Raw genomic sequence first — 128,388 nt, 5'->3', positions numbered from 1 at the left:
GCGACTTGAGGTAGATTGGTTCCCAATTTTCTGAGAAATCACCATGCTGATTCCAAAAGTGGCTGTACAAGTTTGCACTTTGAGAAGCAATGGGGAAGTATTCCCCTTACTCCACATCCTTTCTGAACATAAATTGTCATCAGTGTTTTTGATCTTGGCCATTTTGACAGCTGTACGATGGTGTCTCAGATTTGTTTTGATTTGCATTGCTCTGGTGGCTAAGGATGTTGAGAATTTCCTTGAGTGTCTTTTGGCTAGTTGAGATTGTAAATTCTCTGTTTATGTGTATGACCCATTTTTTAATTGGATTATTTGTTCTTTTGATGCCTAGCTTTTTTAGTTCTTTGTATATTTTAGAGATCAGCCCTATGTCAGATGTGGAATTGGTGAAGATATTTTCCCATTCTGTAGGCTGCCATTTTGTCTTAGTGACCATGTCCTTTATTTTGGAGAAACTTCTCAGTTTAGAGAAGTTCTATTTCTTAATTGTTGCTCTCATTGTCTGTGCTTCTGGAGTTATATGTAGGAAGTGGTCTCCTGTACCCGTGTGTTCAAGTGTACTTCCCACTTTTTCTTCTATGAGATTCAATGTGGTTGGTTTTATGTTGAGGTCTTTGATCCATTTGGACTTGAGTTTAGTGCATAGGGATATTATATGGATGTATTTGCATTCTTCTACATGTCAATATCCAGTTATAACAGCACCATTCATTTAAGATGTTTTCATTTTAGAATTTTAGCTTCTTTATAAAAAACCAGGTGTACTTAATTATGTTGGTTGATGTCCAGGTTTTAGATTTTAATCTGTTGGTTCTCCTGTCTTTTTATGCCAAATATCAATCTGTTTTTATGACTGTAGCTCTATAGTAAAGTTTGAAGTGAGGGATGGATATGGAGATAGATATGAAGAGAGTGGAAAGCTTTGTCCTGTTTCTGATTTCAGTGGGATCATTTTGAGTTTCTGTCCATTTAGTTTAATGTTGGCTGTTTTGCTGTATATTGTCTTTATTATGTTTCTGCATGTTCCTTATATCCCTAGTCTTTTTCAAAATCTAATGAGAAGATTTTTTTTCAGCATCTAATGAGAAGATTATGTTTTTTTTCTTTCAGATTGTTTATACGGTGGATTACATTGACAGATTTTTTTTCATATGTTGACCTATCACCGAATCTCTGTAATGAAGCCTACTATATAGCACAGAGGAAGTTTTCACAATACTAGGTTTCCAAACCACCCTTAGGACAATGAATTATAGTTTGGTTGTTTCCAATGTCTGGCTATTATGAATATAGCAACAATAAACATGGTTGAGCAAGTGCCTTAGTGGCAGGATGAAGTGTCCTTTTGGTATATGTCCAAGGTGGTTCCTACATTGAGGAACAGATAAGAAAATGTGGTACACTGACACAGTGGAGCATTACTCAGCTCTTTAAAAAAAAAAACTGACATCATGAGATTTGCGGGCAAATGGGTGGAAGTAGGAAAAATATCATCCTGAGTGAAGTAATCCAAACCCAGAAAGTCATATATGGTATGTATTCTATTCACTTATATGTGGGTATTTATATTAAATAAATAGGAGCCAAACTATAATCCATAGATCTCACAAGGTTAGTTATAGAAACATGGATCTCCCTTGGAGGAGGAAATACAATAGATTTCAAGGGTGGACTGTAGACAGGGCCAATGGGAGCAGCAGGATCAGGTGGGGAGGGTACATTCCTGGAAAGACAACTAGAACTAAGGGGCATTTGAGGGGTGGTATGGAAACCTAGTATCGTGGACGTTTTCAAACAAAATCTGTTTTGTTGGTTCCCTCACCACACTCCTCTTCCTCATCCTCCCTTTTGCCCTCCCACTATCAGTAGTCTCCTTTCCACTCTCATGTCACATGTGACCCCCTCCACATTCTCAATACTTTCTGTTCCCTTCTAACAATTGCGTATCTCTACATACACACAATCATGCCCCTTTATTTACGTATACATAAGCATTAAAATTTAGGGTTTATTTTGTCTAAGTTAGATATTTATTTTACTGCTTTCCAGTTCCATACTCAGATAAATTTCTGTGTACTTGAATAAAATTCCATTGTGTATACATATAGCACTTTTATTACATTTATCTGTTGATGTACATCTAGACACATTCCATTTTTGCTGTAATGAATAATACAGCAACAGACATGGATGTGCAGATATCTTTTTGCTGTGATGTTGTATCCTGTGGACATATGCCCAGGAGTGGTATAGATGGGTCATGAGGTAGCTTCACTTCCACAGTAAGCACACCAGTCTATGCTCTCACCAGCAGTGAAGAAAGGTTCCTCTTTCCCACATTCACGTCAGCATTTGTAATTTGTTTATTTGATCTCAGCCATTCTGGCATGGATGAGATAGAGCCTCAACATGGTTCAGATTTTTATTTCTCTGACAGATAAAAATGAAAGACAATTCTGCAAAGTAGGACCCTTGAGCCTGCTTCCAGTTCAGTGGTCACTAGCCAGTCAGGAGGGGAGTGGTAGGTAAGTGAGTTAATATGCCAGCCCCTCTCTTCCCGAAGTCCAGTAGCTCTCCTCTCATTGCTTATACTGAGCCCCAGAGTTCTGATAATGTGCACTGGGGGCAGTTTAGTTGTTGCCTGGATGGAGGGACAGAGCTTCTGGGCTTCTGACTCTACCATTTTTACTGATGTGACCCAACAGATTTGCTCTGAAAAGATTTAGAGTCGTTTCTACACCACAGTTCCTGACAACAATCTACATTTTCCAGAACCTAAAGTCCCGCTGACCTCAGAAGCTAAACTCTGCTATTTATATGGAAGATACATAAACCACATACTACATGGAAGATGTATCCATTTTCAAGGTGACAACCTTTAGCCACATATGCCTTTGCCTTCTTCTTTTAGAGCATGTCAGGTTCTCTGTCTCTTCCTTCCTTCACAGCCAACTTGTACCACCGTCCCCCACTGCTCTGGACAGCCCACTGACCCTTCCTCACCTGCTCCTCTAAAGTGCACATTCAACACTTGGTTGCCCACATGGATTTCCTGTTCAGGCTGATGTTATCACAAATATTTCAACCACAAAATATAAGCATTTCATGTAATGGCATTAATTTCATGAGCAAAAATGCCACATAGATACATATAAAGCAGATATTGATTAGCACCTCGTGATGGCTTGAGGTTGTTAGACTCAGCTTAGTTTAGAATACACTGCCCTTTGTTCATCTCTCATCTGAGCCAAATGCTGCAAATTTGTACAAATGCTGCAAGTTCTATGTCTTCCTAACCTCTAACAAAAAGATAATGTTTAACCTATTAACACTTCTAAATGGTTTTGATGATAAGTTAGAATTTGGTTTGTTCCTGAGGGTTTGGCCTATTTTGTTTCACTCAGAATGAGCACAGCCCTGTTGACTCTCCATTGTCTGATCTCACCATGTTTTAATAAATGGCATCACAAAGAGAAACAGACACTGTGAAATGAACCAAAGTGATCACTGATGGGATTTGCTGTATCTTACCTAAAGATCTGTAACAAAGAGAACAAAACTAAGATAGATAGATAGATAGATAGATAGATAGATAGATAGATAGATAGATAGACAGACAGACAGATGGATAAATCAATGGCTCAACATTCAAGAGCACATACTGCTTTTACAAAGAGATCTGAGTTTGATTTCGTGCAACCACATCAGGTGGTTTTCAACCATGCAATTCCAGTGCCAGGGTATCTGAGAGTCTCTTGTGGCTTCTGTAGGCATCTGAACACACATGGTGCACATGCACACATGCAGGCAAAATATACATACATATAAAATAAAATAATGTCTTATCTTTAGTGATACAAGCTCAATAACAGTATGTCAAGGTAAAAACAAATGTACTTTGAATTAATTCTTGAATATGGCTCACTATTATTTTGTGTTTTAAAGAATTCCTTTAGTATCATTGAGTCTGATAAGTTATGTATTTCATATATATAAGCTGGAGAAATGGTTCAGCAATCAGAAAATTACACTTCTTTTGCAGAAGACATGAGTTCAGTTCCCAGTACCCATGTCAGGCAGCTCACAACATCTCATAACTCCAGCTCAAGAGGATCTAAAACCCCCTTCTGGCATCCATGGAAAATAGCACTCTTGTGCGCATGTGCGCGTGCCACACACAAACACACACACACACACTCACGCATGCCTATACATATTTAAGATATTTTTAAAATAGATGTTAAGAAAACTTAGAGAACAGTACTTCAGACTCATTAAAATATGTGTTTTATGTAGATGTCTCTTTATATTTAACACAGTTCATTTTGATTTGTTGAGTATCTTACATATTCTGATAGGACAGAAAATTGATGCTAAAATGAAATTCTTTAGTTCGAGACCAGCCTGGTCTACAAGAGCTAGTTCCAGGACAGGTTCCAAAACCACAGAGAAACTCTGTCTCGAAAAACAAAAAACAAAAAAAAAAAGAAAGAAAGACAGAGGGAAAGAGAGCAGTTGTATTTTAGTTTTAAGTTCATGGTAAAATGAAGTGAAAAGTGCAAAGCATTTCTAATTCTCTGTCCTCCTCACAAGCATAGACTCCCCCACCATCAGCATCCTTATTATTAACAGGAAGACAGTTGTGAGATGCAGATCTATGAGAATCAGCCCATATATGGCAGCCAAGCCTTATTTCTGTCCGCACAGACAGAAAACCTATAATAAAGCCACAGTCTTTGCTTGTTGGAGTACAGCCTCAACAAAAATACCTCTTGCCAGGGTAGGGGCGAGGTGCTAAGAAAAATAGTAAAGAGGACAAACACATCAACAAAAATAAAAGAGAAGACATAAGATAGTTTCGAGAGGGAGTTTCAGTGAATACTGAAATCACCCATGTTTAATTTTTTATACACATTTATACCCCCGTAAAAGGGGGATTAAGGCAACAAAAGCTTCTTTAACATGATACAAAGAACAACTCCAAGAGTTAATTGCTTTAACATTTTCAGACGTCAAGTCATTAGCACTCTGTTGTTAATGGGGTGAAGCTACCCTAGTTCAAGTACCCCAAAGGCAGCCATTCCCCGTGTCAAACCTCCTGTTACCATAGAAGGAGCAGTACTCTAATGTGTATATGTTCCACACTTTCTTTATCCATTCTTCCATTGAGGGGCATCTAGGTTGTTTCCAGGTTTGGCTATTACAAATAGTGCTGCTATGAACATAGTTGAACAAATGCTTTTGTAGTATGATTGGGTATCTATTGGGTATATTCCCAAGAGTGGTATTGCTGGATCCTGAGGTAGGTTGACTCCCAATTTCCTGAGAAACCATCACACTGATTTCCAAAGTGGTTGCACAAGTTTGCATTCCTACCATCAGTGGATGAGTGTTCCCCTTACTCCACATCCTCTCCAGCATAGGCTATTATTGGTGTTTTTTATTTTAGGCTTTCTGACAGTGTAAGATGGCATATACACATTAGAGTACTACTCAGCGGTTAAAAAATGACATCTTGAATTTTGCATACAAATGGAGAGAAATAGAAAATAGAAATAGAAAACACTATCCTGAGTGAGATAATTAGTGGTATGTACTCACTCATTAGTGGACTCTAGCCATAAACAAAGGACATTGAGCCTATAGTTCACAAGCCTAGAGAACCCAAATAATAAGGTGAACCCAACGAAAAACATACATAGATCTTCCTGGAAATTGGAAGCAGACAAGATCACTGGGCAAAAGTTGGGAGCATTGAGGTGGGGGTGGGTTGGGAGAATGAGAGAGGGGGAGAGAGAGGGGAGAAGGAAAGGATTGGGGAAAGCTTGGGGGAGTGGAATGGTTGAGATGGAGGAAGGGCAGATAGAGGAGCAGGGAAAAGATATCTTCATTAAGGGAACCATTTTAGGGTTGGCAAGAGACTTGGCTCTAGAGAGAATCCCAGGTGTCCACGGGGATGTCCCCTGCTAGGTCCTTGGACAGCAGAGGAGAGGGTGCCTGAACTGGCTTTTTCCCGTAGTCACACTGATGAATATCTCCAATATCACCATAGAACCTTCGTCCAGAGATGGATGGAGATAGAGACCCTCATCAGAGCAACGAACTGAGTTCCCAAGGTCCAGTTAAAGAGCAGAAGGAGGGAGAAGATGAGCAAGGAAGTCAGGACTGTGAGGGGTTAGTCTACCCACTGAGACAGTGTGCCTTATCTAATGGGAACTCACTAAATCCAGCTGAACTCTGAACGAGTATGTGATCAAACCGGACTCTCTGAATGTGGCTGACAATGGGGGCTAACTGAGAAGCCATTGATAATGGTACCAGGAATTGTTTCTACTGCATACACTGGCTTTTGGGGACCTTACTCTTTCTGGATGCATACCATCCTAGGTCTGGATGGAGGAGGGAGGGCCTTAGACTTCCCATAGGGCAAGGTACACTGCCATCTATTAAGACTGGAGGGGAAGGGAGGAGGGTAAGTGGGGGAGCGGGAGGGGAATAGGAGGAGGGGAGGAAGTGGAAATTTTTGAATGAATATATATATATATATATATGCAAGAGAAGGAGCAGAAGTATTCATGCATATGCTGACTATCTGTCAGGAAGGAGTGCATCTACCTGCATGGGCTATCTTACTGTCAAAAGAACCAAGTAACCACATCCTGAGTTAGTATGTGTAGCCCTGGTTGTTGTCAACAATTTTGAGTAACCTCAAACTCTCTGACCATCAGACAAGTTTGAAATAGGCTCACATTTTTGGGCCTCCACATCTGTTTAATGATGAAGCAACAATTTTTAAAATGACAGAATTTCTTAGTAGGAGCAGCAAATGTCTTAATCAAAGGGTAGTCATGAGACCTTGAGCAGCCTCGAGCAGCTACACAGGAGATAATAATAAAACTACACCTGTATTTTGATACCCGTGTCTCTTTACAGTCAGAGTAAAGGTCCCTGAGGCTACGGATAGGTTGTTCCCATTTTTTCATATCTAAGGCTCCTGGACATTTCCCACACATGTGTATTAGCAAATCTCTGAATCTTCAAAAGACTTCTGCTTCACTGTTATGTCTTTTATATTGTGGTTCTGACACTTCCCCCTCTGTGGGTTTTTCTCGAGGGTCATGGTATCTGAAAGGTACCATCCATCTGCTCCATCAGGATTCCGGAGAGCCAGCTGTCATCTTGCCCAGTGAATATGCCAACCACCTCATAAATATGCATAAAACTTCTTTAACACTCAAAATATGGGACTCGGGATGCTTCTACACTCATCTTCTCTCTTTGAAGTGTTTAATAGGGTTTGCTAAATTAACTTCTGCATAACTATCTGTGTCTCTTCATTGAATTCTTGACTTCACAGAGGCAATAACCAGGAGACCCCACAACCCCACTAGTGTGATATTTTGTTGTAGCTGATGGACCTACCCTGATGATTTATCATTCAAAGTCTCTAACTCAGACTCGTCTTCACTCAGGGTTGCATGGGCTTAAGATGTTTTTAGTCTCAAATTCAGAAATGGCTTCAGTTTCTTGCTCTAATTTAAAACAGAGGAACAATAAATGTGATAATTTTTATTTAAAAACAAACTTTAGATGAAAATACTTTGTATTTTATGTGTGTGGGTGTTTTGCCTGCATGCATGTTTTTGCACCACACTCATGTGCAATGCCCATGCAGGGCAGAAGATGCTGTTGGATCCCCCTGGAATGGGAGTTACAGACAGTTGTGAGCTATCACGTGGGTTCTAGGAATAGAACTCGGGTCATCTGGAAAAGCAGATAGTGCTCTTAATCACTGAGCTATTTTACTGGGTACAGAGAGAAAGCATTTTTTAAATTATTTTTTCTTCCATGTAAGCTATAAAGCTACCTGTATATTCATGGAAAATCTTTCATCTAATACTAACAGTTTATGTGATCAAAAACTATTGAAGCACTTATGTTTTTATGTAATGCTTAAAGTTCATATAAAAAGCATGCCTCATTTTCACAAAAATAAAATGTCACTTAAAAAATAAGAAAATTAAATGCCTAAAGAACCACTAGTAAACATCTCTACAGTAAATGTGAGTGATTATCATAACTATACAACAGAGTCTTGTATTCGCTGTAACAAGGTAGTACATGACAATTTAAGCGAGTTCTGTGGCATAAATCTAAAATGTCCTCAACAAGCTGCGGTTTTCTATGATTCATTCCCCAGCTGGTGTACTATTTGGGGATCTAATGGCTTTCAGGAGGAAAAGCCTACTTGATAGAATCGTTTCAGTAGGAATAGTGCTTTTAAGGGTGTAAAATGACCCATGTTCTGATCCCTTCTCTCCTCCACTCTGCCATGATATGAAGATTCTCCACAACACAGTCCCACTACTGTGAAGGACAGCATGCTTTCTCTGCCAAGATAGACCGAAATTCTCTGAAACAATGAGGCAAAATTGACCTTTCTTCTCTTCAATTGTTCTGTCCATATTCTGTCACAGCGACACAAAGTAACCATTATGGGGAAGATTTATTTATGCCTCGTTATTTCAGAGAATCAAATACATCAGGGCAGAAAGGGAGTGGCCAAGTAGAGCAATTCAGGACACAGCAAGTCAGACATTGGAGGAAGGGGAAATGTCAGCACACTACTTGCTTTTTTTCTGACTGTTTTATTCAGTCAATGTTCTGGTGCCACCTGTAATCAGCCAGGATGGGGCTTTCTTATCAGTTAATCTTCTGGAAACCCTCACAGAGATACTTAGTCTCCTGGGTGATGCTAAATCCACACAAGATGAAAATGAAAGTATTTTGAAAAATCAATAAGAAACAAGAAAGAAAATCAATGAGAAAGTTTCAAATCCCCAAAGAAGAACCCAGTAAAAGTTTCAGCTTCGTAAGCTAAAGTACAATAGGTAGGAAATTCAGTTAAGGCTAAAAGTAGCAATGTATTTATATCAAAAAACGAAGCCTCCATGAAGTCATCTGAGGGAGCACTCCCTACTAACACTCCTCAGTCAGTCTGCTCTACTCAAGTCAACTCCCACTATACTTCTTCTGAAGCCCACAAGCAATCTCATAATTCTATGTCCGTTCATATGTAGGCACCTTCATTTAAAGTGTCCTCTTGTTAGTATAATCAGAATTAAATCTTTGAATACCTAACAGACATCCTGAAGTTGTCTCTGGATGCTGCACTCACACAAACTCCCATTCACCCTATATCTGTCATTGTGTCTACAAGTCTACAATTCTACTAGAGCAGTCCACAGGAGATATATCAAAACAGGCATCAAAAATAACAGAGGAGGGGAAAGACTGTCCCAAAATAACACATAGTTACTATGATTTAAAAGGAAAAGAAGAAAAAAATAAAAGAACTAACTTTTTAGAAATGTAATCATTTAAGCTAAAACTCAATGATAAATTAACAACAGATCGGAGACAACCAAGAAGAAATCCATGAGTTTAGCGTTAAATGGGAATAAATGTGAGTGCCTATCAGTATTTCAAAATAAACGCAAAATCAAAAGAAGGTGAGGTTGCCATTCTTTAGAGGAGTAAATTTAATTCCTATCAAAAGGCATCAGTCAACCAATGACATTCACTGCATTATACATTGCAGTCCAGTTCTTCAGTGTATCCATTTTAACAAATAAGACAGAAGAGATCTGAGAACAATCTCAATGCAACATCTGGAGAAGAAAAGCATGCAAGAGGGAGTGAAGTAGATGGAGAGAAGAATGAGAAAATCCAATCTAAGTCGATTTGGATTCTGGAAGAGATAATTCAGTGAGTAAAAAAGTTCAATAACTGGAACCGTAAATGCCAGCCTACTTACCAGTGATCAGACTCTGCCAGTTACCTGTGTGTTCTTTGTAAGTCACATTTTGCGATTCTGCTCAGTGATGCAATTTCCTCCTGTGGGCTAGAGCTACACTGTTGGCTTGCCGTACACTTCACACTGTTCACATATAATTGCACGGCTCTCCTTTTCTGAGATAGGTGAGACCTCCAGGAATGACAGGCACAAGAACAGAAAAATACTTCTAGCTTAGGGTTTTACAAAGTGGGGAGCTTATGAATAGTGACAGAGGACTATTAAAGCCTGAGTTGAGGGGCTTAGAGTATAGAGTAAGACATCTTGCTTTAATCTCTGCCACAACTACTTCCTGTGACTTGAGCGATACTGTTGATTATTAATATGTTAACTATATAAAGAAGTAATTGAAAAACCTTGCCAATTATCCATGGCATGATATTTTTCTTAAGGTACATCCTGTTCTGGAATACCTTGTTTGTCTGTCTAGATCTATTCCCCAACCCCTTTTTTCTATCCTTCTCTGTGACTCAGAAGGGGACCCATTAGCAGCACTAGCAGAAAACTGACAGTAAATATAGACCAGCAGATAGGAAGAAAGTGAGGTCACAATATTACTTCTGTTGAGATGACACATTGTATGTCATTGCTGTGATCAACTCTAATGGGCACTGGAGCAGGGGTGGGGAGGGCAGAGACAGGCAAATCCCCAGAGTTGCTGATCAGCTAATCTAGTTAAAATATCAAACTCTTGTTTCATTGAAAGACCCTCCCTCAAATAAAAGGGATGAAGAGCAATTGAAAGATATCTGTAGACAACCTGTAGCCTCCACACGTGTACACGTGGAGAAGCATATCTGCATACATATACATACACCACATACATATACATGTACTAACACATCATATGTGTGTGTACCAAAAATGAATAAACTTTTGAAAAGGAAACTATTGCTCCCTCCCTTAGTAGTCATTAGCTGCCTGCCCATCCTTACAGAGAAGTGGGACCTTATGATGCCCTAACCCTTTTATTACAGTCTGTTGATGTTCCCAGTCTTGTGTAGATCTCATTCATGTAATCATGGTTGTTGTGAGTTTGAGAGTTCAATGGCCATATGATGCCTGGAATACAGCATTGATAGCACATCATACCTTTCCCTGGTGCTTATATTTTTTGTCGCATTTTCTGCATCTGACTATATATTTCTAGTGCATATTTTCACTGAGATATGAGATAACTGATACTCATTCTACACTGAAGATACTAAAAAGCAGGGAATACATGCATCTTAGGAGCAATAAGAAATGACACTTACCACCACCCTGTATGCCTTAGTTTTATTTCTATAAAGTGAAAGTAATTGTCTTCTTGAAATATGATAGCTAATTGAATTAATGCATGTAGAACACACAAGATTCTAGCATTACGAAGTCTCTGTAAATATCAACACCAGTATTTTCAAAGTGTTGTAATGGATGGTATGGATTATAGAAAGTTGGGAGAAAAACAAAGGATTCTTCCAAGAATCTTGTGGGGAGGAAATCTGCCCTTTCATTCTGAACCTGAGTTAGAGTATCACTCTTCCAGAGAAGTGCTTCACTAATACAAAAAGGTGAGTACAATACTGGAAAGTTCCAACAAGCATTACAAGAATATACATGTAATAGTGAGTAACTCAGTTTTTTTTTAAAAAAAAAAAAGAAGAAGGAAGAAAGAAAGAAAGAAAGAAAGAAAGAAAGAAAGAAAGAAAGAAGAAAGAAAGAAGGAGGAGGAGAAGGAGAAGAAGAAGAGGAAAAGAGGTATAGGGGCTTGTGGATAGTTTAGCTGGTAAAAACGTTTGCTTTCAAGTATGAGGACCAGAGATCTATATTCCATATGGTAGAAGAATAAGTTGTCCTCTGACCTCTACATACTTATATGGCACATGCACAACACAATAAATAAATAAATAAAATGAAACAAACAAAGACAGAAAGGTATAAAAATTAAAGATTTACTCACCACGTCTGTTCAGTTCTATGGACAGTATCTGCTTGCCAGTGGAATGAGAGACAAAGTAGAACACAACAGAAACATTGTTCTATTCCCAGTGGCATGTGCTCCTGACAGTAAAGGTCCTCTTCTAGATTACAGAGAAGGACAGAAAATGCTGGGGAATGGATCTAGACAGAGAAATGAGATATTCCAGAACAGGATGTACCTTAAGAAAAATATAATGACATGTATAATTGGCAAGGTTTTTCAGTTCCTTATTCTGACAAGCATGAGCTTTCACATGTATTATTGATCTTAGCATCAGACAGGTGTAAGATGAAATTGCAGAGTAGATTTGCATTTTGCTGATGGCTAAGTATGTTCAACATTTCTTTAAGTGTCTCTGGTCCCTTTGAGTGTCCTCTATTGAGAATTTTCTGTGTAGATCTGCACATGAGTCCTCTATCAGATGTGGATTCACAAAACTCTTTTTTCATTCTGTGGGCAGCCAATTTGTCCAAATGATGGTGTTCTTTGCATTACAGAAACTTTTCAGTTTCACGAAGTCCCATTTAATAATTGTTGATCTTAATGTCTGTACTATTGGTGTTCTGTTCAAAACATCTCCTTTGTCAATGTGTTCAAGGCTGTTCCCCACTTTCACATCTATCAGGTTCAATGTATCTGGTTTTATGTTAAGATTTTTGATTCATTTGGAGTTGAATTTTGTGCAGGGTGGTAGATATAAATCTGTTTGCATTCTGCATGCAAACAGGTAGTTTGACAAACATTGTTGACAAATGCTATCTTCTTTCCAGTGAGTATTTCTGGCTTCCTTATCAAAACTCAGGTGTCCATAGGAATGTGTATTTTGTCTGGGTTTTCAGTTCAGTTTCATTGATCAACATGTTTCTTTTTATGCTAATGCCATGTGGTTTTCATTACTATAGCTTTGTACTACAACTTGAAATCAGGAATGGTGATAGCTCCTGCAGTTCTTATCTTGTTCAGGATTGTTCTGGCTACCCTGGATTTTTTGGGTTTTCATTATGAAGCTGAAAATTGACATATCAAGATCTGTCAATAATTATGTTAGAATTGTTATTGGAATTCCGTTTAATCTGTAGATTTATTTTAATAGGATGCACTATTTTTTACTTTGTTAAAAAAACTACTTGTCTAAGATCATGGGATACATTTCCATCTTCTGACATCTTGCCATTTATTTTTTTCGGAAAATTGAATTTGTATCATATGAGGTTTTCTTTTTTTTGCTTAGTTATCTCCAAGATATTTTGTATTATTGTAGGTTATTGTGAATGGTGCTGTTTCCATGTTTTCTTTCTCAGTACATTTGTCACTTTTGTATAGAAAGGCTATTGATAGTTTTTTGTTTGTTTATTTGTTTTAGTTAATTTGGTATCCAGCCATGTTACTGAAGGTGTTTATTAGCTGTAGGAACTCCCTGGTAGAATTTTGGGGTTACCTATGTATACTATCATATCATGTGCAAAAAAGTCTGACTTTTTCCTTTCCAATTTGTATTACCTTGATCGCCTTTTGTTGTCTTACTGCTCTAGCTAAAAATTAAAGACTATATTGAATAGTTATGGAGAAAGTGGAGAACCTTGACTTATTGATTTTAGTGGAATTGCTTTGAATTTGTCTCTATTTAGGATGATGCTTGCTATGACTTGCAGCAAACTGCCTTTGCCGTGTTAAAGTATGGCCCTGGTATCTTTAATCTTTCCAGGATATTATTTTTATATTAATTAATTTTTCCCAGTCCAAACAAGTTTCCTTCCTGCCCTCCTCTCCTCTCAGTTCCTTTCCCCAACCTCCCATCTTCAGAGTCAGCTCCTTTCCCTCTGTTAGGAGTCTCACTAGAAGACCAAGTTATACAACTGTAATATATGTGAATAGAGCCTAGGTCAGTCAGTCCCATTCAAGTTCTCTGGTTGTAGATTCAGTCTCTGTGAGCCCTTATGGGCACAAGTTCATAATCCTATCTCCCCGTCTTCCACAAGATTCCCCAAGGTTGGTCTAATGTTTGGCTACAAGTCTGCATCTATTTCCATCAGTTGCTGGGTAAAACCTCTCTGGTAACAATTTGGATAGGGAATAATCTTTAGGTATAGCAGAATATCATTAGGTATCATTTGACTGACTTTTTTTCTGTTTTGCCGGTCATGTTTGATACTATTCTAGGTTTCTGAATGTCTAGCCTCTGGGTTATGGCCCTCCATGCTGTGTCAGGGGTTGGCCCCCTCTCATAGTATGGGTCCTAAGATGGACCAGTCATTGGTTGACCACACTCATAATTTCTGCACTACCTGTGTCCCAGCATACCTTGAATGTTAGCAGAAACTGTGTTGGTTTCCCAGCTACCCAGACTCAAATAATCACACAGAAACTATATTAATTACAACACTGTTTGTTCTATTAGCTCAAGCTTTTTATCAACTAACTCTTATATCTTAAATTAACCCATATTATTTTATATCTTACCAAATGACTCGTGGTTTCTTACCTCTTGCTTCTTGAGCAGCTACATGGCTTCTGCCTGACTCCACCTTCTTTCTCAGTACATTCAGTTTAGTTTTTTCCACCTAGCTATATTCTGCCCTGCTATAGGCCAAAGAAGCTTCTCTATTAATCAATGATAACAAAACATACTCACAGAACACACAGGGAAATTCCACATCATCTCACCTTTTCTGTCTAAATAAAAAGGAAGGTTTCAAATTCAACATTGTAAATATACATATAACAAGACAGCTATATCTGACAAAATTAAAGAAATATTCTATTATCTAGTTTATCTTTATGAGTCAAAAGTTTTATATCTAAGCTAGGATATGGTGTCACATGCCTTTAATGCCAGCACTTCGAAGGTAGAGGAAGCAGATCTATGTGAGTTTGAGGTCAGCCTAGTCTACAAGACCTAGCTCCAGAAGAGGCTCCAAAAATCCTGTCTCAAAGGACCAAAAAAAAGTTTCATATCTAATTTGTCTTTTATCATAACTAAGCAAAACTATAGCTATCTGTCTTCAACTTCATCAAAGACACCAGAAGGATATAATATTACCTAAGGAAAAAGAAGTGCATTGTAAGCAACTTCTAAAACTATAGAACTGACAGAGGCCTCACGCTGCCTCGACAGTCATCCAAAGTTCTTCTGTAACATTGGAGTATTTATCTTCAATCTATAGGCCCATAGTATCTGGAAAATTTTTCAAAAAAGCAGGAAATTTGAAAATCTGTTTTGCCTATATTCGCAGTTTGTCAGTCACTATCTTATGTGTACTTCAGAATGTCTGGCAGACTCTTTTACAAAGCAGGAACTCTGAAGTACTGTCTCACCTTCATTTACCATGTTTAGCAATAATTTTTCTGTGGGTCCTGCTTGTCCAGTTCATACAGCATACCATCAAGCAGTCCAAGAAAGAACAGTTTCTTTCCCAAATGACTAGCCTTGTCACATTGAAGGCAAATTCCATAATGAGTTTCTTCAATGCCATCAACCTATCTAAAGTAATTGGTACTGCCAGAAGCAGAGATGTCTCACTATCAAGAAAAGTCTGTTTTAAAAACCTTTTAAATGTCATATTCTGTAGGTCTTTGAAGTGTTGAAGATTATCAATCTAACTGAAATATATCTATGTATATTTGGAAAACCTAACTAACATGACTACAAATTGGACTATTAATTCATAAAATTAATTATACATTACATTTTAAAATAAGATGTATAAAAATAATACCTTAAACAAAAGTAGAAATATGCATATAGTAAAATTTACCTTAAATCTGTATCAGTAAACCAAAGTCCATACCAATGTATTCATTTCTGTATCATACCCCCCCACATTTTTTTAGAAAGAGATTGACTGTGACCATTAATCACTTACTTACAATCAACCCCTTTAAATGAAAGCAAACATTTATAAACAATCATTTTCATTTTGGAAATTTGGGCATTGTTTTCTTCCAACTGCTTCCTGTTGTTTGTCAGGCGAGGTATGTTTAGGATTCACGGCAACCTTTCGTGGGGTCCTGTTTCATAAAAAAACACATTAGCCTGGAAGAAATCCACAGGAGTCAGTGAACTGACATGTAGCCCCACTGGAATGAGATACTGGAAATTTACCTGTTAAGCCACAGTCACATGGCAATACACAGATTAATGGAGCTGGGTTAGTTTAGAATATAAAAGTTAGCCAGAAATACACTTAAACTATTGGCCAAACTGTATTCCAAATAATATGGTTTCTGTGTGTGTTTTTTTCAGGAGTCTGGGCAGCTGGGAACACATAAGTAGACACTTAAAACAGTGGCATATGAGCAGCCACCTTCGGGCTGCTCAGGATCTTGGGGAGGTCAAAGTGAGGCCTTGGCTTCCCCCACAAGTGGTGGTGCTATGGTCACCTAGTCACAACCTCTGTTGCTACTGACCAGACGGGAAGGGTGAAGGAAATGTGGCATTTGGCCTAGCAATGGACTAGGTTACCACTGAGATTGTGGCAGTCCATGCACACGGGCTGTAGCCAGCTGAGTCTGACCTGTGCTGTGTGGTGGAGCCGGGAAAGGAAGGAGAAAAAGAAGTTTAAAGGGCTATACCTCCGCAGTCAGCACCCAGAACAGGTTAAAGAAAGCGCTGAGAGGCTATTTGGCCCATCAGGCAAAGAGTCTATATGGATAATTACATAGTTTTTAACTGAGGAGAGGATTCAGGATTCTCCTAATTTTATGTTTACAAGATTTAAAAACAAATAAGCAAGGATAGTAAGAACAGTCAAGGATATACCTGCCTAAGCTTGTGGTCTCACGTTGCAGTCTCAGAGCAACTGCAATGGCGGACACCTGAGAGCCTATAAATTCATCAACCACCTCTAACACTGGCCTCTGATGGGACTGTTAAAGTCAAAAGCATGGCCTATGCCTCAGCACAGCAGGCAATGAGGGCCAGACACCTCCTTGTCCCTAGTACCCAGACAGGACAGAAAAGCAGCAGAGAGAGCATGGCTTGGACCCCACCAGGCAACCCAGCTTCACCTAGGAGTCTAGCCTGATCTGACAGCCAAGTTGAAAATAAGGTAGCCACAGGGAACTGCAGCTTCAGGCCAGTCAAGTGTCTGTGAAGATGTAAATAAGCAGGTTAAATGTGCTTCTTTTTCCATTTTACAGTTTTTGCTTCTTTGTCAAAACTGTGGTGCTCATAACTGTGTGGATTGATATCCAGGTCTTTGATTTGGTTCCATTGGTCCTCATATCTCTTTTTATGCCAATATCAGGCTGTTTTCAACACTGTAGCTCTGTAGTAGAGTTTAAAGTCAAGGATTATGATGCCTTCAGAAGTTCCTTTATTGTACAGGATTGTTTAGCTATCCTTTTTTTTTTCCATATGAAGTTGAGTAGTGTTATTTTGAGGTCTGTGAAGAATTTTTCCTGAAATTTTGATGGGCATTGCACTGAATCTATAGATTGCTTTAGGTAAGGTTGCCGTTTTTTACTATATTAAATTCTACCTACCCAAGAGCATGGGAGATCTTTCCATTTTCTGGTGGCTTCTTCAGTTTCTTTCTTCAAAGATTTAAATTTATTCTCATATAGGTCTTCCTCTTGTTTGTTTAGAGTTACTCTGAGATATTTTATGGTATTTGTGGCTATTGTAAAGGGTGATGTTTCTCTGATTTTTTTCTTAGCCTTTCAATCACCTATATAAAAAGAGGGGCATTTAGATTATTTCCAGGTTCTGGCTATGACAAATAATGCTTCCCTGAATATAGTTGAACAGACGTCCTTGTGATATGATTCAAAATGCTTTAGGTATATACCCCAAAGTGGTATTGCTAGGTCTTGAGGTAGTTTGTTGCCTAATTTTCTGAGAAATTGCCATACTGATATCCAGGGTGGCTGTGCCAGTTTGTACTCCCACCCGCAAAGGAGGAGTGTTCCCTTTACCCCACACCCTCTCCAGCATAAGTTGTCCTTAGTGTTTTTGAATTTGGCCATTCTAACAAGCGTAAGATGAAATCTCAGAGTTGTTTTGATTTACATTTCTCTGATGGCATGATGGTACCAAGGCAACTTTTGCTAAGGCAAGGTGAAAAAAATCTTGCATTGGATATGGAAAAGATCTGACCCTATATTAATTTGGGGTCGAGGATATGTTTGTGCTTTTTTTTTTTACAGGAAGAAAATGAAGCTGGATGAGATAACTTTTACAGTAGAGGCGTACCAGCCTTGATGACATCACAGCTACTGATGACAGCATAGGAGAAGTGGAAAGAGGTTCCTGAATGCATGGTCCTGATTTCCTCATACCATCATGCTGCAGGCTAAGGAAAGGGGTACCTAAACCAATGATCCTGACTGACAACAACTTGCTTTAGTCTGACAAGGGAGAGAAGATCGTGGTGACTACCGGTCATAGCCTCTTGATGAAATTGCTACGCAAACTTCTAGACCTAGTGAGTCCTGTTTACCTTGAAGCTGGACAAGAAATGCAGGCTGAATATTTGAATGTTTTACTTTTTGGGACACAGAACTAATTTTGACAGTATGGTATTCAATTTGCTGTTGAAATGTAGGACGTGAGAACTGAGATCTAAACTTTCCCCTCAGGGAAAAGAGGACTCCTTACAAGGAGTGTGAAGCCCATCTTCAAATATGAGGAGAGTAGCCAAGGGTTTTGCTGCTGCTCAGAAACTGAGACAATTACTTAAAAACAACAATGCAACCCATCAGAAAAACCCAGGTGGAAATTTTAATTAAAAAAGAATAAAAAAAAAAGAAAAAAAAATTTAAAAAAAAAAAAAAAAAGAATGGATATAAGAGAATTGTGATGTGTCAAATTGTGATGTTATTAATTTCCATTCTAGAATTAGGGTATTGACCTGGTAATGTTTGTAACTGTTGTATTTTACTATAAGATGTTAAGAAAAGTTTGACATTTCCTACGAGTACTTGGATTTAACATATTTGGTAAGAAACTTAGATTTTGATACAGTATAAAATTGTTAAGTGGCTCTGTAGACCAAGTGAAAAGGGCATTTCCAACCCTGGGGATCCTCACTCCTTTAATTAGGAGACTGTAGCCATTAGGTGCATGATCATTCCCAAAACATTATCTAATTACAGATGAACTGTCTTGACAAAAAAAAAAAAATTGGCTCAGAGACACAGAGCACAGAAGAATTTTTCTCCCTTAATCCTTTGTTTACAGAGGTTGACAGAGGTTTGATCCTTTTTCCTCCCAGTCTCCTAAGACAGGAACTTGTATGAATAAAATAGAGGTACCGAAGATGGATAAGTCTGGGAAATGGAAAAGTGTTTACATAAGACAGATGCGATCATCTGTCTTGTTATAGAAGCACGGGCTTTATTAAAATTAACAAAAAGGGAGAAACTGTAGAAGCCCGAAAAATACAGGCCCATTTCCACCTTGTCTGCAGGTGAGTGTTTAGAGACTGACAGGCATAGTTGCATGTCCTAACTCAGGAGGTGACTGCTTGGTTCTCTTGAAATTAAAATAGCTCAATGCCATCCTGACAGGTGGTCAGGATATGTAAATGTACTTCTGCTCCTACTTTTGTAACTATGAAGTTACCTAGGAAGGATGACCTTCAGCATATGTGACCTAGAGCACCTTAGCTACCTAGGTAACAGACTGCTAATGATGCCACAGAGTGATAAAGTTCTGTTTATATGGTGGGTTACATTTACTGATTTTCATATATTGAACCATCCCTGGGTTGAAGTCTCCTTGATCATTTGGATAATCTTTTTGATGTCTTCTTGGATTTGGTGCCAGTATTTTATTTATTTGCATCTATATTCATAAGGGAAATTGGTCTGTAAATCTCTTTCTTGGTTGGGATTTTATGTGGTGTGGACTCAATGGTAACTGTGATCTCGTCAAATGAATTGGGCAAGTGGTGTAGGAGGTCCTTCTTTCTATGCATTGCTTGTATTAGTTAATGAATAAAGAAACTACCTTGGCCTGATAAAGGCAGAACTTAGGTAGGTGGGGAAGATGGAACTGAATTCTGGAAGGAAGAAAGGAGAGCAGAGAGAACCGTCATGGAGCTGCCAGTGTCAAACATGATGAATATTTACCAGTAAGCCACTACCACATGGTGATACACAGATTAATAGAAGTGGGTTAAATTAAGATGTAAGAATTAGATGATAAGAAACTAGAGTTAATGGGCCAAGCAGTGTTTTAAAGAATACATTTTCTGTGTGATTTTTTTGGACGTAAGCTAGTTGGGTGGCAGGGACAAACAAGTGCCCCCCCCCCCATACAACAGACAAGGTTTCTGCTCTCTATTTTTGGAATGATTTGATGAGTATGAACTTAATGCTTCCTTGAAAGTCTGGTAGAATTCTGCACTAAAACTATCTGGCCATGGGTGGCTTTTATTGGTTTGTTTGCTTTTTGGTTGGGAGACTTTTAATGATTTCTTCCATTTCGCTAGAGATTAAGGTCTGTTTAGATTGCTTATCTGATCTTGATTTAACTTTGGGAAACGGTACTTACTAAAAAAGTATTTCTTTTTAGGTTTCCAATTTGGCAGACTACAAGTTTTGTAAAGTACATCCTTATGATTCTCAGATTTTCTCAGTGTCTGTTGGTATATACTTCTTTTCTGATTTTGTTTATTTGGATAATTTTTGTGCTTTTTAGTTAATTTGGATAAAAATTTGTGAATCGTAATAATTTTTTCACAAAAAAACATTCTTTTCTTTCATTGATTCATTGTATTGTTTTCTTTGGTTCTATTTATTGACTTCAACTCTCAGTTTGATTGTTTCCTACAATCTATTCCACTTCTTTTTGTTGTAGAGTTTTCAAGGGTGCTGCTAAGTTGTTAATGTGAGCTCTAGATTTTTTTATGTAGCACTAGTACTATGAACTTTCCTCTTAGGACCACACTCATTGTGAACCATGAGTTTGGTTATGTTGTGTATTCAGTTTCACAGGCCGACCTCTGTGAGTTCAAGGTGGGGTGGCACACGCCTTTAATCTCAACACTTGGGAAGCAGAGGCAGAGGCAGAGAGATCTCTGCAAAGTCAAGGTGTGGTGGTACACACCTTTAATCACAGCACTTGGGAGGTAGAGTCAGGCAGATCTCTGTGAGTTCAAGAACAGTCTGCTCTACAGAGGGAGTTCTAAGATGAAGATACACAGAAAACTTGTCTCAAAAAGCCAAAAATTAAAAGTAAACATAAAAGAAATAGAGGTTAAAATAAAGCCATGTAAAGATGAAAAATACACAGAGAGTCTTGATACTGCATGTTATTGTGCTCTCTTTGAATTCTTTGAATGCTGAGGAAGGAGCAACAGCTGCTAAAAGATATTTGTTTATAAATGCTGTTGAATTAATCCAAGATAGGTATTTTGAAAATACCTTGACTTCAAAATTGAAGTCAAAAGGTATGTTACTTTGGAGAAGTGGTTTTGCTTTTGTTTCCACAGGAAATGAGAGGCTGTGGATTACTGAGTTCGGGATAATCAGGTTTGATTAAGAAAAATCACCTGAGAAATCTCTGGAAGGAACAGATGGCCCAGATGTCAGAGTTCTATATCCAGAACAGGTTCAAGACTGCTGCCTGAGGTAATCAAGACTCACAGGATACTCCAGTCAAGACTTTATCATAATTCAAAATTTTCTTTAGGTCCCCATAAGATTATCAGTGCCCCCAACAAGCCTGAAGTAGTCTGGAATACTATGCCCACACTCCCCAAAAAAATGGATTATTAATATTTTCCTTTGTTTAAAAAAAAAGGGGGGGGGGGAGTTGTGTAGGACAATTCTGTGTTCTGTAAATAAACACTGATTGGTCAGTAGCCAGGCAAGAAGTATAGGTGGGACAACCAGATAGGAAGTAGATGTGGGTCAATGAGAACAGGAGAATTCTGGGAAAAGGAAAGCCCATTCCTCTGCAGTCCTGCTCAGACACAGAAGAAGGAAGTAGTGACTGCCCCACTGAAAAAGGTACTGAGCCATGTGGCTAACACAGATAAAAATAATGGGTTAATATAAGTTATTAGAGCCAGGCAGTGGTGGCGCACGCCTTTAATCCCAGCACTCGGGAGGCAGAGGCAGGTGGATCTCTGTGAGTTCGAGACCAGCCTGGTCTACAAGAGCTAGTTCCAGGACAGGCTCCAAAACCACAGAGAAACCCTGTCTCGAAAAACCAATATATATATATGTGTGTGTGTGTGTGTGTGTGTGTGTGTGTGTGTGTGTGTGTGTGTGTGTGTTATTAGAGTTAATAAGAAGCCTGAGCTGCTGGGCCAATCAGTTTATGATTAATGTAGACCTCTGTGTAATTTCTTTGGGACTTAATGATTACAGGAACTGGGCAGGACAGAAACCTCGACAACATCCCCTGTCACCTGGTAGGATGAACCCAGGCAGTACCCTAGCCAGCCCAAGCTCCTATGGCTGCTACATCACTATGTAGTGTGTATGAGCAAAGGACTCTTTAAGGGAAAAGTTCCAGCTGGGTGGTGGTGGCAGACACCTTTAATCCCAGCACTTGGGAGGCAGAGGTAGGTGGATCTCTGTGAGTCTGAGGCCAGCCTGGTCTATAAGAGCTAGTTCTAGGACAGGCTCCAAAGCTATAGAAAAACCCTGTTTCGAAAAAACAAAAAATGAAAAGAGAAAAGCTTCACCCATTTTCTCACTCTTTCCTAATGATCTTCTGAACAGGCAGACTGGTCCTTGCCCCTTCTTGCTCTGCCTCTCTGTATTTCTCTTTCCCTTCCCTTTACCTTTATCTTAATAAACTCCTCACTTAAGTTTGCCTGGATGGCTTTAGACTCCCACCCACCGGGAGTCTTCTGGCTCTCACCTGCCAAGGTTTCTGGAGCAGTTTTACAACAGATGTGATTAAATGAGCAGGCCATGTTACAGTCCTAGTAAGCAACAGAATTTGACAAATTTGCCATGTGGTTCTGGCTTTAGAGTTAAGGATAGAGGAAACAGGTTACAGAATTTACCTCCATACCTACAGGAAGCCATTGAGGCCAGGAATGTGTCAGGGGTGTAACTGAATGGAGGCCTAGTAGAGAGGCCATTGTGTGAAGCTATAAAGTTGAAGCCTAGATTGCCTTGGAGAACTCAAGATAACAAAGATGCCAGAGTCATGGGATACCTGTCAAGGAGAGCTGCTAAAAGGGAGTGGAAAGCAGCCCAAGAGAAAGAATAGAGTTGGAGATCTAAAGAGTGTTTTGACAGCCGGGCGGTGGTGGCGCACGCCTTTAATTACAGCACTCAGGAGGCAGAGGCAGGCGGATCTCTGTGAATTCGAGACCAGCCTGGTCTACAGAGCTAGTTCCAGGACAGGCTCCAAAACCACAGAGAAACCCTGTCTCGAAAACCAAAACAGTATTTTGACATCAGACATGGAGATGCAGTGTTTGGAGTTTCCCAGCTGATTTCCAGTTTTGCTCTGGTACAATATTTCCTTGCTATGTTTTCTTCCCTGCGATTTGGAAGGGTATATTTATGCTATACATAAATATATTCCATTTGTAGAAATATGTGATCTGCTTTTTTGTTTTGATTTCTACAGATGATTACAGTTAAGAGGTTGAATGAATCTCAGAAAATGCTTTGAAAATTGTAATTTAAAACATCATTGAGACTGCAATATTTTCTCAAAATCAATAGGGGTCTTTTGAAGTTGGACTAAATGAATTTTGGACTATGGTATTGTCATATAGGGACCAGGGAGTAGAATGTGGTAATTTGAATATAATTGGCTATTATAATTCTAAAGTGACTGACACTATTAAGAGGTGTAGCATTGTTGAGGTAGGTATGGTCTTGTTGGAGGAAGTGTGTGACTATGGGGCAGGCTTTGAGGTCCCCTTTACTTGAGCTTTGCTCAGTGTCAGTCGACTTCCTGTTGTCTACAAGATGTAGGACTCTCAGCTACTACTCCAGCACATCTGTCTGCATGCCACCATGCCCACAATGATGATAGTGAACTGTACCTCTAAAACTATAAGCAAACCACCCCAACTAAATGATATATTTTATAAGATTGGTCATGGTCATGGTATCTCTTCACAGCAACAGGAACACCAAGAGAATTACTTTTAATGTAAGAACAAAAATAATCCAGAATATGCACATGAGTAGAATATGACCAATTATAATGATAGTAAACTTCCCAATTGATCAGTTAAGTATTTGTTTCAATTAGAATTAATATCAGCTATGTGCAAAGTAAAATTCCAAATAGCAGTGCTGTGAAAAACATGGTTTATTCTCTATTACATTAAGATAGCAAATGGATAGTCTAGGACTGGTGGAGCAAATCTGTGATCATCAGGCCCAAGTTTTTCCATTGTTCTGGGTTTTTTTTTTTTTCTTAAATTGGTAGCTTCCATTCACAGCATAATCCATGGCTAAAGTGTCCCTGGGACCTCCAGGTTTCACACCAGCACTGCAGGTCCACATATTCACTGGAAATCAATAGAAAAACTTTTTTTTTCTTTAAAGGGTTGTTATGAAAATGTCACACATATCATTTACCAGAGCTAATAATGGTCAGGCTCAGATATAAAGAAATAGAAAAAGGCTATTAACAATCTCCGTTTTTATAAAATTAGAGTTATATTATTGAGTAATGTGTGAGTTACTTTGAGGGAGGAAGGTCATTGGTTAATTAATAAAGAAATTGCTTTGCCTCATAGGTTAGAACATAGGTGGGTGGAGTAAACAGAACAGAATGCTGGGAGGAAGAGGAAGTGAGCTCAGATGCAGGGCAGCTCCTCACAGAGCCAGCCACCAGGTCAGACATGCTGAATCTTTCCCGGTAAGCGCACCTAGTGGTGCTACGCAGATTATTAGAAATGGGCTAAATTAATACGTGGGAATTAGCCTAGAAGGCTAGATATAATGGGCCAGGCAGTGTTTAAAAGAATACAGTTTGTATGTTGTTATTTCGGGGCATAAGCTAGCCAGGCGGCTGGGAGCTGGGTGGCAGGAATGCAACCTGCAGCTCCCCACAACATTACTTTATGCCACAAATGTGCTACCTGATAAGCAACCACAGGAACTATTTGACAATGACTGTTTATTTGTCAAGGAGTAGCATGGGATTATGTCTGATTTTCTTGATTGAGCTTGCTCAAGAGTCTGAGGGAAAGGTCACTCTTGGATCCTTGAGCAGACTCAACAGAGAGAGGATAGACTTGACTGACGTGAACCAGTTGTGTTCTATCCTCATCCTCCAGCAGGTAGGTCATTCATGATCTACATGAGAGTGTGAAATGGATAAGACTTAAACTTTTAAAGAACCAGCTGAGGCTACCATCCAGGTATTCCTTTGTATCAGACACTCATTTTCTATCTAGTCTTCTAAAAAAAAGTAATAGATCAAATCATTTGCCACTTTACCTAACAAATAATTCTTTTAACTAAAAATGTATTTTTTATGATAGGACTACTATCAGTGTCACAAGACAAGGTCTTGTTTTACATATATTAGGGTTCACCAGTTTCTTACCTTTACCCTCACTGCCCACCCCAACCCCTGTAAGTCACAATGCAGACAGCCAAGGGGATTGAGACCCTGGGATTCTAAACAGTAAGGGGATTTCCAGGGTTATCTCCATGACACTGGCAGTGCTTTTTCTGGGCTCAATTATAACTTCCACTAAAGTGCAGAGATACCAATAAAAACAAAATGGTTCCCTGCTATATATGTTGGCAGAGATGGCTTGTTCATTGTTGGCTGCCCAGACCTGAAATAATCACACAAAAACTATATTAATTAAAGCATTGTTTGGCCAATTAGCTTATGTTTCTAATTAACTAACACATCTTAAATTAAGCCCTTTCTATTATGCTGTGTGTTACCACAAGGCTATGTCTTACCTGGTAAAGTTCTGGCATCTGTCTCCTTTGGCAGCTACATGGCATCTCCCTGACACCATCTTCTTTCTCCCAGCATTAAGTTTAGTTTATTTTTACTAGCTCTATTCTTCCCTTTCAGAGGCCCAAAACAGTAACCAATGGTTAGAAAACATATTCATAGCATACAGTGGGGAATCCCACATCATATGTATTCAATAACTAATACAAAAGACAATTGTCCAGGTACTTGGTAGCAAGCAAGCAACAAAAGAAGGCCGGCTAGTGGCTGACTTGAAGGTATTGCTTGTCATGGTATCTGACAGTATAACATTTATTATCATGAAAATGTGCTAAGAATAGGAAGATGATGGAAGCTATTCCTGGAGGATGTGGGTGAAGAATACCCAGTCAACACTGTTGACCACCATTTGCTAATCCTTCCTCTTCTTTGACCTGCAATGTGGGGAAGGGAGAAAGTAGATAGCCATTCACACATGTATGGTGGTAAGATCAAAGTTTTTGCCTGTATATTCATACTGGATGACTTCAGGCTGTCATACAATTTCTAAAAACATGAAGACATCAGGAGCAGGTAAGCTGGATGTCAGTGAGAAAAAGGTGATGGCAAATGGTTGTTTTCTTATGCTGTGTCATCAGACTAATGGGCTTCAGATATCTGGATTTTCATATCCTAGAAATAAACAAAAATAAATGTTATATAATACAATTAAGCAGGAATGATATGAAACTCATGGGTGTCAAAGATACTTGTAAATAAATTCATAAAGTTCCAGTAACTTCATTTCTACCATTGGTTTCTGAAAGAGAGGGCTAGGCTAAGTCCCTACTCAGAACTGCAGCAAGGCAGACACTTTTGCCAGTGCTGTGGGTATCTGTGACAGGGCTCCTTTATTTAAATAAAGCCTGATGTTGAAGAAGAGTCAAGGAACAACCATGGTGGGACCATATAATTTACTTTCCTAGTCCATTGTGAGCTCAAACTCTTTTAGGAGTCTTAACATTTCAGTTTTTGTTCCTACCTGAAATAATTTCTCTTCTGGAAGAAAACAAATCCTAGGATGAGCAGAATGATCCCCAGAAGGGAAAGTTTCACATAGAGAATGGTCAGCAAGGAATGCAGCATGCTGGTGATACCTGTAACTACGGGAAAGGGTAAAGGACAAGTCAGTTCAATAATAGTTCTAATCAAGGGATTAATTCAAACAGCTGTAAAATCACTTACAGTATTCCTAAAGTTTTACAAAATGTCAAAATCAGATAATCTTATCAATACACTACTATTTCAGGGTCAAATTTAGTAGCCTAGTCCAGATTTTGTGATTGATAGGCACTAGCAAATATTTTACAGTGAATAGATGCGAACTAATTTTTGCTAATTACTGCTAATACTTTCCAATTATATAAGGAAAAAGTTACCATGCAAACTTTATTTTATTTTTATGAAAACATAATTACATCATTTCTATCCATTCCTATTCCTTCCTCCAACCTCCAAATGCTCCCTCTTAAATTCCTAACCTCTTCTTTCTTAATTCTTTTTGTTGCCTATTATTACATATGCAAATGCAATCTGCTTTGTTTATTTAGTGTTGCTTGAATGCACATGGTTTCAGGACTGGCCACTTGATATTGGATAACTAATTAGGGGTCCATCTCTGAGGGAAGACTTCTTCTCCCCCTACTCAGCACCCCTTAGTTATCTGTAATTCTTAGTTAAAGGGTGTCTTAGTTAGGGTCTTCATTGCTGTGAAGAGACAAGCTGACCATGGCAACTCTTATAAAGACAACATTTAATTGGAGTGGCTTGTTTATGGTTTTAGAGGTTTGGTTCATTTTCATCATGACAGGGAGCATAGCAGCATGCAGGCAGACATGGTGTTGGGGCTGAGAGTCCTGCATCTTCCAAGCAACAGTAAGCCAACTGCCTCACTGGATGGTTCAAGCATAGGAAACCTCAAAGTCCACCCCCACAGTGACACACTTTTTCCAAGAATATCATACTCACTCCAGCATAGCCACATCTCATTATAGTGCTGCTCCTTATGAGATTATTGGAGTCAATTACATTCAAACAACCACAAGGAGTGAGGACCCATGAGATGTACCGCTACCATGCTTGTATATCTATTAATGGTTGGCTTGTTGAGGTTTCATGGGTGAAGCTTTCCTGTCCTTTCCAGGAGACACAATCTTTTTTTTAAATGTTTTTATCTATTCATTCATGTATTCATTTTACATACCTACTGCAGTGACCCTTCCCTCTTCTTCTCCCATTCCCTACTCCCCAGCTCCTCTCTACCTCACCCCAAACCACTCTTTCTCTGTTCCTTTTCAGAAAGCTGCAGGCTTCCCATGGGTTTCATCAAAGCATCACATATCAAATTACCATTAGACTCAATGTCTCCCCTTATATTTAGGTTGGGCAAGGCAATCCAGTTTGAGGAAGAGGTTTATCCAATCAGCCAAAGTGATAGAGACAGTCATGCTTCCAGTGTTCAAAGCCCAGCTACACAACAGTCACATATTAGATCAGTCCCAATCAGTTCCCTGATTGTTGGTTCAGACCTTTTGATTTACTATAAGCAAGGTTAAATGTTTCTGTGGATTTTCTTTGATGGCTTTGACCCTTTGGCTTCTACACTCCTTCCTCCCTGTCTTAAAAAGGATTCCTGACACCCAGTCTAATGTTTGGCTGTTTATCTCTATATCTGTCTCTATCAGTTACTCGATGAAGGCTCTCTGATAACAATTGGAGTAGTCACCAATCTGAACACAGGACATGACTAGTTCAGGCAATGTATCCACTACTGCTAGGAGTCTTAGCTGGGATCATCCTTGTAGATTCATGGGAGTTTCTCCTGCATCAGATTTCTGCCTGATCCCCAAATGCCACCCTTTCAAGTGTTCTTGTTCAGTACTCTCAACTTCCACCTACTCCCCAAACCAATCCCTCTTTCCCTTGCAAGAGATATCCATGTGTCTCACCTTGGGTCCTTCTTGTTACCTAGCCTCTCTGGATCTGTGCATTGCAGCATGGTTATCCTTTAGTTTACAGTTAATATTCACTTATGAGTGAGTATATACCTTGTTTCTTTTTCTAGGTCTGGATGACATTTCTCAGAATAAATTTTTTTCCTAGTTCAATCCATTTACCTTCAAATTTCCTATTCCTCATTGTTTTTAACAGATGAGTAATACTCCATTGTGCAAATGTATCACATTTGCTTTATCCATTATATTGTTGAGGGACATCTAGGTTGTTTTCAGGTGCTATCTATTACAAATAATGCTACTATGAACATAGTTGGGTAAGTGTTTTTCTGGTATGATTGAGTATCCTTTGGGTATATGCCCAGAAGTGATACAGCTGGATCTTGAAGTAGATTAATTCCTAGGTTTCTGAGAAACTGTCAAAATGGCTTTATAAGTTTGCACTTCCACCAGCAATGATGATGTACCCCATTTACTCCACATCCTCTCCAGCATAAGCAGTACTTTCTGTTTTTGATCTTAGCCATTCTGACAGGTCTAAGATGGAATTTCAGTGTCAGTTTAACTTGCATTTCTCTATAACTAAGGATACTGATCAGATCCTTAGATGTTTCTTGGTCATTTGAGATTCTTCTGTTGAGAATTTTCTGTTTAGGCCTGTACCTCATTTTTTAAAAATCAATTTTTTTGTTTGTTTTTGTCTAGTTTCTTGAGTTCTCTATATATTTTGGAGATCAGGTCTCTATAAGATGTAGGGTTATTGAAGATCTTTTCCCACTCTATAGGCTGCTGCTTTGTGTTATTTACAGTGTCCTTTGCCTTACAGAACTTTTAAGTTTCAGGAGGTCCCATTTATTAATTGTCAACCTTAGTGTCTGTGCTACTGGTGTTCTATTCAGAACGTTGAGGAAACACAATCACATGGTAGATTTCCTGGACCTATGGCTCTTTTAATGTTTTCCCCCTCTTCTATAATATTCCCCAAGCGTTAGGTATAAGAATTGTGTTGTATATGTATCCTTGAGAACTGGACATTCTATGATCACTGTTCTCTGCATTTTGATCATTTATGACATTCTATAATGGTTTCTGTCTATTACAAAGAAAAGCTTCTTTGGTAAGAGTTAAGAGCCACACTTCTTGGTGGGCATAAGGGTATTTTGAATTCAGATAAGTATTACTCAGGTTTAATGAAGGGCTCTAGTACATTTGCCTCCAAGATCAATGACCCTATTTACCTTGAGTGGTTGGCAAGGTTTCCAGTACCAGGCATGATTCCTCCTATTGAGTCAGCCTTGGATATAAATGGACAGCTTTTTGTTGCTGCCACGATATGGTTACTGTTTAACTTTAAGGACCAGTCTTGCTAGTCATTGTTGTGGTTCACAAGCTTCATAGCCAGGTGGAACTACCAAGTGCTTCCCTTTTGGGACACCATGCACAGCACTTTGGTGCCTTTGAAAGTTAGTCTTCATGGAGGAGGTTTTCAGGTCAAATCCAGCTTAGAACCTCTGAGTCCCCTGGCTGAAGGGCATCCCATGCAAATTTTAGACTTTTGAAAGCTATTGGTTTTTTTATTTCAAGAAAAAAAGTCTTGAGAATTTCATACAATGCATCTTTGATCATATTCACCTACAACTCCTACCTCCTACCAGTTCCACACCCTGCTTTGTTATCCCACCAACTTTTCGTCTTTGTTTTTATAATACACTGGCTTCAGTTTATGTTGCCCATATCCTCCTGTGTAGGAGCCTGTGAAGAACAACAGCCTTAAAGATAACTGACTCTCTATCCTCAAGATACTGTTAACTGTCCCTAGTTCCTCAATTGTCAGTACTGGGATTCAGGAGCCCCTTTCCACTCAATAATAAATTTTGATGGGCTTCATCTTGTGCAGGAAACTGCATTCCTGGAAGCTTGTGAGTTTAGATACCCTGCCTGTCATGTCCAGAAGTCACTTCCTCTGACCTCTGACCTCTAAATTTACAAAAAGGGTTTCTCTGTAACTTTAAATTCTGGGGTTTTGTCTTGACCAGTGAAGAGTTTCTGCTTTATCCCAACACCATTTATTAAAGATGCTATTGTTATAATTTTAAAAGTGGCATGAAAAAGACACCATAACACAGAACTCAGGTGGAGGGAATTTTATTAAGGGAACATAAAAAGGGGAAGGGGAGGAGGGACAGGCCTCTAGGAACAGGAGCAGCAGAAGAGAAGTGAGAAAATGGGAAGAGAGACAAAGAAACAAGGACAGGAGAGAGAGAGAGAGAGAGAGAGAGAGAGAGAGAGAGAGAGAGAGAGAGAGAGGAATAGATGGACAGAGAAGGGAGGTAGATAAAGCAATCCTAAAGTCTGTGAACCATTCTACCAAATCACTGATCCTGATACACAGTTTATGAAAACATCCTGACTTTATAGCTAGTTGATAAGAACTGTAGGTGATAACAGAAAACTTGTGACTTCTGTCTGAAGTGGATCTGCTGTTCTAGTAGCATTAACTGTCTGCTTGACACAGCCTAGATCTACCCAAGAGGCCAGGGCACTATGGGTGGCCCCACTCCCTCGGCAGATGAGATACTAACCCAGGTCTGAGGAGCTGGGAAGCAGCTCCATGGTTTCTGCTTGAGTTGTCTTGACTTTCCTCTCTCCTCCTCTGAGTGGCTTTGGCCACAGTATTTGTCACAAACAGAATAAAATTAGAACACTTGTCTTTCGTAAAAGAAAAAGCTGGATATCAATTTTTTATTCTTTAAATACGGGACACTTACCTTGATTGAGTTCCATGGACAGAGTCTGGTTGCCAGTCGGATGGGAGACAAAGCAGAACACAGCAGACACATTGTTCTGCTCCCAGGGGTATGTGCTCCTGACAGTCACGGTGCCATTGCTGTGTGATTCCTGCTTAGTGACGTGATTCCCATCTGGAGTCCAAAAGATCTGCGCAGCCGGCTTGCCTGCAATTGCCTCACAAACTGCTGTTCTGTTTTCCCCTGGAAGCAGGGTTACTGCTGGAGGCACTGTGGAGATGGAAGGTGAAAATGATTCAGTCTGGTCACAAATTACAAAGGCGTCTGTTCCTATCTAAAGTCTGGTGACCTGAAATAGCATGATATCTGACCATGTCACTTACCTAGCACATGGAGGTCATGACTCTTTAGGAAATTCCCCTGAAGTGTTAATATCTCACATGAATAAAGCCCATCATGACCGAGGGCCACTGTATTAATCAGAATGTCAAGATACTGGTCAGGTGTGAAGGCCCAGGTGATTCTCTTGTCTGTACAGTTGGTTTCATTGATCTCCTTTGTATCGACTCTGTAGGATATTCTGCAGGGAGGCTGCCCTCTGGGGGCTATTTCCCATGCTATTAATATTGCTTTAGTCTTTGGAAGAGCAGGGCAACACAGCAGAGCCTTTGCACCCATCTGTACAAACAGTGTAGTGTTAACTGGACACACACACAAAAAGAATGAGAAAAGGAAACCTGTGTTAAGTACTCAACAAAATTATCTGTTATAGTTACCTGTGACAAGAGTCAGTGATATCACCACTTTAACATGAGCAGAAGTCACTGTGAATGAACCTTGACTCTGAAAAGCATTCTATTAACTATCTCAACTACACCATTTCAATGTCACTTGTCTCTTCGGGTTCCTCAGATTCTCATAAGTCACATCAAATAAGGGTCATCTAATTAGATAATGAAGGGTTCTTTAGCACAGACTTGGGAGGGTGCTAATCCCATAGCCTTTCTTACTCTAAGACAGCAAAGGAGTAGATGCAATCAATCGTTCAGGGTCCCTCCCACCATAACTCTCACATCACCAGATTCTTTTTTATTTAATTTTTTAAAATTATTATTATTATTATTATTATTATTACAAATTTTCACCTCCTCCCCTCCTCCCATTTCCCTCCCCCTCCCCCTATTCCCCCTCCTTCTATTCCCCTTCCCCCTCTCTCTCCAGTCCAAAGAGCAGTCAGGGTTCTCTGCCCTGTGGGAAGTCCAAGGTCCTCCACCCTCCATCCAGATCTAGGAAGGTGAGCATCCAAACAGACTAGGCTCCCACAAAGCCAGTCCATGGAGTAGAATCAAAACCCAATGCCATTGTCCTTGGCTTCTCAGTCAGCCCTCCTTGTCAGCCACGTTCAGAGAGTCTGATTTGATCACATGCTCCATCAGTCCCAGTCCAGCTGGCCTTGATGAGTTCCCAATAAATCGTCCCCACCATCACAGTGGGTGGGTGCACCCCTCGCAGCCCTGACTTCCCTGCTCATGTTCTCTTTCCTTCTGGTCCTCATTTGGACCTTGGGAGCTCAGTCCAGTGCTCCAATGTGGGTCTCTGTCTCTATCTCCATCCATCGCCAGATGAAGGTTCTATGATCACCAAATTCTTTTACTCATCCTAAGTCTCTCCAGAAGCCAAAGCATTAGTTACTGTTTCTATGCAAGGTGAACTCTCCACTCCCCCAGTGCTGGCCACAGAATGAAGAAGAACAGTACCTTTTGTCTCCGGTAATAAACCATTCTGTGATGTTTGATTCCCATTCATACAGCTTGACTCTAAAAAATATTTAAATAAGAATGTTTAAATATTTACATCTTTGTAAGATAATTAGAAGTTTAATCTTCACTGATATTCAACACCTTGGAAATTACATTTTAATATATTAATCCATTATTTCCCATTTATGAATGACCTTATTTTGTCAAATAGTTTGTACAGTAACCCTGTTTTCCTTCTTTCAGCTCCTTGCCAGGTCCAGTGTAGGCATACCATATAAGATAACTTGGTTAAATTCCTTTCTCCAGATGTCATCCCCTAATTAAAGCCACAGTGCTGGCCACAAGATAAAGAAGAATAGTACCTTCTGTCATGAATAATAAAATACCCTGTGTCATTTTATTTCAATTCATTTCTGAATATCTTGACTCTAATAAGTGTTTAAATAAAAGTTTTAAATATTTAAATTGCTATAAAATAGTAATTAGAAGTTGTATCATCATATGTCAACATCTTTCTCAACATCTTTAAAAATAGTTTTATTACATACTAATCAATTATTTCCCTTTTATGAGTACCCTTATTTTGTCAAACAGTTTGCAGAGCAGTCCTTCTTTCCATCATCCATCCCCTTGCCAGGTAGGCATAATGCATGAGCTGACTTGATTAAACTCCTTTCTCCAGATGTCATCTATTGGGGGGATATTCAATCACCCATGAACCTGAAGTTTGCAATTGCATTGATTAAATAAAATTAACTATGGTTCAAGAGACTGAGTTAGCAACTAGTTGACAGAAAGTAATCATAGAGCATCAGAGGGCATCCAGGAGAGATAAAGAGACACAGAAAGTAGTAGGGAGGGATCTGGAGTGGCACAGCTTTTTTTTGTTTTGTTTTGGAAGAGCAGAACCACAAAGAGTTCATCCTCTCTTTTCAATTTCAACCTTGTGACTGAACAGCAAAAATTATTTAAAACAGAGGTAGGAACAGGATAAGTGTCCTTTCCTCTCTCCACTTTCTGGTTACCTGGTTCCTAAAACCTGTATTCTTCCTTTCCTTGTGTTCTGCAGAATTTCTCACAATAAAATAGCCCTAAGCCAGGCACGGTTGGACAGAGGGAGAAGCAAGTGAATCATGAATTTCAGAGTAGCTAATGATAGTCGAATGGCCAGTCGACACATGGAAAAGATTAGTAACTATAAAGGAATGGCAATCAAAAACCCAGCAAAATAATCACTACCTACCTAGAAGCAGGAACAAAATTAAAATGACATGTGGAGGGTTAGTAATGTTGATTTTCACTGACCTATGCAGATTGGTGTCTGTAGGACCTGGGTAAGAAGACCTTAGGGGATGGAGCAGACTACAGTCTAATGCTGTAGAAAACCTTACTTCAGTTTCAGTGTACTTTCATACATTCTCACTGTATGAGAATGAATGATGGCAGATAACCAGAGACACTACTGCTTGGAGGAGTGCACTGGATAAGACTAAGAGGAAAGCCCCCCAAAAAATGGATAGACAGCATAAAGGAAGACTGTGGAATCTTGGGTATCACAATAACACAAGGACTGCCCAGGACAGGAACAGCTGGAGAAATGCCATAAACAGGCTGCCCATGCACGCTTAAGCATTGTCAGGGCATAAAAGAAAGAATGAATGAATGAATGAATGAATGAATGAATGAATGAATATACTTTCATACACTAATGTAACAAAGAAACAATGATCCCAGGAAGACTGCTTGCATTCAAAAAAACATACAAATAATTGCCTGTAAGCACATAATAAATATTAATACAGCAGACCTTCTGAATTTTCTCAGAACAGACAAATTTAAATAAAATTTGCCTGACACATACTAAGATTGTATCTGGGAAAGCATGAAAGCAAGGCAGAAGGCCATATCCAGATTCAGGGGCCACTGAGGACAGCACTCAGCAATCCTTTCACCAAATTGGCTTCTATAGTTACGATCTGACATGCAACAAGAGTATACATGTCTAATAAATTAAATGTAAATATTTAACACAGGAGTCATGAAATCACATCCAAGAACAATCCAAGAAGAAAATATACTTAAAGTAAAAGGCCCCCTGCCTTTCTTCTTTTAGCCTCTCACTGTTCCCAACAGGTCATTCTCTTAACCACGTTCTGACAGGCATCACTGGTGATAATGTAAAATAACCAAAAACTTCTGTCTGCAAATTATTAACTGCACACAATGATGGAGGAAGGTCATTGGTTAAATAATAAAGAAACTGCTTGGCCCTCATAGGTTAGAACATAGGTGGGTGGAGTAAACAGAACAGAATGCGGGGAGGAAGAGGAAGTGAGCTCAGATGCCATTTCCTCTCCTCTCTGGGGCAGACACAATGCCGCTCCTCTCCAGAGCAGACACAATGAAGCAAGCCGCCAGGTCAGACATGCTGAACCTTTCCCGATAAGACTAGTGTTACACAGATTATTAGAGATGGGTTGATCGGGATATGAGAATTAACCAATAAGGGCTAGAGCTAATGGGCCAAGCAGTGTTTAAAAGAATACAGTTTGTGTGTTGTTATTTTGGGGCATAAGCTAGCCAGACGACCAGGAGCTGGGGCAGCAGGAACACAGCCCGCAGCTCCCACTACAACACAACATGGAAGAGGAGAAGGAAGGATATGGGACAAAATAAACTAGAATCTGTATTAATAACAGAAAAATTATTCAAAAGCAGAAAGTGTTACACATAATTTTAAAACTTATACAGTGCTAACTGTTGAGATTAAGTAAATACCTAGTAATGAAGCTTCAAACCACATAAAGCAAAATTTAACTAAACTAAGTGACATATAGACAGTTTCACAATCACATATGGAGGTTTTGACATCTCTTCCTTGGAAATGGATTGAGCAATCAGAACTTTAAAAAATAGTATAAACATACAACATATTAATAACAGTATCAATCATAGTGACCAAACAGATATTCATAAAACAATTCCAATGTACATAATATGTATTTTTTAAACAACCTAGGCACATTTATCAAAGTCCATTATGTGCTGTATCACAATACAAATCTCTACATTTAAGAAGGTTAGGGGTCAGCAAGATGGCTCAGCAGGTAAAGGCATATGCAGCCACAGCTGAAGACCTGAACTTGAACCCTGGAACCCACATAGAAAAAGAGAACAACTCCTACAGTTGTCCTGTGACCCCCACACAACTGCCGTGTCCTGGGCATACACACACACACACACACACACACACACACACAAAATACATATATATGTAGTTTTTAAAAACTTGAAGATGGGTAAATTTACTTCAAGTAAATACCTCTCATGTCTTCTTAATGTTAAAAATGGATTATTAATTTTGTATTTTATGTCATACTTATATTTTATACATTTTGACATAGAAGGAAATGCACTGGTATTTTTTTCTTGGGAGAAAATTCAATTTGCTTCCATGTTGAACACGCTGCTTAGGAAATGTGTTTCTGGTGAAGCAGAACTCAGACTAGAGTTCCACCTCTTTAGCTAACAGCCTGGCCTGTCCCATCTTTGAAATGGTTATTTCATGGACTCTACTCCTTATCTTGCCCCTCTTTTCACTGCTGACTTCCAACAGCTTTACTTCAAATGCTCTCAGACAGACTTCACTGCCTATGGCACCAATCCATAAACTGTCCTGAATCCAGGCCACCTTGTCCCTCTTTTCTTTATTATAACGGAGGACTGTCCCTTCCTACCTGAGTTCAGTGCCTCCACTTTACTCTGGATCCCATTGTTTCCCTTCTTAGAGATTTTTCCCATTTTTGTTCACTTGTTTGGGTTTTTATTTGTTTGTTTTTTGTTTTTCAAATGTGTCAGTCTTAAAGATGGAACAATGAAGTTGTCTTAGTAAAATACTTATTTCAGTGAGTCACATGTCCTTAAATTCATGATCGCCACTAATAGAATAATGTATTTCATGGAATATTTGTAGAAAGTCTGCTAATTAAAAGTAATCAGCTTTAAGGATTTTTGGAACCCATTCCCTATGCTGGGATGCCTTGATGCAGGAAGGAGGAGCTTGGCCCTGCCCCAACTTGATATGCCAGGCTTTGTGACTCCCCATGGGAGGCCTGCCCTTTCTGAGGAGTGGAGGGGGAGGGGGTAAAAAAGAGATGGAGGATGAAACATAAGGAGAGGAGGGAAGGGAAACTGGTTGGTATGTAAAATAAATAAAATATTCAAATTAAAAAAAACTTTAAAGTATGAGTGTTAAAGGGGCCATGTTAGCCAGCAACTAACATGTAATTCCACAGTAAGGAGACTGAGGCAGGAGGATTGTCATAGTCCAGTGTTAGGCTGAAAGATAATTCATTTCTTAAAAATCTCAGAATGTCATACTTACCAGTCCCATCTAATGCCAAAATAGTGATGGAGATCAGTAAGGCCAAGGCCGAGGTCCTCCCCAAAGCGTTCATCTGGAGTGGTTTCTAGTCAACACAGATCACCATAAGCTCTGGATGGATTCAGTGAATCTGTCCCTCGAGGTTAACTTTGAGCTCAGTTCACCAGATTAAGGGTGACTTTCTTCCTCATTTTACCTATCTTATCTTTATCTGCATTCTGTGTGCTGTTGGATGATTAAGCCTGCACAGGAATAAATAGCAGTGATGTTTGCTGATTGATGAAGGAAAACAAAGCTTAACTTATTCTCTCAAGATATTAAAACATTAAGATGTATTTTATGGCAATTCCTCTTTTAATGCAATTTTTAAATTTTATTTATTGTTTCTATTTGAAGTATACATTTTCCCACTCCACTTCCTTCCTCTGCTTTCCTCTTTTATCCTTCCCAGCCCCCAATACTTGCAATTTACTGGGGAGATCTTGTCTATTTCTCCTTCCCTGGAGTACCTATGTAGGTTTTTCTTAGGGTTCTCTTTGTTACTTAGCTTCTCTGGTGTTGTGGACTATAGGCTCCTTATCCTTTTCTTTATAAGTAGAATTTACCTGTGAGTGGGCACATACCATGCTCATCTTTCTGGGTCTGAGATACCTCACTCAGTATGATTTTTTTCTAATTCCTTCTATTTGCATGCAAATTTCAAGGTGTTATTGTTTTTTACCATCAAGTAGTATTCCATCATGTAAATATACCACATTTTCCTCATCCATTCTTTGGTTGAGGTGCATCTAGGTTGTTTCCAGGTTCTGGTTATTATGAATAGTGCTGACATGAACATAACTGAGCAAATGTCCTTTGGCATGATTGAGCATCCATTGAGTATACGCCCAAGAGTGGTATTACTGGTCTTGTTCCCAAGATTTCTGAGAAATCACCATACTGATTCCCAAAGCGGCTGTACAAGTTTGTACTACCACCAGCAAAGGAAGAGTGTTCCCCTTACTTCACATCTTGTCATCAGTGTTTTTGATCTTGGCCATTTTGACAGGTGTAAGATGGTATTTCAGAGTTGTTTTGACTTGCATTACTCTGAGGACTAAGGATGTTGACTATTTCCTTAAGTACCTTTTGGCCATTAGAGATTCCTCTATTGCGAGTTCTCTGTTTAGGTGTGTAACCGATTTTTTTATTTTTTTTTGTTTTGTTTTGGTTTTTCGAGACAGGGTTTCTCTGTAGCTTTGGAGCCTGTCCTGGAACTCCCTTTGTAGACCAGGCTGGCCTCAAACTCACAGAGATCCGCCTGCCTCTGCCTCCCAAGTGCTGGGCTGAAAGGCGTGCACCACCACCGCCCGGCTGATTTTTTAATTTTTATTGGATTATTGTTCTTATGATGTCAAGTTTTTTGAGTTCCTTGTACAATTTGGAGATCAGACCTCAGTCAGATGTGAAGTTCGTGAAGACATTTTCCCATTATTTAGACAGCTGTTTTGTCTTAGTGCCCATGTCCTTTGCATTACAGAAACTTCTCAGTTTAGAGAGGTTCCACTTATTAATTGTTGCTCTCAGTGTCTGTGCTACTGGAGTCATATTTAGGAAATGTGCTCCAGTACCCATGTGTTCAAGGCTAGTTCCCACTTTCTCTTCTATAAGGTTCAGTGTGGTTGGTTTTATGCTGAAGTCTTTTTTCTATTTAGATTTAGTTTAGTGCATGAGGATATATATGGATGTATTTACATTCTTCTACATGACAATATCCAGCTGTGCCAGCACCATTCACTGAAGATGTTTTCATTGTATAATTTTAGTTTTTTATCAAAAATCAGGTGTTCATAGGTATGTGGTCTGATATCCAGGTCCTGGATTTTAATCCATTGGTCTTCCTGTCTGTTTTTATGCCAAATATCAAGCTGTTTTCATTACTGTAGCTCCACAGTAAAGTTTGAAGTCAGGGATGGTGATGCTTCCAAAAGTTCCTTTATTGTATGGGATTGTTTTAGCTATCGTGGGTTTGTTTGTTTGCTTGCTTTTTCATATGAAGTTGAGTACTGTTCTTTTGAGGTCTGTGAAGAATTTTGCTGTGATTTTGATGGGTATTGCATTGACTTTGTAGCTTGCTTTTGGTAAGATTGCAGTTTTTACTATGTTAATCCTACCTAGCCAAGAACATAGAAGATCTTTCCATTTTCTGATGTTTTCTTAGATTTCTTTTAATAAAGATTTAAAGTTATTGTCATACAGATATTTCACTTGTTTATTAGTTATCCCAAGATACTTTATGGTGTTTGTGGCTATAGCAATGAGTGATACTTCTCTGATTTCTTTTTCATTCTGTTTATCATTTGTATATAGGAGTGCTACTTGTGTTTTTGAGTGAATCTTGTATTCTGCTACATTACTGAAGGAGTTTATCAGTTGTAAGAGCTCCATTGTGTAATTTTTGGGGTCACTTATGTATATTATATTATCATCAGCAAATAGTGAATGTTTGACTTCTTATTTTCCAATTTGTATCCCATTACCTCCTTTTTGTCTTATTGCTCTAGCTAGAACATTAAGTACTATATTGAATAGATATAGAGAAAGTGGACTTCAGACATAAAGAGTCCTACTTTACAGGTTTGTCTTTTATTTTTAGCTATTAGAGAAATACAAATCCAAAGCATATTAAAGCTCCATCTCATCCCAGGCAGAATGGCTCGGATCAAATAAACAAATTACAAATGCTAATGTGGAAATCTATAAAGATATAGATTTCAGTGGGATCGCTTTGAGTTTCTCTCCACTTAGTTTAATGTTGGTTGTTGGTTTGCTGAATATCGCCTTTATTGTGTTTAGATATGTTATTGTATCTTTGCTCTTTCCAAGACCTTTATCAAGAAGGGCTGTTGAATTCTGTAAAAGACTTTTTCAGCATCTAATGAGAAGATCGTGTTGTTTGTTTCTTTCAGTTAGTTCATGTGGTGGATTACATTGATAAGTTTCATATGTAGGCATTAGTTCAACCTCTCCATGTTCAATAAGTTACCTGGGTATTTTCTTCAGCAATGGGTCCTTGCTGCTAGTTTGTGGAGAGCAGCCTATTGTTCTGGCAACAGCCCAGGTTGTTTGGAAATTTTCAGGGGGGCCCTTTGGCCAACAACTCAATTAAATGTAACCCCACTCTCAATACTGGAATCTTCATTTAGTGACAAGAGATGAGCAGTTGGGACTCTCCCTCATTATTTAAAGACTTCATTGGGATCACCTTCATACATTTTAGGAAGTTTCCACAACACTAGGTTTCCAAACCACCCATAAAACTATGATTTATAGCTTGGTTGTTTCCAATTTCTGGCTATTATGAATATAGCAGCAATGAACATGGTTGAGCAAGTATCCTAGTGATGGGATAAAGTGTCCTTTGAGTATATGTCCAAGGTGGTTCCTACACTGAAGAACAATAAGAAAATGTGGTACATTTACACAACTGAGCATTACTCAGATCTCTTTTAAAAACTGACATCATGAGATTTACAGGCAAATGGGTGGAAGTAGAAAAAAATCATCCTGAGTGAAATAACCCAGACTCAGAAAGATAAGTATGGCATGTATTATTCTATTCACTTATATGTGGGTTTTAGAAATTAAATAAATAGGAACTAAGGATTAATCCAGAGACCTGAGGAGGTTAGTTATAGAGGAAAGGACTGAGGGGAAACATGTATCTGTTTTGGAGGGGAAAATACAATAGAATTTAAGGGTAAACTAGAAGCAGGGCCAATGGGAACAGCAGGATCAGGTGGGGAAGAGGGGGTTACATGGAATTCCCTGAAAGAAAAATAGAATTGAGGAACATTTAAGGGGTGGTATGGAAACCTAGAATTGTGGCTGTTTTCAGACAAAATTTGTTTTGTTGCTTCCCTCCCCACACCCCTCTTTCTCATCTTCCCTTTACCCCCCCCACCCCCAGTAGGGTCCTTTCCACTCTCATGTCACATGTGACCCCCTCCACATTCTCAATACTTCGTGTTCCCTTCTCATAGTCTCCTATCTCTACATACACAGCCATGCCCCATTATTTACAAACATATTACCATTAAAAGTAAGTTGGGTTTTTTTTTTTGTCTAAGTTACCTCATTTAATATAACACTATCCAGAGCCATACTCAAACAAATTTCATTTGTCTTTGTAGTTGAATAAAATTCTATGGTGTATATGTGTAGAAATTTTATTACATATATCTGTTGATGTACATCTAGACCCTTTCCATTCTTTGCTATTGTGAATATTTCAGCAATATACATGGATGTGCAGATATCTTTTTGCTATGATATTGTATCCTGTGGGCATACAGCCAGGAGTGGTATGGCTGGGTCATGTGGTAGCTCTACTTCCATAGTAAGCACACCAGTCTATGCTCTCACCAGCAGTGAAGAAAGGTTCCTCTTTCCCACATTCATGTCAGCATTTGTAATTTGTTTATCTGATCTAAGCCATTCTGGCTGGGATGAGATGGAGCTTCAATATGGTTTGGATTTGTATTTCTCTAATAGCTAAAAATAAAAACGACTTTTGAGCCTGCTTTCAGTTCAGTGGTGACCAGCAAGTCAGGAGGGGAGTGGTAGGTAAGTGAATTAAGATGCCAACCCCTCTTCCCGAAGTCCAGCAGCTCTCCTCTCATTGTTCATACTGAGTCTCAGAGTTCTGATAATGTGCACTGAGGGCAGTTTAGTTGTTGCCTGGATGGAGGGACAGAGCTTCTGGGCTTCTTACTCTACCATTTTTACTGATGTAACCCAACAGATTTGCTCTGAAATGGTTTAGGACCATTTCTACACCATAGTTCCTGACAACAATCTACATATTCTAGACCCCTGACACCCCGCTGACCTCAGAAACTAAACTCTGCTATTTATACTAAAGATAGATAAACTGCCTACTATATGGGAAATGTGTTCATTTTCAAGGTGACAACTTTTGCCACATATGCCTTTGCCTTCTTCTTTTTTAGCATGTCAGGTTCTCTGTCTCTGCCTTCCTTCACAGCCAACTTGTACCACCATTTCCCACTGCTCTGGACAGCCCTCTGAACCTTCTTCACCTGCTTCTCTAAAGTGCACATTCAACACTTGGTTCCCACATGGATTTCCTGTTCAGGATGATGTTATCACAAATATTTCCACCACAAAATACAAGAATTTCATGTAATGGCATTAATTTCATGAGCAAAAATACCACATAAATACGTATAAAGCAGATATTGGTTGGCACCTTGTGATAGCTTGAGGTTGTTAGACTCACCTTAGTTTAGAATATACTGCCCTTTGTTCATCTCTCATCTGAGCCACATGCAAATTTGTTCAAATGCTGCAGGTTCTATGTTTTCCTAACCTCTGACAAAAAATAATATTTAACCTATTAATGCCTCTAAATGGTTTTGATGATAAGTTAGTATTTGGTTTGTTCCTGAGGGTTTGGCTTATTTTGTTTCTCTCACTCAGAATGAGCACTAACTCTATTGAGTTTCCATTGTCTGATCTCACCATGTTTTAATAAGTAGTATCACAAAGAGAAACAGACACTGTGAACCAAAGTGAACAACAATATTATATCTTCAGGTATATCTTACCTGAAGATTTGTAATAAAGAGTACAGAACTAAAATGATAGATTAGATAGATAGATAGATAGATAGATAGATAGATAGATAGATAGATACATAGATAGATAGATACATAGATAGATAGATACATAGATAGATACATAGATAGATAGATACATAGATAGATAGATAGATAGATAGATAGATAGATAGATAGATAGATAGATAGATAGATAGATGATAGATAGATACATAGATACATAGATACATAGATAGATAGATAAAAATAGAAGGTTCCATATTCAAGAGCCCGTTTTGCTTTCACAAAGAGACCTGTGTTTGATTCCCAGCAACCACATCAGGTAGTTTTCAACCATCTGCAGTTCTTGTGGCTTCTGCAGGCACCTGAGGACACATGGTGCAACACACACACACACACATGCAGACAAAATACACATACCCAAAAAATAAAAATGAAATAAAATAATGTCTTATCTTTAGTGATATAAGGTCAACTTTTTTTAAATGACAGAAATTCTTAGCATGAGCAGCAAACGTCTTAATCAAAGGACAGTCATGCAACCTTGAGAAGCTAGATATGAGATAATAATAAAATGGTATGAAAATTGTCCACAACACAGTCCCACTACTTGAATGACAGCATGCTTTCTCTGCCAAGGTGGACTGAAATTCTCTGAAACAATGAGGTAAAATGGACCTTTCTTCTCTTCAATTGTTCTGTCCATATTCTGTCACGGTGACACAAAGTACCCATTATGGGGAAGATTTATTTATGCCTCATTATTTCAGAGGATCAAACACATCAGGGCAGAAAGGGAGTGGCCGAATACAGCAATTGAGGCCACAGTGGGTCAGAAAGTAGAGAAAAAGGAGATATCAGCACACTACTTCTTTTTCCTGTCTCCTTTATTCTGTCAATGATCTGGTGCCACCTGTAATCAGTCAGGATGGAACTTCCTTATCAGTTAATCTTCTGGAAACCACCTCAGAGATACCTCAATCTCCTGGTTGATGCTAAATCCACATAAGATGAAAACGAAAGTATTTTTGAAAAATCAATAAGAAAGAAGAAAAAAAATCAATGACAACTTTCAAATCCTCAAAGAAGAACCCAGAGAACATTTCAGATTTGTAAAGCTACAGTACAATAGGTAGAAAATTCAGTTAAGGCTAAAAGTAGCAATGTATTCATATCAAAAACAATGCCTCCATTAAGTCATCTGTGGGAACTCCCTCTAACACTCCTCAGTCAGTCTGCTCTACTCAAGTCAAGTCCCACTGTACTTCTTCTGCAGCCCACAAGCAATCTCATAATTCTACATCCTTTCATATTTAGGCACCTTCATTTAAAGTGCCCTCCTCTTACTATAATCAGAATTAAATCTTTGAATACCTAACAGACATCACAAAGTTCTCTCTGAATCATGCACTCAAACAATCTCCCATTCACCCTGTATCTGTCATTGTGTTTACAAGTCTACAATCCTACTACAGCAGTCCACGGGAGATATGTCAAAACAGTCATCAAAAATAACAGAGGAGGGGAAAGTCTGTCCCAAAATAACACATGGTTTTTATGATTTAAGAGGAAAAGAAGAAACAAAATAAAGGAACTAACTTTAGAGATGTATTCATTAAAGTTAAATCTCAATGATAAATTAACAAGAGACCAGAGACAACTGAGAATAAATCCATGAGCTTAGCATTAAATGGAAATAAATGTGTGTGCCTCCGGGTATTTCAAAATAAATGCAAAATCAAAAGAAGGTGGGGTTGCCATTCTTTAAAGGAGTAAATTTAATTTCTATCAAAAGGCATCAGTCAACCAAGGTCATTCACTGCACTGTACATTGCAGTCCAGTTCTTCAGTGAATCCATTTTAACAAATAAGACAGAAGAGGATTGACCTGAGACCAATCTCATTACAACATCTGGAGAAGAGAAGCATGAAAGAGAGAGTGAAGTAGATGGAGAGAAGATTGAGAAAATCCAATCTAAGTCAACTAAGTCGATTTGGATTCTGGAAGAGATAACTCAGTGAGTGAAGAAGCTCAATAACTGGGTCTATAAATGCCAGCCTACTTACCAGTGATCAGACTCTTGCTCCAAACAAATGACCCAGAGAAGAGGTCTACCTGGTTATTTGTGCTCTTTGCAGTCACATTTTGAGACTTTTCTCAATGATGCAATTTCCTTCTGTGGGCTAGAGCTACACAGTTGACTTACCATACACTTCCGACCCCTCACATACACTTGCACGCTCTCCTTTCCTGAGAAGGGTGTGACCTAGAGGAATGACATAAACAGGGACAGAAAGTTGCTTCTAGCTTACGTTTTTAAAAAGTAGAGGAGCTTGTGAATAGTGACTGAGGACTATTAGTGAGCTTCATTTAAGAGGCTTGGACTCTAGAATAAGACATCTGGGTTCAACCTATACTGTAACTCCCTGTGACTTGAGTGGTACTATAGATTTTTAACATATTAAGTATATAGACAAGGAATTGAAAAACCTTGCCAATTATTCATGTCATGATATTTTTCTTAAGGTACATCCTGTTCTGGAATATCTCATTTCTCTGTCTAGATCCATTCCCCAGCATTTTTTTGTCCTTCTCTGTGATGGAGGTGGGTCTTGTATTAATCTGTTGCTTTTATTGGTTAATTAATAAAGAAACTGCCTAGGCCCATTTGATAGGCCAACCCTTAGGTGGGTGGAGTAAACAGAATAGAATGCTGGGAGAAAGAAGCTGAGTCAGGTAGTCGCCATGATTCTCCCACTCCATACAGACGCAGGTTAAGATCTTTCCTGGTAAGCCAGCTCATGGTGCTACACAGATTATTAGAAGTGGGTTAATCTAGATATGAGAGTTAGTCAGTAAGAGGCTAGAGCTAATGGGCCAAGCAGTGTTTAAAAGAATACAGTCTCCGTGTAATTATTTCAGGGCATAAGCTAGCCATGCGGGCGACTGGGTGCCGGGGACGCAGCCCTGCCACTCATATTACAACAGAGTGGTGCCCAGCGTGGTAATGAACTCCACGTAAAAGCTGAGAGGGCTTAAAAAGGAGAGAGAGAGAATTTAAGACAGCTTTTTGCTGTTTATGGGTTGCGTGCTGCAAAGAAATTGTCCTGACTCAGCAGCAGGAAAAACTGGCTGTTTTAAAATGCCGGCTTTCTGGGCTGTGCCACCATCATGATCTCTGTCTGGCTCCTGATGGAGACAGAGTCTTTGAATGGATCATTTGGAGTAAAGTGCTATGGCTTGCTTGATGGCAATGTGGACTGCTGTGTGCCTGGAACTGTGTGTGGCTCAGGGGCACCAAATGGCTTCGAGGCAGGAGGGCTCAGCTCTGCCATGCTGAACTGTGCTGGTCTCAGGCAGGTACTACCATAATTACCATAATAACAGCGCAGTTAAGGTTTGGACTGAGCAGGACACAGGTGGTACCGTATTATCTGTACATGGTGCAACTTAAGTTTTTAAGAAGTGCTTAACATTTTAATAAATGCTCCTGGATAGTAAAAAAATTACAGATTCACAATAGAACTGATTCAGACACTGTTGGATGAATGTACGTAGGCTTGAGAGAGAGAAAATATATATATATATATATATATAAAAAAGTTAATGTCTTAAAAAAGGGTAAAGTCTTTAAAGAGACAGAGTACAGATAGTTATAGATTAAAAGAAATAAAGAAAAATAAGCCACGTAAAAATGGAAAATTCACAGAGAGTCTGGATTCTTTGTATTATTGTATTTTCTTTAAAATTTGTGACTGTAAAGGAGCTAAGTGCAGAGAGACATTTCATTATATGGGCTGCCAAGCTAAACCAGAATGGATATAAGGGTATTATGATTTCAGAATTTGGGTCTAAGGATATGATACCTTGGAGACGGTCTTCTTTTGTTTTCACAGAGGACGAGACCCTGTTGATTGCTTCTATCTCAATATGGTATGATAGACCACGCCCTCCTGAAAGGTTGCTGTGAACACCCTCAAAAAATTACTTCACTCAACTGCCAACTGAGATGACCCTGGCACACAGGTTATACCATGAAAGACTTAATTAACGATGCCCCCATTCAGCAGGAAGCAGTTTGGAGAGAAAAAACTGCGCCCATGTTCCCAAATATGGTTTATAAATGATCTTTTACATTTAAAGGGGGATATGATATAGATATAAATAATTTGCATTGGTGTGGATTTTAAGGTCAATTTTGTTATATGTATATGTATTTCTGATATTAATTAAGGTATTGTGTAGTTCATTTAAAAATGTAACGTATATAGGTTGTTAATGGATAATCATCAATAATAGTCAAGCTTGTAGTCATGTTATTTAGATTTTCTAGATGTGCATAGATATATTTTAGATAGGCATTCTTCATATCTTTCAAAGACTGCAGAATATGGCATTTAAATTATTTTAATAACTTAGGGCTTTTCATGACAATGAGACACGTCTGCTTGATGGAAGAAGGTCATTGTCTAATAAAGAAACTGCCTTGGCCCATTTGATTGGCCAGCCTTTAGGTGGGTGGAGTAAACAGATTAGAATGCTGGGAGGAAGAGGAAGTGAGCTCAGATGCAGGGCAGCTCCTCTCAGAGCCAGAAGCGATGAAGCAAGCCGCCAGGTCAGATATGCTGAATCTTTCCTGGTAAGACTGATGTTACACAGATTATTAGAGATGGGTTGATCAGGATATGAGAATTAGCCAGTAAGGAATAGAGCTAGTGGGCCAAGCAGTGTTTAAAAGAATACAGTTTGTGTGTCGTTATTTTGGGGCATAAGCTAGCCAGGCAGCCATGAGCCGGGCTGTGGGAAGAGACCCACAGCTCCCACTACATCTGCTCCTGAAAGCACCAATCTACTTCAAGAGGATGATGGGCATCAAAGAGGCTCCTTATGGAGTTTGGTAGCCATTTGGGCATGAAACTGCTCATGCCTGGACTGTTGCATAAACTGGACACAAAGAACCCGCGGAAAAAGGACTGCTGAACTTGCCTAAAGGTAAGATGGTCTTTCGTGGTTCCTGATTCATGAAAGAGTCTACGAGACATTCTGCAGGACACAACAGAAAGTGACTGAACTGTCTTTGAAATTTCCTGCTTCATGGAAATGTCTGCTGAATACTATGGCCTGTAGGCTGAAGATGGATGCCCCAACGGTACAAAAGAACTTTGGGTGACTGTCCAGGCAGCGAGACGTCTCTGTCATTTCTAGAGCTTTGGATTTCTTGTTTGCTTAGGTAATATTATATCCTTCTGGAGTCTTTGATGGAGTTGAAGAAAGGATACATAGTTGTAGTTTTCCTTAGTTATGATAAAAGATAAAATAGATATAAATATTGTAACTGTAATCCTTGCTTGATAACTGTTTTGCTATATGTAATCTTACTATGTTAAAGTGAAAGCCTTTCTTTTTTGTTTAAACAGAAAAAGGGGAAATGATGGAGGTGGGCCTTGTATTAATCCGTTGCTTTCATTGGTTAATTAATAAAGTAACTGCCTAGGCCCATTTGATAGGCCAACCCTTAGGTGGGTGGAGTAAACAGAATAGAATGCTGGGAGAAAGAAGCTGAGTCAGGGAGTCGCCATGATTCTCCCACTCCATACAGATGCAGGTTAAGATCTTTCCTGGTAAGCCAGCTCATGGTGCTACACAGATTATTAGAAGTGGGTTAATCTAGATATGAGAGCTAGTCAGTAAGAAGCTAGAGCTAATGGGCCAAGCAGTGTTTAAAAGAATACAGTCTCCGTGTAATTATTTCAGGGCATAAGCTAGCCATGCGGGTGGCTGGGTGCCGGGGACGCAGCCCTGCCGCTCATATTACAACATCTCTGTGACCCAGAAGGGGACCCATTAACAGCACCAGTAGAAAACTGACAGTAAATATAGACCAGCGGATAGGAAGAAAGTGAGGTCACAATATTACTTCTGTTGAGATGTCACATTGTATGTCACTAATGTGATCAACTCTGATGGGCACTGGAGCAGGGGTAGGGAGGGCAGAGACAGGCAGATCCCAGAATTGTTGATTAGCCAATCTAGTTGAAACACCAAACTCTTATTTCACTGAAAAACCCTACCTCACAAAAAGGAGTGAAGAGCAACTGAAAAAGGTATCTGTAGACAACCTGCAGCCTCCACACAGAGAAGCATATCTGCATATGTATACATACACCACATATACACATACTAACACACCATATGTGTGTGTCAAAAATAAATAAACCTTTAAAAAGGAAAATATTGCTCCCTCCCTTAGTAGTCACTAGTTGCATACACATCCTTACAAAGAAGTGGGGCCTTATGATGCTGTAACCCTTCCTTGACAGTCTGTTGATATTCCCAAACTTGTGTAGGTCTTGTCCATGTAATCATGGTTGTTGTGAGTTTGAGAGTTCAATGGCCATATCATGCCTGGATTACAACATCGATAACACATAACCCCTACCCCTGGTGCTTATATTTTTTGTTGCATCTTCTGCATCTGACTATATATTTTGAGTACATATTTCCACTGAGATATGAGTGGAACTGATACTCATTCTACACTGAAGATACTAAAATGCAGGGAATACATACATCTTAGGAGTAATAAAAAATGACACTTACTGCAATCCTGTGTGCTTCAGTTTTGTTTCTGTAAAGTGAAAGTAATTGTCTTCTTGAAATATGATAGCTAAGTGAATTAATGCATGTAGAACACACAAGATTCTAGAATGTAGTAAATATCAACATTAATATCTGTAAAGTGTTGTGATGGGTGGTATGGAATATAGAAAGTTGGGGGAAAATGAAGGATTCTTCCAGGAATCTTGGGGGAAAAAATCTGTCCTTCCATTCTGAACCTGAGTTAGAGTATCACTCTTCCAGAGAAGTATTTCACTAGTACAAGAAGGTAAGTGCCACACTGGAAAGTTCCAGCAAGCATTACAAGAATTCACATGTAATAGTGAGTAACTCGAAGGACTGATCTGGAGGTGCAAGTCATTCATTGGCGAGTGAAGTTCATTTCTATGTTTTCTGGAGACCTTGGTAGCAGAAGACTTGTCTCTGAAGAGTGTCTCCCATGAATTTAGCATCATGCTTTTCATGAGACAGAGGAGAGCAGGGCCAGTAGCTCCTGGTACAAACTGAGAAATGTTAACTGGACATAGGAAAGAAGGAATGATTAATAATACCCATGCATCAGTTACACCGGGAGCACTGCTCAGTTTTCCTGTTCACAACATATTTTTACCCAAAACACCTTAAAAGCATAAAACTTTTAGATGAACTTTTAGAGAACTGAGGAGATGGCTCCATGGGTAAATGCTTTACCATTCAATTCCAACAACTATGCAAAAAAAAAAAAAAAAAAAAGATGCAGTCTTGTGCTTTTTGCATTCTCAGTTCAGGAGAAGTAGAGAGAGCAGGATCTGGGACTTTTTGACTTTTTGGCCTGCCTGTCTAGCCTAAAGTAAGTGTCAGGGTTTTAAGAGACCTTATTCCAAAAATATGGTGGAGAAGCAATTAAAGAAGTTGCCTGATGTTAGCCGTTAGCTTCTATCTGCATGTACACACAAGTGTATGTGAACCCACACATGAACACATACACAAACACATGAATACATATATACACATAAAATACAGAAATTAATAAATAAAAAGCAATATTCTTCATTGATCTACCTGATGCAAATGTTTTTGACTTTAGTTGTAAACATCCATATAAGTAAAACAGTCAACTAAGTCATAGATCTCTGTTCTAATTGCTAGTTAATTTAATAAACATTGTTTATTTTGAATGTCATTCTGTACAAAGAGACAGAGATAGAACAAAAATGGCCCAGTTTGGATTATCTCAGGTTGGTTGCAGTCTTTTGAGATGACTGAGGACCTGTTTGACACGAGCTCACACAGAAACCCGGTATGAACGAAGTCTAGGAGATGAATTCCATGGGACTGCATGAGAAGAGCACATGCAGTAACAGGAGAGTGAGGGAGATAAGAAATACACACATCATTCAATACACAGAATAAATGAGAAGCTGGCTGTTGGGAAATTTTGGAAACACGGGTGTTGACTGGATAATATATAAGGATTATAAGGATATATGGTTGCATTCTGAAGGATGGCTTTCAAAAAGAGACTAGATGTAAGGTTATGGGTTTGAAGTCTCTAGCTACTATCAAAAAAAGGGGGGGGGTGTAATAAGTTAGGACAGAACCTGTTAAGGGAGTGAGAGATACAAGGACATCTCCAGATCAAACAGCTGACAGCAGACATTCAGTGCTGACATGGGGTTAATGTCATTGAACAGCTCCATCTGAAAGGAGGAGAACACTGGGGACAAAAGGTACAGCAGGGAAAGGGGTGGGAAAGATTCAAACAAAGTGAAATAACCATGAAAATCCTATATGGAAGTCTATTGTTTTGTAAACTATTGAAATTTTATTTTTGAGATTTCATCTATGAGTAATGAATTTACATCATTCTCCCCCTTTCTCCCTCCCCACCAACTCTTCTCATGCTTTCTCACTCCCTCTGAATTTCATGACTTCTTCTTCTTTAATTATTATTGTTACATGCCACACAGAGAGAGAGAGACACATACACACACCCTTACCTATTTAGTGTTGCCTGTATGCACATGTGTTTAGGATTGACAATCTGGGATGAGATGACCTGTCGGAAGTCTGCAATGGAACTAATTCTCCACCCAAATGTCAGTATTAGTGTCTTTTCCTTTCTATTTCACCTTTTTCCTTGGTTTGATGTATTTCCGGCTAATGCAATTTAGGATATGCTGTCTCTTCCTCAAATAGGGTTTTATTATGGATTATGAAGATGAAGACTGAGGACACTTACCCACAGGCTGAAGTTTCTGCTCACACATTCTCTTTTAGCCTCCTAAACAGGAAATAAGCCAGTCCTTTGGGTTTATCCTGTTCCTCCCTTTGAACCCCCATGTTTAACATTGGTTGTAGGAGGCTGCTTGTTCATTCCTGGCTGCCCAGAACTGAAATAATCACATAGAAACTGTATTAATTAAAACACTGCATGGCGTATTAACTTATGCATATTTCTAGCTCACTCTTATCTCTTGAATTAATCCATTTCTATTACTTTATATTTTATCATGAGGCTTGTGGCCTACCGGCAAGGTTCCACCTAGCAGCTTGCATCTTTCTCCTCTAGTGGCTCCATGGTGTCTCCTGATTCTGACTTCTTTCTCCCAGCATTCAGTTTATTTTTCCCGCCTACCCCTATTTTGCCCTGCACAAGCCCAAGACAGTTCTTTTATTAACCATTGGTATTCACAGAATATAGAGGGGAATCCCACATCACCTCACCTTCTCTGTCTAAATAAAAAGGAAGGTTTTAACTTTAACATCGTAAAATTACGTATAACAAGACAGATATCAAGCAAGAATTATAGTTATATCTATTCTATCTTTTAGCATAACTAAGAAAAACTATAACTGTAACTACCTATTCTTCAACTCAAAGACTTCAGAAGGATATTATATTACCTACGTAAACAGGAAGAACATTAGACACAACTTCCAAAACTCTAGAATTGACAGAGACTTCTCGCTGCCTGAACAGTCACCCAAACTTCAGCCTACTGGCCCATAGTATCCATCAGACTTTTCCATGAAGCAGGAAATTTCAAAGATAGTTCTGCCTATATTGGCAATTTGTCAGTCACTTTTTTTTTTTTTGGCGGGGGGGTTCCTGTAGAATGTCTAGCAGACTTTTTCATGAAACAGAAACCCCAAATGATCATCTCACTTTTAGGCAAGTTCAGCAGTCATTTTTCTGTGGGTCCTGCATATCCAGTTTACACAGCATTAAATAAAGCAATCTAGGCAAGAGCAGTTTCTTGGCCAAATGTCTAACCAACTCTTCGATGCCCATCATCATCTTGAAGTAGCTTGGTGCTGCCAGGAGCAGGTGTATCTCATGTCATGAAAATTCCTAAGCTATTAAAACATTTTAAATGTGATATTCTGAAGGTCTCTGAAAGATTTCAACAATACCTATATAACTGAAATATATCTCTTTGTATCTAGAAAATCTAACTAATATGACTAAAAGTTTGACTATTAAAGATGATTATTCATTAACCTCTATTTCTTCATTATACATTACATTTTTAATGAGATGAACAAAACACAATACCTTAATTAAGAGCAGAAATATACATATAACAAAATCGACCTAAAACTTGTATCAATAGAGCAAGATCCATACCAATGAAAATCTCTATAACATGTCCCCCTTTAAATGTAAATCTCTGTAGCATATCCCCCTTTAAATGTAAAGAAACATTTATAAACAATACTTGGGAATGTGGACATAGTTCTCTCCAAACTGCTTCCTGAATTTTGTTGGGCAAAGTATTTTGGAGGTATTCATGGTGACCTTTCAGGGGTTCTTGGTCCATCAAACCACATTAGTCTAGAATTAGTCCACAGGATCTCATCTTTTGTGGAAACAAAAAAGAACCTCTTTTCCAAAGCAACATATCCTTAGACTTAGACTTTAAAGTCAAGAAACCTTTAATTTATATATGTTGGTTTAGCTTAGCAGTCCCCAGAATGAAATGTCTCTCTGCAGTCAAAAAAGTCAAAGAAAATAAATAATATACATAATCCAGACTCTCTGTATATAACCTAGCTTTACGTGGCTTATTTTTCTTACTCTACTACTATTCCTACAGGTTTAATATCTATTTTGTTATCTTTAATCTGTGGCTGCCTGTACTCTTTTATATTACATTTACTATCTCTTTACTCTTTTCATTTTCTCTCCAAAGCCTGTGTATATTTTTTAAACACACTGTGTCTTGTTTAGAGGTCTTTTATGTCTGAATTGTCCTATTGTTTATCTGGAACTCTTTTCTGTCCAGAAGTGCTTCTTAAAATGTATGTCTGTATGTCTGCATAGCACCCAGGTCTGTTGCCAGATCACTCAGTAGTGGAACATGCTTGATCCAAGTTCAAAATGGCCTAAGAGCCGGGCGGTGGTGGCGCACGCCTTTAATCCCAGCACTCGGGAGGCAGAGGCAGGTGGATCTCTGTGAGTTCGAGACCAGCCTGGTCTACAGAGCTAGTTCCAGGACAGGCTCCAAAGCCACAGAGAAACCCTGTCTCGAAATCCCCCTGAATATTAACCTTCATCAGGCGATGAAAGAAGACAGAGACAGAGACCAACATTGGAGCACTGGACTGAAGTCTCACGATCCAAAGGAGGAGCAGAAGGAGAGTGAGCACGAGCAAGGAACTCAGGACTGCGAGGGGTGCACCCACACACAGAGGCAATGGGGATGATCTATCGGGAACTCACCAAGGCCAGCTGGCCGGGGACTGAAAAAGCATGGGACAAAACCGGTCTCGCTGAACATAATGGACAATGAGGACTACTGAGAACTGAAGAACAATGGCAATGGGTTCTTGATCCTATTGCACGTAATGGCTTTGTGGGAGCCCAGGTAGTTTGGATGCTCACCTTAATAGACCTGGATGGAGGTGGGTGGTCCTTGGACCTCCCACAGGGCAGAGAAACCTGCTTGCTCTTTGGGCTGAGGAGGAAGGAAGACTTGATTGGGGGAGGGGGAGGGAATGGGAGGTGGTGGCGGGGAAGAGGCAGAAATCTTTAATAATTAAATAAATTAATTAATAAAAAAAAGAAAAAAAAAACAAAAAAACAAACAAAATGGCCTAAGAATGTCTAGATGACCCAATACAGGTAAATGCTTCCATAGTTGACTTGCAGCATCTGCTTCTGCTGTCTTCACCAACATCAGAACTCAGCTGCTTTGGTTGTTCCGTGTGAACTGAAGATCCGTGGCTCTCCAGGAATACTCCAAGCCTTCAGCAGCAGCTTGGGACTACCAAGACACCCAGGCTCATGAACACTTTTTAGAGTTTCCATTTCTCCCATGTGAGAATAGCCATCTAATAAATTCCATATATATATATATATATATTCCCTCTAGTGGTTCTGTTCCACTGGGAAAGCCTGACTAATACAAAGATAAAGCCTAAGGAGTCTGCATGAGACCATACTAAGCCCTTTGCATGTGGGTGACAGTTGGGTAGCTTGGTCTATTTGTGGGATCCTTAGCAGTGGAATCAGGACCTGTCCCTGGCACATGAGCTGGCTATTGGGGACCTATTCCTCATACTAGGATGCCTCTGCCAGCCTTGATATAGGGAATGAGCTGGGTCTTGCCTCAACCTGATATGCCATGTTTTGTTGAATCCCATGGGAGACCTGCTCCTTTCTGAATGGAGGACTGGATGGGAGAGGGGTAGTGGGAGGTGGAGGAAGGAACTGAAGGAGAAAAGGGAAGGGAAATTGTGTTTGGTATGCAAAATACATGAAGAGCTTTAATAAAAATATTTTTTAAAAAATAAACTTTAAATTTCAATTATTCCTTAGTAACAGTATTTTAGATGTTCATAAATAAAACATAGGCACTAATACACATATGTTATAATGTTTAACTTCCAAAGAATGGAGTGAATATGGGAAGAGATAAGAAGGAAAAGAGAATTTTCCAGAAAGAAAAGAAAAAATATCTTAGTATACAAAAGAATTACCTTAAATGTCTCAATTAGGATACGTGAAGAGTGAATGAGTCTTGTTTAATTTCTATCATTTTATTGTAACGAGAAAGAATTTTGAATGTACGTCACCACACAGCTGTAATCACAGCCCTTGGGAGGCCAGCCTGGGCTGTATGGTGAGTTGAGGAACTACCTTAGAAATCAACAAGGCCTTGTTTCCAAAACAAAAACAAACAAACAAAAAAAAAAAAACAAAAAAAAAAAAGCAAAGCAAATAAAATAAGACAAAAAGAAACCCGTGTTAAATATTTTTCTGATATGTAAAGGGAAACAGGCTTATTCTTAACAATGAAAAAATGTCAAAAAATTATCAATATATGTACTCCTCATATCTCCCTCTAGACAAATCTGGAGAGGAAATCCTATCATCCCATTGCCATCCTTTCAGCATGTAAATGCCCCCTAGTTGCCCCACCTACAGATAAAAGATACTTGCTGTTTGATAAATACATAAGACTAGAATGTGAAAAGTGGACAAGTCACAACATCTGCAAAACTGTTAGGCATGAGATGTCAGCACTTCTGTAGCAACACGAGCAGTTGAGAACACCGTCATTACAAATGCTGTCTCTCTTTCAGACAAGACAAAGACATGAATCCAGTTTCATTGAAGAATAGAGTTAATATTCTAACATATCACCCAACTGGTTAATTAAAAATGGAAAGTGGAAACTGTGGCAGTAAGGATAATAAAGCTACAAGAATAAGAATATGGAGAAAGGCACATTCAAACACAATCAGAGGGAATGTAAGTAGACACAATTTGACTGATCTATTGATAATAAAAGTACATTCCAACTTCCAGAACAATTACATTCAAAAAATTATCTCACAATGTGCTCAGAAAATGCAGAGATCATTCACAGGAAACATTCTACTTGGTATTGTTTAATACCACACAGGAAACAAAATCTAAATGCCCATCCAAGGGCCATGATTAATTAAATTACAATGTAATCATACAGTGGAATTTTACATAGCCATTAAAAAGAATGAGGTAGTTTTGCTTGTGCTGATATAAAATATTGCCAAGACTCACAGTATTAACTTTTTAAGTCCAGCATTCCAGTCTGTTTTGACAAGAAGCTGTCTTGACAAGGTGATGTGTGCATGTATACACATACGTAAATAAACATATAAATGCACACATAAACCATATGCACATATACAGAGAAATGTTTTTGGAAGAATTCATGAGAAACTCTTCAGTAATGATTGTTCCTTTTGCAATTACATCTTGAGGAAACTCAGTTTTCATCATACTGTATTGCACAATTTGATTGTATCATAACCTATGCTTTCTTTGTAACAATTACATCAGTTCTTCAAAGAACTAACTGGTAGCAGCAAAGATTTCAAACTTCCAATCATAGAAGAATACAAACAAAAAACCATTAGAACATTTGTGTTTCTAAGAACTTTTGAAGAGCTAATTTCCAAGTCATCCTTCCATTGTAGAATTTTAAGGAAAGCAAAATAGTAACGATGGTTTCTCTGGATTCATTTTTCTTGGTTCTAGATCCCAGTGGCCGATAAAGCAAGCCAGTCTGTGCCATTGACTTCACCTTGTGACGCCGGACACACCTCCACCTTGGTCACAGTGTCATAGAGTGGATTGCTCTTCTCTGTGTAGCTAGCATAAGGCTGCATTTCATCCTAGGACAGAGTTCAAAGTTCAAAGTCAAAATCCATTCAAAGAACTAGAAATCATTACCCAATTTACCCATTTTTTTCTACCATGTTAGAATCTACTAGTAATGCTTATATGTGTATCTCTGACTTATATGAACAGAACAACAAGATTTTGTTCAAATAGTTTATCAAAAACATTTGTTGATTATTTATATTTTGGGTGAGATGGCTGTTGGGTAAAAGTAGAAATGTAGAGGAATGCGGTGACATGAGGAGTATTTCAAAGGGACGAATCAAAGACAATCAGAAGTTAGTTACAGGAGACTAAGGGGCAGGCTGTTTTAAACTAGGATAAGAGAAAAATGGTGTTGGTGTCGAAAACAGAAAGTCAAGAATAAGACACAAGTTCCTGGAGAAGGAGACATCTCTTGATTTCTCCAGAGATGACAGTCCAAATGGGGCAAAAGTGACATTGATGCAATTTATCAGATGAGAAAGTGTATTGGATAGCAAATATATATAGTATTTGATAGGCAATTAACAAAATAAGTACGTCTGACTGCTAACTGTAAACTCAGAAATATTTTTGTTCAACTAAAGCATGAATATTAATACAAATTACAGATGATGTTGCTAGATTATGATCATGTGGCTTTAAAGTTTACAAATATCCCTTAATACATTTTACCTCCTCAACACCTGGAGAAGCTTCTGGTTTTGTCCATCTACATTTTCTAAAACATGAAATAAAATAATCTTGAGTGAATGCAGGCAGCATCATTGTTTAGAAGAAACAGTTATAATATTGAAATGCTCTGACAACTGTTATGTAAGTCTCAGTAAATCAAACGTGAACTGCCAGAAATGAATGGAATATACTGATTTGTAATTACTATAAAAAGAAATAAGAAAATTCTGGATCTTAGGTAAAAACACAAATTCTTGAGGTAGGAGCTTGATGCAATAAAATATATGTGAAAAAATCTCTTTGTTAAATGAAAAGAATTATTGTAGTTATTTTCTTCAATTAAAATAAAATATCATGCCCAGATTCTCGTTGACCTTACTGGCTTAATTCACAGTGCTTGCACACTTGAACAACTCACTAAACACTATCACCATGCAACATTGTCCCAGTCTAACACTTCATGTGTCCCTTTTGCTTATGAGAACATTGTCATTACTCCCCAATGAACCAGTCAGCCAGTCCCATATTCCCCAGCCCTTTTTAATCCAGTAAGATTTAAAAAACATTCATCAGTTAATACCTGAAGCCACTGATTTTCAAAAGCCAAATGCATCCTATGATGATCAAAATAATAATAGGAGATGAGATGATGTATGGAGTATATGATTCTAATGATTTGCCACCTGTAATGACAGACAGGAAATTTTGTGGTTGAAAGGTGATAAATACAGATAACAGGATATTTTCCATTGATAAAATGAAGGAAGAATTCATGTCTTATGCTGAAACATGTTCAAAAGCAAGAGGTCAGAAAGATCACTACTTTTGGGGGTAAGGGAACTAAATGGACATGGCATCATGCTGTCTTCTAAATATTTATTTTATACTCATAGATTAATGTTGCTTTCAATCTTGGTCAGAGAAATTTCTGTTTGCAATGGTTAATGCAGGTACCCATAACTGCTCACTGTTCTGAGAATAAGTCATTGTTAAATGCAATGTTCAGTCCTAAACATGGTATCCCTATCACCCCATCCTAGGTTCAGGGAACAGGAAGGAAGAGGGGCAGAAAGAATGTAAGAGGCAGAGGATGGGAAGGAGTGCTGCAAAACATTATCCTCCTGGCATAAAATGGGTGTTGAACTCATAGCAGCAGTGGCTATATGCACAAGATGTACAAGACTGGACTCTTCAGCACTCCATCACTGGTGGGGAAGGATTTGTAAATTGTTCAGTTACATAATTCCCCATCCATGGCTCATGCAAACAACCTGAAGCAAATATAATGTGCCATGCAGCAAAAGAAAAGAAAGAAAAAAAAAGGAAGGAAGGAAGGAAGGAAGGAAGGAAGGAAGGAAGGAAGGAAGGAAGGAAGGAAAGAAAGGAAAGAAAGAAAGAAAGAAAGAAAGAAAGAAAGAAAGAAAGAAAGAAAGAAAGAAAGAAAGAAAGAAAGAAAGAAAGAATTAGAAGGGAGCATGCTGGGAAAAAGAGGTTCAAGAGATTCAATGGAAAAAGTTAAGAGAAGGTAATGGGAGGAACATTATCAAAGTAATGTATGTACATATATACATGCATATATATTGCAAAATAATAAATTTTAAGAAAAAAACTTGTGCATCATAAATTTCAGAGACTGAAAAAAGTCAATCCCTTTATTGATTAAAAAAGGAATGAAAATGAAAGATATCTTTAAGAAAAAATGATGTAGGAATTCCTCTGTTACTCGATGTCTTTGCAGTATGCTAAGCTACCCTGTTTCCTCGGAAAGAAAAATGAAGGGACTGGCAGATTGCCCAGTAAGTCAGAATATTTTGAATAATATTTATATAGCTTTGAATGAGAAACTATATCATGCAAATAATTTGCTCCTAACTGCCATATTGTATTCTATAACTCAATATAAAGCTAGGGATGTTCTCATTGTTATCATTGTATCATGAGCTTCAAATGAATACTTAATTTCTAATAAATGTTGGTTTCAGAAGACATGACAGAATGAACAGGAAAACCCGGATTTCACTTTGGACAACTTCAAGAAACAGAGAAATCAGGAAGAAGAGAAACACCATTGAGTTGTTTACTCAACAAGCATAAAACATTACAAAAATATTGATGATATCATTACCTGAGCATTAAAGTCTACACATCTCAGAAATACAAAAATACTTTTATGGTGAACCTAATAAAAAGAATTTATGAAAATACAGATGAGAAGCATTTAGTACAGCGAATTCTTCCCACTTGATAGGGAGTTAGAAAATACTTCTCGAGCACAACAATGCATTTCCTAGATGCAGAGCAGTTCCTAGATTTCCTAGATGTGAGCAGTTCAAATTGCCTTCCCTGTGTTGGGTTATTTATTATCTATTACTTAAGGAATAAGTGAAATACCAGTTCCCTCTCAAGGAAGAAACAGATCTTCCATAATCCCAGCACTCAGGCAGCAGATGAAGATAGATCATGAACGTAAGGCCAGTCTTGGCTACAACATAGATCATATCCCAGAAGAAGAAAATGATGATGAGTTAAAAAGAAAATAAAAGGAAAAGAAAAGAAAAAGAGGTGGGTGGGCCTGGGTTGGTTCAACTGGTAAAAGCACTTGCTCTCAAGTCTGAGGACCAGAGTTCTTTCCCACATGGTAGAAGGACAAGTTGTCCTCTGGCCTCTAAATACTTAATATGGCACATGCACAAACACAATAAATAAAAACAAACAAACAAAGGTATAAAAATTAAAGCGATACTCACCACTTCCGTTCAATTCTATGGATAGAGTCTGGTTGCCAGTCGGATGGAAGACAAAGCAGAACACAGCAGACACATTGTTCTGCTCCCAGTGGTATGTGCTCCTGACAGTCACGGTGCCATTGCTGTGTGATTCCTGCTTAGTGACGTAATCCCCATCTGGAGTCCAAAAGATCTGTGCAGCCGGCTTGCCTGCAATTGCCTCACAAACTGCAGTTCTGTTTTCCCCTGGAAGCAGGGTTACTCCTGGAGGCACTGTGAAGATGGAAAGGAAAAAAGATAAATCTTGTCACAAATTACAAAAGCGTCTGTTTTTATCTAAAATCTCTAATGCATGCAATGGCTTTTGGGGGTCCTATTCTATTTGGATGCATACCTTCCTAAGCCTGGATGGAGAGGGGAGGGCTTTGGACTTCCCACAGGGCAGGGTACCCTGCCCTCTCTTAGAACTGAAGGGAGAAAGGGGAGGATGAGTGGGGGTGTGGGAGGAGAGGAGGAAGTAGAAATTTTGATTCCTATTATCTATAAAGTAATAAAAAATTATCAGAGAAAAAAATAAAATAAAATCTGGTGACCTGAAATAGCACAATATGTGACCACATCACTTACCTAGCACTTGGAGGTCATATCTCCTTAGGAAATTCCCCTTAGGTGTTGCTATTTCACACAAATAAAGCCCGTCATGACCGAGGGCCACTGCATTGATCAGAAGGTCAGGACTCTGGTCAGGTGTGAAGGTCCAGGTGCTTCTCCTGCCCATACAATTGGTTTCATTGATCTCCTTTGTTTCTTCTTTGTAAGATATTCTGCAGGGAGGCTGGTCTTTCAGGGATATTATCCACCATATTATTAACATTGCTTTTGTCATTGGAATAACAGGGCAGCACAGCAGGGCCTTTTCACCCATCCGTATCAACAGTGTAGTGTTAACTGAACACACACACACAAAGAACAAGAAAGGAAACCTGCGTTAAGTCTGTCCACATATGAAGTTACACTAGAATATTGTCTGATTAATGAGTGTATTTCAGAAATGCTAGATTTTATTACATTTCTTGTTTCTGTATGCTCAATCTACTAGAATTAAATACATTATTCACTTTCTGAACTGAAAATTCAAGACCTATGGGCTACACGCATCTTGCACCATAAAACCTGCCACTACCTGTATACTGACTTAGAGTCCATGATGGATACAACTTTGCTGAGTGGTGATTACTCAATAAAATTATCTATTATAGCGGCTGGAGAGATGGCTCAGAGGTTAAGAGCATTGCCTGCTCTTCCAAAGGTCCTGAGTTCAATTCCCAGCAACCACATGGTGGCTCACAACCATCTGTAATGGGGTCTGGTGCCCTCTTCTGGCCTGCAGGCATACACACAGACAGAATATTGTATACATAATAAATAAATAAATAAAATTATCTATTATAGTCACCTGTGACAAAAGAGTCAGTGATGTCACCACTTTAACAGGAGCAGAAGTCCCTGCGAATGAGCCCTGACTCTGATAAGCATTGTATTATCCATCTCAACTATATCATTTCAGTGTCGCTTGCCTCTTTGGGTCCTCAGGTCCTCACAAGTCACATCAAATAAGGTCATCTAATTAGATGACAAAGGATCCTTTAACACAGACTAGGAGGGTGCTAATTACATAGCCTCTCTTACTCGAAGACTGCAAAGGTGCAGAGGCCATCGTTCAGGTCCCTCCTGCCATAACTCTCACATCACCAGATTCTTCCACTCCTCCTATGTCTCTTCAGAAGCCAAAGCATTAGTCACTGTTTCTAAGCAAGGTGAATTCTCCATTCCCCCAGTGCTGGCCACAAGATAGAGAAGAACAGTACCTTCTGTCTCAGGTAATGAACCATTCTGGGATGCTTGATTCCCATTCATACAACTCGACTCTAGAAAATATTTAAATAAGAATGTCTAAATATTTAAATCATTGTAAGGCATTAATTAGAAGTTTAATCATCACTGATATTCAACACCTTAGAAATTACATTTTTAATATATTAATTAATTATTTCCCATTTATGAATAACCTTATTTTGTCAAATAGTTTGTACAGTAACCCTGCTTTCCTTCTTCTACCTCCTTGCCAGGTCCAATGTAGGCATATCACATAAGATAACTTGGTTAAACTTCTTTCTCCAGATGTCATCCCCTAATTAAAGCCATTTGGTCCAATAATGAACACTTCACACAGATGAGTAGATAGAAGCATCCTCAAAAACTGTAGAAACAGAATCACAAAGAGTTTGTTCTCTCTTTTTCTTTCTTCCTCCTTTCTACCTTGCAAATGAACAGCAGAAGTGAAGTGGAACAGAGGGGAACAGGATATATATATATATATATATATATATATATATATATATATATACTTTCCTCTGTCTACTTTCTTGTTATATAATTCCTGGAACCTATTTGTGTTCCTTCTTGAGTTCTGTAGAATTTATCACAATTATCACAGTCCCTAGCCAGCAGTGCCTGCATATAGCAAGGGACAGGAGAATCATGAATGTTAGAGCAGCTGGCTACAAAGTGAATTTGAGGCCAGCCTGGACTGTATACTGATACATTTCTTTATAAAAGAAATAAAAAATAGTCTTAATCAGCTTCAAATGTGATTTCTTAAATATTTATCTACAATATTTCATGCTTTCCAAGCAATAATTAAAAACTTGGAAGGAAAAAATAGGATTATTTTGTTATACTAAGATACTTATGTTACTATGAAGTACTAGTGTGCTTTTTAATAGTAGAATTGGACTTATTCTATTAATTCTATGTAAATGTATTTCTCAACCAAAAGCAAAAGAATGCCTATACTAAATAACAGAAGAGACAACAAAAGTACAGACAAGCTTCAATTGAGAACATGCAAAAATACAAAAATACAAAAAAAAAAATCTGTCATTTGTTGGAAAATGAATGGAACTAGAAGATATACTATTAATCAGAATAAGCCACATACAGTAAGGTAAGTAAGATATGTTATTGCTTGTGAAAGCAGAATAAAACCCAAAGACCTGAAAATAGAAGTAGGATTACAGGGGACTTGATAGGAAAGGATGTCTGGAAAGGAAAGGGTCTGAAGATAGGAGAAGAAATTTCTTCTTTCTTTACTTTTTTCAGAGGACATAGGGATAAACCACACAGATAGTCACCTGATTTTGTAATTGAAAGAAGATTTATTTTTATAAAATAGATTCTAATTATGGCTTCCCCTCCCACAACTCCTCCCAGATCCTCCCCATCCACCCAAATCCACACCCTTTCCTACTCTCTCTCATTAGAAAACATCCAACATCTAAAAATTAATAGTAGCAATAAAGTAAGATAAAAATAAAAACAAACAAACCAGAATAGGACAAAACAAACAAACTGGAAATAAAGAACAAAGAAAAATGTAAGAAGCCCATGCAGACACAGAGACACACATATTTGCAAACACAAAAATCCTATTAAAAACACAAAAGCAGGGCTGGAGAGATGGCTTAGAGTTTAAGAGCATTGCCTTCTCTTCCTGAGTTCAATTCCCAGAAACCACATGGTGGCTTACAACCATCTGTAATGAAGTCTGATGCCCTCTTCTGGCCTGCAAGCATATACACAGACAGAATTTTGTATACATAATAAATAAATAAATAAATATTTTTTAAAAACACAAAACCAGAAACCATAATATAGAAACAAAAAAACTGTAAGGAAAAAAATTGCCCAGACAAAGCATTATGACACTGATGGAAGATGGTCATCTGTCTATGTGTTACTTTCGTTGGTTAATAAAGAAACTGCCTTGGCTTTTTGAAAGGGCAGGATTTAGATAGGTGGAGTAGACAGAACAGAATTCTGGGAGAAAGAAAGCTGACTCAAGCAGATGCTATAGCTCTCCTCTCCAAGATGGACGCAGGTTAAGATCCTTCCTAGTAAGCCACCACCTCGTGGTGCTACACTCATTAATAGAAATGGGTTAATCAAGATGTGAGAGTTATCTAATAATAGGCTAGAGCTAATGGGCCAAGCAGTGTTTAAAATGAATACAGTTTCCATGTAATTATTTCAGGTAAAGCTAGCTGGGAGCCGAGCCGCAGCCCGCCGCTCCCACCACTACATGACACCAAAGATACTCCAAACATACTAACGAGTTTATTTTGTATTGACCATCTACTGCTGGGCATGAGACATACTCTTAAGTAGTTTATATACACAGTGAGACTCTATTATAGAAAAATAATTTTCCTTTGTGTGCAGTTTTCAGTTGGAGATAGCTTCTGAGTTAGGGATGGGGCTCTGTCCACTTCCTCTCTCAGCACTAGAACCTTATCTGGCTTAGACCTGTGCAGGCTGTATTCATGTTGTCACAGTCTCTGTGAGTTCATGTGTCAGTCCCCCTGTGTCTAGAAGGCCTTGTTTCCTTGGTGTCTTCCCTCCACAATGGTTCTTGTATCTCTTGGTCTCCTCTTCAGCAGAGATCCCTGAGCCTTGGGAGAAGAGATTTGATGGTAACATCCCATATAGGACTATTACATTTCTCCTGTGGTAGCATGCAGAGTACCTTCCAGTACCATGAACACTAGGCAATGGGGGTGATTATTCTAGGTAGACACCAGCTCGATTTCTTCATGTTTAATGAGCTACATAGATGTCTTCAACATTAGAGCCCTTACCATCAATTTGTAGAGATGAACCAACAGCTTTGACAATACAGTCACCTGATTTCTAACAAATATGTCAAAAATATGTGTTGGAGGAAGATAAACTTGTCAACAAATAGTACTGTGAAAACTGGATATCTATAAGTAGGTGAATGAAAGCAGACTCTTCTCTCTCACCTCATAGAGGAATCAACTTCAGATGGATCAAAGACTTTAATAGGAGCCCTGAAACTCTGCTGCTATGTGGATGTTTGAATGAAAATGGCCCCTATAATCTCATAAGGAGTGGCATTATTAGGAGGTGTGTCCATGTTTGTTGGAAGAAATCTGTCACTGGGGTGGGCTTTGAGATTTCAAATGCTCAAACTCAGCCCAATGTCATTCTTTCTTCTGCTGCCTACTGATCCAGATGTAGAACTCTTGGCCCCTTCTTCAGCACCATGTCTGCCTGTACACCACCATGCTTCCCACCATGAGGATAATGAACCAAACCTCTGAACCTGTAAGCCAGCCCCAATTAAATACTTTTCGTTTTTCATAATAAATTTTTTTCACTTTATTGATTTTTATTGAGCTCTACATTTTTCTCTGATCCCCTCCCTGCCTCTCCCCTCCCCTGCAACCCTCCTCCAAGGTCCCCATACTCCCAATTTACTCAAAAGGTCTTGTCTTTTGATACTTCCCATGTAGGTTAGATCAATGTAAGTCTCTCTTAATGTCCTCATTGTTGTCTAAATTTTCTGGGATTTGATTTGTAGGCTTGTCTTCTTTGCTTTATTTTTAAAAGCCACCTATGAATGAGTACATGTGATAGTTGTTTTTCTGTGTCTGGGTTACCTCACTCAAAATAATGTTTTCTAGCTCCATCCATTTTCGTGTAAAATTCAAGATGACATTATTTTTTTCTGCTGTGTAGTACTCCATTGTGTAAATGTGCTACATTTTCCTTATCCATTCTTTGGTTGAGGGCAATTTAGGTTGTTTCGGGTTCTGGCTATGACAAACAATGCTGCTATGGACATAGTTGAGTACATGCAAATGCTTTTCTTATTAGGAGTTGCCGTGGTCACGGCATCCCTTACAGCAATAGATATCCTAACTAAAACATACTGTTAGAGGAAAAGTAGAAGAAACATTCAAAATATAGCAATAGACAAGACTTAAGTCACTTATGAAATAAGGTCAGCAATTGACAAAAGAGGTTTTATTTAATTAGGAAGTTTCTGTACAACAAAGGAAAATAATTGAGTGAAAAGACAGCCTACAGAATTGGAGTGACATATTTGCTAACTATATATCTCGAGGAGGACTAACACAGAAAATAAAAAAAATTTAAATGGCCCTATCAGCAAATGAGTTAATGAAATGAATAGACAATTCTCCAAAAAAGAAGTACAAATCAATAAAAACATGTGAAAAATGTTCACTATTAATAGTCTTCAGAAAAATACAAATTGAAAACATTGAGATTAAATCTCACACCAATTGGAATGATAATCTGAGAAAACAATTACAGGCTAGAGGCAGGAAAGGGAGGAAAAATGTGATAATATTTAAATAAATAAAAAATAGAAATTTTATTTTTAACAATAAAGAAAAAAACAACCACACACATGCAGATAAGGATACAGAGAAAGGGAAGCCCTTATACATTGCTGCTAAGAATGTATATTAGCTTCCATCATAATTCCCCAAATTTGAAAAGCAATAAAAATTTTTGTAAACAAATAGGTAAATATATTATGTCACATTTGGAAATGACAATATCACTCAGTGGTTGAATGAACTTATCAGAGTTGAGGAAGTAGCCCAGTGGGTAGAGAACTTGCTTAGCACACACCAAGTCCTGAGTTCAATCCCCAACCCTATGAGGAATTGGACATAATATACTCATGTAATTCTATCAATTCTGAATAGAGATATTTATTTAAATTATTTATTTATCTAATTAAAATTTTAGTTAGCATAAAAAATGAGTTTCATTATAGCATCTTCATTATAGCACAGAGATATTTCCTATCTGGCTGGAGACATGGCTCAGTAGTTAAGATCATTTGTTCACTGGAGTTCAATTCAGTAGCTCACAGCCCCAGGGCATCCAATATCCTTTTCTAGCTTCCATAAGCATCTATCTGTATACATGTGCACATTCACACATTCACACACACACTGAGAGAGAGAGAGAGAGAGAGAGAGAGAGAGAGAGAGAGAGAGAGAGAGAATTTTTTTTAAAAAAAACTTTGTTTCTAGGTCTCCTGTTTTTGAGGCAATGGGAGATGGGAATCTCCCCTCTTCCCCAATTCTTTTCTCAATAAATTCATTATTATTATATAGAAAACTCCATGGGTTGATTTTGTTTCTTGCTCCTATGATGGAATTATCAGATCTAAAAGGTTTCTTGTTGAGTCTTTAGAGTCTTTTAAGATTCAATTATTTAAAAATTGGGATAATTTGACTTTTCCTTCTTTACTTCTTTCTCTTGTATTATTGCTGTAGCTAAAGACTTTGAACTCTAATGAGTAGGGATGAAGAGAGCAGACACCTTTGTCATTCCTGATTTTTAAGAAAATGCTTTCATTTTTCCCTTTACACTGTATTGTTTGCTATAGATTTTTCATGAATAAGCTTTATTCCATTGAAGTATGCTCTATTCTTAGTTTCTTCAGAGGTTTTATCAGGAAGGGATTTTAAACCTTGTCAAAGTTCTTTACTGAATAACTGAGATGCTCATAATTTTTGTACTTGAGTCATTTGTGTGTTGTTTGCATTTATTGATGTGTATGTTGAACCATCCTTATCCTTAAGTCACTTGAATGGAATGAATTTGGTCAGGGTAACTGATCATTTTAATGTGCCCTTTAATTTAGTTTTCGAGTGTGTAAAATCATTTCTTCTAATATAAATTGGTAAATATTCTATAGTGACAATAAATAGGTCAATGGTAACTAGTAGGTGTGACAGGGATGGACTGCAGGGATACATGAAGGATATTTTGGAAATCATATAAATGTTTTTATCTTTTTGATGGTGATGCTGCACAAGTGTACACCCCTGACAAAACTCATCAAACTATACAGTTAACATTATGAAGCTGGAAGAGTTATTAAAAGCTGCATCAGAAGCATCAGGTTTTACATGACCCAACTCTCTGCTGTCCCCAAGAAATACACACAGCAAAGAAAGACATCCATAAACTGAGAGTCAAAAGTTTATGGCTACCTGACAGAAGCAGCAAACAAGCTGGCACAACAATTTTTATATTTAATAAAATAAACATCAAACCAAAACTACTCAAAAGGGATACAGAGGGCCACTATATACTGACAAAAGAAACATTTCATCAAGAGAATGTCATTGCTGTAATATTTACACACAGAATATTGGAACCCCAATTGCATTAAAACAAATACTACAAGGCATAAAATAACACACAGATCTGGACACAATAATAGTGGGAGACATTAGCATCTCAATCTCACACCTAAATCCTTCAAATAAAAACTCAGCAAAAAAAAAAAAAAAAAAAAAAAAAAACTCAAAGCCAAGTCACACCAAAGACCAATTGGACTTAGATATTTTAACAAACATTCCACCCAATAAATATGGACAAACAGATAAAAACAACACTGTCTCTAACACTGGCCACATTATAAGCTACAAAATAAGTCTTAATGAATGCCAAAGATGAAATAATTCTCTTATTCAATATAGTGATCAAAGTCTTAGGTAGAAAAACACAAGAGAAAGAACAATCCCTACTTGCAGATGGTAAGGTGCCATATTTATTTGGTCTGTTTTTGGGGCCCCTAGCAGTGGGACTAGGACCTGTCCTTGGCACTTGAGCTGATTTTTGGGAACCTATTCCCCATGTGGGTTACCTCACCCAGGTTTGATGCAGGAGCTTGGTCCTGCCTCAACTTGATGTGCCCTGCTTGGCTGACTCCTATGGGAGGCCTTCCCCTTTCTAAACAGAGAAACAGATGGGGAGAGGAAGTAGATGGGGGAAGAAGGGAGGAAAGGGGAGGAGAAGAGGGGAAACTGTGGTTGGTGTGTGAAATAAATGAAAATTTTTTAAAAAAGAGAGAAGAGAAAAATTTTGTTCAGCTCTATGGAAAATTGGAATTCACAGGAAAATGGGCAGAACTAAAAATGTATTAAGCAAGGTAACCCAGGGTCAGAAAATGAAATGTTATATAAGGATCCTAGCCTCAGACTATTGAATGTATGTACAGGTAGGAGTAGATATGGGTAAAGGTTAGGAAACAAGGAAGGAGTCAGTCGGACTCGGCTCTAACTCTAAAGGGAGGGGTAGGGAAGACAATAGAACAAAGCAGGGGAGGGAATAGTATGTGGAGAGCAGGTATTAAACCGAAATGATTTAAAAATTCCATCTGGAGAGAATATTCTGTAAGCAAATTTTAAAAATAAAACATTGTTTTTTAAAAAAAGAAACACCAAGTGTTAACTCATGTACCATCGCCACATGCAGCTACACCGTATGCAGCCACACAAATAAGCACGTAATAAAGACCTTGACTCTCAATGAAAGTAGTATTTAAATGGAAGAAAACTTTTCCACCTAAGTCAGAATCGTCATAGGAGAATGCGTTTTACTGTTTTGATTTTACTGTTAGCGAAACTTCTTAGTAAGTTCGAGCAGCAGAAGTTTCCTTTCCCAAATCATCTTTGTCATATGCCTGAGCAAGCAAATCCCGCCCACACGGGACACATTGCTTAGGCATGACTGTGCAAAGCCGGAACAGCTTCCTCAGTGACAGACAAGGGCTCTCAGAGGCAGCACATGACTTCTTTGCAAGATTAAACAATTGTCAACTGTTGCAAAATGCTGCATTTGAGTGCACACTCAAGAAAAAAAAAAAACCCTGGAGGAAGGCATTTCTGAAATATCAGCAGTAGCAGTCCTGGTTCTGAAGCATGGTGTGCGCCACAGTTCAGCAGCTAATGTAGCTGTTAATAGTCACTTATTATTACTAAAGTATGAAAATGAGAAACTTAACAGTTAAGAGTTTGTTCCTTTTCATTCATTTGTAGGTCTTTTGGAGGAAATGCAAACTTACAGCTAAAGTTCTAATAAATGAACTTCATATTAGAAGTTTTAAATCAGGCCCAAACAGTAGGCTTTTTTTAAAAATGAAGCTATGATTTGATAACTATATCACTGCAAAAAAAAAATAGTGTAAGGTAGTTTTGCTTCCTTGTTTCTATAGCTATTTCTACACAGGTACTGAGCTAAGTAAAACTCAGTTCTACTGCTTATCATAAATTTCAGAATCCGTCACCTTTGTTGGTATTTAACACAAAAAAAATACACATCAGAATCTGTGAAAACATCTAAGGGAACCAAGCTAAAAGTATTTCTGTCTTCACTTGTCATTCCTACATCTCAAACTTCATAACTGTTTCTTTTCAACAATTAGTGTCCTTCGAAGCTATTCTAATACACTCAGGGCCAGTCTTGCAGGAAGCCATTTCTAACTGCTAGAGAGTACAAGCCATGGGAGTTTTACCTCTTCCTATTCCTCTACATGTTTTATATAATGAGGTAAATTTTGGTGCTTTGCTTTCCCTTCTGACAAATGCATACAGTGTTGTTTATTTGTTTAACAAACAAGGAATAAGAAGAATATAAAACCAGATTGCAAGCTGAGGTAGCAAATCCATTAAAATCATGGATTCATTTCTCCTAAAGCGTCAAGGTTTCATCTTATCTTACTTATTCATGTATTTTCAAACAGGATCTATCTATGTAGTTTTCACTGGCATGGAGCTTGCTGCATACACCAGGCTGGTCTCAAACTCAAGAGATCTGCCTGCTTCTGTCTCCTGAGTGCTGGGATTAAACACATGCACCACCACTGCCCAATTCAAGGTTTTATTTTAAATGAATGCAACTTTATGATTCATATCTTCATCATAGAAGATCCAGAAATTCAGATGGCATTAGCAGACCTTTATGTAGCCCAACTGCGAGGTGATTTTTGCTAACCACAGAATAATAAGGTCATGTTGGTATGGAAAACTTCTGGCTCCAGTAAAGGTTAGTGTGGGAACTTTAATTGTGGCTTAGTGGATGTTTTTCTACATTTAACAAGCTGCATGTTGTAGCTATAGGTTAGAAAAGTGTCGTTTTTCCAAAGTATTTTTGAGTTACAGATGAAATGAGATTGAAAACTCTTTGAAATGTGTGATTAAATTGCCTGTTTTCCAGAGGTTATGAGACTAATTTTTCATCATCCAAATGACTTCACTATATTCTACTCTAATGCAGCAGTTTTCATTGTATGGCGGGAAAACTGGTGGAAGACTGTGATAGCTAACCTGAAGATCCAGGAACACCACACGTACTCATGAGAGCATCCATGCACATACACACATGCACACACACACAGACATGCACACAAATACACATACACACACAAAGCACACACGCATATATGCATGCATATATACCACATAAATAGAAAAAAATTAAACATGGATTACTCTCACCCTTGACATGAAAATAAAATAAATAAAAAGTTTAAACATAAAGAACAGAAATAGTTTTTAAAATAGTCAATTTTGTATTTGTTTTTGTTTTGTTTTGTTTGTTTTGTTTTGGTCTTGAGGAGGATATATGATGAGTGGGAGCTTGCTTTCATAGGCCCTAATGAGTTTTCTTAACTGCAGAAATCTTAGTGGTTAAACCAGAATTTAAAAACAGAATTCCAAGTAAACTGAGATGGTTCATTTGCACTGAGCGATTGAAAGCAATTAAAAAACAAAAAGTTCAATATTTCTGTTAGGCACAACACACAAAAAAGCAAGAGACACATTATTCTTCAGGGCAGCACATACATGTGATGATGAATAGACAATCAAGGAAGCAGCTGTTCTACAAAGGGAATCATGAGCTCCGAAGACAGTGGCTGCTGTTGGGCAGAGAGACTGCAGCATTCTGCTTCTTACTTATTCATGCCTTTGGTGTATGCACCCAGCCCTTCATGTCTACGCATGTCTTACAGTACACAACGTAATATATTTAACAGAGATTAAAATTAAAATAATTGCAAATCAATAAAAAATACAAATTCGTATGTTCTATTTTTAATATTTTAAGCATAACTGGCATAATTGACCTAGGATTCTGTTTCATATTCTTAGACTTTATGAACCGTCTTTTCTTATTGAATATACCAACCTAGTAGCAGACAGCACTCTAACTAGGTGTTAAGTAACAAAATTCTGGACAGAAACCCAAAGTTCTATCAAGACAGAGGAAGGGAGACATCAAAATCTGAGTCAGAATATCAACCAATATATCAAGTCTTCATTTCTTATCCCCGTAGTTTTACATAGGTTTCTGAGAACCTCAGTCACTTAATTACACATGTGGGAACTGAGTGCCTGACGTTATGAGTGGCACTTAAGCTCCTATAGGCAAGGGTGATTTGTTACATTATTAGTGGACGGTATTAAGAGGGATAGCTAGGCATGTGAAAGGAATAATATCAGGTTCCTATCTCATTCCTCAGACAAAAAGAATGGAAATATTTAAATATAAAAATAAAATAAATAAAATCCCTGAAAAAAAAACAACAAGGGTAGTTTGGGTTTTTTCGTCTTGCACAGAGCTGACGATGGTAAGTTAATACGTTGCACAGCTGAGGGACTTCCTGGGATGTGTGAGTTCAAGTACTGAAACCAGGAAGAAAATTCCAGATAAAGTGTGACAGTTGACTTTAGCCAGAAACTATACTAACCATAGAAAACTGAAACTAGAAATAATAATACTGAAATATTTAACTCCAGAACTTAAATTCTTTTTATGGAAAAAAAATCACTAACAGATTGCCAAGCAAAATTCTAAAGATTGTTCACACATTTATGATGAACGAAGGCCAGTTTTCCTCAGAAAATATACAGAACACATACAACCAATTTGGAAAAAAATGGAAAAGCTGGATAAAAGATGTCAAAAACTTTAACAAAAGACTGAACAGCATCTTAGTTATCATGACTAACAACTCCAATTCTACTGATCAGATGGGGTGCAGAGATCAAATAAACACCCACCTGGTGGTTTGTAAAATGAAGACATGAAGAAAATAATTACAAAAGCAAGTCTTAAGACACAAGAATTTAAACAATTCAACGGGTAGATAAAATTTCGAAAGCAAACAATAATGATTGCAAAAAATAAATCTTATTCCACAGCAAAGTAGTTACCTGTGTCAGCAACTTGTGCCAACTGGTAATAAAAACCATCTTGCTACAAAAAAAAAAAAAAAAAAAAAAAAAAGTCAATCTATAGAGAGCTAATTAAATGGCATGAAACAACATATGTGAAAACTCTTGGAGAACTATAAAATAATCATTTTTAAATGTTCATGAATACAAGCCATGCCTAATCCTTCCAGCAACTCTAGACACTAGACTAAAGAACAGGCTAATTTAAAGTTTGAAAAATATGAGTGACTGCGTGTGGGCTCAAGTCTGTGACCTGCCGAATGTCTGTGGTATGGAAATTAGAGAAAAGGTCAAACACAGACCTTTCAAACCTGCGTACCTAGGGTTCTGCTGGAGGCTGTGAACATGGCAGAAAGTGCAGCAACGCAGAAATAAGCATAGTATCAAGAAGTCCAGAAGAAATAAGATCTTCTGACACAAAGGGGAAAACGTTGAAGTAAGAACATTACAGCTTGGCAATAAGAATGTCGGTGATGGCTCTCGGGACTTACAAGGAAGCCATCTTAGCAAAGACGCTGGAGAGGAAGCCAGCCTGAAAGGGCCTAGAGAGCAGAGCCGACTGAGTCAACAAAATGGAGGCTTAAACTCTCAAGGATTCTGCCCTAGATGAGATGGAAGCCATGAGACCGTGACTTTGTTACCTGTTCATGACAAACATGGGAAAGATTGAGCAATACCTAGTGTGTGAAGACGGGAGGAAGTGTCTTACAAACAGTAAGAGACACCGCGTGCTTGCAGACAGAAGGAGGTAGAGGTTAAAAGAATGAAGACAGCTAAGTGGGGAAGCAGGAGTCTAGATGTACTGAAGGAGCATGAGGCAAACAGCAAAGTGGTTTCCTTTCGGATCGCCCTAAGGGGTCATGATTGCAGAGACATGAGGTAGTAAGGATATTTAAGGCTACTAACAGTGAAGTAGCTTAGTGTCCCTTAGCTGGCAGACCTCTGGGCATGCTAGGAGGGATGAAGCAAGGTCTCAGATGCCCTACCAGTGGGAGGTTAAAGTCCACATTGCAAGACAGGTGCATCAGAATGAGCCACGATCCTCTCCCTGTGTCACAGGGATAACCCAAGCTGCAAAGAAACTAAGAAAGTCCTAAAGCAGTGCTCTTAACGCCACCTCTTTCCATACACACCTGGAAAGGTTCATGAAAACACAGCTGCCTGGAACTTCGAAAGCCTGAGTGTCCCTAGCAGTTTAGAGCCATAGAAGACTCTGTGTGGTACATCTGCTGTTGTTATTGTTGTTGTTGTTGTTGTATTGTTATTGTTTTGATTGCTTGATTTTTTTTGAGACAGGATTTCTCTGTGTAGCCATGGCTGTCCTGGAACTTCCTCTGTAGACCCAGCTGGCTTTGAACTCATAGATCTGTCTGCCTCTGCCTCCTGACTCCTGGATTAAAGGTTTGTGCCACCACCACCTGACTCCGCAAGACACATCTTAAGAGTACCGAATCACAACAGCCCCTGGGCAACTTCTAAGAAGGGACCAATTAAGGTTTGCTTTGGGAATAAAAATAGCTAGACTTAATCATTTGGAATCTCCATGTATTTACCACTTCAACTTTTTGTCAACACCTTAGAAAGGGTCATAGAAGTAAATGTTCCTGTAACATGCAAAGGGGTTAGTTGGGCAGGCAGTGACATTTCACGGTAAAGTAAGAAAATGTCAAAAGAAAAAAGGAAGTTACTAAGTACCTTAAAATCACACTGACACACAGATCAGAAAGACATTTCTACTGAGCAACCACATTGTCTCAGGTGGTGTCCTTATCCCTAGCACTGTCCCGGGTTTACCACTGTTGATAGAGATTTAAAAAGTAAAAGGGGGTAGATTCTGTTTTCCCATTCTTGCTACAGTCTTTTCCCTTCTTTGCTACCTCACTTCTAGAATGAGTGGCCGGGGCTCTCAGCATCGCTTCCCTCCCACTCACATCCCCGGCAGTGCCAGCAATCTGGCTGCTCCCCCGCCTTCTACTCAAACTGCAATCTTGAAAGACACCTGCGTCTTTATAGCCAAATTCTATCTCTTCAGCTGTATTTGTGCACCTGAGTTGTTTGGCTGGGTTTTTATATTGGAAAGTTTGTATTAAAGCTTATTTTAAAAAATTGAATAAAATGAATAAAGCCAGAAGATCATGTGTGGTAACAAGAGCTATCGTGACTCTGTAGAACTTGGGATAAAGGCCACTGGTTCCTTACACAGAAAGCAGGACATTTACCTAATGACGATGGGCAAATACGGACAGACCCCACTCATGGCATGAATCCTTGCAGCTAACAATGACAACTTGAAGACATCCTGTGTAATCCTTTTCTTTCCACCTTTAAAACCTTCCCTTGTTATGCTGGGTGACAGTGGTGTTGGCCTTTAATCCAAGCATTCGGGAGGCAGAGGCAGGTGGATCTCTGTGAGTTCGACAGAGTGAGTTCCAGGATAGCCAGGACCACACAGAGAAACCCTGTCTCAAAACAAACAAACAAACAAAAAAAAGAAACTAGCAGCTTCTCTTGCCTCAACCTTTTTGAATACACACATGGTTAACTATGACTCATATTTGCAGGACAGTACTGATCCAAAATATACTTACTAATCTTTGGGTCACCTCTCTTTATTCTCTAAATTAACAACACACATGGTCACTTTCTCCTTGTGAAGCCCCTTTCTTCACCTCCACCACGACACCTACACATTTCCTTTTCTGTCTCCTTGCCTCCTATTCAGGACCCTCTCAGTAAACTACCAAACTATCTTTGTCCTCCAGCACCTTGGTGTGGGGTATTCCTCTCAAGCATCGGCTGCCCCTCTAGTTTTAAAAACATTTGTTGCCTTCATTTGCTCCTTTGAGACAATGTCTAACTAGGTAGCCTAGGTTGGCCATACCGCCTACCCCACCAACCTAAATGCTGAGGTTTCAAATATGCAACACCCTCCGTGGGTCTTCACCTACTCTTGTTTCTCTAATTCTTCTCCCACTATCCCTCCCATCATCCAAAATTCCCGCTAAACTCCACACTGTGGATTCGCTCACCCCAACCATACCTCAGCTCTCTCTGTGTGTGGCGCAGGCTGGTCCACCAGACTGGAGGCCTCCTCTCAGAGCCCTCCCTGGATAGCTCTGCCATTCACCTTCTCTGTCACTTCCGGCAAGATTATACTCACCAACTACATTTTTATGCCACCCCGTATTTTCCCTACATTCTTTATGTTGCTTAATTATTTTATTATTTAATAACCCCTGCCAGATTCTAAGCTCCCAGAGAACATGATCTATAGCTGTCTTTTTGGAGGGCTTGGGTTTAATTTAAAGCCTTATACCTGAGAGTGCAATGCTCTGGTACTGAGCTACATCTCCAGCCCCTCCACATCTTTCTTCACCAAATATCCCCAGTACAAAGCACAGTGACAGACACATGGCAGAACATCCCTTTCCTAACTGAACAAATGACCAAGCCTCATTCTAGCTGTGACTTGTTTTTCCTAAACAGGGATCTCAAACCTTTAGTCACTATTGTTCCTCTCTTGAATGTCACTGTCATTTCCAGCGCATCACATCTGAAACCAGAGGTCGCATACACACACTCTTGCCGCGGCTCTTTCCCTTCTATTGTTGGTACTGGAGAGCTGTTCCAAGCCAGCTCGTCCACTGAAAGGCGAGGGGACAGGGTCAGCAGTTCCTGGAATATGGCTAGTCTTTATTGGTCCTCATACAAAATGAAAGAATTTAATATAAAGGCATCTTGAGTCCTTCCCTTCTGCAAAGTCTGTATCTCTTAATAGTATTATGCCTACTTGTTTCATAAGTGGGGAAATACTGTCTAAAAAGATTAAGTAACCCCTTATCGATGAAATACCACAGTTAGACAGATTAAATGTGGCAAACCCCAGCAATGAGGATGTAATGTTAAAAAATAGCCCTACGAGATAGGAGATTAAATTTAGAGAAATTATGTGAGTGGCAGGCTGGCTTCTCATGAGAGTTTTTCAGTGCTAAAAGGGGGCGGGAGGATTGATCTCTACCCAGAACTCTACACATCTCCAGCAAACAACGTGCTTTGATAATGAAAGTAAAATAAAGGTTTCAGACATAAAATCGTTAATAATTCTTTTCATACAAAAGAAAATAGAACGTTTCAACAGCAGAAAAAAAGTGAAATAAAAGTTAAAGATATAATATTGATTGGGGAAATAAGACCAGATAGAGACTCAGAATTCCACGAAGGAATGGAGACTACAGGAGGCGGCAAGTACGGTGCGTATCTAGAATGTGTCACCCAGAATCCCCTTCAGGGACAGCCCCTTGCCCCAGCCGAGAGCGCTGCCAGCAGACAGCCCTCAGTTTTCTGGGACTTCAGAGGGTGGTTTGCCTTCCTTGCTCAAAATCAAGCCCTCCCCAGGTCAGCCCACCCAACAAATGAATGGGGGGGGGGCGTAAAAGGCATTCTGATCAGTGCGGAATCTCTCGAAGGCCAGCTAGTTCAGTAGTACCACCGCCCCTGCCCGCTGTTTCCGAGGAGAGAGACGGTTGAGATGGAGGAATGTTCTATACACCTAACCGCACCTAAGTCTGACTCCAGGAAAACCGGCCACATCATCAACAGTTTGGAGCCTCAGAGTTGCTTAAAGAAAATTACTTCTCTATAAGCAGAATTCCCAGGTGTACCTCAATGCTGCAGCTTCTTTATGGTACTTTCCTTAAAGACAAATAAGATTGTGTTCTCAGAATGGAGCCTAGGTTTCCAGACATGCAAGACATATACATTCTAGGTATGAAAACCTTAAAATTCTTTGTTTAGTGTTAATGCATAAATGATGTCAGTTCTTGGGGGGAAATGAGTAGATTATAATCAACTCTCATAAAAATTCCATATATCTGCGATGTTTATCATTTCTTCAAGTGATGAATGGTGATTACTTCCTAGGAAATATTAGCGTCACACAATCGAAAGTCACATAACACCCACTGTCCTGCTCCCTAGACCCAATTAGGAGCTAGAAAATGGGAGTCAGGGACAACATGGGAGAAGAGGCAAAACCTCATTGTCACACATCGCTTTTTAATGACTGCATAGACCAATTCTTCAGGCGCAATATAAAACCAAATGACCGCTGGATCGTTTTGTTCAGGAGATCATCAGCTGAAATTCCCATGGTCTTACTGAGAAGCAGTTTACCTACAGTGAGCACCTTCATTTATCCCCATCTTGTTCTAGCCATTCTGAGCTGGTCAGCCTCCATGTAGCTAACATCTGTCTCAACCCATTTCTCAATCTTAGAGCATGTCTTTTCTCCTAGCTAAAGCTAAGCACATAATCTGTTGGTGATATTGTCTTCTTTCCCATCTCTTATGAGATCTTGTTCTCTGTTATAGAGGAAAAGAAATCATTATGGCTCCTCAGACCTGAATGCAAGCATTTCTGGTGTTTCCTCTGTCGTTCGAATCTCTGTATTGGCTTTGAAGAAACACCTGCTCCGAGCGTGCTTCAAATATGCTGGATTCCCCTATACTCCCCAGTATGGAGAGGAATGTCCAGCATCATGTCCTTCCTCTACGATTCCCTTCTCAGGCGCCAATATAATAGCATGAAACTCCTATTGTAGGAAACCCTGCTAAGAAGCCCCCTGTTTCTGCTTCAAAGGGAAGACTTTACTAAGTGCCACTGCCAAACATCAGGATGCTACCGTCACATTATTCTCCAAAACTACTGCCTTAAAATATTGTTTCTTTTTACAAGCTAATAGATGACCTCACTGTTAACTGTACAATATCCAGATAACCAGTTTTCCATTAGAATCCTTTGAAATGTAGTCTTATTTTTTATTACTGTATGATACGCTGTTCCTGCAAGTTAGAGCCCCTTGTCTCATAGAACCTCCTGGCCTTTGTTCCTGTTACACATCCTTCTTCCCAATTTCCTTCTCTGACTTACCCTATCTATCCAAAGTTCAGTCAAGGCCAAACTCAAGACCAGATCCTCTGTAACGCTGTCAATATCCTATGGTTTTACCATTCCTCGTTTTTACTTTAATATTTTCTGATTTTAAATGTTCCTTGAAGATTTGATTTTATTTTTGTCTCCCTCATTTAGGTTGCTGGAAATGTTTAGTTGGTATTCTTTCACACTTTACACATGCACGGCGGGGGGGGGGGGGGGAGAGAAAGAGGGAAGGAGAGAGAGGGAGGGAGTAGGAGAGGGAGATAGAGGGAGGGAGGGGAAGAGAGAGGAGGGAAGGGAGAGAGAGAGAGAGAGAGAGAGAGAGAGAGAGAGAGAGAGAGCACTCTTAGGATTTTTATTTACCAGAATATTAAGCATGAAGTTCCAGAGAGAAACACACCTGTATATTAAGCTAATAGGCAAATTTACAGCAGAAATAAAATAAAAAAAAAGAAGCTAGAACTGAAGTTAGCAAGGACAATTCTCTGCTTTTCTGATGTTGCTTTTAATCTCTTTAGAGCTGAGAGCTGGTTGTCTCCTCCTGTCACTACCTGCCCCCTAGTGGAAGATGAGGAAAAGGAGTAAGAATTATGAAAAGAAAAAAAAAATACACTGGAGAGTTGGATCCTTTCTTCTTTTTTTTTTCTTTTTTTTTTTCTTTTTTCTCTCTCTTTTTTTTAACTTACATTAGTAAAACCAATAACTTCAATAAAAGGTGTAATGATTTCGGTCAGAACACGAAACTATAATTTGAACATAGGGAAACTCAGAAGACAGTGGGGCAAAAGTAAGTAGAAAGAAATGGTATGGTCCGTGAGAGTGGGGGACAAGCAGCCACGCATGAGGTGGGGAGTTTAGCTTCTTTTTAACTTCTGCCTTGACTATTTCATTAGATAAATACCACATGGTTTACAGTTTACAGTAAACAGACAAAACAAAAGCATCCCGTCCTCTACCCTTCCTCTCTCCCTTGTGAGTGAGTTAACTACTCCTGTCTGCAACACCAGTAACAAGCCATAAAATTGTGGCCCTGGTTGGTTTTCAGCTCCCCATCCTAAATGGTTTCTCCGTGAACTTAGTGTGCAGATCGAGTGTATAAAGTCCTTTGCTTATTTGTGTTCTAAACACCCGATGACTTTATGACACCAGCAAGGACTTCGGAGATTTGATGAATGCAGCGTCTCCAACTTGTGTTCAGACGCAGTTTTAAAAATTAACCTTTACGTCTTTAAAGTTCAAATTATCTGTTAGCATTTCCATTTTGCTGCTTTTCTGTCTGCTTCGCTAAGTTAATATGCAACAGGACACAAACAGCTCCTTGCCTGCCTGGCTTTCCCTGTCAAACTCATCCTGCACGGTTTTCAGGAGCTTTCTAGAGAAGCTCAGCTACTGAAAGATGCAGATCTTTCATTTCCCATTTAACTTCTAGCCCATATTAGCTTAGCATTGTCTAGCAGTGCTACAGAGGGTGGTTCTGGGCAGTGAAAAGCCTACGGGTAAATGGCTCACTCGAGTGTTTCGTGGTGTCCTTTTAAGAACCACGGACAAACCACTTCACCTCTCCAAGCTTTGAGCTCTAGCTTTGTAAGTTGGAGCTGTCTTCCATGCCTACTTCACTGGGTTGCTACGCACATTAAAGAGAAAAGACATGTAAAAAAATCTCAGCAGAGAGGTGCGGTGGTAGAACAGAGCTATTTTACGTGTGCTCACAAACAAGGTTATCATGAGATACTCTTTTTCTGGGAGATAGAAAAAAATTTTAGAGGAATTCTGATGAGAGAAAAAAAATACCATTTCTCCTTTAAATCGCTGAACTATAAAATTTAGAACTAAGTGCGTTGTTCCTTTGCAGCTTCTCCATCCACTAAAAGTGAAACACAAAAATGCCCTCCCACTCTCACTCCCACCTACCTTCTACAGTGAAACCAGGACACCCCCACAGTAGCCCCAAATTCTATTCACCTCCTACAAGAATGCAGACACCGAGGAGGGCACCTTCTGATTCAGAAAGTATCTCCCGTAGCCCACACATCTTCAAGATAAATACAGACATACATCAACCGACATGCCAGCGTAACTGTATGCATAAATCCCACAGTCACAGAAAGTAATAGAAAAAAAAACAAGTATTCCTGATTTACGCTGTTGGCAAGGGAGACCTAGACGAGATATGGGAGATGGTAGTCATTTTAATTTTTCTCCAAGAGGGAGAAAATAGAGAGAACCCTTGTCACTTTGCATGCTGTGAATATGTGTTTAATTTATTCTCCCTTGTCCTCAAAGGGGAGGGGAGATGAGGACATGGCAGTGGAGGAAATTATACCTATGCATATATTGTAGGACACAAAGCAAAATAAATATGGCAAAACAGAAAGGATGGGTGATGAGACGCCTCACATCTAGAGGACCCCCCCCCCATCTCTACAACAGCAATTGGCTTGCACTGCCTGGCAGAAAGGGCAAGGCTCAAAAGCAGCATGCAGCAGGTCTCTCACCCCCTAGTTCTTCTCCCAAAGGAAGTTCAAACTCACCAGCCACAAAGACCCCCCATATCAAGAGTACCGCTAGGTCAGAAGTTCTCCAAAAGCAGGGCATTTCTGGTTTCTGGTTTCTGCTGCTCACTCGGTACTTTTTCTCCTCACAGGTAGGAGAGCAGTAGTGACCATGGCCAGGCTCCCTCTGCTCGCCCGTTGGCTTCTGTGTGGTAACACCTCTTAACCATCAGCAGCGAGCTCTCCTTTCCTCCCTGCCCTTTCCTTGGACTCGACGTGTTGCAGTCTGATTAGTAAGCTGGAAGAGAAGAAACTTCTCTGGGACTTGACACAGCAGTAGATTTCCTGTGCAATGCTTTGCAGAGGAAGCAGAGTGAGTTATCTTCCAGCTCATTGGTTCTCCTCTCCTGCTGCTCACAGATAAACTGTACAATAAGGCTCTGAACATGCCTGAGACAGATGGATTTGTCCATTCAAAACAGACCTGGGATATTGACCTGTTTGGAGCCTACACTTGTAAATGTTCCAATCACAATTAACTTCAGGGAAATTCTCCAACAGGAAAAAAAAAAGTGCACAGCCTTGTCCAGGCTTTTAATGTAGAATAATATTTCTCATTGGAAATGCTTGGGTGAAATTGCAATCTTGTCTGGAGGTCCAAACATAACACTGGAGCATCGAAAGCGTGCCACTTTTCTGGTAATACTCTAGCAATCCCAAAATTGGTGGCTTAACACAACACAAATTCAGTGCCTAGGAGTCAGAGTCTAGATGGCTGTAAGGGGCTAAACTCAAGGCATGCCCAGGGCTTCACTTCAATCTTTCCCAGAACCTAGATGACATCTCCGCTCTCTGGTCTGTGGATACATCATTCTGGCCTTTGCTCTGCTGTCAAAACTGATGCCCTGACTGTGACCCATCTGACTCTCTTAGAAGGATCCTCTGTGATTGATTTGCTCAGGGAATCCAGCACTGTCTCTCCGTGTGAAGACCCTTAACTGAATTATGTCCACAGAGTCCATTTGTCAGATCAGTGGACATTCAGCCGCGGGTCTCTGTTGGAGGTTTAACACTGAATCTCCCTACTCCCTGACTTTGGAAGAGAAAGATTAGTGTAAGCACAGATAATCATCTCTTATTTGTCACACATCTGAGATTCTGACTTTCCAGAAAAAAAATCGGTGTAATGTTGCTAGTTAATGTGCGCTTAGATTACAGTTGAGAGAAAGAAAGACAAAAAAAAATGTCTGTGGCTGTGGTAAGAATTTCCTACCCCACGACAAAGTGCTCCAGGCAGGGGAAGAAAACAGTGCAAACAGGAAAAAAGATAAAACAACATGCATTTTTTTTCAAAGTTAGCAGTTCCCTCTTCCCTCTTACCAAACATTAAACTGTGTATATTCTCCCCTCCCCCCCTCTCAAGCTTTCTCAGTGAATCAATCTGATTCACATCATGAGATGAGATCCTTAAGAGCAAGGAAGGCTTGAAGGCGTGGGCTATGACAGTGAGCGAAGAGTAGCTGTCCTTCTGTTCAATGATTCATCAGATATCTGAAAAGAAAAATCGAAGAAATGTCATTTAAATAGCGATGTCATTTTTCCATCACACGAAGCTGTTAGTCCTGGAGGTTCTGAAAACAGACAGAAGTAGGTTTAAGTTCTCTGCCAGGCGATGTCAATGAGACCAGCTAATTTTAATTTCCTTAGTCATGACTGCATTCTTTTTTTCCATTTGGTATTGTAATGACGTGAGCTGTTGTTAATGCCACCAAAAATTCCTCATGATCAGGGCAGCAAAATGGCTTAGTGGGTAAAGGTGTTGGCCATACTGATGTGGGATTTCCCTCTGTGTGCTGTGATTACCATTAATGAATAAAGAAACTGCTTTGGGTCTATAGCAAGGCAGAACTTAGGTAGGCAGGGAAAGCTAGGCTAAATGTTGGGAGAGAGAAGGGCAGAGTCAGAGAGAAGTGAGGGAGCCACCGGGGACAAACACTAAAAACTTTAACCGGTAAGCCACTGTCGCATCACAATACACAGATTAATAAAAATAGGTTAAATTAAGATGTAAGAGTTAGCCAATAAGAAGTTAGAGCTAATGGGCCAATTAAACTGTATTTAATTAATACAGTTTCTGTGTGATTATTTCGGGTCTAAGCGACCCAGGGGGACCAAAAACCAACTAGTGGCCTCTGTCTCTCCTCCTACACCTTACAAGACTGAAGACCTAATTACAATCCCCAGAAACTACATAAAAGGAGAGAGAGAGAGAGAACAGAACCAACTCCACAGTAATCCTTGTCCTTCACAAAAGCACCATGTCATGTACACACCACACACACACAAAGAACAAGAGAGAGAACACACATTGTTTCATTTTGCTTTTATTTAATTTTATTCTCTTTATCATTTATTTTTGAGGTGCAATGGATTCAGACTTTCTGTGTATCTGAGAATGACCTTGAACCCCTGATCGTCCTGTCTTCCCCACCCCATGACTGAGATTCTACTGTGACATGTGTTACCACACCTGGTGTACTGGCGATGGAACCCAGGGCTTCTTGCATGTTAGGCAAGCATAGCATAAGCTGAGTCACATTCCCAGCCTCAAAAACAAATGAAATTACTTGTCGTTTATTTTAATGCCTGCCCGATGCTAATATCAAAACCAAGCTCAAGAGACCTGCCAAAGTCTAAGGAAACCTGGTGCCTGAGCTGAACTGAGCATTGCTGCCTGTGAGGTCTTCAAACTAGGCTCCCACCCCCAGTCTGAGATTCCAGGTGTGACTTTCACAGGCACGCTCCCTGGGTGCTCATCTGAAAACAAACCACAGTCTTTAACCAGATGTGTAAGAGTCGAGTCAATGGTTGCCACAGCACACAACTCACAAAATAGAAGAAAGAGTGGGGTTTTTCTCTCATCACCCCCTCACATCGTCTACCCTAAAGCCCCACACCTCAACTTTCTCAATGTCCACCTTCTCTTCTTAAGAACAAGCATTTGGACTGGAGAGGGAGGGGGAGGGGATGGTGGGAGGGGAAAGGAAATGGGAGGAGAGGAGGAGATGGAAATTTTTAATTAAAAATAAATAAAAAAGAACAAGCATTTAAATTAAGGCACCAGGAGTTTATCATCACCCGCTGAAGATGTGCAGTGAGAACCACCATAATAAGAGAAGTGTGTGTGCATCTCGTAAAGGCTTCTCTCTGAAAAATCTCCAGCGCTAGTTTCTTCCTGCATGAGCTTTTCGGAAACAGAACAGAAAAATGAGAAAGCATCAAGAGGAAGAAACTGCTCAAGCAGAAATGCAAACCCTCCAACTGTCTTCTAGAAGACAGTTCTATTAAGAACCAGGGAATTTGAGGAAGAAAGAAAGCAAAACATAAAAACATAAAAACCAGAATAGTGCCATGTCGATTTTAAACAAAACAAAACAGACAGGATGGTATAGATCCATGATGTGGTAGGCAAAAGCTTAGCTCAGCAGCCCTCAGTGAGTTAGAGCCCCTGTAAGCCATGACAACCACAAACTTGAACCTTTGGTTTGCTCAAAAATTACCTATCTGTCTACAAATGCCTTTCAAGTAAATATCTGCTCAGGAGTATTTCTCGCCCTCAAAGGGCTGGGGTGTAGCTCAGAGGCTGAGTGCTTGCCCAGCATGGTCAGTCCCCGACACTGAAAACAGGGATGCTTCTCCTTTCACATCCTATCGGGCTGTTGATATTTACCTTGAAAATTTTCACTTCTACTTACACTATGTCATCAACAGAAAAACAACCTTCAGAAAATGATGTGTGTGTGTGTGTCGTGTAAGAGCTAACCATCTTGTTATAATTTTCCAACTAAATGTGTGTGTCATGTAAGAGCTAACCATTTTGCAATAATTTTACAAAGTGTACAGAAGAATTAGACAAGGACGTCTGAAAACGAAGTACATACACTATCAAACAAGTGAGCACCATGTGCAGTGGTTAGTATGTTCACATGCTTTGTATACATAAAGAAACTTTAGTAATGTTTTATTTGTTGCAAAGAATCAATTCTAGATCTCACAAGTCATATCTATGGTAAAGAACACTTTCTAAGTCCTACGCTTAACAACCTAAGTCGAGCCCTTAGGCTCACACTTCACAAATATTACCCTGCTTAATTCTCTACACAACCGTATGCAGAATAATACCTTTATTATTCCCACCTTACAGTCTTCCTTCTTAGCAAAAAGACTAGGTAGATTTTCCAAAGACACACAGATGACTTGTGATGGAAGCAGGAATAAGACTCCAAAAAGCTTCCTTCATAGTTGGATACTATTAGTTAGACTTTCATTTTTTAATCCATTTCTAAGGGTCTATATTGTCTTCAATACATCTTCCAGGAAGTAGTCATCTGCTATTTTTTTTCTCTTTCAGTTTCACACACTTATTATTTCATTGCATTTTTGTTTTTGTTGTTGTGTGGTTGTTTAATAAATAAACCATGAGCTGTAATTTACTTTATATTAATATTGCTCTTTGCTGCTTACTGCAATTTTGTGAAACCAAAACTAATACTTAACCCCAGAATTCAGGAAGCAGAAGCAGGCAGAAGCAAGTAGATCTCCATAAGTTTGAGGCCAGCCTGGTCTACATAGCAAGCTCCAGGACATCCAGGACTACATAGAAAGACCTTGTCTCAAAAAAAAAAAAAAAAAAAAAAAAAACAAAACAAAACCCACTACAACTAATTACATAATGGATAGTGTAGGTGCCATAGCCAGAAGACATGTCATTTAAAAGGTCACATGGCACCTTGCAGTGTATTTTGTATAAGGATAAATACTGGGAAAGAATCAGATCCAATTCTGTGCTCAGACACAGTGCTTTTCTGTGTTACCAACTGTATTTATGCCTCGCCCCAGAAGCCAAAGAAATCTTGTTGAAAATGCAATCTTGAAACATTTTCTGCATTTCTGTAATTTCCTATCTAGGGCAGTTTTTTACTTATGGGTGGCAATTGGGAAGTCCAGAAAAATACAGAAGTCAACCCCCACACTACACCAAAAATAAAATGTTGAAAATTGCTGTCACATATCTTGACTAAAAGCTAACAATGTGGCAAAATATTCTAAATTCAGACAATGATCATCTGACCATCGTGAATTTCTAAGGCAGAAAAGTTGGAAGAACATATTCCTAGTGTGATTATCTTAAATGCCTTAGATAGAGTGCAATTAATAAATAAATGAACTCCTTGTGGCCTTCTAGTAAAATAATACAAAACATGAAAACCACAGCAGTCACAAAAGCTAATATTTTTCCAAAATTCATTTGCATTTCATTAGCTCAAGATTTCTTAAATGTTCTGTTGAATTATTATGGGCTTAGTCTCCCAGTGGGTTAAGAATGTTGTCTTCAAATTACATATAGCTAACCATGATGTATTTTATAATTGTATATTGTTTTCAGTGAGGTGAGTTTTAAGCAGTCAGAACCCAATGTGTTGAATGCAGAATAAGAAAATCACGAGTTTCCCTTTTGAGGTAGCTATTAAACTAACGGCAAACTTCACCTCTGTCACTTGATGTAGGATGTCCTTCTGTATGCTGTGAATATGTGTTTCTCTCATTGGCTGATGAATAAAGCTGTTTTGGCCAATGGCCGAGCAGAATAGAACTAGGCAGGAAATCCAAGCAGTGTTAGAGAGAGAAAGAAGATGGAGACAGGAAGACGCATGTAGCAGCCTAAGGTGTAACATGCCAGGGCATCACTGGTAAGCCATGACCATGTAATAATACACAGATTAGTAAAAACAGATTAATTTACATGTGAGAGCTAGCCAGTAATAGCCTAAGCCAAACAATTACAATTATTATTTAACCTCTGAGTGGTTATCTTCTAAGTGGCCGTGGGGACTGAAGGATGGAGAGAACAGATCCAGTGGGGCTGGGTAAGATGGAGAAAAGTCACCATTTACAATCACTTAACTGTTTGTCTGTTCTAGAATGTCTATCTGATTCTTTTTTAAGATGTGTCATGCTGGTTGGTGATGGTGCATGCCTTTAATCATAGCACTCAAGAGGAAGAGGCAGAGGTAGAAGGATCTCTGTGATTTCAAGGCCAGGCTGGTCTACACAGTGAGTGTCAGGGATACAGAGAAACCATGTCAAAAAAATTCTTATCTGTATGATACTTCTAGTGGAGACTTGTTTCAAGTGTCTGGCACTGTTTGTATTTTTAAATTATAAGAAATTTGGTCGTAATTTGAGCGCCTGTGTGATTTTTATCATCTTCTGGAAGTGATTTTCATGTACTTCTAGGAATCGGTGACCATAGCATCTTCATCCTAAGCTAAGACTAGGAGTAGAGGGTGACATCCTATGACTCAAAGCAAGAACTAAGTCTAGGTGAAGAATGGTTTTCTTGTCCACTCAGCGCCCATTTCATCTTACTCTTCCCCATTCAAGGGGCTGATGGGAGCACCATTAATGTTTTAATGGCTCATGTAGATTACTTAACAGACATTGCCAGCATCAGACGTTACCATGTCCAACTTATCCATCTTTCTTTTTTCCTTCCTTCCTTCCTTCCTTCCTTCCTTCCTTCCTTCCTTCCTTCCTTCCTTCCTTCTTTCCTTCCTCCTGCCTGTTTGCCTTTCTTCCTTTTCCTTTCTTCTTGTGGACCTTGCCCAGTTAGTTCATCATTACCTAGACAGCTCTCTTACCAACTAGCAGATTTTATTACTGCTATCATGTCCAACTTGTCTACTAGTCTAAAGGTCTTCACCTGCTACCACACATATGTCCCTCTCCTTGATTCTTTACTGTCCCCCACTCTCACAGCATTCATCAGCAAGCCACCTCTGTTTCTTCAGCATGTTCCCTGAACCTGACCATTTCATCCAGTCTCCCTTGTGCTACATTGGAAAAAAGGAGAAGAAGTTACATATTCAAAATTTGTTTTCTGAAAGACAAAATCTGTGTCCTTAATTTGTAGACCACAGTTAAACGCTAAACAAACAGATCCTCAAGGATCCTTGCCTTTCGCAGCTGCGCTGCTCCACCACAGACTTCTTCAGTGTGGTCTCTTACAATATTCATCTGATTTGGTCATTTGTATCAGTTGTTAATATTAAATAACCATAAAGGCTCAGGCATTTCATAAGTGAAATAGCAGAACTGTACAAGCCCAGAGTTCTACATTAGCATGGTTTTTCCTTAAAATAGTTTGTTGTGTTAATATCTAAGTTACTTTTCTGTGACAATTTTTCTACTATTGATTTTTATCACGTGCTTCAATTCACTGTTAGTTTGACATACAGTATTGGCGATAATTTTGGGCTAATTTAATATGCTTTGAAAGTTTGTGTAGGGGAGTTTTATTAGAAATACTCTTATGATTATCTCAGCTTGGGAAAAGAAGAAGTAAGGATTATGGGACTGTTGAAAATGTTTAGATTTTGAATGTTCCCTATCAAGAAAAGGAAGTAGATAAGATCTTTTTAGACTTAGTGTTCTATATTTTACTTGGCCGAACATAATACAGCAACTAAGCCCATGAGAAATAATCTCCTGCTTCTAACGATTTTGTCCTGAGAGTAAACAAAACAGTTCTAACTGAGCCCCTGGTTATGATGGAGCAACTTTGGTGAAAATGAACATGAACTGTGGTAGAACCATGGTTGACCTGTAATCCTTGGTTCTGCAAATTAAGAATGCCAGCAGCATGGCAGAGGGACCACAAGCAGCCATGCCTCCATCTTCAGATGGAAGTCCCTTTTTTATTATATATTAGTTTTATTTTTTGAGAGTATAATATAGTTGCATCATTCTCGTCTTCCCTCTAACCCAGGGGTTCTCAACCTTCCTGGTGCTATGACCTTTAATACAGTTCCTCATGTTGGGGTGGTCCCCAACCATAAGATTATTTTCATTGCTACTTCATAACTGTAATTTTGCTACTGTTATGAATCATAATGTAAATATCTGTGTTTTTCCAATGGTTTTACGCAACCCCTGTGAAAGGACCCAGAGGTTGAGAACCACTGCTTTAGCCCCTCCCATATAGCCCCTCCCTTTCTTTCAAATTCATAGCCTCTTTTTCTTTGTTGTTACATATATGTGTGCATACACATAATAAATAGTTTTTATATAATATTTGTATATATTTGTAAATACATAGGCATAACCTGCTCAGTCCATATAATGGTACTGGTACGTATATTTTTAGGGATGATCATTTGGTATTGGAAAACCAGTTGCTGTGCGCTTCCCTGGGAAAGACTATTTCTCCCTCTCTCAGCATTCCTTAGTGGTCTGTAGTTTTGTATCTACAGTCGAGGCCTCCTGGGTCTTCCCTCTTTCTTGTTCAGGCTGTATTTAGGCAGAGAAGTCACTTTCTGTTTTGCTTTTTTTCTTTATATTGAAAGTAGATTTTTTTCTCACATAATACATTCCAATTATGGTTTCCCCTCTCTCCACTCCTCCCAGTTCCTTCCCACTTCCTCCTACCCAGATCCACTCCCTTTCTAGTTCTCATTAGAAAAAAAAAAGGTTTCTAAAGGATAATAATAAGATATAGCATAAGACAAAACAAAAACTAACATGTCAGAATAGGATAAAGTATGAAAAAAGAAGGAAAAGAACCAAAAAAAGGCATGAGAAACAGATCTAGGCATAGAGACCCACTCATTCACACACTCAGGAATCCCATAAAAACACTAAACTAGAAACCATAATATATACACAAAATACCCCTGCAGGGTAGAAAGAGTGGAAATTTTATATACATATATATAGCAAGATAAATTTTTTTCAAAAGAAACTAAAGGAAAGCCTTGTCATGTCATTATGAAACAAAGAACCCCAAAAATGCCATTGAGTTCCTTGGCCATCTACGGCTGAGTTTGTAGCCTAGCCTACTCTTTTTTTTTTTTCTTTTCTTAAACATTTTATTCGTGTTATAGAGGGATTTATTGTTTGCTTTCTTCTCAATCATTAGGAGTTGAGGAGTACTGAATCCATCACTACTTTGATAACACAGGTAAGATTCCAGATTCACATTTCCAGGTACCAAGAGTTCCCTCTAATGCCACGATCCAGTAAGCCTTCCTCTACTTCTACTGAACACAGCAATGCCCATTGGTATCTCTGAAGCGTAATCGCATCTTAGTTCGATATTTCTCCAAGTAAAGCAGCTGTTTGGAATTGAATGCTCCCCTTCTTTTTTGTCTTATAAACTGAGCAGCATCTTCATACTTCATTCCACATTCAGTCAATAAGAGTACTTTGTTTCCCCATGACTCACTTAGAGAAAACTAAATTTTCATTTGTAAGTGGTTATCAGTTGGAGTTAGCTTCTGGATTAGAATGGGGGTGTCCATTTCTCTTTTCAGCTCTAGGGCCCCAAACCAGACCTGTGCATGCCGCCTCTGTGAATGTGTGAATGTGTCGATCATGTTGATTTAGATTTGGAGGTCCCTGTTCCTTGGTGTCTTTCATCATGACTGGCTCTTAGACTCTTTCTACCACCTCTTTTGCAGGATTCCCTGAGCCCTGAGGGGAAGGCTTTTCTTTTTCTTTTCTCTTGTTTTGTTTTTTTAGAGAAGTAATATTTAGTTTTACCCTATGTCCCTGGACTGTCTAGTCTTAGATCCTTGGTCACCCAAGCAATGTCAGGTATGGATTCCATCTCATGGAGTGGACCAGTGTGCCTTACGTCAAATCAGACGTTGGCTGGTTACTCCCACAGTGTGCCACGATTGCACCAGAATATCTTGCAGGCAGGACACTATTATAGATCAAAAGAATTGTGGCTGGTTTGGTGTTTATATTTCTCATATGGTAGCGTGCAGAGTACCTTCCTGTACCAAAGACGCTAGCATGCAGCGGTGAAGGCTCTGTGCTAGCACCAGCTAGAGGTCCCCATGTTCAGTGAGTTGTGTAGGTGCTGTCGTCAGCAACTGGTCTTTGCTATCAGTTTGTGAGAGCAACCTAGAGGCTTAGCAACAGCTTGATTTGTTGGGGGGGGGTCCCATGGGGCCCCTTTGGCCAACAACTCTGTTAGCTGTAACCCAATCCCTGTACTGAAAGCTTCATTTTGCGACAAGAGATGGCCAGTGGGACTGTCTCACCTGTTATTTGGCAATTTCATTTAGATCACCTTCACATTTTCATATATTTTAGGAAGCTTCTACTGTATTAGGTTTCCATACTAGCTCTCAAATAGTCCTTAACTTTACCTGTCTCTCTATATACATTTCCCCTTCATCCCCCACTTCCCTCCCACTCCCTGCTTGATTTTCCATTTCCAGCCCTCCATATTCATCCATAACTATGTGTTCTATTTCCATTTCCTGGAGAGATCTGCCTTTCCCAGTCCCTTACTCTATACCTAACCACTGTGTCTCTATAGAATGTAGTTTGGTTATCATTGGGAAGTCATTTTCTTAATATTAGCATCTCCTGGTGTATCCATCTTGTGAGTAAGAATGTCTTGGTAAATCCTTTTGGAAGAAGGGATATTAGTTTAGCTTACAGTTCTAAAGGTCCCAAAACATGGCATGGAGATTAACTTGTTTTGAGAGCCTCAGAGCCAGTAGCATACAAGAAAGAGAGGTCATGCAGTCAGAAAGGGGGAAAAAGAAAAGAACAGTTGAAAAGCTGAACTGTAGTAACCATTCTAGTACCACAGAACCTAACTGTCCTCTCTGACCTGTTAATATTTTCCAAGAGTCAATCTAACCACCTCTCACTAGACCCCACCCCTTAAATGTTCCACCACTTCTCAAGAATGCCACAATGGGGCCAACTTTGCAGCCCATGAATCTGGTGCAACAAACCATACACAGATCCCAGCCACATGTATTAAATAACCATACTGCAATAAAATATTTTATGATTGTTGAAATTCAGTTTTCCACATGACAGAATTGGAGAAAGAGAGATAGCAAACATTACTACCGCGGAAAGAGAAAAGAAACTTTCTGGAATATGCCAGTGAGTCTTCAGTCTAGCGTCTGTCTTGGGTCCATTGGGAAGCAGGGAGTAACTCCCTGTCACTGGGACACCAGTATTAATAAGAGCAAAGAGACTGGAACTGGTTATGAGAAAATGACATGCTGAAATACTTTCTAAATATGGGCTATATTGGCTTTTATTTTTGTTTTGCTTTGCTTTATTTATAGTGTCTAACATTTTTCTTCTCGCAACGATTATTTCCTCGATTCAAGAATGAATATTCAAAAAAGAAAAAGAAAAAACACAAAAAACAAAAAGAAAAAAAGAACACATATCATATAATTCCACTATGTTCTATATACTCTATTTTTTTGTTTCTACTAAATAAGGTTATTGAAACATAATGAATCCAAGATGACATTGAAAGTAAATGCTTCTAGAAGTCAGAGAGGTGCATAATTTAGATTTTATTGTCTATAAACAGAAGCAAATAATGGCTGGGGAAACAAAGTGTCTTGTGTGGTTACAAGCTATTGAGTCTGTGGTATTTCGCTAACGCGACAACAGAAGGTTGCTGCTTCACTGGGTTGCTCCTACATTTACATACCAATGTGAATAATATTTTTATTATCTTTCTGTCTTTATCAGGTCTGGGTTTTATACTCTTGAGACTCTAATGAAAGCGTCGATGGAAGCCCACACATAACATGTCTAGGTTTTTAAAGTTATAAATAAGAATAATAATTTGTTAAATAAAGTCTGTTTGGCGCCTGTGAGACATCTCAGAAGTTGAAAGTGCTTGTTGCTAAGGCTGAGAACCTAAGTTCGATCCTCCCCATCTTTGTGGTAGAAGGAGAGAAGTGACTCCCGAAAGTTGTCCTTGGACCTCCATATATGGGTCAAGATACATGAGTACATGCGCATGCACACATGAAACATATACAATAAACAAACAAAGTTATTCAGCATACTTAAATGTGTCCTCTTGGATGCCTGGGTGTTGTCTTGATGACCCCTCTGTGTTTGGAAGAATCCTAAGCCATGCAATTCATAAGCCTTCATACATAATTCTGCTATAAAATTTGTGCACTTTATGCTTCAGTTATCTTGACTACTGGCACTACCTAAGCTTGTTTCTGATGGTTGTGCATGTGTTGGCTGGTTGTGTGTGTCAGTTTGACTGAGCTGGGGATATCCCAATGACAGTAAAAGCATTACTGATGGGTGTGAATGCGAAAGTGTTTCTGGAAGTGATTAGTATCTGAGTTGATAGGTTGAATGGAAGAGAACCATACCATTGTGGTTGGATTCGCCGTCCCATTATCAGGAAATCCCCTAGATTCCCTACCATACACGGTATGCCTTTCTAGAGAGTAAATATTCTCTCTCCCTCTCTCTTTCTCTCTCTCTCCCCCTTTAGTGACTGACAGTCCAGCTCATGGAAGAGAGCAAGGAAGCTGAAGGATATGTTCCATAACCTAGCAGTCCCTAATTCCAGCTTAATACTTCAGCCTCATTTAGTCAGCTGAGAATCTGCCATACAGGAGTTGTAGTGGGAGGGGGGGTGGATAGAGTGGGAGTGGGGACAGAACCCAGGACCACTTGAGTTGTTAGGCAAGCACTCTGTCACTGTATTACTTCCTAGCCTGAGACGGCCACTTTGATTAGAATTTCCTAAACATGTAGAATTCTGGGTTTTACACATTTTATTAAAATGCTAGGGCAAGTCCACCCCATTTTTCTTAAACATTTCTACAGAAATTATTTATATTTAAAGCAGAACCTATATTGAATATATACATTGTATATATGTGTGTGTGTGTTAATATCTGTGTGTGTATATATAAATATGTATATGTATATAAAAAACAATAATCCAAATGAAAAGGGACTCACTTTTCAATGTTTTCCTACTAAATCTGTGTGCAGAAAGGAGTTCAGCTTACCTATAAGACTGGCCCTGAACTGCTTCTGAGTTCTTGACTAGCGAGCACTTCCTTCACTTATGTGGCTTTCTGTGCTTGCTCTGTTTGGACAAGGTTGCTTAGAGTTGTGTTAGGAAGCTTGCTATAGCCATGGCAAATACTAGAAATGATCAACTTCTGCCAACTATTTTGACGGTAGTTTTGGAGCCTTCAATCGGTCCTATTGTGTTTAGCCTTATGGTGACGCAGCATATCTCTGCCCAGAGCGGTTGGTAAGGAAAAAACTGCTTACCTCATGAGAAACTAAAGAGAGAGGATATGAGATTGGAGTCCCAACATCCCCTGAGAGTTCATACCCAATGATCTGGAGCAGTTGTTCTCAGCCTTCCTAGTGCTACAACCTTTCAATACAGTTCCTTATGGTGTGGTGACCCCCAACCATAAAATTATTTTCATAAAATTAGCTTCTTTGTAACTGTGTTATGAAGTATTTGTTATGAATCATAATGTAAACATCTGTACTTTTCTGATGATCTTAGGTGAACCCTGTAAAAGGGTCTTTCAATCCCCGAAAGGGTCATGGCCCACAGGTTGAGAACCACTGAGTTATAGACTTCCCAGCAGGCCCTACCTCTTAAAGTTTTTGTAATCTCCTAATAGTGCCTCTTTAGAGATTGGCCACACCTTTAACACCTGGGCTTTTGGGGGCCATTAAGATAAAACTATAGCAATAACTAAGCCAGACGTGGTGGTGCATGCCGCAAATCCTAGCATTCAGGAGGCAGAAACAAGTAGACCTTTGTGAGTTTGAGGTCTACATCGTAAGTTCCAGGACAGCAGGGACCACAGAGTAATACCTTGTCTCAAAAACAAAATAAGAATTGTAGCAATACTGAATGCATGATTACCTTCTGGGAACCAGAAATTTCAGAAAGTTTTGTCAGTTGCACAACCACAAGGTAGTTACATGGCCAGCCCCTGATATTAACCCTAAACTCCTGGTTTACAGTGAGCGCTCCATATGAACAGCAGTCCCTCATTTCAGCTCAGTGCTGGCAGATGTAAACGTGACCTGTGCTGCAGGAGAGAATTCTGAGAAGCTTGAGCCTCGTTTTTTCAGGGGCTTCAACTTGAGTCTGTTCTTTCAACTTGCATCCTTTGGCTGTGGCAAATTCTAGAGACAACCATCCACTGAGTTTCGGGAATCTTCCTATTGTATCAGCAAACTTGGAAACCAGACTTGGAGATATCTGACAAACACCTCTCCATAAATGAGTTTAAAACTGGCACGTGTGTTTAGTATATATCCCTGAGGGATGTTGCTCTGTTTCTTCAGGGCTGTCAAAGAGTATGCTGTTCCTGTCAGTAAAGCATTGAGATGTAGTTTAGATAGTGTCTTAGATACTTTTCTGCTGCTGTTCTAAGACATCATGGCCAAAGCAACGTAGAAAAGAAAGAATTTCTTGCGGGTTTACAGTGTGAAAAGTTGGTGTCTGTGACCATCATGACAGAGAGCATAACAGCCGGCAGACAGCCATGGCCCTGGAGCGGTTGCTGAGAGTTTACAACTTGACCTACAAGCATGAGGGAAAGACAGGTAAGTGGCAATGGCATGGGCTTCTGAAACCTCAAAGCCTGCCCCCAGTGCCTCACCTCTTTCGACAGGCCGCACCTCCTAATTGTTCCCAAATAGTTTCACCAACTGAAGACCAAGTATTCAATATCTGAGCCTATGGTGGCCATTATCATATAAACCTCTACAGGTTTGAATATAGCAAATGAATACAGTATTGATAGCAATACTACTATCAAGTAAACCCACCAAATTTTTTGCCTAATAAATAGTAAAGATTAAGATGTTAATGAATTCACCGCTTGAAACAGAAAAATCCATGCTTTTTATCAACAACTACAGCATGCGCATGAGTGCGTACACACACACACAGAAGCTTTTAACAGATACAAAATCACCAACTATAGATGACAAAGAGTTCCAAAATAGTACCATTAGTATGGTTAAAATGAAGCACAGAATTAACAATGGGAAAATATTGTTTAAAGCAACTTGCTTTCTTTTGATTGAAAACAAATAACTTGATGGAAACAAATTTTTATTTTCCTCTCAGAACCCAAGTTTTTCTAAGAACTTACCTCCTACCTGACCAAAACTTGATATTTAATCTCCAGATCTCTTTAGAGAAATTTGTCAGCATGGTAGATACAATCTTCAAAGAACCTGAAGATTACATAGAGAGAACATGAATAACAACCACACAATTATTGAAGTTGTTAGAGACATTATTTAAAGCAACATTAATGAGATATAAATAAAATTCAATGATTTGATAAACTACCAAAGATGGTCAAGAGAAATGCATCTGTTATTTCTCAGATGGTAATATAGTGGCTCTCACATGTAATAACCGTATCAACATCCCCCCCAAAAAATAGATTAAGTAGAAATTCATGCATCACATAGCATGTGTGGGGGTCACAAACCTTTATGAATGTGCTGAATTACAGCTAATATAATTGTTTAAAGGGAAAATTTCACAGAGAAGTTAAAATATAATTAAAGAAATTGTAAAATTGCCCTAGAGAGATAGCTCAGTGTTTAAAAGAACTTGCTTCTCATTCAGAGAACCTGGATTTAGATGCTAGCACCCATGTTGAGACATTCACAACCTCCTATAACTTCAGTTCCAGAGGACCTAATGCTCTCTTCTGGCCTCCGCGCACGCGCGCGCGCACACACACACACAAATATTTTTAAAATAAAATTTAAACTTAAATAATTCATTCCAATAGTAGCTCTTACAATTCAGGCAATTTGTGTAACACAATTTCCCCATGTCACTCTCTATATAATTCACCTTCTTTCCCCGACTATTTCCTTCCCAATGCAAGCACTCAATTTTAATATGACCAGGCCTTTGCCATAATTGATCTCTGATGCTCAAATCAATTCATTTTATGGAAAGCATTAAATAATGTTTCTGAGACAGATTTTTTGTAGTCTAGGCTGGCCTCAAATTTGGTGTGTAACTAAAAGGGGCATTTTAACTTCTGGTCCTCCTTCCTCTACCTCCCAAGTGCTAGCATTACAGGTACCACCATGCATGGTATTTTGTTGTTAGGAAAAGAAAAGTAAAGGTAAAAAAGAACCTTTTGTAAAAACCAACGCTGAGTACTAATCCATTACCTCTTCATATCTAAAAGCTAGTTTTCCCAGCATCCCTACTCTTATCTCCGTCCAGACAGTCTAAGTGTGGTGTGTCTAAACTAGAATAGGAGTTGACCTGTGTGAGTTCTGCACTTGCTGACTCTCTGACATCCATGATTCTGTCTACCTATCTAGGCCTACAAATGCTTAACTCCTTCTTGGATTAGATGGTATCCCTACTTCATACCTACTGGATCAACAAAACTCATGATTGTTTGGAAGCAAAAAGCCGTTCAGCTCAGAGATGGACAACAATGGAAAAACAACTGTGCTGATTTGTGAGAATGGTGAGATCTCTTCGCTGATCTGCCAGCCTTCTTCCTGTCCTTACCAGCTGAGCCTGGCAGAGCAGACTACAGCATTTCAGTCACGTGAACGTTAGTGAAAAATCTTAGCTCTAAATCTGGGTGTGGCGGTACATCATCAGAAGGCAGAGACAGAAGGACCATGAATCTGAGGTCAGTCTGACCTACGTAACAAACCCTGTCTCAAAAGCAACTGCCCCCTGGCAAAAATAAATAAAATAAAAATGACTCAAGGATTATGTGTAAAGTCTGCAATACCTCTCTATATCATATTAACTTTTTTAAGTGTTAACTCCATGGCTAACTACCTCTTCAGTCCTCAAAATCAAAACCACATCTTCAGAAGGATGACCACAAACACTCCAAATGGTAAAGAAGTAAACCCTGTAATAACAATCTGAAAGGAAACATTCCAGGCAGGGATGTACAGAAAGGTGGGGCTCGCTATGCTTCTTAAGTTACTGGGAAAACTTCGACTTTTTTTTGAGACAGGAACATACTGGAGATTTTCGCTTTTACTTTGACAGGATCGTATTGGTGTTGTGTCGGGGATGCACCTAATGGAGTAAAAAGCAAGGGTAGACAACCAGTTTCTGGAAGGTATAGCAGTTATCTAGGTGAGAGGTAATGGGAACTGGAAACATGATACTAAGAGTGGATCTGCCTAAAGACTCAAATTCGGGATATGTCAAAGATTAATTCAATCAGCAAGACTGCTGCTGTATTAAGTGTGGGATATAAGGAAAGAAATCAAGACTTTCCCTCAAGAAGTCTGGCTGGATCAATTAAAGGGATGCTGTTGTCATTTACTGTGATAGAAATGAATGCAAACCCAACAGAACAAGGGAGACGAGAATATTAGGAATTCCATTCTGGAAGTTGAACGTTGTGCCTAGATCATGTGTTTTTCTAAACTATATTGTTTTACCTCACTGGGGCTAAATTTTATTCTCGATCTTAGCCCAGACAAACCTCTGATGTAGGAAGCTAGATCCTGACTATTAATCTATCTCTATATACTAATATCTACTTCATGTAAACAAAACACCAGAAACCAAGATATTGACAACAAACAGGTTCAGAGTATTACTGGGAACTATTACAAGATCCCATTTACCAGATGTGATCTTCTCCTATACTGATTTTGGCTTTTTTTAATCTTCCTGAATTTACACAATTCTCTGTATTCTTTAAGACTCCCATGGCAACTCTAATGGGGTTAGTTTCCTTAAATCCAATTGTAATTTTCCACCCTCTCACTAGTAGATCTAACTGCTATAAGCATGTCTCATCTTTGATCTTCTGTGTACACTGGGAAGAGTTTGATCACATATGACCAGAGAAAACAGCATATATTGACTCTAATCCATCTCCTTAAAGTTTACGTCCCTGATATATACAGATGCTTTTAAAAATAATGGAGAGACAGAGGGGGGAAATGATGATTAAATGTTTGTGCTGGTTTGAATGAAAACGGGCTCATGTGTTTGAATACTTGATTCCCCAGTTTGAGGAACTGTTTGGAAAGGATTAGAAGGTGTAGCCTTGTTTTCAAAGGCCTCTGGTCATTCCCAGTTCCCTGTTTCCCGTTTATGGATCCGGACGAGAGATCTCAGCCACAGCTCCAATGGCGTGTTTGTCGAAGGGTTAGTCCCTCCTCTGAAAACGAGGTGCTGTTCCAACCACATTTCTCACCAGCTCATTTAATTTTGCAAACATGCTTTTCTCAGTGATGTGAACTGATGATTAAATGTTAATTATCGGTAAGACGACCGGAAACAGATGACAAAAGGGGCATGGAACCCACTAGAGCTTCGCTGTATGACTCCTTCCCTTGAGACTCAAAAGACCACAAAGACGAGGTAAGTTTTTCGCCTCTGGAAACCGCTGAAGACTTTCCCACAGAACACACCAATCCGATGCACAGGTGGGAAGGCCAAGGTGTTAAAGAAAGTCAGCGGGCTTTTCCCTGCCGGTCCCAGACATCCTCTCAGTCTTCGGCTGCGAAAAGCTTGAGCAAGCTAGAAGACGCTGAAAACTACAAGTCCCAGCAGGCGCCGCGGCAGTAAGACTCACTAGCGCTGTCCAGACCCTATGAATGAATGAATGAAATTGTCGCGAGGATTCTGGGAGAGAAACATGGCGGCTGCTGGGCTGTGGCATAGAACGGGAAGGCTCCTTGAGATGGCGCCAGCCCGAGGGGCTTGGCCCCGGCTTTACAGCACGTCCCCTGCCTTCGCTGACGTGCTAAAGCTTCCGCAGAAACAGCTAACGAAAATTGTATACCCGCTGCGAGAACTGGCGCAGTACCTCGTCACGGACACCGGGCCAGGCCTCATCGAACAGAGACTCTTCGACCCCAGCCTGGAGGACATCGCGAGGGCGGAGAGCGTCTTCGAGGCCACAGCCCGGAACCGCGTCGACTACCTCAGCTCCGCCGTCCGCCTCGACCACGCCCCGAGCCTGCAGCAGCCGGAGGTGAGAGAGCTGGAGCTCGCCAGTGTGCCAGTGTTCATGTCTTGTCACCCAATGTGAGAGACTGTAAGAATCAGAGAAACGGGAAACTCGGTATGAATGCACCACCTCTGTGTGCAGTGCCCGGTGAGGACCGCAGTGAGCCGCACGGAATGTGGGTGCTGGGAATCGAACCCCGGCCCTCTGGAACAGCAGCCAGTGTTTTGGTTTTTTTGTTTTGTTTTAATTTCATTATGTGTTTTTTGCATGCATGCATGCATGTCTGTGCACCACATGCGTGTCTGTTGCCCTCAGAAGCCAAAAGAGGGCATTAGATCCTCCTGGAACTGGAGTTTCTGGCATTTGTGAGCAGCCCTGTGAGCTGAGAATTGAACCTGAGTCCCCTAGCAGCAAATGCATTTAACTACTGAGCCATCTCTCCAACCCCGCAAATAGAACGTTTACAAATAAACCACTCTTCAGATCTCTAAGCTCTCCATTCTCCTTTCTGCCCGCCATACTAGGTGTGTTTCATAGGCCGAAGCAATGTTGGAAAATCCTCCTTGATAAAGGCCTTGTTTTCGCTGGCCCCTGGTGTAGAAGTCAGAGTCTCAAAAAAACCGGTATGCTGGATATCTCTTGAATTTACTAAAATGAAACCTAAGTATTGGAAGGTAAAGAGATCATAATTGCTAAATTCCTAGAGAAGAGATTTCTTTTAAACAAAGGTAAGACATGTTTTTAGTGCCTGTGTATTTCCTGAAGAAAAGGAAGTATAACTGAACTGACCATAGGGCTCTTGCCAATATCTTGAGGAAGGCATCCGTTGTCTAAATCTTCTCCACGTGCCCAATTAAGTATTGTATTGCTGTTTTCCGTTTCCATACATAACAGTGAGCATCCCGTTCTACACTGGTTATAGGAAAAACGGGTTTCAAGTTGTCTTATCTTCTACAATCCTTTATACCTTCTCTATTCATACACTCTCATACATTCTTGCATATTGTTTGGTTGGCAGCATCACCTCAGCTCCCTGGCACCCCTTTATACAAAGAGTCTGGGATATTAAGTTGGGGGCTTCACTCCCAGCCCCTTGACATCCATTTTTGGAACGTTGGGCAGAAAACTCCATTCCAAGCTCCCTCCTCTGGGAGTTGCTTCAGTCCAAACTTCACCTCCGAGAAAGCCTGCGCAATGGTGACCCCTCCCCAGGGAAGGTCAAGACCACTCCCACAGGCTATTTAAACTGCCCCCCACCCCCGCGAATGAACACGTGCTCTTCCCTTTTCCCTCCCTGGTGGTCCTTCTGGTCCCCCCCCCCTGTGTTTTCGGGGGGCCATCCAGGAGCACTGGCACCCATTAAACCTGGGTATCTTTTAATTTGCTCTGATTTGGACTCATTGGGATTATTTGTCGGCGGAGAGATTTGTTGTCCGGAAAATACTTAACGCATATATACGAGTCGTGCTTGTTCTTTTACCCAGGGCCACCCTATGCTTGTTGTCGCAGATGCTCTGCTGGCATTGTGTCCTTTTCCCCTCCTTCTGCCTCCTTCTCAGTGCTGCAGACTCAGCTGTGACCTAAAATAGCCTTTTCTCAACACTCGCACCGTTCCCCTCGCATTGGTGTCTGTATGACCCCTCAGTTTCACCATCTGTAATGCTCACTGTTCCCTGCCCCTTTTGTTAAGTTCAAGCCCTTCATGATCCATTCCTCTTCTTCCTCACCAAATAAGCCACCTAAGCTATGGCTTTTAGATGTGATGAAGTCCATTCCTGCATAAGAGGACAATGGATAAGAGTGATTCTTTTCATTCTCTAATATACAATTCTAAAAACTCTAACAGATGGACGAGTCTAACCAGGAACATAATCATCATTAAAAAAAAACTCTCTTTGGTCTAAATTGTTTGTCTTTCCTTTTCTGATTCCTGTTTCATGATCACAAAAGCATGAGGAGCCATATTTTATCTTTGCATGAATTTTAATCAGACTTTATTTTATAATTATGGTGTTGCACAGACTTTTAAAAAAAATCTCTATGAGGACACTAAAACCCACATCCAAAACATCTTGGCTTAGGGAAACACTAGTCTGCAGGTAAGAAACATCAGAAACATCAGATTTTGGATATAAGAATCTGTGTGAAGGGATAAACGTTTGATCAGCACCCTAATTCATGCTTTTCTTTGTATATTGTTTACCAGAGAACTGACTAATGGCAGACATACAGGTTAAATCTGGGTGACATAAATAGATAGCAAAATAAGAAAGATTCTGAAATATTTTATCTATTTTTTATGGGAAATATAAAGTTTTTAAGCCAAACATTTCATTTAAAAACAAATTGAAGAGATTTAATTATGATCTAATTATTGGTGGCCACTAATCACTTCTCCCTTTGCTCAGAATATATACTTCAATTTTAATTAATATTTGTTGAATGAATGGAATACATTTCTAGTTATGAAATAAAGGAAATATTTTAAGCCAGCTATTTTTTTCATTTACTTTATCAGGGGCACACAAAGAAAATGAATTTTTTCAAAGTTGGAAAATACTTTACATTGGTGGACATGCCAGGGTATGGCTATAGAGCCCCCGAAGACTTTGTTGACATGGTAGAGGCCTATCTAAAAGAACGAAAGAAGTAAGAAAATTCCTTTCTTATAGTAGTTACACATTTCATACCAAAGCATGTTTTTAAATCCAGGGTATTCTACACATGACAACTACATAGCAAGTGACTAATTTGTAGGTGCTTTTTATCCTCGTATTACTCCAGAGTACAATATTGAGAATCTTAACTTCCTTTATTTTCTCAGCTTGAAACTATAAAGAATATTCAACAGTTAGTTCGTTTTTTAAAAAAAAAAAACTCCCAGCTGACTAATTTTGAAAATGAAAATCATTAGCTAATTAATTTAAATAAAATTCAGTAAACTCTACTCTGAAAATGTTTACTTTTTCAACTCCATAAGTAATCAAGCAGTAATGTGTTTGAAGAACCACACAATCTAGAGGAAAATAATGTTAGGCTTCTGATATATGCACACATATATATTCATTCATAGTAGGCAGTGGTGGTGTGTGCCTTTAATCCCCACTGAGACAGAGGCAGGCGGATCTGAGTTTGAGGCTAGCCTAGTCTACAAAGAGACTTCCAGGATAGCCAGGGCTATACAATGAAAGCCTGTCTTGAAAAAAAAACAAAAAGAAAGAAAAGTATTCATTTATGGAAAAAATAAATAAATAAAATGGCTGGGTATGTAGCTCAGTAATAGAGTACTTGCTTAACTTGCTAAAGGCTCTGTATTTGATCTCAGCATCACAAATAAAATGTGTGTGTGTGTGTATACACATATATATGGAAATTTGTTTCCTGTAGCTTTACATATAAAGGCTAAATTAAAAGTAAAATTAATTTTAATGAAAATTGGAAACTTAAAGTAACATTAAAAATTATAACAAATTTGATTTTGTCTCTTTTTCCACTAGACTTTTAAGGTCTTACAGGAGGGGGCTCATTTATATTTCTGCCAAGACTCAGTCAGCTTGATATGTTCTTATTGAGAAAAATTGATGTTTAACAAATTTAGGTATTGAAAGTACAGTAAACAGCATTGAATTCTGTTGGACTGCAGGATGAAGTTCCTAGGATGAGAGACATGTGAATGGGTATGTCTTATATTGCCGTTGATTTTCTTTCTGTTCTTACAGCTTGAAGAGAACATTTTTGTTAGTGGATAGTGTTGTTGGAATTACAAAGGTAGACAATATTGCCATAGAGATGTGTGAAGAATTTGCATTGCCTTATGTGGTAAGTATTTCCTTAGAGTTATGCAATTAGAAATCACATTGGGATGCATGTGAATATGTGCATGTACTAGTTAGTAGTGAGCAGGTATTTCCTCAGAAGATAGAGGAGTGGCTGGGGAGATGGGTCCATGGGTAAGAATGCTTGCTACACAGAATGGACACGTAAGGTCTAGTCCTTAGTACCCACCTGAGAAACTGTGGTCACATACATGCTCATAACCCTAGTGCTCTAGAGGTTGGAGACCAGAGGATCTCCAGATTCAGTGAGAGGCCCTGGCGCAAAGGAAACAGGTAAGAGTGATGAAATAGACACAGGTCCTCCTCTGGCCTCTGCATGCAGACATGTGCACCTGTACACACACACACAAAAAAAAAAAAAAAAAAACATACACACAACATATGTATACATCCCATATACACAAAAAAATTGAAAGTGCTTTAAGTTCTGTAACACTTTCTTACTTTATGTAGGGGGAGGGAGAGAGAGAGAACACATGTATATACACACATACACATGCCTATATCATCTGTATGCGAATACCTATGAAGTCCAAAAGAGAGCAACAGATTTCTCCAAAGCTGAAGATCCAAGAGGTTGCCAGCTACCCACTGTGGGTGCTAGAAACTGAACTCAGGTCCTCTGAAAGAACAGCGTGTGCTTTTAGCATATTGGACCTATACATGCTTTTAAATTTACAGTCAGAGTTTCTTAAACTGTTCACTTAGTGTTCTGAAATGTTTTTTATTCCCAAGATGTTTTTTATGGAAATACAAACATTTGTCCAAAACATGTTACTAGCTCTTGGACAACAGCTCACGGTTTAGTACTTACAAAGGCGTGACTAAGACTGCAGCAGAAACTTAGACGATTCCAGCACACACAAATAGAATTTTTATATTCTTAAAAAGAATTATTTTCTAGGATGGAGAGATGGCTTAGCAGTTGGGAGCACCGCTGCTCTTCCAGGGTACCCACTTCTCAGCACCCACTTGACTAACTATCTAACTCCAATTCCAGGGGATCTGACACCCTAACACAGACATACATGCAGCCAAAACACCAGTGCATGAAATAAATAAAATTGAAGATTTATTTTAGAGATATCTCACTAGGTTTTTTTTTTTTACTAGCATAAAATTGACCTACACTAAAATGCAGATCAGCTTTATATTACTTCCAGATAGACTTTTAAAATTCCTTTTTAAGAAAAGTGAACTCAATGACTATAATTTACTTTTAAGAAACTGTCAGAAACCACTGAAGTGAAGCAGTGGGTTTATTTGTGTAAATAAAGCCATGCAACTCGGCAGTCACTCTTTCTGTGTATTCTTGGAATACAAAAGTTCTTGGGATTTGCAGAAGTCCTATGAAGTATTAGGGTCACTCTTACAAAGGAACTAGTATAAAAATGACAGAATATTATCAAACTGGCTAGAAAGTAATTCCTGATTTAGTATCATAGGTACCACTCTGTGCAATCACATACTGAAGAGAGTATTATTTCTTCTTTGGAAAAGGAATTAAGATATTAGTAATAATCTAAGTACCCAAGAAGGGGGGAAAGAACAAGCAAAAAGATGACATTAAATATTAGCCCAAGAGAGTTATAGTTCAGTGGGTTCCCTTGCCTGGCATGGGTTAGCTTCAAATAAGAGTGTGTGTCTGAGTGTTTGATATTCCCTGGGAAAACCTGATAGATTGAAATTTCACCTTTTTCTTTGACCTTCCTCTACTATTTGTAGTTTAATAAGTAACATTCTGGATTCACCAAGAGTACAACTATAGTAGATATAGCCAACAAAGAACACAATTTCTAATTTTTCTTTTGAAGTATTACATGTAAAACCAAACTTTTTGGTTCCAAAATTGTTACATATTGGCATCTTTATGTGGCACAGTCAAGTTACAGTCATTTAACTATCTTAGACTATAAAATACATTGTAATCACATTAAACAGCCGATGTCAGTTATAAGTGTGGCTCTGGTTCTCTGATCTTTAAATAAAGTCCAAGGCATTATGGTCATGTCTAGTAAAGCATTAGGTAGCAGACACACAGTGCACACTGTATGTGACATTTAACTCATCATCAGAGCAAATTATTTATGGCTTGTTTTTATTGTATAGATGAGAAAGTAGGTAGAGATTGAGAGATTTACATGAACCAACTCAACCTAAGTACTGAAAAATTATAGTTAAAATGTGTAAAAGCTATATTGATAAATTTTATTTTCTAATACTTATTTTTCTATAGATGGTATTAACAAAAATTGACAAATCTTCCAAAGGCTATCTTTTAAAACAAGTGCTTCAGATCCAGAAGTTTGTTAACACACAAACACAAGGCTGCTTTCCTCAGTTGTTTCCTATAAGGTAAGAGTCAGATTTCTCTAATAACACTGAACTAAAAGCCTTTACCAGGCGGATCTCTGTGAATTCAAGGCCAGCCTGGTCTACAGAGCGAGTTCCAGGACAGCCAGGACTGTTACACAGAGAAACCATGTCTCAACCCCAGCTCTCCCACCCCCAAAATAAAAAGCCTTTACTACGAAGTCAGTGTTCTTGATCAAGGTGCCTCTCGGAAACTGCTAGCTGTAGTTTTCAGTACTGTCTGTTAGTGTTTGATTCTTTTTTTTTCATGCTGACTCTTCCTTACAGATACTTCATTCTGTTTCACCTAGTTCAACCCTAGACCATGACAGAAATGAAACCTTTCCTTTTCAAACCAGCTTTTACTTATTTATCTGTCTATGGGGTGGGGGCACATGCATGCTGTGGTGTGCCGGTGGGGTCGGTTCTTTCCTGCCTGCCCCGTGGATCTGCCATTTGAACTCAGGTCATCAGGCTCTCGAACAATACTTCCACCTGATGAGCCGTCTCTCCAGTGCCATCTCCTTCGTTTCAGTGAACACTGTTTATCTTAGAGTAAAAAACTCATTCAGGCCGCAGTAGATCAGTTTGCCTGAAAATTGACAGGAACATTTTTCTTCCAGGAAGACTATGTAGACCTGAGTTCAAGACCACCCTGAACTACATAGTAGGACCCACTCAGAAAAATAATTAAAAATTTTAATATAAAATAGGCCTATATAAAGAAAAATGTTTCAAATTTGAATTAAACAGATGGAGTAGGTTATTTATCTAAGCTGGTAAATTTGGGGGCACTATGATGTGGTTTCATGAAAAACTTCTATTTTTAACTTGTACTGTGTATCTTGGGTACAGTAGGTAATGTGTACTGAGGCAGCTGGAGCATCAGTCTCTGGTTTTCTTGCCCTGACTTGTTTGTGGAAGGCACCAGGGATAGTTTGTGAGAAAATTAAAAATCAAAACCATATAGCAGTTAGATGTAGGTGTAACTGTCCCCTTAGCCGTTTGGGTCCTATCAGTCTAGATCACACTGAAACTGCCATTATGAATGTGCCTTTCCGGACCCCTCCATATTCCTACAGAATGCTCTCTGCGTTCACCTACATTCAGATCTGACCTGTTCCTCTATCCTCCAAGTGCAGTGGAATTCTGGAGGTGGAATAAACTAATTCCTTCAGAGCCCTCAGCATTGCCATTTAAAACTGCCATTTATTTTAACTGTTTAGTAAGAAATAAAGCAGAGTTAAAAAGCACACAAAGTTAAACTAGCAACATATTCAACATTTTTCATGTTAAAAAAGTGTAAATTTTAATTACTATAAGCTGTTTGTGTTAACAGCATGATGTTACTAGGGAAAATTAACAATTTTGGGAGCTACATCAATGGAATTATTGAGCTCCAAAAAAGGGACTGATGAGGCAGTAGCCCCACACTGCTATATATACTATATACCAAACCAGTCCTGTCAGATTGAGGCTAAACACTAACTAAAGCTATAGGAAGACAGATAATGGGGGAGGGGTGCTGCACATACACACACTGCCTTGATCTTCATAGTGAGCATGCATGCTTATTCCACAGAGAAGGCTACAATGAGAAATGGAGTTACAGAGAGGTATCTGCTGAAGCGGAAGGAGCATGGGCCTTAGGGACAGATAGCCTTGGGTTTGTGTGACATCTGTGGGTCTCTGGTAACCAAAGAGGCTACTGGTTTTATTTGAGTCCATTTTCTCACCGGTAAACATCACTATCAGGAGCATGTAATGTGATTGATAGGCACTTTACATAATTTCCTTTCTTGCCAGTCGTAAGTGGCAGGGTTAGGCTTAAGAGCCATATTATTGGATTCATGGTGTTTTTTAAAGGAGTTTGCTTTTTTTAGACATGATGGATTTCTCTGCTCATGACCCTGGTGAGTGGGATTACTACTGCCACTCATATTTACCACATGGGACCTATAGAAAGTCACCCAGCACTCAGAGTCTATGAATTGAGACATGGAAGCCTCTTGTCCTGAAAGAAACTCAACACTCACTGTAACACAGCAGTCATTCATAGGAATATACTCCTAGCTCTCCAAACCTGGTAGACTTGTTACGCTTGCCCACTCGCTTACTAGAGCTCCAGGCATATTTCGGATGGAGTAATTAGTACTGTAAATGAGTCAGGTTTTCTTTCTTTTCTTCCTATATTTTCTTAGGACAGTGGTTCTCAACCTTCCTAATGCTGCGGCCCTTCGGTAGTTTCTTCTTGTGGTGACCCCAACCAGAAAATCATTTTCATTGCTACTTCATAACTGCAATTTTGCTACTGTTGTGAATTATAATGTAAACATTTTTGGAGACAGAGGTTTGCCAAAGAGGTCGAGACCCACAGGTTGAGAACTATCTTAGGAGAAAGGTAAAGACACTTAGTCTGGAAAGGTTTGGCTTTGAACCTATCAACAAAACTTAAGTGATAATTTTTATGCTTGAACTCTGGCCCAACACAATAGAAAAGTATAGATGTGAGGTGTCCGTATAGATTAATATTACAGATGGCATATTTTATAAATGATATGTGAGTGGGTCCAGTCTATCTGCTTCTGTATTTTTGTGTAGTAGAATTCCCAGCATCTGAGAACTGACTCTGGGGATAAAATTGTGAGCAAACAGAAACACTGCATGTGAGTGCAGAGTGCCAGTCAGTGTATGAACCATCAAACTTGTATCTCCCTCTAAATTCCATGATTAGTTCAGTTGTAAAAGCCATCACAAGGCTGTTTTAGGCATGGGAGTTTTAAACAGAAAATCCAAAACACTGTACATACTAACAGAATTGGCAGCCCTACAGGAGATAACAGCTTTATAAAACCAGAGGATGTTCAGGCCTGAGACCACAGCTGTCCACTTCTGCGTGGGTGGAGACAGACACATAAAAGTCAGTGTGTGGTGATGGTTGTTTCTTACCTTAAATATACTTCAAGGTGTTTGCATTTTTATCACAGAAAGACTAAATTCTGTCAAGACTTACTCAGGAGAAAGTAAAATGGAAGGTGTGGCAAAATGTTTAGACTCCTGAAGGAGATGGAGCAGATGCTGTGGATCCTCAGAAGAGTTGCGTGAATCTACCAGATACTGTAGAATACTGTGTGAAACCAACAGAGAAGGGAGATGGGGCACACTAAAAGGCATTGCCCTGCTACATGGCATTATAAGACTTTGTTTAAAAACAAGTTTGTGTAACATGAATTCAGTTCTGTTACCTCTGAGCAAGGGGGGAAATTAAGCTTTCTTTTCTTTCCACAGTGCAGTGACCTATTCTGGAGTGCATCTGTTGAAATGCTTTATAGCAGACCTAACAGGAAATCTTAAGTAAATGCTCCCAGGGTTGATGAAGGTTCAACGTTCTTCGTGTCAACTGGAGTTAAACATCTGGAATTCCAGTATTGTTTTAAATACTGTGCATCTCAACCAGCAGGAGAATCAATTCAACTTTAAAACCTGTATCATCCTGAACAAAAACGAATTTGTTGGGGGTGAGGATTATAATTAAATCATATCGTTCATTAGGACAGATGCTAGCTGTCTTCTATTTTAAAAAACTGACAAGTCCAAGAGCATAAAGCAGTACATGACGTGAGACTGTTACTACTATGTAGAGAGGTTTGTTATATTATTCTTTGTCTTATAAAAGAAATGTCTGCCACCTTTAATGCTGTGAATGTGAACTAGGTAAGGTGGGGTGCCTTTCTGTAAAGCGTGCCTAGGTAAGTAGAAAAGTAAATGGCTATATGTATGCTTATAATTCTTTTAGTCATTATTTGAATATAAAAAAGTCAAAATTTGTCCAGCCATGGAAAAAAACCAATCATGTGGGAGTAGAATCATTCACTACCCTTTGGGCAAACACAGGATTGATAATCAGAATCCAGGATTCAGATTCCTAGTGTCTGTTATTACTTGCTCCTTGGGGAAATCACCTGATGTCTTCTCACCTCGTTGATGGCTATCAGCACCTTAGCTATGAAGGCTAATGAGTTATATCCATGGCAGCTGTACATTTGCAAGCCATAATCAACCAAAGCACACAGCAAACCTCATAGGCTTTTATCACGAAAACATCCCACCTTGAAGGAAGTAGCAGAGATCACAGGACCTAGTTTTAAGTGACTTCGCAAGGCAGTGGGATGGTTTAGAATCACTCACACAGATTTAAAACGGGCAGACTGGCTTTGAGCTGCAGCTTACCGGAGCAAAATTTTTATGAAGACATCAACTCTTCATGAAGTGTCTTAGTATTCCAAAGTGAGATTGCTGCCAGAGGGTATAGCTGTGGTGAAGCCGTACAACTTTGTGGCTTTTAAAAACTCAATAGGAAAAATTTCAGCTGTTTTTTAATTGATAAAGTTAGTCTATTTTATCCTAACTAGCAGTATTTGAAGCCAAAAAAAATTTTTTTTAATTTTTTTCACAAAGCAAACATAGGTGTTAAAAGAATTACATTCAAAGGCATCCTTCTGCCAGGAGCAGGGCTCTGTCAAAGCTGTAGCATTCTTGTGAGGTGATGAAGGGAACAGGAGTGCTGAAGAAGGAAAGCTTGCCCTGCATGCCTGGCCACCACAGACACTGGTACTTGGTGTGGAGGGACGTTGTGAGCAGCCTCGAGACATGGATTTCTAGTTCAAGAGGATGTAGTTCAGTGGTAAAGCCATGGCCTAGCAGATATGAGGCACTAGGTTCCATTCCCACCAAAACAAAACCTTGGGCTTTCTTTGACCAGAGGATGAAGCAGGTATATTCCTCTTCCTAGTTGCACGTACCAAGTGCCAAGCAGTTCCTGTAGCTTGTCTAAACCCAGAGGTTCATACACTCATACACACACATACACACAAAGCTACATACTTCTCTTAAATCACCCTTTCTGGCCTGGAGGAGTTGAAGGCCAGCAGATTTCCCATGACCATCATGTCCGGGAGCAGTTGTGCTGATATGTACAAAGTCAGGGGATAGCACTGACACCAGGTTACAAATTTATGATGGCCTTATTCCTGGCATACACTCACCTACTTTTTTGCATCCCTTAGAAACAAGAAAAAAAATTCCAAAAGCCTTGTAACATATCCTCTTAAGAGTTACAGTGACAAAATGAAGATTAAATAATAGTTTTTCCATTTGAGTAATGGCAAATATTTTGATAATTCATTTTAGTAACAGCATATACTGCATATAAACATTGTTATTCAACCAGGACAGGCTCCAAAGCCACAGAGAAACCCTGTCTCAAAAAACCAAAAAAAAAAAAAAAAAAAAATTGTTATTCAAGAGAAGAACCTGGGTAGCTGAGATGGTCCGGTGGGTAGACACACATGCTGCTAAGCCTGACACTGAATTCCACTCTGGGACCTGCAGATCAACTCCCACCAGTGATCCTCTGATATCCACACACATGTACACACACACACACAAACCGTGAAGACTTTTTGAAAGGAATGGGGCCAGTGAGGCCAAGTGAACCTTTATGCAGCTCCCTTACTACTCTCCAACCTTGTTCCCTGTTACCCTCAGATACAGAAGATTTTGTGAACCTTACCTCTCTAGTAAATCATAAGCTTCTAATTTTCAGAAACCTGCTTGCTTCAGTCAAGAAGGTGTACTATTCTGGGACAGACTATTATTGACTTTTCATCATATTTCCCACCCTGCAGAGTCAAAGCCAAGTAAATACCGATTAGCTGACACAGAGCTGCTGTAACTTTAGTGGACTATGTGTGCTCCTGTGGAATGCTGCACAGAAGCAGCTCCTGGCGCAAGCAGTGTTCCACTTAAAACAGCAGAACACCAAACCAGCTTGTCAACTGCTCAGAAGTTTCATATATGCACATCTAAACTCCCATCAAAGCAAAAATATCATCAATGTCATCTGCCTCTTGAGCAGTTTCTGGCACACTGTATGTGTATGTTTGTCTCTCTGTCCACAAACCAGTTTCATTTCCACTGCCTGCTGTGACATTCCCATGGATCCCCGGCTCCTTTGTTTTTAGAACAGGCTTTGAAAGTCTTCTCAAGATCTCCTTTTTGTTAGGACAGACATCTGTCCTCTGAACTGTCCCACCTGAACGGCTCCACTTAGCACTGGTGTCCCTAGTGCTCTTTAGAGTCCCTTCAGGGACCTTCTGAGTTTCCTTTAAAAGATTTGACTGCAACTTTCTCTGCGGTTTCCTTTGTCTCGATAAAACTTTATGCTTTGATCTTCTTTGTCTAGGAGGACACTTTGAAGTGCTGGTAATGGAGCCTCGAAGAAGGCACTTACAAAGAGATGTTTTCAAGCACTGTAGCTTCTTTGGCAAACTAAAGGACAAAAGAGAAAAATCTCAACTTATTATGATGCTAAAAAGCTCTCAAGCACCAATTTCCAACACAAAAGTACACAATTTGTTATAAGTCCTAGGCCTGTATGCACGTATAACCTCAAGCACACAAAATAAGGAAATGGGAGTTCCAACCTAAGAGCATGTTTTTCAGAGCCTGATTCCCTCTCAGGATGCAAGCAAATATGCTTCCATTTTGCCCTCAAAGTAACTCCCATAACTACCCAGCAAGGTCACAAATGGTGAGACACCTCCATGCTTGAGAGCCATGGCCTTTCCCTCATGCTGATAAATCTGTTCCCAAGGTAAACATGTGGAAATTGTAAAATATCACAAATAGAAATCTCTGCAGTATGTCACAATCCATTTCTAGCTAAGTTCATGTTGTAGCAGGAAATGAAGAAAGGAAAGGGTGGGGGGCTTCTGGTGAAGAAAGGAAAGGGTGGGGGGCTTCTGGTGAAGACAGCGTGACAGCTGTGAGACACCCTAAGTGTGAGGTGCTCTGTACCCCTTCACGTCTGCAGCAGGACTCAGCTGATGAGTCCAGGCGTTTGCTTCACTGCCTGATGGCTGATTCTGGCCTTGGTAAACCGCCTCACTGTTAGTAAAGGTTAACAGAGCTCTATGTGCCTTACCCAAATCCCTTCATGCTCATCATTTGAGGAAACTCTGTGTAATAAGCAATTCATGACTCACTTCCCAGCCATGACTATAAGCCGTGATTTTTTCACTATGTAAAAAGTGGGTGCATCTCTCAGTTGAAACGAAAACAAGAATCAGAGGAACTGAATTGAGTTCTAGATCTCCAGTTCCAATTCCTTGAGCAGTACCATCTCTTTATGAATAAAATGGGATAATGCCTACCTCCAGAGTGCTGTGGACATTAAATGTTTTACAAATTATACTACAGAAAAAATAATGTATTAAGGAAACAGCAATAGGACAATATGATTTCTGTATTTTGAAAAGTAGAAACTAACAGTTTTACCAATAAAACCGAGTTTGTTACCCCTCTTGCTAACTCTTCATTGTTATTAACTGTTTTCCTTACTATTCTAAACTGTTCTTCAAGTGTAAGAACCATGATAAATTTAATGCATCAATATGTAAGCACCCAGCTGCTATGAACATCAAATCTGACCCTAATCCCTGCGGCCTGTGGGCCTCATAGGCAGAAGCACTCAGTTCCCTGACGTCCTCACCCAGCTGTGCTGACGCTGTCTACTGAAGGGCTACCTCCCACTGGACATGAGCTCCTAAGACTGTTGCCGTTGGCTGTGAAGGTCACAGGTAATCTTAATGCTTTCTGACATTAAGCAGTGGGAATGATGAGGTACAGACTAGTGAGTCCAGTGAACACTTACTTTCTCCCTCCTGACGTAACTGCCCAGATGCCAGGAGCAACACAAGCAACTGTACTTTGAGTAGGTCTTAGTTTAGCGTTCCGAGGGCTGCTAGACCTCCCGTTTTAAATGTACACTTTCTTACCAAAAAGAGAAAGGAATTTCCTAGCATAATCACCTATAGCCTTGAGCTTCCACGTGTCTCAGCCTGTTGCTCTTCAGAAGCTTGCTGCCCAGATATGCAGCCTGAGCCTTGAGCTTTCTGCTCCGGCACCACACAACTGCAGTTTGGATTTCTTCAGAAAGCTGGGCGAAAGTCTTGGTCACGCGAATTCTTTGCACAATACTGTTAGCCCAGGGAGCTCTTCTCGGTTTCTGAGAGGACAGTTTGCTTGTCTTAAAGTTGGATTGAGAGCACTTAAACTCAGGGCTGGCTTCCTGAAACATAAAAAGGTGAGAAAGATAAACTAAAAATGGTACTGACTTGAAAATGAAGAACAAAAGTTTTGGGAAGCTGATTTATTTAAAAAAAAAAAAAAAGCCCAATAATTACTTTTTTTCTTCTGTTTTTTTTAATTTGGCAAGGAAGGAAACTCTAAATGCATTGACCTGTTCTTTTTACCCATTCTCCTAACGACACTACTTTCTACCAAGGCAGGTCCTATCTGACTTTTGATTAAATGTACAGAGAAAACCCAAAATAAAGCTGGGTGGTGGTAGTGCAGAGGAAGAGGCAGGCTAGTCTCTGCGAGTTTGAGGCCAGCCTGGTCTACAGAGCAAGTTCCAGGACAGCCAGGACTACATAAGAGAAACCCTGTCTCGAAAAAACCAAAAGTAAAAAGAAAACTCAAGATACTCTTATATACATGTAACATACACAGTGAAACTGATTAAACAGTAGTCAAAGCTAATGATGAGGGGGGAATCACAAGTCTTTCACAGTGACATCACTGAACTACCTTGTTCGTTTATTGGTTTGGGAGGTTTTATGTTTTGGCTTTATTTCTTTTACTGAAGACTGAACACAAGACCTTGTGTGTACCTGGTAAGCAGCCCTTATCTCCAGTCCTTTTATTTTTTTTTTTACTCTGACACGTCTTCAACAAGTTACCCAGGCTGATGTGAACTCACTCTAGTTCACAGAGGCTTTGAACTTGCCATCCTCCTTCCTCGGCCTCCCAGGTATCAGGGAAAACAGACCTGTGCCAGCAGGACTGACTTGGACTACACTTGTTTCCACTTGTTTCTATTCCCCCAGGACCAATCCTCAATACAGGTCATAAACATTACTGAAAACACGGCTGGGGGGCCCCAGCAAGCCAAACATGGTAGGTCTGTCTGTCAGTCAGTGCACAGGATAAATGATTAAGAGTGCAGCCCTCCTAAACTTGCACCATTTTTAACACGGCATCTTTATTCCTTCAGTTTTCTATAGCAAGTCAAGTTTGGATTTTACTAGCTTTTTCTACTTTAGGAAAATTATATACCACCTACCAAGTCTACCTATCTTCCAACCAAAGCTAACTTTCTTTTCAAATTCATGGTGCCACACACCTTTAATCCCAGCACTCAAGAAACAGAGGCAGGCAGGTCTCTATGAGGTCGGGCCAGTCTGCAGAGTCAGACCCTGTCAAATAAATAATCCCCACACTCAACAGAAGCCTAAATAACTATGAAATTAAAGACCCTTGAGTATTGTTTTGTGATCAACAATTTGCTCTAAAAACTAGCTGAGCTATGGATGCCAATTACAATATTCTGCGATTCCTCTTGAATAAGGAGGATGCTAACCAACCAGATCACCTGTAAGCTGGCTCTCAGGCTGCAGAAGTGGGAAGGCTCACAGACAGCACAGCTCTTAAGACCAAACTTCAGATATTCTCCCTGGGACTGCTGCACTATGGAATCACGTGGCCTGCATTCAAACCTGATCCCTGTCCTTCACTATATGGCCTGAACAACTTTTGAAACTGTCTATGCCTCAGTGTCCTCCTCTGACATATGAAAGCAGTAATGAAAGCGCCTACCTCATTCAGCTCTTCTGAGGATAATGGGAGCTGATACACATAAAGATTTAAGATAGTGTCAAGCGCTCGAAGATCTATCATGCTTTCTCCTTCTGAACTCATGAATTGGGTAAGATAAAAATGCAAACTGGAGAGATGACTTAAGCAGTTAAGAGCATTGCCTGCTCTTCTAAAGGTCCTGAGTTCAATTCCCAGCAACCACATGGTGGCTCACAACCATGTGTAATGAGGTCTGGTGCCCTCTTCTGGCCTGCAGGCATACACGCAAAACAGAATATTGTATACATAATAGAAGATAGATAGATAGATAGATAGATAGATAGATAGATAGATAGATGATAGATAGATAGATAGATAGATAGATAGATAGATAGATAGATAGATAGATAGATAGATAGATAGATAGATGCAAGCTGCCACCTATGTTAAAAAGTGCAATAAAGAACTATGGGTTCGACGCTGGGGAGATGGCTCATGGATTAGGAGCACTGGCTGCTCTTTGAGAGGTCCTGAGTTCAACATGGCTCACAACCATCTATAGTGGGATCTGATGTACTCTTTTGTAATAAAGTTGTACATGCAGACAAAGCAGTCATATAAATAAATAAATAAATAAATAAATAAATAAATAAATAAATAAATAAACCTTTTAAACAAATAAACATAGGTTCTTAGAAATGATTAAGAGTTCTTAAATAAAATGGAGGAACTAACTCAAAAAGGAAACCAGACAAAGGGTAAAAGTCAAGCAGCTGCTGAGTGAAGGGTGACACCAATGCACACTTATCAGACAATTTTCCGACACTAATAAAAGCTATCAAGTTAAAGCTCGAACCCCCAAAGATGGCTGGTACCTTATGACAGATGAGGAGGAAGACAAAATATTGCTCCCCACACTCGAGAGTCCACGTAACATTTTACGAGTACTGAAGCTAGCCCAAAGTTAGGAGGAGCGTGGAGAGGAGAGGGGAGGTATAGCAAGGTCAGTGAACGTAGAGATCACACAGCTAATATGGAGTGGGGTCAAGGTTCCAGCAACTACAAAATCCATGCTCTTAAACTGCTCACCATCTGAACCTCAGATGGACCATATGGTTACTCTAAAATTCTAGAGAAATGCCTATTAAAGCCCTTCTGAACACATCTACTAGCTGGAGTAACCAGGTCCATTAAAAATCCTGTCTTGTTCATTCAGAAGCTCACACTGAGAACTAAGAGCACAACCAAGCTTACTAAACGAAAGCCCAGCTCCCTCTTTAGTGAGTAGCTTCCTGTAAAATTGGCAGAAATGAAAAGCTGTGTTAGGGTAAACCAGACAGACCTGAGCAGCCTTGTTCCGCAGCTTCGTGCAGAAAGCCCGCACGTCAAATCCTGATGATTTTTCTATGGAATTAAAAAAAGGAAAAAAAAAATTCAGTCACATGACTTTCAAATTGCCAACAAATTCTTAACTTCATGACATTTCCTGCCAAGTTACTGCAAAGAAACAAACAGAATAAAGCAAAGGCCCAAGAAGGACCTAGAAACAAAGCTTTGAAATGGGTAACATTCTCACCTCCTAAACATAGCCAGTGGGTAACATTCTTGCCTCCCTAAATATAACCAGTGACTTAGGAAGTGAGATCCTGAATTTCTTTCTACATAATATGTGACTGTATCATGCTTTCAAAGGCTTATTTTAAAAGTATGTCTTAAAGAATAAAAAATAAAATTTTAAAAATAAATGAAAAAGAGTATGTGCTTATTCAAGCAACTCACCGTTTTTGGTCTTTTTACTCATTCTCACTGGCTGACCCAGGTCCACACCACTCTGCAGATTGCTCTTCAATTGTTCAGATGATTTGGAAATTCTATCTAGAGTGTCTTCATTGCTCTTTGGTAGCTCTTCTTTCACTAAAAACAGTTTATTTAGCAACTTAGTTACTCCTTTAGTGGCAAAAGCTGCAGGCCTTTTTTCCTTAAAGAGTTCAATGTAAGGTGGCCCTAGAAAGTCAGTAACATCTGAGGGAAAGGAAAAATCTTTGAAGTAAGGCATGGGCTGAATCCTGGAGACCTCCTGAAGCAATCCAAGCAGTGGCTCATATAAGGAAATCAGCCTCCTTAGAAGCTCCTTATGAAGAACCCTAGAAAGACAGAAGCTCACGAATTAGCTAGTAATGTCGTCTGCAGATATGCAGAAAACATTCAAAACTGAAAATAAAGAGTTATCAAGCCACTACAGATTAAACAAAACCAAACAAAATGCCTATAGTATGTATTTGAAAATTGCCATTCTAGTCCACACCAAATACAAAACTCCAAGTATTAAATGCTACATGAAAAGAACTTCCTAGAGACGTGTTAAAAGTGTACACATAAAAATCCTATGGGTATTTTATCGAGATGAGATTTCAGGGGCATTTCAAGTTCCTCACATTTCTGTGATTTGGGATTTCTAAGCATAAACCATTGTTTTAATCAGTAAAATGTAAATCCTTTTCATTTCAGAAAACAATGAAAGTTAAACATTTTAAAATAATATGATTAGCAAGCCCAGCTTGGTGGTACACACCTACAACACTTGGGAAGCTAAGGTAAGAGAATCATGAATTCAGAGCTACCCTGGGCTACACAGTAAGAACCTCTCTTAATTTTTCAATTAACAAAGTAACATCAGTAATTCAAATGCTGTTACTTCTGATTAAAAGTAAGCAGAATAAAAAGATGATTTGAAAATGAAATGAGATATCTGGATTAAGACATCAAAGCAAGGTTTATGTTCAAAGGTAGAAAGAAACTTCCTGGTGTTTGTTTTCATTGCTGTTTTGATAGTTTTGCTACATTCAAGCAATAGCTAATGATCCAACTCTGTATCCATCAAACCTTTTTATGCTGCACAAACATACACAAGCAAATGTCTGATGGGGGCTAGAGAGATTACTCAGCAGTTAGTCACAAGCACTGGCTGCTCTTCCAGAGGTCCTGAGTTCAATTCCCAGCAATCACATGGCGGCTCACAAACATCTGATGCCCTCTTCTGGTATAAAGGCATACATTTAGAAAAGCACTTATATATATAACACAAATAAACAAATCTTTTTTTAAAAAAGCTCTTAAAGAAAGGAAAATGCCTTTCTTTAGTGGGTGAGTATTACTAGTGTTATTTCCATCAAGCAAATATGCATCAGAAGCAGTGTGTGCTGGCAGCAGGAAAGTCCAGAGCATACTAGGAAGGCCAAATTCTATTTCTAATTGCTATTAAAATTAGAAAACAGTTGTCAAAAAGAATCAAGATATGACCACCCCAGGAACAGCAGCTTTTTCAAAAGCCTACTACAAAGCCACTTCAGCCCACCATTATTATCATTACTATCATCATCATAATCATCATCATCATCACTATACTGTTATTATAGGTCCTAGGTCCTAGGAGTTCACTTTCTGAGCTACTCGGTGTCAGACTGGTCGTGTGGTTTCAGAGGTCCACTCCTCCAGCATAGCCACCAGCACTCAGCTTACAATCTGCACGGGACCCAGGGAAGCCCGTCTGTCTTCCTTCAGATCCCAGGACAACAGCGAAACATAATGTGTGGACACTAATAAGAAACAGGTCAGGCAGAGATGAACATAAATGCAGAAATGTGAACATACCATAACCTGCTCACCAGCCCGATCATCACAAGGTTCAGAATAATGAATTCCTGCAGTCCTAAGTGCTTCACAGTCAACCTGAGAATCAATTTAAGTTGGGGAAAAAAGAACAAAGGAAGATTTGTGAGTTAAATAATGAAAGAAATACACTGGCAGTAAAGAAGACCTTAAAGGTATCGATGCCCTAGCATGGCAATAAAGGCACAGTACACTAAACACAGAACAGTGCCCTTTCTGCTCAAGCTCCTAGGACTACAGTGAGTGTCTGCAGGTAAGAATTTCAACAGCCACGCTCTTAGAACGCATGCTAGGTAGAGATATAGAGCCTCTGGCACTGGCCACACCAACAATTGCTGGAAGAGGAGCCAAAAGGCAAAGCTTTAAGAACTCCCACAGGTTACCCCACCATATAGCACAGCTTTCGAAGGGAAGCTAAACAGACCCAAACAGCCCCATTGCAAAGGTGTTCCCGCAACCACAGATACCGGAATGCCTTGCAGCAGCAGTCCAACAAGCGCAGTAACAACTTGCAGCCTCCCAAAACCTTCATCAGCACCACCTCCACCACCGGCTGGCTGGGGACGGCACAGTTTTTGGTGGCTCCAGACTGAGTTTCACTTGACATAAACAGAAAAGGACATTAGTTTCATTTTTAAACACAACATCTCTACAGCAGTATTCAATTGAAGACTTGCTTTAGGCTCAGCCTGAAGTGGCTATGCCCACAAGCAACCCACTGATCTTTCACTGTAACCTACTGTGAGCCACATTTCAGAGTCCCACCAGTCCCTCCCGTCAATCAACAGGTGCCCTTTATTAAAACACAACATATATATCTTGGCATAGTTGATTATATCTCAACACCAAGCAGAGAGTAGCAAAGGCATCCTGACAGAGCAATGGGCCACCTACTTGGCAGACAACAACTGTGACAGGTCTTCAATTGAGCCCTCCAAATGCATGTTTTTCAAACGCTTTAAGCACTGCTCTACCTGAAGGAGGAAGATCAGCTCATATTAGCATGTGTGTAATACAGCAGTGCCACAGACATGACCAAGGGCGCGAGGAGAGCAAACGCTCACAGTATGGAAACACACCACAGAAGACCTTCTCATTTAAGGATGAGGAAACCCAAATCCCAAAGCAATTGCTTCCGCTTATGAATATGGACTTATGAATATAACCAATCTAACAAATTTCTCAATTTAAGAAATTGCTATGTGCCAAATACCCGATGCTATGAAGGGACCAAAATGAACAGAAGTCCCAATATTATAACTTGTTGAGGGAATGTATTTACAGCAGTGAACCTAGTAAAACAAGACAGCAAATTCTCTATTCAGTTTCAACAGTCTGTAAACACCAGAAATGTAGAAAATTGACTCAGTCATATAACAAATCCATACTGAAGACCTAACTATATGCAAAGTATGTTAAGAGATAACACTGTATATGATACATCTGAATTTTGAGAGCTTTGGGAGAAAATAAATAAATACTGGAAAGCCATCTCTGGCCTGCCGTGGGCAGCATGCTGAGCTTTGAAAGGTACCTGCGGAATTAGTAAAGAGGGTCTATAAATGGCACATACAGAGCCCGGCTTCAGCAGCTCTGCCATGGAGTCAAGAAGCTGAAGGTCACAATACTTTCTTAATTTCCAAAACTTTCACAAAACCACTTTACACCACAATTTGCCATAAACCCACTCACACACACCGACAGACTGCTCATTATATTATGACCCCACAAGAAGCAAACCACAACACTAAACCACAACTGTTTTCATTTTTAAGATTTTTGGGTTTAAATTAGTTTACTTTTGAACCAGGCCAAGACACTGTTAAAGGCTGCGCATAGTGAAAATTAAATTGGAAAGAATCGAAATAAACTTCTTGTTTGAGTTTCTTGTTTTGTTTTGTGTTTTTGTCGTTGTTGTTTTCTTTCTTTTAGATGGGGTCTTTCTCCATAGCCCTGGCTCTCCTGGAACTCATTACATAGACCAGGCAGACTTCAAACTAATAGAGATCCACCAGTCTCTGTCTCCCAAGTGCTGAGATTAAAGGTGAACACCAGTTTTGAATGCACTTCTTGGTCATAAATTACCTTTTGAAACTATTTTGGAAAAATAAAAGGTCAAAATATCTAACGTGTGATTGTCTTATATACTTACGAATCAATTCCCCTCACCTGTCGGAGAGCCAAATGCGGCTTGTGGTGGCTCAGTCTGTTATGATTGCTGTAGAGGACGGAGCATAACACATCGACTTCCACATCTAAAGTCTGGCTCTTCAGTGACTTTGTGACGAGATGGCATCCTTTAAGGACAGCTGCAGCGCAAAGGTCTAAAGAAACAGTTAAAACAAGCCTCGGTATGCATTTCTACACCTACTGCACCATAGAAGAAATACGCTGGGAAAAACACTCCGCCTTGTTTGTCTTAAAGAAATCAGAACACAAATCAGCCTCGACTATAAAGGTATAAAGGAGTCTAAGAATGTAAGAAATAGAGAGGTGTCAGGTGATCAATAAGAGAACTATTTTACACATGAATGTGTGTGTGTGTGTGTCATTACGTCCCTCTTTGATTGTGAGCACTATGACCACAGTCACTTGTGATGACCACTTACACCCCAAACATACAAAGGCTGGGCACATGCTGCATCTGCCTCTAAACCCTCACTCTGCTCTGCAGGTAAGCAAGACAGAGTGAATAAAGTCACAGCCTTCAAAGCCAAAGGAACTGTATCTGGAGACCACTTTGTGATGAGAATATGTAAACACACTCAGCCCTCTACCCATGTATGCCCTGTGTGCATTCAGCCAACCTCACACTGAATATAGTACCCCCCCAAATTCCACCTGTAATATATTTCAATAGTAGTCACACTGTACACAATATCATAAGTCACCAAGAGATAGATTAATGGATACAGAAATACGTGTGTGGGTCACACTGAAAAATACTGCCTACCATGTTGTAAGACTTGAGCATGTGCACATTTTTATATAGGATTCCTGGAACCAATCCCCCAAGGATAGCAATGGGAAACTACATTCAGAAAAAAAAAACAACCAGGGTCACTGAAGTTGGATTGTGTAACGGAAGGGGTGTGTCCATTTGTCCTAATCTTAACAGGAGCAGCTGTGAAGCAGGTGTAATGTGCCACCTGGTGGCCCGAAAAGGAAACACAAAGATTCTTAAGTGGAAGAATCTTGTCTGTTCCTCCCAACTATCGGGAGAATGTATATTAGCTACCTGGGTAAGGAGGAGTTGGTGAATTTCCCATAGCACTGTTTTTTAGAAACGTGGCTAGGGAGGAATTAGAACCTTAAGCTGCATAAGAAAGGCAGTTGGGAAGAAAGGTGTGACGACTTGATAGTCGTACTTAACAATTACGACCAAATGTGTCTATTTAATATTAAGGACATTTGACTGTCAACCCAGGCCGTGTTACAAATGCTTCATGGTATCAACTCTTTCATTTTCCAAACAGTCCCAAGAAGCTGGTACTATTTTTATTCCCATCTTAGAGTGGTCTAAAATCTCAGTTCTAGAAACAACGAAATTTCTTAGCTGACAGGCATAGGACTATTAACAGCTTCAAAAAAATAAAAAAAGTTAGCTATGAGGTAACCAAGAAAACTATAGCATATCTTGGTAGCTATGTTTTCTGGTCTGAACGTCCCTCTGCGGTTAAACATCCTTCGGGCTGTAGGTAGACTGTTCTCCCACTAAGACCACCACCACCTCATTATATTTGCACTGTTTTAATATTTTATTACATTTCTTTATTGGGTGGGAGGGAGTACCACACACACAGTACTGAGTCCAGTGGGAGATTAGAGAACGTACTACTTGCGGAAGTTGGTTCTCGCCTTCTACCACGTGAATCCCAGGGATCGATAAGCATCTTTTCGTCCCGTCCACCCAGTAGACTTTTCTATTAAAAAAAATCCTGCGATGTCCTAAAAGCGAACCATCCACTATTTGGGACAGGGTAAATAACATCACCCGATTCCACAAATACGCACCCTTCCACGTCATATTAATACAAACAATTAAAACTCACAACACAGACCCCACTGAGCTGCCACCCCCACATATCTTTGGGAGTTCTAGTTTTGTAAAAAAAAAAAAAAAAAAAAAAAAAAACGCTAAAACTGTCTCGGAACTGAAATTGCTTTCCTCGAGAAGAAGCGAGGAACCCGAGGAATTCCCTCGCCCGGCAAGGGGAAAACGAGCTCCATTTTAGAGACAAGAGCGAGGTCCGCCGCCAGGGAGCTTGGGGACAGCACTGGGCCCCAGGCAGCGTGTGAGGATTAGGAGCTGCAGGCGCCAGCCAGGGCCAGCCTTGCTTTCACGTCCCAGCTATGGCCCGCAGGAGACCACAAGCTCCCAGTCCCGGAGCCACCAGCCCGGACCTGAGCAGCCCGGACCTTCCGCCCGGTGCGCCCCTTCCCGGCGTGCCCTGCGCTCAGGAAGTCCCACCCCATCCCGCGTGAGCCGGCCGCGGGCCCCGGGAGACGTGCGGAACCTCCTCGCGTGTCTCACTCACCTAGGGTGGCGCTGGGGTCCGGCACCGTCAGTGTGCTGCTGTTCCCCGCCTGCGGGATCCTCACGCGGTTCCACGGCTCCTGCCGTACCGCAGCGGCCATGTTGCGCGGAGCGGGAGAGCCCGGGGAAGACGGAGCCCGGAGGGACCGGGTGGGACGGCCTAGGCGGGAGAGGGAGGGAGGAAGTGGGGGGGCGGGCCGAGGTGTGCGGCCCGGGCCGGGGCGGGGTTACGCGGGGTAGGAACCTCGGCGAAAGGAGTTTCTAAGTTCCTTCCAGGTTTGGAACAATTTCGAAGCTTTGATAATAACAAAGAAACCCAGAAACTGTCAGGATTACCACCGTCACTGTCTCGGACAAAACATCCCAAGCCTCCAGGATGGTTGTTCATTCTCAGCCGTTCATACCGTCTTGCTTATGTACTTAAGGTTCCTTTCACAATGTGGAGAGGACTAGTTAGTTGGTGGGCGTTAGAGACTGCTAGGTCATTTCACTCTGTCTTTGCGGGTTACTATATATTAGCTCTATGACCCCAAAAGGCTACTCCTATGCTTGTGAGTGAAACAATGACCTTCATAAGTTATGGAATACGCTGGAACTGTACCTCCTAGACTTGTTTTTAGTGCAAGTAATCTTGCCTTACTGAAACATTTCTGTCCTCCGTGTGTACCCCGCAGATAACTGCTCTTCCGTCTGGACTATCTCCCTGATAAAACCTCACTTCCTCAGTCAGTCCTGGGACCATTATCTTTGATAATTCTTCCTAAACACCTATCCTCACTCTGTAACTGCCTAGATTCCCCTTTAATGCACAACCATTGTGTCCTTTTGATGGCCAATTTTGGCTGTAACAAATAATCACAAATTTAACCGATTGAACCAACGCAAAGCTACTGGATTTGTGGAAGATAGAAACTAGTTTCATTTGGGAATGTGGAGTGCAGTCATGTGCTCATGCCTGTGTAAAGGCTAACAGTAGCAAAATTACAATTATGAAGTAACAAGGAAAAATAATTTTATGGCTGGAGGTCACCACAGCATGAGGAACTGTATTGAAGGTTTGCAGCCTTAGGAAGGTTGAGAATCTCTCAGCGTCTTCTCTAAAGCTGTCCACCTTTGTTTTCGAGTCAGTGTTTGACGGTCAGTCCCAGCATCCTCCATCCCACCATGCCCAGCTTTTACTAGGATGACAAGGATCTGAACTCAGATTCTTACATTTGCACAGCAAGCACTTTACCCTCTGAGACATCTCAGCCCCTGTTCAGTCTTTTTGATCGAAAATTGACTGCTTGAAGGGCTGTTTCCTTCTGACGGTTCTAAATAATTTGTTTCCTTGTTTTTTTTTCCGACCTTTAGTGACTGACTCATATTTTGGCTCATGTCCACATCATCCATGTACAAAGTCAGCACCATAGCATTTTGTAATCTCTTCCCCTGTTCAGAGGAGACAAGGAGAGATGGAATCAGGTACTTCAATGAAAGAGTCCACTTGAAGATAAAAAAGCCTTTCTACCTGAGCCAGAACGAAATGTTAAGATAGCTATAGATAGGGATATGTTCGTGATGCACTGATAGGAAGAGATGAGGGAGCTGTGTTCTCATGAAGGAAGGTCTGAGGTCATCATGAACAGTGGAGACAAGGGCATGGTGTTCTGTGAGCAATGCATATTGACAGCAGAGCTTCTAGGAACTGCTCATATGGATAAAGCATAGGGCAGGTTTTCAAGTCATTCCTGGAAAATTCTTAGACCCCAGAGAAAAACTGTCGCAAACACAGATGGCCACCAAATATGTAAAACCTTGCATACCTCAGTAATCCAAGAAATGCATATTAAGATAATTCTGAGGTATTATTAAATGAAAAAAAAAAACGAATGATGGCCTGTGTTACTGGGGCTTTGCTCACACACATACACACTCAAAGGACAAAGATATCTTTGTAGTCCTGAAAATAGAAAATAAGCTAGGCTTGGTTACACACATGTAATCCTAGCACTCAGAGACTAGGGCAAGTGGCTCTCCTTGAGTTTAAGTTACAAACTGGTCTACACAGCAGGACCCTGTCCCAAGTTTAAAATGGGAAATACAGTGATAACATTATATCCTCACAAGAAATCTGTTCTTTTCTAGTAGTTGAGCAGTAGAATTTTCTCCCCTCAAAAAAAAAAAAAAAAAAAGTCTTAAACACTGGTGTCAAATGTGTAAAGCAAATATTTAGAACAGAATTGTCAGCTTCTGCTCTAGCTCCCTCGGGTGGTTCACAAGCCCATACTTCGGAATGGTTTGAAATCCTCTGGTGTAAATAAAGTATATACTGATTTAAGAGATGAACAACTTTTGATGTTACATTAAGATGGGTTTTTAAGAGTTTTGTTTTTTTATTCTATCCATTGTCACGTGAAATGTTTTGCCTGGTTGTATGTATATGCACTACATGCTGCCTGATGCCTGGGGAATCAGAAGACAGTGTCAGATCCTCTGGAACTGGAGTTACAGACGATTGTGAGTCACTATGTGGGCGCTGGAAACTAAGCCCAGGCCCTTTGCAAGGGCATCAAGTATTCCCAACCATTGAGCCATCTCTCTCCAGTCTCCTAAAGTAGTTTAAAAAGTAGTTTAGAAAACTGCGATCTGTTGAAATTACACATTTATTTATTGTGGTTGTTTTCTTTTTGTTTTGTTTTGTTTTGTTTTTGTTTGTTTTGTCGAGACAGGGTTTCTCTGTAGCTTTGGTGCCTGTCCTGGAACTAGCTCTTGTAGACAAGGCTGGCCCCGAGCTCACAGAGATCCGCCTGCCTCTATCTCTCTAGTGCTGGGATTAAAGGCGTGCCCCACCTCCTCCCAGATGAAATTATGTGTGATGGAATGCTCTGGAAAATTTTGAAAAGGTATTGGCAGTGATCAGTTTTCATCAATAGGACAGATTTTTTCTTCTGTGATTGTATTTTCTATTTTAAAACTGTCTTGAGAAAAGTAATGTTTTCATGCAAAATATACCAAAAATACTCTGTGTGTGTGTGTGTGTGTGTGTGTGTGTGTGTGTGTGTGTGTGTATCAGAGAGAGGGAGGGAGGGAGGGAGGGAGGGAGGGAGGGAGGGAGGGAGGGAGGATGGATGTATGTTCAGGTCATTGCTAAACCACTCTGGGCCACTAGAGGGAGGATGACTACAAGAGGAGAAATGGTATTGTTCCCTTATTTTTAATTAACAATGTTGCTTTTCAGCCCAGGTAGTGGCATTTGGTCCCTGAATCTTTCTTTA

The 128,388-nt window shown here is 39.5% G+C and overlaps 4 protein-coding genes across 6 annotated transcripts; 1 reads left to right on the top strand and 3 right to left on the bottom strand.

Annotated features, from left to right (window-relative positions):
- Positions 1–26,339: 26,339 nt before the first annotated feature.
- LOC130870971 (cell surface glycoprotein CD200 receptor 2-like) lies at positions 26,340–37,631 on the bottom strand. Its single transcript, XM_057763983.1, has 5 exons — positions 37,559–37,631; positions 31,798–32,115; positions 31,436–31,684; positions 26,696–26,810; positions 26,340–26,346 (listed from the first exon to the last, which is right to left on the bottom strand). Exons 1-5 carry the CDS (start codon positions 37,629–37,631, stop codon positions 26,340–26,342), a joined length of 762 nt encoding a protein of 253 aa, XP_057619966.1.
- Positions 37,632–56,030: 18,399 nt separating this feature from the next.
- On the bottom strand, positions 56,031–82,490 carry Cd200r1 (CD200 receptor 1). Its single transcript, XM_057765325.1, has 7 exons — positions 82,236–82,490; positions 62,704–62,763; positions 61,463–61,783; positions 60,857–61,108; positions 58,690–58,792; positions 58,110–58,155; positions 56,031–57,445 (listed from the first exon to the last, which is right to left on the bottom strand). The coding sequence occupies exons 1-7, from the start codon at positions 82,297–82,299 to the stop codon at positions 57,305–57,307; spliced, it is 987 nt and encodes a 328-aa protein (XP_057621308.1). The 5' UTR covers positions 82,300–82,490; the 3' UTR covers positions 56,031–57,304.
- An 18,232-nt stretch (positions 82,491–100,722) lies between these two features.
- On the top strand, positions 100,723–111,477 carry Gtpbp8 (GTP binding protein 8 (putative)). 2 transcript variants are annotated; one of them, XM_057764186.1, is made up of 6 exons: positions 100,723–101,062; positions 101,563–101,661; positions 103,557–103,687; positions 104,758–104,857; positions 107,111–107,229; positions 110,515–111,477. In XM_057764186.1, the coding sequence occupies exons 1-6, from the start codon at positions 100,724–100,726 to the stop codon at positions 110,582–110,584; spliced, it is 858 nt and encodes a 285-aa protein (XP_057620169.1). In that variant the 5' UTR covers position 100,723; the 3' UTR covers positions 110,585–111,477. The 2 variants fall into 2 exon arrangements, with proteins under 2 accessions (XP_057620169.1, XP_057620170.1); XM_057764187.1 differs by lacking the exon at positions 101,563–101,661.
- A 1,176-nt stretch (positions 111,478–112,653) lies between these two features.
- Nepro (nucleolus and neural progenitor protein) lies at positions 112,654–125,286 on the bottom strand. Of its 2 annotated transcripts, none has more exons than XM_057764184.1 (9): positions 125,133–125,286; positions 122,764–122,918; positions 121,489–121,568; positions 121,062–121,193; positions 120,577–120,654; positions 118,705–119,069; positions 118,268–118,329; positions 115,098–115,357; positions 112,654–113,556 (listed from the first exon to the last, which is right to left on the bottom strand). In XM_057764184.1, the coding sequence occupies exons 1-9, from the start codon at positions 125,230–125,232 to the stop codon at positions 113,091–113,093; spliced, it is 1,698 nt and encodes a 565-aa protein (XP_057620167.1). In that variant the 5' UTR covers positions 125,233–125,286; the 3' UTR covers positions 112,654–113,090. The 2 variants fall into 2 exon arrangements, with proteins under 2 accessions (XP_057620167.1, XP_057620168.1); XM_057764185.1 differs by lacking the exon at positions 125,133–125,286 and adding an exon at positions 124,430–124,559 and having other exon boundaries at positions 113,079–113,556.
- Between the last annotated feature and the right edge of the window lie 3,102 nt (positions 125,287–128,388).

Source organism: Chionomys nivalis, chromosome 3 (assembly GCF_950005125.1).
Source record: "Chionomys nivalis chromosome 3, mChiNiv1.1, whole genome shotgun sequence".
Classification (NCBI taxonomy): domain Eukaryota; kingdom Metazoa; phylum Chordata; class Mammalia; order Rodentia; family Cricetidae; genus Chionomys; species Chionomys nivalis.
The sequence above is the reverse complement of the archived record's forward strand: the minus strand, read 5'-3'. Positions and strand labels throughout refer to the sequence as shown.

Coding starts and splice junctions, on each gene's coding strand:
- Cd200r1 (XM_057765325.1), bottom strand. CDS start 82,299: ATGCCCTGCTTTTGGAGAACTTCTGACCTAGCGGTACTCTTGATATGG. Junction 62,764..82,235: donor ATGGGGGGTCTTTGTGGCTG/GTGAGTTTGAAC, acceptor AATATTTTCTAG/AGTCGAGTTGTATGAATGGG. Junction 61,784..62,703: donor TTCATTACCTGAGACAGAAG/GTACTGTTCTTC, acceptor GTGTGTGTTCAG/TTAACACTACACTGTTGATA.
- LOC130870971 (XM_057763983.1), bottom strand. CDS start 37,631: ATGAACGCTTTGGGGAGGACCTCGGCCTTGGCCTTACTGATCTCCATC. Junction 32,116..37,558: donor TTTGGCATTAGATGGGACTG/GTAAGTATGACA, acceptor GTGTGTGTCCAG/TTAACACTACACTGTTTGTA. Junction 26,811..31,435: donor GTCCATGGAACTCAATCAAG/GTAAGTGTCCCG, acceptor CCGTAGTTACAG/GTATCACCAGCATGCTGCAT.
- Gtpbp8 (XM_057764186.1), top strand. CDS start 100,724: ATGGCGGCTGCTGGGCTGTGGCATAGAACGGGAAGGCTCCTTGAGATG. Junction 101,662..103,556: donor TCAGAGTCTCAAAAAAACCG/GTATGCTGGATA, acceptor TTACTTTATCAG/GGGCACACAAAGAAAATGAA. Junction 103,688..104,757: donor TATCTAAAAGAACGAAAGAA/GTAAGAAAATTC, acceptor CTGTTCTTACAG/CTTGAAGAGAACATTTTTGT.
- Nepro (XM_057764184.1), bottom strand. CDS start 125,232: ATGGCCGCTGCGGTACGGCAGGAGCCGTGGAACCGCGTGAGGATCCCG. Junction 121,194..121,488: donor TCACAGTTGTTGTCTGCCAA/GTAGGTGGCCCA, acceptor GTTTATGTCAAG/TGAAACTCAGTCTGGAGCCA. Junction 120,655..121,061: donor TGCTGCTGCAAGGCATTCCG/GTATCTGTGGTT, acceptor ATTGATTCTCAG/GTTGACTGTGAAGCACTTAG.